This window comes from Coffea eugenioides, chromosome 4, assembly GCF_003713205.1.
Source record: "Coffea eugenioides isolate CCC68of chromosome 4, Ceug_1.0, whole genome shotgun sequence".
In the NCBI taxonomy this organism is placed as follows: Eukaryota; Viridiplantae; Streptophyta; class Magnoliopsida; order Gentianales; family Rubiaceae; genus Coffea; species Coffea eugenioides.
The window spans coordinates 8,730,060-8,871,565 of NC_040038.1; the positions used below are offsets into that span (position 1 = coordinate 8,730,060).

The window sequence follows — 141,506 nt, forward strand, 5'->3', positions numbered from 1 at the left end:
ATCCTTATTAAAGATTCCTACCCGACATACATACCTAGCTTCCTCGAGTCCCATGATAATGATTCGTACACTTATCACATGCCCGGTTCATAACTTATGCTCAAACGAGCACTTAGACATATTCATGAAATTAGGACCACACCACCACTTGGCCCAGTCTCACTCCACGCAGAGACCACGCGAAGTGGCTCTGATACCACCTGTGACAGCCCCACTTTCCCCTAAGGCGAACCAAAGGGGTTAGCGGACTGCCTGCCCAGCTCTCGCCAGGACTACGGTACAGTTTACGTCGATCTATAACGTTCCGGAACATCCCATTGCACGTAAACAAGTCAAAAGAGTCAAAATAAAAAAATGAAAAAATTTGCCGAAGATGAATAGTGCAGGCCACGTCAGAATCCGGCCGGAATCTGGCCGGATTTCCGGCCGGATTCTCGGCCGGATACTAGGCCGAGAGCAATCCAAAATGTTCTCCAAAACCCTCCGCAATCCGGCCGGCAATCCGGCCAGTTTCTGGCCGGATTCCTGGCCGGATTCAGTCCAGTGACTTTTCGTTCAAAATTTTCCTTTTGCCGTTTGAAATCCAAATCGATTCAAAGTTCAGCCAAACATCAACCAAGCATATATACATTGAAATCCAACATTCCAAGCCAAATCGGCATACCAAAATATCCAACTAATCCATACATGTACAATAACCAATTACAAACCAAACATTGGAGGAAACAAAACACTTAGGGTTTCACCCTCAAGGAGCTATTCAAAATACATGTACATGAGCTCAACTTGTCATTCAACTATTACAATCTTTTCCAAAAGTGTTCATTTTCCTGTAAGGAAAACAAATGGAACGGTGTGAGCTAAAGCTCAGTGAGCAACTATCACAATAGCAGTTAAGATCACATAAGCATAACCATTCAAGTCAAGTATACAATTTCGAAGTAAAGCAATTCAGTGAAAGGATACGGTCGGCTCTCAAGAGCCCATTTCCACGCTTACATTCTTGATCCACACTCATTGACCCTCCGTCAATGTTAAAAGTACCAAACCGTAGACCTCACTTCACTTCCATTCCTTCCACCCAACATACCCCAACCGGGCCCGCACTCCATTCAGTCATTTTGGTAATACTCGAGTTTACCGGAACCAAGGGTCTCATTACCACAAGGTTCCCCAGTACAGTCCCCGTGGCATGATAATTTTCACGACCAAGCCCTCGCCGGCTCGATCCAATTAACTACCATACGGGGTTGAGCTCATAAATGCAGTAAAGCCATTGGATACTCGTCCAACGACACCAAATCAGTTTCCATGAATGGAATGCAGTATCTCATATATCCAGTGCAGTCTTTCAGTAAAACAATTAATAGTCATGAATAAAATCACAAGGGGTGAGGGCGATCAAGTACACCCTCACCTCAATCATTCCCAATAACCAAGTAAGCCTTCAAGGCATCAAATACACATAGCACAAAGCCACATTATAACAAGTAGGTGAGTAGTATACTCACCAAGCAAGTAAGTGGTATTTCATGTACCACGATCACCAAGCCGTCGAGCACTACCTTCAAGCCCTAGAACATGGAACACATACAATGAGACTCGAGAACGAGTCACCAAACAATGCTAAACACAACCCCAATAGGGTTTCACATGCATAAGTAGGCATGATAGCAAACCAGAAATTAAGATATGGCCTTAACTTAAGCCTCGATAGAAAAACCGTGTTTGATCTTATAATACGGTAATGGCGTCAAATTCCCTACGGTTATCGGTTGGGGGTGTAAGACCCACCATTTCGAAGCTATGAAACAGGGCTACAACAATGTAGAAGGGCACTCAATCCAGTTCCTAGCTTAACTAGGTCAAAATTGCAAAATACTAAACCAGAAATACCAAAACAGGTTTGCAAATCACCAAAAACTGTAATCAGTATATCTCAGTCTATACAAATCCAATTGCCGAAATTCCAAAGACATAAGTTAGCTAAGACATTCAGCTACATTTCATCAGAAGACACCAACTCCAAAATCCCAACCAATTCCAGTCAAAATGGCCAATTACTATCGCAGTTTTCGCATTCTGTCCACAGCAGAACAGCTACAGTAATTTCGTCATAACTCATTCTACATTAACCCAAATGCCCTGAAATTTTACAGGCACCTCAAACACATCAATACCTACAACTTTCATGTTTTGAGCAAAGTCTAATTCGGCCTTTAACCCTATGATCAAAAACCGGACAGAATTGGGGAATTAAGAACCCTAACTTTTCAATTTCACACCAAATCCCAAATTGATTGCATTGAACCACATTTCACATCCACTAGAGCCATTATAGTCCATTGCCAAGCATCACAAACAACCACACCATCATAATCCAATTAAACCAGAAAAATCATCATAAAATGGAAAACTTCACCAAATCAATTCCAACCAAGATAAAAACCAGAAATTTCAGCACTCTTATCACTAGTAAGCACAACATAAGCATCATTAGGTGTAGTAGGGTGTTTCAAGCTTCACTTACCAAGAAACAAGAGAGAGGAGGATGTTGAACACCTTAATCCTTCAAACAAAGTTCACCAACACACTTACTAACACAAGGAGCAAAGTTTTTATGGAGTAGAACTAACTTAAGCACTTGATTTGGTGGATTTGGACTTGTTAGAAGCTTGAATGTTGAAGAGTTTTGTCTTCCTTGGAGCTTGAGAGGGCCGGCTATGGTGGAGAGAAAATGAGGGAATTTTAGTGAATTTTTGAAGATATTTACTAGTTGGGTCAAAAGTCAAAAATTTGTCAAAAGGTGAATAGTGTTTCTTAAGTCATAACCAATGAGAAAGTGACATGTGGCATCTCATTAAATGCCTTCCTATCTTTCTTTTCTCTCTCACATCAATCACTCAACACCCGATAAATTTTCCACAGTATCCGAAACTTAACCGTATTGGCCGAATTTTCCCGAACTTTTCGCACTAGTGGGTCCCACGTCCAATATCTAGTCTTAATTTTCTAAAAACTCTCCAATACTAGAAAAATCATCTAAAAAACTATAACTGCTCATGAAATCCACCAAGAAAATATTCCTAGGCCAGAAAATGCAGAAAACATGAAATTTAAGGGGGGAAAAACCCTAGGAAAATATTAGGGCAAAACGGGTTCTCACACTCTCTCCCCCTTAAAAGAATTTCGTCCCCGAAATTCCTTATCATTGACTACTCCGGGATTAAATTGAGCAGTATACTGATCTGTACCCCTTCACTGGCCAGGTTCATTAAATTCTTACCTTCCACGTCCTCTGATGAGTCAACATCTAAGGAGTACACCCGAGAAGACACGTTCGATCCATCCTTGTCCCCCTTCGACTGGTCAGGGTGGGTCGTGGTTGGTGGCAGAGTCCCTTGCCTCTCGCGCAGGCGAGCTGGACAGTTAGCAATTTGATGTTCGGCATTCCCACAGAGCAAGCATTTTCCTCCTTTCCTCCAGCAATTGTCCTCCGAGTGGTTTAATTTTCCGCAATACCCGCAGGGTCCGCGTGCTGCAGAAGCTGAGCCTCCTCTTGACGGCCTCTCTGGTGACATTTCCGGCATCCTCACTCCTCCCGTTCCCCGCCCAAATTTGGGAGGGATACTTTCATCCTCCAGTCCCGAATTGTTTCCAGGAAATCCTCTCTTTTTCGCCTGAAAGTTTTTCACCTGGAGCCTAGCATTCTCTACCCGTTGTGCCTTTTCCACTGCTTCACTGAAGGCGTTAATTTGGGCTGCCGCGAGGTCCTTCTGGATTTCTACGTTCAGGCCCTGGACAAATCGCCGTATTCTTCGTTGCTCGGTCAAGATCAACTCAGGCGCAAACTTGGATAAACGGGTAAATTGACTCTCATATTCCGCCACAGTTTGAGCCCATTGGCGGAGCCTAATGAACTCGTCCTCCTTCCTCTCCTGGACTAGAGGAGGGAAAAATTTTGCATTAAATTCTCGGATGAAGTTCACCCAAGTCCTCGGCGTCTGCTCCCGTTCCCATTTCTGCCTGATGACGTTCCACCAGGAACGGGCAGCCCCTTCAAGTTGAAACACGGCAAAAGTGACCTGCCGTTCGTCCGGGTAGTGTAGGGCCGCGAATATATCAACCATTTTCTCCAGCCATTTCTCAGCCACATCAGGGTCGGGTCCCCCAATAAACTTTGGAGGGGAAAACTTTTGAAAACGTTCTAGAGCTCTATCTTCGCTCTCAATATGATGGCCAGGGTTTCCGGGGTTTCCAGGGTTAGGGTTTGGGTTTTGGCCCTGTTGTTGCATTACTTGTGCGAGTAGGTTTGTCATTTGCTGCATAGCGGCAGCTATTTGAGCATTGGGGTCTATTTGGGGTTCAGGATCAGGTCCAGTCGAGGTTTCCCCCGTACCCCTAACCGGTGTAGGTTGTCTAGTTCTGCGTCCACGGCCTCGACCACTCCGAGTGCCTTCCATCAATCTAAGTCAATCTAAGTCACCAAATAGATATACTGTTAAAGGGCACCTAACCCTCCTTTCCGTAGCACCAGACAGGAACAAGGAAACAAGAATAAGTAACTCAAACAATTACCGCGAAGAGCATTTAAACATATACCACGTATACATAGATCACATAACCAAGTTAAGCAATCATACGGAACAGTCAGTCAAGTACATATGAAGTCATTGCATGAAACAATAGGGTCTTCCAAAAGTACTATAGACACCTAGGTCACAAGTACAAAAGGACTCACGAAACGCTTTTCCCCTTCTAGGGTTTCGTCCAAATATTGATATCTTAATCAAGGTCGATCACGCTTAACCACCCGAACAAACCACACGAAGTTCCATAGAATCGCCTTTCTAGTTCACCTAATCCTTTCTAACCTAGGCCTTCATATCTTTCGTATCCGGGCGCGAGAATCTCGTCTAAGATAATTCACATCTCGAGCCGGCCGGTCCCAAGAGTAAACCATCCTTATTAAAGATTCCTACCCGACATACATACCTAGCTTCCTCGAGTCCCATGATAATGATTCGTACACTTATCACATACCCGGTTCATAACTTATGCTCAAACGAGCACTTAGACATATTCATGAAATTAGGACCACAACACCACTTGGCCCAGTCTCACTCCGCGCAGAGACCACGCGAAGTGGCTCTGATACCACCTGTGACAGCCCCACCTTCCCCTAAGGCGAACCAAAGGGGTTAGCGGACTGCCTGCCCAGCTCTCGCCAGGACTACGGTACAGTTTACGTCGATCTATAACGTTCCGGAACATCCCATTGCACGTAAACAAGTCAAAAGAGTCAAAATAAAAAAAAAATGAAAAAATTTGCCGAAGATGAATAGTGCAGGCCACGTCAGAATCCGGCCGGAATCTGGCCGGATTTCCGGCCGGATTCTCGGCCGGATACTAGGCCGAGAGCAATCCAAAATGTTCTCCAAAACCCTCCGCAATCCGGCCGGCAATCCGGCCAGTTTCTGGCCGGATTCCTGGCCGGATTCAGTCCAGTGACTTTTCGTTCAAAATTTTCCTTTTGCCGTTTGAAATCCAAATCGATTCAAAGTTCAGCCAAACATCAACCAAGCATATATACATTGAAATCCAACATTCCAAGCCAAATCGGCATACCAAAATATTCAACTAATCCATACATGTACAATAACCAATTACAAACCAAACATTGGAGGAAACAAAACACTTAGGGTTTCACCCTCAAGGAGCTATTCAAAATACATGTACATGAGCTCAACTTGTCATTCAACTATTACAATCTTTTCCAAAAGTGTTCATTTTCCTGTAAGGAAAACAAATGGAACGGTGTGAGCTAAAGCTCAGTGAGCAACTATCACAATAGCAGTTAAGATCACATAAGCATAACCATTCAAGTCAAGTATACAATTTCGAAGTAAAGCAATTCAGTGAAAGGATACGGTCGGCTCTCAAGAGCCCATTTCCACGCTTGCATTCTTGATCCACACTCATTGACCCTCCGTCAATGTTAAAAGTACCAAACCGTAGACCTCACTTCACTTCTATTCCTTCCACCCAACATACCCCAACCGGGCCCGCACTCCATTCAGTCATTTTGGTAATACTCGAGTTTACCGGAACCAAGGGTCTCATTACCACAAGGTTCCCCAGTACAGTCCCCGTGGCATGATAATTTTCACGACCAAGCCCTCGCCGGCTCGATCCAATTAACTACCATACGGGGTTGAGCTCATAAATGCAGTAAAGCCATTGGATACTCGTCTAACGACACCAAATCAGTTTCCATGAATGGAATGCAGTATCTCATATATCCAGTGCAGTCTTTCAGTAAAACAATTAATAGTCATGAATAAAATCACAAGGGGTGAGGGCGATCAAGTACACCCTCACCTCAATCATTCCCAATAACCAAGTAAGCCTTCAAGGCATCAAATACACATAGCACAAAGCCACATTATAACAAGTAGGTGAGTAGTATACTCACCAAGCAAGTAAGTGGTATTTCATGTACCACGATCACCAAGCCGTCGAGCACTACCTTCAAGCCCTAGAACATGGAACACATACAATGAGACTCGAGAACGAGTCACCAAACAATGCTAAACACAACCCCAATAGGGTTTCACATGCATAAGTAGGCATGATAGCAAACCAGAAATTAAGATATGGCCTTAACTTAAGCCTCGATAGAAAAACCGTGTTTGATCTTATAATGCGGTAATGGCGTCAAATTCCCTACGGTTATCGGTTGGGGTTGTAAGACCCACCATTTCGAAGCTATGAAACAGGGCTACAACAATGTAGAAGGGCACTCAATCCAGTTCCTAGCTTAACTAGGTCAAAATTGCAAAATACTAAACCAGAAATACCAAAACAGGTTTGCAAATCACCAAAAACTGTAATCAGTATATCTCAGTCTATACAAATCCAATTGCCGAAATTCCAAAGACATAAGTTAGCTAAGACATTCAGCTACATTTCATCAGAAGACACCAACTCCAAAATCCCAACCAATTCCAGTCAAAATGGCCAATTACTATCGCAGTTTTCGCATTCTGTCCACAGCAGAACAGCTACAGTAATTTCGTCATAACTCATTCTACATTAACCCAAATGCCCTGAAATGTTACAGGCACCTCAAACACATCAATACCTACAACTTTCATGTTTTGAGCAAAGTCTAATTCGGCCTCTAACCCTATGATCAAAAACCGGACAGAATTGGGGAATTAAGAACCCTAACTTTTCAATTTCACACCAAATCCCAAATTGATTGCATTGAACCACATTTCACATCCACTAGAGCCATTATAGTCCATTGCCAAGCATCACAAACAACCACACCATCATAATCCAATTAAACCAGAAAAATCATCATAAAATGGAAAACTTCACCAAATCAATTCCAACCAAGATAAAAACCAGAAATTTCAGCACTCTTATCACTAGTAAGCACAACATAAGCATCATTAGGTGTAGTAGGGTGTTTCAAGCTTCACTTACCAAGAAACAAGAGAGAGGAGGATGTTGAACACCTTAATCCTTCAAACAAAGTTCACCAACACACTTACTATCACAAGGAGCAAAGTTTTTATGGAGTAGAACTAACTTAAGCACTTGATTTGGTGGATTTGGACTTGTTAGAAGCTTGAATGTTGAAGAGTTTTGTCTTCCTTGGAGCTTGAGAGGGCCGGCTATGGTGGAGAGAAAATGAGGGAATTTTAGTGAATTTTTGAAGATATTTACTAGTTGGGTCAAAAGTCAAAAATTTGTCAAAAGGTGAATAGTGTTTCTTAAGTCATAACCAATGAGAAAGTGACATGTGGCATCTCATTAAATGCCTTCCTATCTTTCTTTTCTCTCTCACATCAATCACTCAACACCCGATAAATTTTCCACAGTATCCGAAACTTAACCGTATTGGCCGAATTTTCCCGAACTTTTCGCACTAGTGGGTCCCACGTCCAATATCTAGTCTTAATTTTCTAAAAACTCTCCAATACTAGAAAAATCATCTAAAAAACTATAACTGCTCATGAAATCCACCAAGAAAATATTCCTAGGCCAGAAAATGCAGAAAACATGAAATTTAAGGGGGGGAAAAACCCTAGGAAAATATTAGGGCAAAACGGGTTCTCACACAATCCGTCTGTGGCACCTTGTGGGCCCGGGTTTGTGAAGCTCTTTGGAGTCTCCCACGTGTGGAGCAATTTTCCTCAACAGGTCCTCCTTTTTAGTATATTTCAGTTCAACTTCCCTGTAGATAGGTCCAAATACCAAATATAAGTATATATTAACAATTTAAACAATATTTGGCAAGGACAAAGGGGGAAATTAACAATAAAATTACTAACAATTAACACCCTATCAATCTATTAGTGTGAAATGTATCTTGTATTTGTTGTTTAGAATTGCATAAAATATTAATTTATACCATTTAAGTTTGATTGGCCTTGATTTAGCTATTATTTGATCAAACTCAAACTCCAGTTCCTACAAACTAATATTATATGGAATTCAAATTCAAGCTCAAGTTTTAAGAGTTTGACGAGTTTGAGTTCAAGTATTTTAGTCGAAACCGATATTGAGTGGTGTACTATTCAAGTTCGACTTAGCTAGTTTTCACCCAGGTTAAATCTGAATCCTCCACTGTCCAACTTAATATCCTTGTTAAATCCATCAAAATGATAGGACTTTATATTTAAGAAACTTTTTGCACAATAGATTTGAGTAAAGAATGATCTACACTATCAATCGTGCTCTTATGCAGATTTTTATTTTAACTTCAGGCCCGTTAGAAATGAAAAAAATGTAGCCAAAAATTATAATGCCATGACTATTATATCATAGCTAGTTCTGGTTTTGCTTCATCCGTCAACTTTCGCGTCCAGGGCCTCCAGGCCATGCATTGACATACTTGCCATCAGACCATCGTCGAATCGTCTAAGCTCTGTCTTTTACAATTCAAACTCGTATGCCTTGCGCTAGATATATAACACAAAGGATCTCGAAACAGCTAATCAGATTTAGGATATGATGTTTAGTCTGGACTCTGGAGTAAGTTTCAGCTTTTAGCAACAAAAGATCATAAAACCTTATCACAAATTCACCTTCATACAGCCGTGATTCCTGACTATTGTACCCATAAGAGAGAAGCAATTAAATTTTTGACACGTCCTCATTACCCTACTCATTGCAAAAATCTATAAATGCCTGCCATGCAAAGATTGACTACACTAAAAATGAAGACAACAAGCTTTATATTCATCTCTTGCCTTCTTTTCACACTGTCAGAGAACTTTTTGCCAGGCACAGCACAACCTACTATTCCTATTGGGAAAGGGGTACCAGTATAGGTATAAAATATCAGAGTTAGCCCAGGATAAATTTCTCTTTCCCCAAGTACCAGTCAAAATAGGAATAAACCAAATCACCAAATAATAATACCAGCAGTGATAATAAAATGCAAGGAAAAATAAAAGGTACAGGACACCAAGGTTTTTACGTGGAAAACCCAAATTGGGAAAAATCACGGGACCTAGTCCAGTCAAAAAATCTCCACTATCACAATAATGGGAATACACAGGTCTACCCGAAATATTCGGATGACAATAATATCACCAATACCAACCAAGCCAATCTGCTACAAAATCACCCCCCAAAAACTACAACTGTCAAAGAAGTGGATTTGAAAAGGTGTTACCAAACGAAGAGAAAATCTGAAATCTGAAATCTGAACCGATAGATGAGTAGAGCTTGTCGAGAGGATCACGTGTATAAAGTTTCGTCCCAATCGGGTTTTGAATCGCCCTTCAATCAAGACCTTGAAATCTCTCTCTCTAGCCTTTCTCTCTCTTCGTCTCACTCAAAAAGAATGCCGGCTGGCTCTTTTTCTTTTTTGTCGCACAAGCACTGAAAAAAAACATTACCTCTTGCGGCTGCCGTTTTTTTCTTTTTAAGCTTGAGAAACCCTCAAGCTTTGTACATGTGGGTTGGCCCACAAATGGGCTGGCCCACCCAACAGTTCCTGATCCGGTTCTTGACACAGCTGGTCAGCCCCTCCACCGGGGGTGCCAACTACTATATCTTGCCGGCTGAGCACGGCAACGGGGATGGTCTAACACTAGCAAGTGACAAAAATGGCAGCTGCTCATATGAGATTGTGGAGTCACTGAACGAGGGTGCTAATTGCCTCCATTTAACATTCTCACCAGTTGATAATGATACCACAATCCGAGCTAATACTAATCATAACATCAGATTCATCAATTTCTCGTCTCCTAAAATTTGTCCTCAATCCAATGTCTAGACAATGAATCGCGGTCTCCACTTTTGTTACTGTTGGACCCTGGACGTGACACGTTACCAAACTGGTTCGAAATTTAGAAATATGAAGATGCGTATCAAATCGAAGATTGTCCCAGTGCCCCCTGTCAACCCTGCAGAGTTTTGTGTGGAATCTATATGTACAATAGGAGGAGACGTTTGGCAATAAATCAACCACCATTCAAGATTGTCTTCAGGAAGTCCAAATGATTAGAGTCTTGTGTTTTTAACTTGTCACAAGCATTTTAATTACAGTCATGTCCGACCGAATAATGTAGTATGTATAAAGTTCGTTAGTAGTGGTCCGACTCTCCGTCTTTATATATATATATATATATCTATTAAAAACCTTACTACCCTCCCCACACTCTTATCATCCAGTACTGTTAGACACAGGATTTGAACTCTGAATTTGACAGCGAAAAAAACTCTCCAAACCACTGATGATTTGATTATAAAGTCTTAGTGTTGTCCAATTATTGAATTTATTCATCGTACTTTATTAACAATAGAACAATGAACTTTAGATGAAGTAACTCAGTAATCAACTTATTTTTGGTAAGTTGGTCACTAAGAAATGATTTAAAATCTCTTTTAGATTGTAGATCGGGTGTTTGAATCTCCACACTTGTACTAAAAAATCCAGAGAAAGTGTAGTAGTGCATCTTTCTAATTTAGATGGGTCTTTCACTTCTAACTCCTCATATAGCCTAGTTGGACTTCCCCCTCTTTAAAATAGGATAAATAGATTATAGATGTTGCCGCTCGATAAAAAACGAAAAAAATGGGGGAACTCATTAAGTCATATTCAACTCAATTATGAAAGGCTAATTGAATTAAACCTTGTTCAGATTATTTTCAAAAGAATAACTAACTAAATTGTGATTTGCGAAATATTCTCAAGGTTTCTGAGATATCAACCAAACTTTGGATTTGGAAATTGGCTAGTTCTTTTGTGATCCCGAAGCGATCATTATATAGTTTCTGCATGGGATTGACTGAAATTGGAACTTGATCAATAACTGGTAGGAAGCTACTGATCATCTGAAAATTCTCAAGCTAACGTTGTAAAAGATTTCAACGTTTTTGGGGTGTACAGCATAAAGCCTATGATAAATGGCAGCATCTAACAAATTAAAATCCTACCAAGAGTGTACATGTACCAAGAGGAACATAACTAGATGGGGCCGGTCTAATTCATCTTAATGTTTCCAATAGGAGTTCAGCATGATGGATAAGAACTAATTAGCAGAAACTGATTGCTGCATAATGGTTAACAAATCTGAATGTTGTGATTTGATCAGTTCTACTTTTAGCTTTTATTTATCTTTTCATGCATTCCCGTCAACTTTGACATGACCTTATTAGGCTGCAGGAAAATCCAGTAGTTGGCTCGTATCGGATAGCTCTAACATTTGACATCATTGCTCAAAATCTTTAATTCATTTAGGCCTCTTGGCAGAAGCTATATATTGAATAACAATTAAATACAGAAAACGAGATCAAATGATAGTTCTGGTTTTCTTGTTTCACGTGACCAATTACATTCCAAGTCACCATGGATGAGAGGGGGAAGTCCAGCCAGCTAGAATAATGTCCTATTTTAAAGAGGGGGAAGTCCAGCTACATTAAAATAGGACATTATTTTGGAATTTGAAATACATATGTATCGAATTTGCATATGTATCGTGCCATGGTGACTTCCCCCTCTTTGAAATAGGACATTCCAAGCCTTTTGGCAGAGTAAGTTTCTATATTATTATTGAGTAAATTTTATAGACACTGATAATGTATACATTATCACGGTTAGATGCACGATACATATGCAAATGTTTGGATTTCAAATTCAAATTCGAATTATGTGTCATGCATCAAATGATGAAAGTGTATATATACACAGTAATGTATAGAAAATTAATCCATTATTATTTAGCAGTTTTTGTTGGTCAAGTATCTAGCTATTGTTTATCATTTTTTTGGTCAAATTAAGTTTCTCTTCTATTATTTCTTTCTTTTGTTAGACAAGTAAGTTTGTGTATCATAGTTTATTAGTATTTTTTGTTGGTCAAGTAAATTTCTATATTATTATTTAACTGTATTTTTTTTTGTCTTGTTTAGTTTTTGGTAGATTGAATATTGTATTAGATAATTTCTCATAGTTGAATATTGTATAGGGTAATTTATCCTATGTTGTTTTTCTTTTTTTTTTTTGATCAAGTCATATAATCTATAAGTAGAGTGTCTTGTTATCACAATCAATGGAGAAAGATGAAAAGTTGATAGTTTTATTCTTTTAATTTTAAGGGCTTGTTTGGTGACGTATTCCATCAATGGAATTTTTCTTGTAGCCCATAAATCGGTGTCCCTCCTCTCGAACTCGAACTCAGCATAAGACTCTTCTACCACGTCAATGAAAATCAACTAATAATGTATATATAGCTTAAAACAATGACAAATTCAGGCATGCTCCAAATATCTTGCACTCTTTTCATTCTCTCAGCAAATTCCTCATTCTATAAAGTACAAGATCCTACTTAAATTTTGGTAATAGTCCTTAATCAATGGATTTTGTTAAATTAGTTTGCTCAAACTTATTCTGTAGGTGCTCTGACTTTTAATCATGTTAAACGCCACATTTTAATGGATAAGAATTAATCGAAGTAAATTGAACATTTATATCCATATTACAATATTTTTTTATTTTTCTTATAATTAGAGATGCATTGAAAAGTAAAAAGTTTACAGAGTAGTAGTTATCATGATACATGAAGAAAAGTGTTTAGATTGGGGAAAAGTTATGGAGAAAAGTGTTTTAAGTTGGAGAAAACTTCCGGTATCTATTACTGATTCCAGCAGTCTGCTTATATACAGGTACAAGAATTGTAACAAAATGGGAAGATACAATCATTCTTAAAATCATGTAATGGAAAGCTAAAACTACTCCTACAATTAAGTCGTGACAAAAACATATATGATAACAATATATACAGCTGTATGATTGAATATCTCAACAATACAGTCATCCTAGGGTTACTCATCTTCCGCAAGAAAGGAAGTCCATAGGGGAAACTGGGATCATAAGATATATGTCAGTAACGTGGCTTAATCTATTACTTTAATCCGTGGCCGTGGTACCTGTGTTGCTTCTGTTAAATTCAAAGATTTAATACCATACGCTATGCAATGCAAAGCCTAACAAATCTATCTACCTAGGGTATGAACTGGACTAACCTTGAATAATTTTTCCACAAATTTATCACTTTTTAGTCTTAGCCAGCCACTATTGATGACCTGAAGTACCTAGATCAAACTTGTAAGTTGCAAGGCAGATATTCTACCATGTATCATGTGCTCTGATGCCCTCATCCTCAGATAATCCCTCCCCCTGCCAACTCTATTAATACCATTCCTTTGGCAAACAAAATCTTCACTGCTTTAGTCGATCATCCTATCATCAAGAAATTAAGTTTAGAGGAGACAATGACGACCCCAATTTTGATTAATCTCCTGATTTCTTCCTTTCTTTTGGCTTTCTCAGTTAACTTTCCACTAAGCACAGCTCAAAAATTTCCTGCTCCAGTTCTTGACACTGCTGGACAGCAGCTTCGTAGTGGTGTCAACTACTATATCTTGCCAGCAAAGGGCGGCAACGGTGGGGGAGTAACATTTGCAACCGGCGTAGATAGCCGCTGCCCATATGAAGTTGCGCAAGCATCTGACATGGGTAATAATGGAATCCCAGTAATGTTCGCACCATTTGATGGTGATTCCATAATCCGAGTTGATACTGATTCAAACATCAGGTTCATCGATTTCAGGCCTCCGGTAACTTGTCCTGAATCCCATGTATGGACCCTTAATAGCAATAGAACATTTATTCAAACTGGTGGAGTTGAAGGGAAGACGGGACCTCAGACCATAAACAACTGGTTCAAAATTCAGACTTATGAAGATGCATACCAGCTGAAATACTGTCCTGGTACTGAAGTGTGTGGCAATCCCTGTGGAATTCTGCTTCTTTGTGAAAATATTGGCATCCTCGTGGACAATGGAAAGAGGGCTTTGGCACTAAATCAACCAGCGCCATTCAAGGTTGTGTTTACCAGGGCCTAGAGATTTTATACATCTTTAGACATTCCTCCAAGTCAACCTTGAATTAAATAAATTACTGTGACTGTTAATTCATGTACACTTTATACTATTGTTGAAATAAGTGAATACTACCATCTCCATACTATTGAGATCTCTCTTTATACTTCCTCTTAGTTTCTGATTTATTTGCTCATATGGCGGTGGAGCCATGCTGCTAGTCATGTTTCGTGGTTTTACAAATTACAAGCTGTTTCTCTTTTCAACTGAAAATGATTGAGTACATCATTTAGATTTCTTTGAGTTCTTATGCTTCCTAACAAACCTAATAATACTGAAACAAAAAAAGAAAAGAAAAAGGAACTATCTTAAGAAAAATTGTACAGCATATGATTTGTCGGTCACCAACCGAATCAAATACACGGATGTAATGGAAAACTGCTGAATTTTGTCACAATCACGATGAAGAAGACATTAGCATACAATTTGCAGCTTTATGTAGTAAATAAAATTATTTAATAATTGAAGGATGAACCTTTGAAAAAAGGTATAGGACCTCTGAGCGCAATTAACCTTCAGCTGTTTGATTGCTTTCTGAAGCATTACCTGAATATAAGGAGGTATAACTCTATTAGAACAAACAGAAATTAGAAAAGCTTACGTTAGCTATCCAGATTAAGAAAGAAGAATTGGGTGGAGCTTCATTTAGTTACTATTGTGCTGCAGTAATTTTTATGAACTTTACATAAAATTGAAATCGAGTTTTATCACATTCCAAGTCATTCTCTGAATATGTTGGGAAAACTCATCATTGCACTAATCTGGATACGTGTAAATACGTTTAAACATTTTACTTCTGGCTTTATCTTTTTTTCTTTCACCTTAATTTCCTCATTCTTATTTCTTTAGGGCTTGAACCAAATCAGTGACAAAAAGTAAAATATTTAGGCTCCTGCAGTATATTCTCTGGATTCTTGATATCCAATATTTTCCGCTCACAAATTCCAGACTGGTAACCGGTTAGTGCAATGGGAAAGATATAAGAACAGTACATGATAAATTTTTCTCTTTTTCCCGTAGTCAACAAATAAATGCAGAATTTTGCGTGGTCAAGCGACCAGGGCCTGCACATTCACCACCCTTGCAACTTCAAAAGCTTATTAAGTCTTGTGAAAAAGTCCAAGGTAGAACAGATTCTAGGCTTATTATTCAAAGTCTTGACTATTCATAGAGACCTTTGAGCTGAAGCTATTTACTTATCCAGTACGGGAAGGAAAATTCAACCAGAATAAGATGATATATCTGATTTTGCTTCTTTGGCAATTCATCGATTGTGGTCCAAGTTTTCATGTTTGAAGGCATTTGTCAACCTGAGCCTAATTAATTAGAATCCAGAAACCTACCATAGTTGCAAATTTTGCAACTCACAGAAGTGATATTTCACACCTTGATTTCTACTTCATAATCAGGGCCTAATATTAAAGTAAGCCCCCTTGAGAAAATCAATTATCAAATCATTAAGGGTAAAAAACAAAAAAGCCTTTGTGGTAAATCTAATATATAGAAAAGCTCCGTGATTTCAAAACGTATAAAACGACACCTCATGTTTTGAACTAAATTGTAAAGGTGACGGAATCCATTAAAATTAACGGAAATGACTTATTGAAATCTAAAAACAAATTTTTTATACCTAAATTTTAACAAATATACATGTTTTACCTCTTATCCCTCAATTTTCTCTCTTTAGAGAATGAAACAAATGATTTTGTTGAGCTGCCTTTTACTTAGTTATAGCAGGGTATTTTTGTTATTTCATCCGTTCCCATTAATTTTAATAGATTCCGTCATCTTCAAAATCCAGTGCTGGATGTTAGGGAGAAACACCTGGATGGAGAAACACCTCGGAGAGCTCATCAATGAGCCCAATATGTAAGTACGAAATCCAACTCTGACCCAAAATCTTAAACTATTAGGTTTCGGATCCTTATTTACATATTAACCGCACTTTTTCTGTCTCTCAAACTAATGTAGGACATAATCCTTTACTCATGAACCTAACAAATTTCCCTCTTCATGAATAGCTCTTCACATTAAACCCAAGTTTACAATCTTTTCTCCGAACTCACTTTAATACTCAACACAAACTCACCTTAATACCTAAAGTCACCTCTTCTCCCAATCATGAACCCACTCTTTTTCAACATCTAAACTAGATTCTGAGCCCCTACCAATCCTTGGCTCCTTGGTCTGACACCAACCAAAACTCTTGCCAAACTCATGGTGCACCAGGTCCAACATCAACCAAACTCTTTGACACATCGATCCACCATTAAAAAGAGAATTTTTACCGACCCAACTCTGAGAAGAATCCACTTGCTTATGAGTAGTCCAGTTTCATAACCAGAAGTTCTGATACCACTTGTTAGAAAGAAACATCTCGAGAGAGCCCATCAAAGAGTCCAATATGTAAATCAGAAATCCAATTTTAACCCAAAAGTTTAAACTGTTAGATCTCAAACCCTTACTTACATATTAACCACTCTTTCTTAACTAATGTGGAACATAATTTTTTACTTATGAACCTAACATTGGGCATTGATGGAAATGTCGTCCAAGTTGGTGTCGATTACTATATAGTGCCACCTGATGGCAGCATACAGGTGGTGGTGGGCTAGGACTACAAAGCAGAGGAAATCTCACCTGCCCACCTGATGTTATCCAGGTACTGAACCAGACATCCAATGGTATTCCACTTACATTCTCCCAGTGAACCCTAACGATCATATTGTTCCTTTAGGAACTGATCTAAACATTGAATTCTTTGGCTCAACAGTCTCTGTTTTATCGACTATGTTGAGACTTGAGTACAATGATGATGTTCCAAATCAATTTTTTGTGACGACCGGTGGAGTTAAAGGAAATCCTGGACGTGAAACACTAAGCAATTGGTTTGGAATTCAAAGATATGAAGATGCCTACATCTTTTATTTTTGTCCTGCTGTCTGTAATTACTGCAGACCAGTTTGTGGGAATATTGGTGTTATTCTTGACAATGGCAGAAGACTTTTGGGCCTCAGTAATCAACCACTGAAGGTTACTTTCAAGAAAGCATAAAAAAGTGTTATACTTGAAAAAAAGGGTAAATAAGGGAACTTACTGTGCTGTTCTACGTACTGTTGTATTAATTGCACTGAATAAAGAACCTCTTATTTTCCTTTTCTTCACTATATATCGAAAGAAGAAAATAAAAATCATATTAGAGGAAATGGATAGCAACATCCACTATAGTGACTAAAACAATGCTTTCTAAAATAAATTTCTGCAGTTTCGTATGTATATCACTTGATAGTACCATGGCAACATCTCCAACCCTCTGCCTCCTCCGTGTTAGTCTTTCATTACCATCAGCAAATGCAAAGGTTTCTGGCTTACATTAATTCATGCCTATTTGTTTCCTTTCCGTCTAAAAACAACTTAAGAACTAAGCGAGCATAATAATCATGTCACGTTCAAGTTAGACACAATTAACCAATCGTTTTTTTTTTTTTTTGGGTAACGAAGTCTTACGGTTGTGAAAACTTCAATCCCTTCTTGAAGAAAATATTGACCAGCTCCGATGTCCATAATTCACGGATTCAATACTGGATGAGTGCAACATATTTCTACTTTGTGGTACCTCACTCTCTAGGCAGTTCTGGGTCTTTTTCTTTAATTTAACCCTGGTTATGAAACTCTTGAAAATTAATGCTAACTGCTTTGCAGAAAATTTATCCAGCAGGAAAAGGAAATTGAACCATAAAACACAATGACAATTGACAACAAAATGAGTTTACCAAAAGAAACTACATATGCTCAGTACGGAAAGGAAAGTTAACTCGGATCACAGGTTTTCTACTCTTACCGCCATGGAACATGGCATCGTAGTCTGAGCTTTTCTGTGACAGTGAAGAAGACACGGCATAAAAGGAGAATTGTGGTCGAAATTTTAATTGTTGTATTCTTATCTAACATTATTGTTTCTGTTGAAATATCAAGACCGATGGCTTAATTTGAAGTCCCCCAAAAAAATTTTTTTTTTTTGTTGGCAGAAAATACTACATAGTAGTAGATGTGTAACCTCTGAAAGTTGCAACACTAGTGGACTCAGGTTTACAGATGCCTTCAAACCAGAAAGCTTGGACTACGATGTCATGTTCCTAACAATACAAAAACTGATATCCAAGTTTAATTTTCCTTTCCATAACGCGCAGCAATTGTAGTTTCCTCTGGTAAACTCATTCAGTTGTCAATTTTCGTTGTCTTAATTTAGGCGAATTTCATTTTCATGCTGGATAACTTTTCTGCTAAGAAGTTAGCACTTATAAATTCAAGGGAAAGACGCAGAATAGCGTACGTAAAGATTGATGCACTACAAAATGGATAGGTAGCAATCGTATTCAGTATTTTAATCCGTCAAATATGGACATCCAAGAAAATCAATAGTATCTTCAAAAAAATTGAAGATTTCAACGCCTAATTGGAAAAAAAAAAGAAAAAAAAAAGAAAAAGAGTGTCTTGAAGGATTGAAGATTTCACTAACGCCTAATTGAAGATTTCACCAAAAAAAGGACTAGTAAATTGCTACTGACTAAAACATGAGCATTGCTCACTAGTACATCCAGGGATTTTCTTGTATTGTACCTGGTTTCCAAGTTTCATGGCGATTAATCATGGCAGCCCACATTCTTATGCTAATTCTTGTACTTAAAGGCTCGACAAGTTAATTGAACTTTTAATATATATATAGTTTTCAAGTTTTTATATTTATTATTGTGAAATGTAATTTTTATTTGGTGAATTCGATTATATTTGAATATGCTTGATTAAACTCAATTATATTTGAATAGATTTAATTAAGTTTGATTAGACTCAATTAGGCTTAATTAAACTCGAATTCGAGTAAGGTAAACTAAAGTTGAACTTGACTTCTAAAAGTTCAAACAACTCGAGTTCAAATTCAAATTCAATTATTTTATCTTACTATTCGAGCTTAACTCAATTTAAATGCACCCCTAGTCATGCTACAAAGTGGTTCAAACCACACTTGTGCACTTCAATTTGTGAAGGTGATGATTGACTGCCAATGGCATCGCAATCGATCACATTCTCACCTAAGAACCCTCTGTTCATAAAGTTATTCGAAAATCCAGTTACGTCAACATCAAATTCACTAGTGAAAAAAAATTTACGAATCATCAGGTTTGTGGGATTCGTAGACAAAATTTTGTGGAATATTGGTGGATTTTGAAGCAAATTCCGGGACACAGACCAAAACTGAGCAATTGCCAATTGGTTCAAAATTGAGAGATATGAAAAGTCCTACTTTCTTTTTCTATTCACGCATTCATTTTGTCCTTTTGCTGAATGCAACTGTGTCACCACAATTAACATCGGTAACAACGGTGGTTACAAAGGAAGCAGGCTCTTGGGGGCAGAGTGATCAGCCTCTTAAGGTTAGATTCAAGAAAGCATATATCTTATTTTTGATAGATTATTGTCATGTATTGAATGAAGTAAAATAATATCCACGGAAAAGAAGGGATTTTTAATTATTTGTGTTATGAAATGAAAGAAAGAAGTTATTCTGTTGCTTAAATGACTACAAGGGAAAAAGGAAAAAGAAAAGCCATTGCATTTTCATAATTCTGGTTTGAAGTTTTTTCCTAGCAAAGATTTGCACGAATTTTTGTAGTCTGATGACGGCAATTTACCCTTCCTTTTTTTCTTTTTTTTTTTGGTATGAAAGAGATAACCAATTAAAGATACAAATTCTTGGGAGATAAAATCCTCTACAATCTAGATCCATAAGATAGGAAAGTTCTACGGGTTTACAAGTCAAAACACAAAGTTTTCAACAGTTTCAACTATCTTTTTAGCCAAAAAACCCGTACACTGGTTCGTTTCTCTGAAAATATGCTTAATAGTAATTGAGTGGAAGGTCTCCATGATGATCCTTTAATCACAGACAATTGACGCAAAAAGATGCATTAGATCATTTTTACTATTAACTAAATCCACTATAATTTTTGCATCCATTTCAACTTGTAGATTTGTGATATTAAGATCATTTGCTAAATTATGACCATCTCTCAGTGCCCAAAACTCAGCTATGATGTTGGAGGCTCTGCCAACATTCCTGTAGAACTCTCCAACCCATTCTCCGTCATGGTTGCGAATGATGCCATCAGCCCCTGCTGGAACCGGATTACCAATGAAAGATCCACATGTATTTAGTTTGAAAATTCTTGGAGGGGGAGGAATCCATCCCACCAAATTTTGCTCTTTAACTTTAATTCCATCAGTTCTAGGTCCCAAGTGAAGGAATTTGACTGCACTAGCAATTGCTTTCGAGATTGGGTGGTTATTATAGTAGTGGTCATCAAACAAACTCTTATTTCTATGGTTCCAAAGCGTCCAACAGGAAAGGCAACTAAAGTATCCCAAAGAATTCTAAATAAGGGAGAGATGCCACTCAAATGTGCTCTTTTCAGCCAAGAGCATACACTCTCTATGGACTTTGGATGGAAAGAGTTTGGCAAATTTAGCCCTTGTTAAAAACTTTTTGATTGAGAGCACCCCCACAAAATGTGCAAGGTATTCTCCAATTCATGGTTACAAAAATGGCAGCCTTCCTTCTCGACAATTTTTCTCTTAAAAAGGTTAGTTTTTGTGAGAATTTTATCCTGACAGGCAACCCACAAGAAATATTGCACTCGACTGTTTGCTAACACTTTTTCAAACCCATGAAATATCTTCCTTAGTCACATCTTTGTACTTTCAATCCCCAGTAGATGAACATTATATTTCAAAGAGAACTGACCCTTAGTGTTAGCTTTCCAAATGATGGAGTCTTGAACATCTGACATCTAACTTCTGGTAATGGCTTTAATGGTATTGGTGATATAATCAGAAAGTTCAAAAGAAATACAATCAAATTTTCATCGACCTCTATCTCCAAAGATAGAGGAAATAGTGAGGGAATCCTCCTTTAAATTGACGAGAACCAGAAACTAAACTCCTTAGAGGCCCCAAAGAAGTCCAATCTTCCAGCCAAATCCTAGCATGTTTTCCATTATTGATGGCCCATCCCACTCCTTAATTATAAAGGTCTACTCCAATTATAAGACTCTTCTGGTTCATAGATCCTTTGATATGGTTAAGGATCGCTCTTTTGTTATGTCTGGTGGTTAAGGAATCCACATACTTATGATTCAGAATTTTAACCCAAGGTTTTTCTTTCTCTTGCATTGTTCTTCAGCACAACCCAACCATTGCTATTGCATTCACATCAACAGTCTTCCTAATGCCAAGCCCACCAAGGGTTTTGGGAGTTGTAACGGTCTCCCAATTTACCAAATAGACCTTGGAGCATATATATCATAAGAGGAAGGGTCTCTCAAACAGATTGATTAGATACGGTTGGACTTGGAGCGCTGTTGAAAGTTTCAAAGCAGGACTAGCAACAGTAGATGCCGGTGTAGGGGGGGCAACGGATAGAAATTGTGTAAATGGAGAGTCCGCGCAACACCACCAATCAGAGGGGGGAGATGCGGACGATCCAATAGCAAGTCATTTTGAGGATCTAAGACGCCAAATGATCCGAGCTACGTTCATCTCAGGCGATCGTTCAAACAAGTTCTTGTTATATATATATATATATATATATTTTTTTTTTTTTTTTTGTGTTCGGAGGGATATCCTGAAATCACCAGACTAATTACTCCGAAGTGATAGAGCTCACCTCAAAGATGCCCAACAACAATACCAACAACAATATCAAGAATATGTGTTGACATCACTCATTTATGATGTAGGCCCTCCCTTTTCTCTACAGCAAAACATGTACAGACATTTAATTTGTGCTAAATTCTTCATTTTTTTCAAATATGTATTAAAGCATACCATTAAGCGTCAGAAACAAACTAAAATTAAGCTGCATCCTTAATTTTAGGAATTTTCATGTTTGTGGGTCCTCATGTTTACGGCAGGTGGACTCATCAAGAAAATTGACCTATCCTGACCTCATTTTCAAACTGCAGCCAAAAACGAATTGAACAAAGGAAAATAAAAATAAAAAAAATAGAGAAAAATCTACAGAAAAAGCCGTTTGTTAGTTTCGTAACCTTGTAGCAACTGTTTGGATCGTAAATTATTTCACTTTATAGAGCCGTAAACTATTTCACCTTATGACAATCCAAACACACTAATGTTGAGTGAAATATTGCTCTGCTGTTCGAAAGTCCAAAGATTGATTTCTCCTTCTATCAACATTTCGAGACAAGATAGCAATTTCTCATAGAGACGTGTCTGTATCAAAAAATTTTTCTTTTTTGTTGAGGGAAAAAAAAAAGCCAGGTCCTTGCGTTTGAAGAACAAGTAATATCGCTATTATCTGCTTGTTTTTGCTGTAAAATTCACAAAGCCAAACAATAATCTCGACCTATACATATTGAAGTAGAGGCAAACCAAATCTCACACCGTTGACTGAATCAATACAGAATTACAAACTAATGCAAGTGCTCCTCATCTTCATGAGACCATATGCTAAGCACAACTATATATTGTCCTACCCACACTTTGCTAAACCTAAAAGGGCATTGCGTTGGACATGAAAATTGTTTTTTCGTGAACACGTTTTCTAATCATCTTTTTACTTCATATACATCAAACTACTATAATATATTCTTCTACAAAAACTTCTAAAAATAACAATCCAAACGACTTAAATCTCACACCGTTGACTGAATGAGCGGAGAATTACAAACTAATGCAAGACTCTTCTCATCTTCACGAGACCATACGCTAAGCACAACTGTATATTGCTCTACCCGAACTTTGCTAAACCTAAAAGGGCATTGAGCTGGACATGAAAATTGTTTTTTCGTGAAAATATTTTCTAATCATCTTTTTACCTCATATACATCAAACTACTATAATATATTCTTCTACAAAAACTTCTAAAAATAACAATCCAAACGACTTAAATCTCACACTGTTGACTGAATGAGCGGAGAATTACAAACTAATGCAAGACTCTTCTCATCTTCACGAGACCATACGCTAAGCACAACTGTATATTGCTCTACCCGAACTTTGCTAAACCTAAAAGGGCATTGAGCTGGACATGGAAATTGCCTTGCGGAGATTCTTCAAGGCTTTTTCATAGCGTACAAATCCCATAAACCAGAACTCGAAATTGTCGTCGGTAACTATTTCTATGTACTTCTTTGCCGGCTTCTCAACGTTCGCACTTTCATTGGCCTTTTTGACCTTTCTCACGGGGATTGAAACCTGTAAAGGCAAGCATATCAGTAATTAATGAAGAGTTGTTGACATTGAGGGTTTCACGACTCAACTGAAGAAATTAACCGCGGCGTGAAGGGACTAAATAGAAACTTTGACATCAATTTAAGTACTGATGAAAAAGGTAATTTTCCCCACTTTTCACTTTCTAGAATCACTACACCATTTTATCAGGTCCAAGCTATATATATATCATTCCAAAGTTAAAATTCAACAATCCAAGTGGTTGTCACCTGTTCTTTAGGGTCTAGCCAACGCCCTATATATACATACATTGTCGGCTTTCAAGTTCAAGCAGAAATTTCAGGCTCGGAAGAAATTGCCAAGGAAAAAGAGCGACAACTGACAAGAAAGAAATGAATAAAAAATCGGAGAGACAGAGACTTCTCTCTCTCTCTCTCTCCTTTTCTGGGTTTTTGGTAATATGAGACTATTCTCTTTATTCTTCTTCAAAATGGTGCACTTTAAAGCTTTTAACTTTTAACCATCGATTTAAAAGCAAAATGAGAAGTTGGCAGTTGAAGTTCATCCAATAGTAGAAGGGCACTTTATGAGATTAGGTATGAATTATATACAACTACTCATCTCTCAATTATACGTGTTTGAATTACATATTATTTTCATCTTATTTATAAACACTGACTTACTTACTTGTATCAACAACATATTTTTCAATTATTTTTTTATTTCACCTACGTCGTGAAAAAAAAGGGATTTCCGGCATGCTAGTTATCTGTATAATTAGCAGAAATGAATTGCAATAATCTCCTTTTTCTTCCTTAGGAAAATCAACCCATATTTTTTTAAAGAAAAACTTAATACTCCAATATAAAAACATCCATCAGTTTACGATAAATTATGTAATTCTTCTTCTTCCTTTTTTTTTGAGAGTTAGCTGATCGCGAGAGAGAGAGAGAGAGAGGTGGTGTGGTAGTTTATTTTCATAACTGTGGTACAACAATCTATTTGTTTAGACGTAGTATAATTAATAATTACCTTGTATGGTGTTCTAACAACACCTCCGGGAGAGGCCGATAAGGTAACTGGTCTTTCACTGCAGAAAGCAACCTTTTCGGTGGAAATAAAGAGGATTCCAGCAATTGGACCAGCGGTTGTTGACAAATAGCATTGCGAAGCTTTTAGCAGCTGCTCCCCATCACTTACACTAAATATTTGCCTGAATATATTCTCTCGCCCCCCTTTTCGAATTATTTTCGCCCCCAAACTCAACTTCCCCTTCACTGTTTCAGAAAATTTAGGCCCCAATTTCACTGCAAATTCACAATAACAACCAAATTTATTGCTTAGAAGACGCGTTCGAAATTTTTCAAGAACTAAATATTCCCCCTGCAACGAACAGAGAGCAACTGCACAACGAAAATTCTCAATCACATACTAGGACAAAAACATTAACAATGATAGCGTACCATGCTCACGAATTCTGTAAACATAACTGTTGGCCTTCCTCTCTAATTTTTTCTTCTTCTTTTGAACCACCACCTTGGAATCGTCTCCCTTGTCTTCTGCAGTTAAAATTCAAACAAATCAATGACCAAAATCTTTCCAAAAAGGCAGAAATTAAATCTCCTGAAATTCATGAAACTTACCGGTTTTGAAGATCGGGGAAAGAGGATCAGCTGAGGAGGAGGGACTCTGGCATGAGGTAGCAGGTTCAGAAAATGAAGTGGGCCTCTCACTTTCAGGAGTTGCAGTTCCATAAGAACCCATCTGAAAGAAATAATCTTGATGATGATCAAATTCTTGATGATGATCGTTCTTCATATTGATTTTTAGCACCTCAACGCGGAATGAATTAATCAGAGTACTAAGTATATTTCCACTGCTTGGACTTGGGAGGAATACGGAGACTATAATAATGACTCTGTCCCGGTGAAAATTAGCTGTAGTTTGTTTCGTTATACTTCTTCTAGTATCATATGTAAGTAGGAGGAAGAAGGGAGGGAAGGGGGTAGGAAATATCCTTTGTAGTATTATAATGGCGGGTCGGTCATTGGCTGGCAAAGACTGTGGTGAGCTGGTCATGTTTGGATTACATTTTTCTTTATTTTTTTTAGAAAAATTAGAAAAATTATTATAACGATTTAATATATATAAATTAATTTGTTAGGATGTGATTCGGCCGTATCTCACTTAAATTTGCATTAAATTATTGATTTATCTAGCGCGCGTGCTTGTAAGGCACTAGTTAAAATATATTTCAAGTATTATATTATTAAAAGTATAAACTTAATTAAGGAAAATAATAAATACAAGAGGGAACAGGTAAAATTAAATATAAAAAGTATATAAATATAAGAGAAGATAATAATTGTTAATATGTGTATATATATGATAAATTAAGTGAAAGTTAGGTCTGTAACGAGTGTCTAAGAGCATCCGTTAAAAAAATTCTTAAATTATTGTGCAACATACCAAATTAGTTATTTTATGGTTGCTCTTCTTTTTATTTTATTGATTATTCACTTTTTGCTTTTCTCCTTGTGAAGTCATAGAAAAGAATTTACTAGATTTTTTTTTTCGAAACGACAACTATTAGACAACCTATCTATCCTAAACTAGAGGGGAAGGAGAGCCTAAAGAGATTTTATGTTACGGGTTAGTAGTTACACAGACCTTACTAAATCAATGGAGTGATTTGACACAATTCTTGGACTTTTTTTGCTGACCTACCGCGCAAGCAGGGTTTAGCTCAGTGGTGGAGTATTTTTCCTAGAGAAGAATTTACTAGATGATGGTGTATTTTTCCTTTTTGTACTAGTTACCCCGAGGGAGGGAGGGAGGGAGGGAAGACCGGACCTCACGGCTCACAGTGGCATATGCTTTCTTGTTCTTTTGTCTTTCCTTTTTGTCCTTTTATATTGACTATCATGTATAATGCACGATTGTTGAGTTTAGTATTAAAAAAACAATTATTTGCTTTCATTTTATATTCTAATTTTATCTTGCATGTACTCTATGGTTTTTGTATCCATTAAATAATGAATTGAAAATGTTGCCGTTTAGAATAAACACAAAAAAACAAAAAAAAAGCATTGGATCTATTCACAATTGACCAAAAAGCATAGAATCATGGAGTAAGAATGGCTACTACCCTAATTTCACCAAAGCATCATGGAGTGCGTGAATTTAGTTTTACATATCATTAGGAAGAAAAAATATTGCAGAGTAGATTAGATCAGACCATAGTGGCCGCCGGCTTTGAAATTTTTAGAAGAGTTGACGGAGACTTGGACTTTTGATGCACATTTCATCGTCATAGAGGTAGTTATTATTATAACGTCTCTTCGGGGGAGACATCTGATAGATGTAGTTATGACTCTATGTATATTCTACATGATACTGGTAACATATTTATAGGAGCATAAAAAGTAAAAAAATAATAATAATTAGAAAAATGACGAGATTAATCGTAGTTTTACTACTATTACTTGTGCAATAACAGTGGAAAATGGGGCCTAAATGACTGTGACCTATACGATCTTGGACTTGGGATGGGACCGACGGTAGTCAGGTCAACCTTTTTTTTTTTTGTAATTTTATTTGTTTTCACAAGATATATATTTATTTTTTAAGAGTCTAATTCATTTTGAACATAAAGTAAATGTGGAATAAATTTTTGTGACTTTCCGTATATGTATTAGTTACTGTTAAAATAAATGTATTTAAGAGTGAATTACTAGGGTATAGTATTATTTGAAATATTATTTGGAATAATTACTGTAACATTTTCTGTGATGCGATATATGTGAAATAAAAAGGTAATTGTGAATATAAAAGGTGAACTGAAAAATGTGTTTATAATGCAAGCGAAATATTATTTGAAATAATTTCACTGTCCAAACAAACCTAGTACTAATTCAAAACTTACCATTTTTTTTTTTTGAGATAATCATGGCTTTGTAGAGAATGAGCATCCCTACCTCAAAATCACGGCGCTTCTTTTGGTATAAACTCATATAATTTTGATATACTCGTGAATTTTATTTGTACTAGACTTTAACGAGATACATATACAATCTTAAAGGAGCTACAAGAATCAATCAAACAAAACCGGACAAAACCCAACTCTTTTCTACCCTTTTTCTTTTCCCTCCTTTCGAAAGATCAGAGGCAGTCAGCTGGATTTCAGCACTGCAGGCTATCTTGGACTGCTTAATATAACAATTGTTGAAGGCCTGTGACTATATTTGATCTTCGTTTCTTCGTTTTCTTTCATTCGTGATCATCTCATCTGTCGCTTTTTTCCTCGGAAGTTACCAGGTGGTGGTTGAGAAAGAATTTGCAATTAGTATTCTCAATTCATCCATGTCTAGTGTGGAATACTATAATATCAGTAAAAAAAAAAACCAATAATAATAATATCAGTAAAAAATATATATATATAAAAAAGGGCCGCCTTCTTCTGCATTAGAATTTTCTGGGCATCGTCTTCTTGTTTTTTCCATCGTCTTCTGGGCATCGTCTTCTTGTACCTGCTGCACAATGTCACCCATCCGGCTGACCGGTCGGCATGACCCACAGAAAATTGACTGGACTGAAGCGTGCGCTGATAAGATAACCTCCAGGACATGAAGATCCACTGACCATTGATTGACCTTGTCATTACCGAGTCAGCTGCCCTGTTTTTGGCCAAATTTGTCTTCTACAAATTTTTTAACAACTTTAGTTACGGTAACTTCAAAAAATTCCTCAAAATTTTTAAATTATACATTTTAAAATACTCAAAAATTTACACACTTCAAAAAATTTTTCTACAACTTCTATAATAAGCTACAGTAAAATTTTAGATAAATATCCAAAAAACTCATTTGTCAAACGAGACCTTTGTTTGCTTAACATTTAGTATGTAATTAAGGTTTTGTTTCTTGCATTAGTTATCTTGACTTTTGAGCATGAAGTAGAAGTAGAAGTAGAAAACAAACCCGAAAGATGAAGATTTGTTAGTCCATCTGTCATTTTATTTGTACAAGCATAAGCCCATCAAGAAAATAGATACGGTTTTTTTTTTACTTCCACGATATTATTATTTTCGATCTTAATTTGTTTTCGATTCCAATATTGGAATTCTAAGTCAGATTTAGGATTCTACGAACACCGAATCCATTTTGACTTGTTTATTACTCGAGTTAAATTCAAAATTATATGCAGCCAAAGCTTAGACATCTTTTCTGAGTTAACCCAAATCTGAGTTCAAGTGTTACAAGTGTTATAGAGTTTTTTTTTTAAAAAAAATTTTCTTGGTTAAAGTAATTGGTCATTGTAGTCTACTAGTTCAAATTAATCATGAAATCCGACAAACACCAAAGTTGTCTTCATTATTTTAACAAGAAATTTGTTGATAAACTTCATTGACCGCCTCCAAAATTTCAAAGGGCTTCTTGATACGTCTTCTGAATCAAAGTGCGAGTAACACGAGGTGCACAAAAATACAAACCCTAACACATTTTTTTGTCCTGATTTTGTTTAAACAAACATTTGATGATGACCAGTTTATACCACGACAAAACCAATTGAATGGTTTTTGAAGATTTTCAAGTAGCTGTACTTTTTTGAAGTTTCCAAAACCGGCAGGCTCTATATAGTGTACTAGTAAACAACAGTGCGTCAAATTAGCTATAGCAAGTACCAATATTGAATATTGACTAAGGCTGGTGGCCACTCCGGGTTACCCAAGACTTTTTTAGGCCCTCTCCCTCCCCATAGTGTAAGAAGCTATCGTATTAATAAAAAAAAAAAAAAAAACCAACCAATATCGACTGGTTTGAATAAAACTGCACATTTGTTGAATCAAAGAAAAGTAGAAAACAACAAACATGCATTTGATTGTGATTCTTGGTAGTATATGTTTTGAAATTAGCATTATTACATATATAGAATCATCGTAAATGAGTGGTATTTGAGACTTTTCCAAGTGGCTCGAAGTCAGAAACATAAAAGCTAGAAACTTGGGATACGGAGCTGGACGGTTGTCAGTAATAATCGTTCGAAATAATATAATATTTTTTGAATAAAATGTAATTCTACATGAACTATTTATAAACTTAACAACGAAAACACAATTATTATATATGAGACTCATATGAGTAGTAATAGAATATCACACATCTGTTATAAAAATATATAAAAAGTTTACATAGAATTACAAAACGTTCGAAAAATATTACACTGTTTAGGGGACGATTAATCTGACAGTCAGTACCTGCCCCACGTCTGGAAACATGTGCAATTATTCGACTTCTAATGACTCCAAGCCTTAGCTTCAAAGGGTCCAACTGAGTCCAGCGATACACCATTGAGGGCCATCGTCCAATTGGGCTAAAAATTTGAAAGCTTGGGCTAATGGCTTTAGAGCTGTTCACGCGCTGGTTTATATATGATCCAAACACTTTCAATGCCACGTGAATTGCTGTTGTGTTCTCAATGAGTGGCCCAACAATTTTGCAACAAAAGAGCAACGCCAATCTCTCGCTATGTTTCCAAATCCTAATTTAATTAGTAAGAACATTAATACTTCCTCCGTCCCACTTTGATAGTCCTCTCTATTCCTTTTTCATCTGTCCCAAATTATAGTTCACTTTCCAATTGAAGAATGTAGTTGTATTTTAATTTTTCTAAAATATCCTTATTCAATGTGAGTAGTTATTACTATAAACCTACCCCATTTAATGAAATTTGATTCTTTTTTTACCATCAATTCAAGTTCCCATAAAGTTGTACCACATTTAATTTGAGGGTATTTTAGAAAAATAGCAATCTAAATTTACTTTTCCAACAAAATTAACTATTTTTTCTTAAACTGTGTGAAAAAAGAAACATGACTATCAAAGTGGGACGGAGGGAGTATTTTTTTATAATAAAAAATTTTGAATGGATTCGATTCTGATTATAATTATGAGTCAGAATATGTTTTTGAGACAATACGTCACTTACACAGTCCTTACAAATCGGTCATCAATGCAATTCCTACATTAGCAACGAGATTCGAACACCTCCCATTAGAAATCTAGAAATATGCACAAAAACACAGAAACATTGCAATAGACTGTTTGGCAACAAAAAGAAGCAAAGGTTAACATTCTGATTCTAGCCGGTAGGGATATTAGGAATATTAACCACACTCAAACTCACTCCATTCCACTTTCTCCTTGTAAATTTTGGAAGTTTCCCATGATTTTCACAGTGAGGTTGTTTCTTAATAACATTGGAACACAATGTAGAAACATTACACGGACATGTGCAGTTGTGCGTACCTATTAGATGCTTCACATCTGCAAATTTTTTGCAAGAACTTCCAACTCGTAGGCAGACCTTAATAATATTAGAAGCACAATTGAGTCTTTGACATCAGGTGATCCAGTTCATGATGAGCCATGTCTGTTTGTCTCATTTCAATCTGTCAAAAACATGCTTGGACTCAATAACCTTGTCTGGATTGCGAGTTTTCACACAAATTCTCTCGACTCAATTTTCAGTAACCCTTTTATCTCACATACACCATCACATTGTTACGGTGTATTACTCAATACAAAACTCCAAGAACTTGCTATTCAAAGAAGCTCTTAATTTGGAATTTATTGAATCTGTCGTACGTTTTCCCATACTTAATTCTTTCAAATCGGTATGAGTCATGAAACTTGACGCGGCTCGTACAACAATGCAGATAACAAGCACAGAGACAAAAGTGTTGCTGTAGCTCGTCCCAGCAGAATTAAATGGTAGCATACGAAAGGCCAGATTTCAGTTACATAATTATTGGACCTAGGAATTGATAGTAGTATAACATTAATGGAAATTTTGGAAAAGTCACTGAGAAAACAGTAACGTTTGAATTAATTGATAGTAGCAACATTAATTGAATCTTCAATTAATCAGTAGGATGCTGAAAAACCAATCAGGAAAGACGAGAAAAAAAAGAAGCACAGAGTCGCAAATCATTGGCGGATAACAAGTGAAGCGCATAATGACAACGCTCCCTTATCATACGTGTTTCTTTTCTTTGGTTGGAATTCAAAACCAAGGATAAAATTGTAGTTGCTTTCAAAGGAGTTGTGTACTAAATTAGAACATAGACTTTCACATTCTTATGGATCATTCTAACTACCCCATATTTATGGCTTAGAAACCCATTAACGACAATATTTTTGTCACTATAGATTATCGCCAATATGTGGGACAGATCTTGATTAAGGGCAACTGAGTTGAGACAGTTCATATGCGAGGATCCCTTGAATCATTAAATAAATTCGTCTGGTGCTTAGATTGTGGATCTATCATCTCCTAGAGAAAGCAGCAAATAGAGACTCTTAACTTATGGAGTAGACTTTGAACTCAAGAGTAAAAGAATGAGGCCACAAAGCATTATTGCCACTCTAGAACTTAACATGGGGTCCCTTCATAGCCAGAACATGAAGAAAAATGTGTACTGCTACTTCAATTCCTAATAAGAATCTCATTAGGCCTCTAGGTCTTATATCTAATTTTAACCCAAAAGACATCAGGACCCCCCCCCCCCAACCCACCCACCCAAAAAAAACAAAAAAAAAAGAACCCAACTATTTAAAGTCTCCAAAAGATTAGTACAACTAGTTAAAACTGAAGGTTTTACTCGCCCTATCTTAAACTCTTAGTTTAGACTGAATAAATGGTACATATTGAAGATGGTTCCCTATGTATAACTTTGTTTTCACTAACGTTTTATATTAAAACAAAGGATTAATCTTTCCTACATTGATATTGTATACACCGTCAGCATTGGATGAATGACAATTATGCAACATTTGAATTTGAAGTGTATACATCGTCAGCACTGGATGAATGATAATTATGCAATATTTGAATTTGAAATCTAACTTTCACACATATGTCATAAATCTAATGGTGATAATGTATATACTGTCAGTGTATATAAGATTTACTCTAAAACAAATATCCAAATGTACCACATCCAAGAAAAGTCCCATCAGCTCAAACCAAATGCCAAGTTGCTTCAATGACTTGCAAGTCTTTTGGCATGCATGTGCAAGTGGCTATCAGCCTATCACAAATCAAATCTCCCACCCCACATTCTTGACGTGAACATTTGACACACTCGACTTATTCTAGCAATCTTTGACACTTTCAACCTTTTAAATTCTTACCATATCCGATACAAGTTTTACTAGTATTGTAGTAGTACTTCAGTTTTATGATAAAGAGAACTTCATCACTCTCATCCTCAGATTCAAGAAAGAGAGGAGTAGAGAATGGAGATGAATGGAAGGGAAAAGAATGCAGAGAATGGAATTGAATCAGAAGAACAAATGAGTTTGGAGACGAGTAATATCAAGAAAGAAAAGAATGATCAAGGAGCAGAAGAAATGTCGGTAGAGAAGATATTTGAGAACAAAGAAGTGCCCTCATGGAAAAAGCAGCTGACGGTGAGAGCATTTGTGGTGAGTTTTTTCATGTCAGTGATGTTCTGCTTCATAGTCATGAAGCTCAATCTCACCACAGGTATCATACCATCCCTCAACGTCTCAGCTGGACTTCTGGGCTTCTTCTTTATCAAGACTTGGACAACATTACTTGAAAAATCTGGATTACTGAAGCAGCCCTTCACCCGTCAAGAAAACACTGTCATTCAAACTTGTGTTGTTGCTGCCTCTGGCATAGCATTTAGCGGTACGTTTCTCCATCCTCCCACTGAAGTTGTACTACAAGTTTATACGGTTAGTGTGTTGGAAATTCTTCCGCCTTCCTTCACATTATCAAAAAGATTTTAATCTGTACTGGAGCATTTCTTCTGCAAATTTTCTGCTAATTTCTTTCGACTTTGAAATCATCCGTTTTTTTTTTTTTTTACCCCTTCTTGTGGCCATAAGTGTTAGCGAATTATTAGCAGGATCTTCTGCTGTGATAAAGAGTATTTATTATACACTTCCACGCAATTGCATGATCATCAACATGTTTAACGGTTGAGCCTGTCTTGCTATTAGACATAAGATCCAAATCCTCGTAATGATATTATCTGATTTCGTGCGTCAGAAATAATAAAAGAATAGCACAAAGTCTCTTTCGGAACTCTGTTTCTTGGATTTTTATGTTAATAATGCTGTCATGTAGTCATTAGTCTCATGTGCTGGTGGGTATCTCCGTTAATAATGCTCTATTATATCGTACGTAAAAGAATGTTAAAAGCAGGACGCACTTCTCTGAGAAAAAGTAAAGGAGTTAAGCACTTGAGCATAAATACTCTGGTTATATTAACAAAGTTGGTATTTTAACATATTTTTTTTTGGCTTATCGGGTAATTTTTCTATGTTTTTTCATGTCTGTATTTATCTATTCTTTCATATTTGTGTATGGCTGATGATGTGTAGTTTCTGTCATTAGTATAAATTTTAATGAAATTATAATATTTTTATCAAAATCAGGGGGCTTTCACTCAATTTTTGAAAAACTATAGGATAACTTATACAAAGTTTAAAATTTGCGTAATTGTCCCCACACTTGCCCCCCTTAATTTTTAAAATATTCTATCTAGTTCCACAATTACCCCACGAAACTATTAAATTTTTTTACAGTTATCCTCTCATGGAATCTTGAAGCAAAACATAGCACTCTTGGTATTTCCTTTCGAATAAACCCTGTTTACTTAATATTGAGATCCACTTAGATGTATAACATATGAATTACAAGCAAACTATATATTCATTTGATAGTTTGACTAAATATACATTAATTGTCTATTATATATACATATATATATATATATATCTAAATATACATCTTATAGTTTTATGGATACTATTAACCATTCTATAATTTTATACTATTAAATGACTTGATAACTACTGCAGATAATAAATCACAACCGATACACAATTTTATTTTTTGCAATATTGAATAAATTGTTTCATTCCTATTAAATTAATAAGAAATATTTAGTTGCACTAAAAATTCACAAACTACACATCGTAAATTTAGCATAAAATTATTTCACCGACTGGACAAAAGTCTTGGCTCCACTATTTAGAACAGTGGTAGCTTACAGATCAAAATTCCTATTGTGTAAATCAAAGTTAACAAAAGCTTTTTCTGCTAGTGAAATAAGAAGAGAGATGTTGATGTACTAAATCAGTTGTTTCTCTTAGATAATCAAGTGTCGAATTTCATGACTCTTCAAGCACGAAGAGTTTCTTTAGGCATTCTTTTTGCACACCATTGCCTGCGATAGGCCTAGCGAGGAACACATTATAAGCTACAAAAAGAAGGGGGGGGGGGGGGGAATCATAGCAGAAAATTGACGTATTTTGATAAAAACAGTTACACTTTTTTTTTTCCCAAAATTAAATTCAGGCCATAGACATCATCAAATTATTTATTGGGACTTTGGCCTGAAAAATTTTATCATTCGGGATGATTATGCGCAGGAGGTTTTGGCAGTTACCTGTTTGCCATGAGCGAACGTGTAATTAAGCAGTCAGAAGAAGGCAAAGCTGGATTCCAATACAAAAACCCAACATTGGGATGGATGATTGGGTTTCTTTTTGTAGTTAGCTTCCTTGGCCTCTTCTCAGTGGTGCCTTTACGCAAGGTATGGCTTTGTATGAATTCCAGCTGCGACTCTAAATCGGTTAAAGTAGCAAGGACAGATGTAGAATATTTCTCCTGGCTAGCTGATTCATCTCCTTTCCTCCATCCACATATTTAGGAGGAGGAAGATAAGAAGACTTATGACTTTAAACCACATAACATTTAAATCATGCCCTGATCAATGGTGATTGCAACCACAATTAGCTGAGAGATAGATGTTAGTTTATGCCAGATCACCAAGGAAGCAAACAGGATCCTTTACTCATTTCAAAAAGCCCCATCCACTAAATTAAGAAGTGTGAAATATAACTCATTATTAACTATATATCCTCAGAAACATGTAGTCCCAAATCTTGAATTACCTGTTTGTCTGCAGATCATGATTATAGACTTCAAATTGACATATCCAAGTGGTACCGCCACAGCACATCTTATTAACAGCTTCCACACTCCTGAAGGGGCCAAGCTGGCTAAGTAAGATGCTACCTAGAATCCTAGATTGATCTTCTAATCAAATCATAATGGAAGAAATACCTCTCAACAACTTCTCTCAAACTTTGCTTGATCTTACAGGAAACAAGTAAGAGAACTGGGCAAGTTCTTCTCCTTCAGCTTCTTGTGGGGTTTCTTCCAGTGGTTCTTTACTGCTGGTGATGACTGTGGATTTGCAAGCTTCCCAACATTTGGTTTAAAAGCATATAACTACAAGTAAACGCATGATCCTCTTTCTCATATAACCCAAACCACAGATTCTCTATTGCTAGTCAGCAAAGTAAAATACAGAAAATGACCAGGATGCGGCCATGAGGGGGTTTTTGTTGGGCCGGGTTTTTTTTTTGGGGGGGGGGGGGGGGACGACAAGAAACAATAAAAGCCATTCATCATTAGCTCAAGTGGTAATTTTGCATTTCCAGGTTTTACTTCGACTTTTCTGCAACCTATGTTGGCGTGGGAATGATTTGCCCTCACATCATAAACGTATCTGTGCTGGTTGGAGGAATTCTCTCTTGGGGTCTAATGTGGCCTCTGATAGAAACGAGGGAGGGGGATTGGTACCCAGCAGGCCTAAGCCACAACAATCTTCAGGGACTCCAAGGTTACAAGGTGCTCTGCTGGAATTATGTGTTACATTACGTGTTATTCAGTTGTCTCTCTTCTTCACTGATATTTGAGTTATCCTATAGGTGTTTATCGGCATTGCTATGATACTTGGTGATGGCCTCTACAACTTTTTCAAGGTGCTCAGCCGAACTGTAGCCGGTTTAGTTACCAAATTTCACGACCGAAGTGCTAGCATGCATATCCCAACTGTTGACAGTCCATCTCCTACCAACAAACCTCTTTCTTTTGACGACCAGCGCCGCACTCGACTCTTTCTGAAGGATCAAATACCAACCTGGTTTGCTTGTGGAGGTTACATTGCCATTGCTGTCATCTCAACTCTAACACTTCCTCACATCTTCCACCAGTTAAAATGGTACCACATCATACTTATCTACACCTTTGCACCAGTGCTTGCATTCTGCAATGCATTTGGTTGTGGGCTCACCGACTGGTCACTTGCATCAACGTACGGAAAGCTAGCCATCTTCACCATTGGAGCTTGGGCCGGTACTTCACATGGTGGAGTTTTAGCTGGTTTGGCAGCATGTGGAGTCATGATGAACATTGTTTCCACAGCTTCTGACCTAATGCAGGATTTTAAGACCGGATATTTGACCTTGGCTTCACCACGTTCCATGTTTGTGAGCCAAGTGATTGGCACTGCAATGGGATGTGTGGTAGCGCCTTGTGTCTTCTGGATCTTTTACAAGGCTTTTCCGGATCTTGGTGTGACCGGAACCACGTATCCGGCCCCCTTTGCCACTGTCTACTATAACATGGCTAAACTCGGAGTTGAAGGCTTTTCAGCCCTGCCAAAAAATTGCCTCAAACTGTGTTATGCATTCTTTTGTGCATCAATTCTCATCAACATGATTAGGGATGCTGTGGGAAAGAAACGTGGAAGGTATATTCCACTTCCAATGGCGATGGCAATTCCATTTTACTTGGGTTCATATTTTGCCATTGACATGTGTGTTGGGAGCCTAATTCTCTACATCTGGCAAAGGATAAACAGGGCCAAGGCTGATGCTTTTGCACCGGCTGTGGCTTCAGGCTTGATTTGTGGAGACGGCATATGGACTCTGCCTAATTCTATATTAGCTCTGGCTGGGGTGAAACCTCCTATCTGCATGAAGTTCCTGTCCAAGGGCACAAACAGTAGGGTAGATAAGTTTTTGGCTCCTAAGCCTTAATCTGAAATGCACTTTAAGGACTGCAAATGCCAGTTGAATTAAGTAAAGGTCTATGTACATTCTTCCCATCTTTCCCTTCTTTCTCTTTGTTTTTTTTTTTTCATTTTTTCCTCTTCGTTTCCGTGGTTATAGCAAGACGATGTAATAAAGCAGTATTTAATGGGAATATCAGAGATGAGATGTTTCCCTTTTTGTGAACCTTTCTGCATATATTCTTTCGTGCACACTGTTCCCTGAATTGAGATGAGAACTTGCGGGTCGAGCAGAGATGAGAAACAGATCAACTCAACAAAAGTTGGGTTAAATAAAAGTGCCGATCTAGCATCTTTCTTTTAATAGGAGTCGCAAGAATTTCCTCGCAGTATCATTTCAAGTATCCAAATTGAACTACTACTCAAGTATACAACCAATAGCTTTTGAAGTTTCTATGAACTGTCCTACATGGCAAATAAAAAGGGGAAGGAGTCACAAATTCTGCGCCAACCTCCCATCATTTTTCTCAATTCTGCATTACATTCCTTACAATGAAAGAAAAAGAATTGACATCAAGCATTACCAATTAATCCATCACCAAGAGAAGTAAGCAATCTCATTTCTTGGACATTCAACTGGGGGAATTCACAGATCGACTTATATCCGAGTAGAAATTTGTTTTGACAACTACTGCGGCTGTCATCACATCACTGTTGTTAAGTAGTCCAGTCTTCATCACTTGAAATCATATCCTAAAAACAGTTTGTTACACATTGAGTTAGCATGAGTTGTAAATGATAAACAGATTGCAGCTAATTTATGTTATAGATTCCAAATCCCTTTATCTGCAAATTTTTACTAGTGCAACAGTTGTTTAACTAAAACGAACAATTTGACCAACTTGTGAACTATCATCAACATTACGCAACTCAGATTATGCAGTTAAACTGCATCAACATATCTCACCTGCGATGTGCTAGTGAACTCCTCAATATCATCATCTTCAACCTACAAAGTGCAAAAACAAAACTGATGGTTGTCAAAGACAAAATGTCATGGCTTGTACAACAATTTTATATGTAAAAACACTTAGGTCATGTAAAAACATCAAAAGTAGATGTACTCCACTCATCATAGAAGCAGATGATACCCAAGGAGAGGGAATTTTGATGCATAACATACATATCATACAATATCATACAGGTTTTACAACCCCACTAAGTTATACATATCATATAACTTGTATGGGTTTAAAATTCAGTGTCACCCTAAAGATGAATACACATCTGGCAAGGTCGTTTGACACAACTGGAGAGAGAAATTCAACCTCACGACACTACGGCAACAAACATTTTTTCAAAAACACCAAGGTTCTCCACTTCAAATGAATTTCTTCCATAAGTTCATCTTAGTCGTCAGGCTAACATCTATCTGGTTCAGTCTTCACAACATCTGGTGATAGTCATTACAAATTAGTGCTATAGGTTATAGCAGAAATGAACTTGCAGTCTATAATTACATGTACAGCATTGTTTATTTCAACTTAAAGGATGTAGACCATGAAAACATGTCTATGTATTGTATGTCAAGAACCACAATAGAAAATTACTGAAAGAGTAAACACTTCCCAGTCTTTCAACTTCTTAGTATGTACCCATATTAGAGAAAACCACAAGGTAACATCCTTCTACAATATCTACCAAATAAGCAGATTAGAATATACAGATTACGAATTTATGGTCATATCACTTAAAACAGTTAACACAAATTACACATAGATTCGGTTTATATCTCTGACGTAAAAAGCTGAAAGGAACAGGCAATGAGGCAAACCTGAACCTTCATTTTTTTCTTCCTTGCTGAACTTTCTGTTCCTACATTAAGGCAGAGGGAAACGAAAATGCAAATGAGCTCAGTTAAGAAAAAGTTTTCAATCGTCTTCAACAACATTGTTTAATTGACCACGAAGCATAACTAGAAAGTTTTAAAATGAACGGACATCAATCTGGATGATCCATCTTGCAACATAACATGGAAAATTACATATGAGGTCCATTAACCAGATAAAGAAACCATATAACTGGCTGCCTGTAACAATGTGATGCAAAAATACAGATCATCAAGCATTAAGAAAGAGGGTTACATCCTATAATATTCCTCACCCTCGTCCTCTTCTCCACTCCGCCCTCTCTTTCTCCTCATCAAAACTTGTGCACCATTTGAGTCATTAATCAAGAGTTCTAAGTAACACATGTATTTTTAATAATTAAAATGATTTATCGCCGTACAAAGATTTTGAGAAGTGCACTTTATCTAATCAAGTTTAGAAATCCTATCCATAGACTATAGTAACCTATTGAATTTTGACTGCATACAAGTCTAAAGAAAAATGAATAGCTCTGTAAATCAGTAGTAAATAAAAACTTAACTATCAATATAATGTAAAATTCAGGAATTTTGAAAGACCGATGCTACAAAAGGTCATGTTAAGAGCAAACAGATCATTAATTCAACAGGATACCAAACTAAATATGTTGGTTATGCAATGGTATCTACAACACTTTAAGCCACTAATGACATGATACGAATAAGCTATTACTGGGCATTTAGGACAGCATAAAACACCACAGTAATTAACCTTGAGATTCTGTAAGTATATTGCAACACATTAAGAAACCTGGAGAACATTAAGAGCAAGTTGATGCTCAATATATGACTCAAAATGTTTGACTGGAGTGGAAGTGCTTAACTAACCATCTTTTCTTTTGCCTACTGGTTTCCCCTTTTTCGAGGGCCTGGAAATCTGCAACACAACCATTGCTACGTTATAACAATTCAAATTTAAAACTGGTTACGATCAAAACAGCAATAACAGGTATTTTGATGCCAAGAAGATAATTAAGAAACTTTCTGAAATTCTCTTAAAAAAAAAGATAGAAAGAGATCTCACCTTGACATTATCTATCTTCTCATTCGCATCTGTATGCACAACCTGTAGAAGAGAAAACGTCATTTTCATAACTAAGCTTGCTCTAAAGCATGAAAAACATACAGTTTGCTGAATACAAAGAATATAATTTAAGTCAAGTTAGGGAAAAGCACCACAATAGCCCTTTCCTATTTTATTAAGAGAATAATATCACACACTACAAATTCTGTCAAGTGAACTTTGATATCCTTATAAGGTCTCCCATGTGATATCTTCTTAGATTTCCCAAACTAGCTGATCATTCACACAGTTTCATGGGGAAGTATAAGATACTGAAAAACTACAAAGTTAAATATAAGGGAAACTTTTGTAGGCAACAACTCAACCGAACTCATTCTTTAACTCTTACTTTCTAGTGTTAGCTATTCAGGATATCAGGGAAGATGCTCACCATTCAACACAAAGTGGACACTATGGTTTGTACCTCCATAAGTATTCATCAACAATATTAATCATTCCACTGTTCCTAATCAGTGGCCATGATGGGTTCATCTTCATAAACCCCTATAAAGAATTAACTTGTCCTATAGTCCTTATTACTGCAGGTTATATGCATGCCGTAAAAATTCATTGAAACCTAAAAACTAATAGTTTGGACAGGTACTTTCAGAGATCCAATTACATTACGAAGTGGCAGAATAAACAAAACCAAGTAAAATCAAATAGGAAGTAGTTGTCTAAGGAAGTAGCTGTCTAAAAAAAATTTAGGAAGTTATTTCCTAAAGCAAATTACTTTTCTTCTAACTGTTCTGATGCTGAAAATGCAAGAGGCAAACCTTCGCTTTTTTAGATACAAAGAAACAGGACTCAACAAGTAGGTGACGTATTATAGAAACCCAAAGAGAACATCATGATGTCCAAATTCAGAACAAACAGAAAAAGTTCTACCAAGGATGACAACATTGATTAAAATAAAAGTGGTTTCCAGCTACTAAAAAAAATGTCCCTTTAAGCAGCTTAGATTTGTAAAACTGTACCAATTATTGGTATGAGAGAAGCTACAGCACAAGAAAATTATTTAGGCATTCCACAGAAAGCCTTTTCCACAGCATGTATGCCTTGATAAGTAGAAGTGTACTCATCAATCATGTGGTCTATCAATAATTCCCATGATACAAACCTGGAATATCAACAAAACTTGAACACCATACCTTTTCCCCTGCTTTCTTGAATAAGGATGATATGGTCTTTTGAACCAGAGAACCCTGATTACTATGAGCAAGCTCTTTAGTTTTTGAAGCTGATTTTGCACTTTGTTTTCTTTTCTTTGGGACTGGAGCGTCTGTTTCAGCATCTTCCTTATCAAGGTCAAGTACCACATGGCAAGACTTTCCAGTCTGTTTACATTCTTAAGGAAGTAAGCAGATTGCAGGTGAAAAGACAGCTCATGCGATGAAAACAAACAACATAAAAAGCTTAATGTACTTATAAATAGAGGAATGTCATCAAAGTAACAAGAACTAACAAGGTCAATGAATTTAGAAGGATATCTTTAGCAACGTTGTCCCCATCTCCTTCTGAGCTTTCTAGCCCGTTATTAACAAAATCATCTCCTGAGGTCTCCCCCAAACCATCAGCAATGTCATCTCCAGAAGAAGACTCAGCAAACCTAGACAGTGTTTTGTTAGCAGCCAATAAAGTAGCTAACCATCCATTATTGAGCAATTAAACCTGAAGAATCCAACAAAAGCTCATATTGGAACATAGCAGACCAAAGTAGAAAAGAGACAGTGCCTGTCAGTTCAACAATACGGAATAAATTTTAATCATTTGGAGAAATGTTAAAATAAAAGAATTGAGTCCATGTATTTCTTGTCATTTTAATTTTGTCATCCATCTGCCAGTAATATTACTAGTTGGGGAATTAAACATCACTAGTACAATCAATATTTCTTTGTCTTTTGGTATTTGTTAATATGACGTCACAAGTTCCTCCCTTAATAGGTTCAAGACATACACTTGACAGTGAAATCTAGAAGATTATTCTGATACACAAGAGTCAAATCTAAGTGGGGAACTTTCATAAATAACAGTATCCACAAAACAGCAATAGGGACAGCCATACATCAATCAAAATGCCAAAATTGAGAACATATTACTGAAATTAAAGCTTCATGCACCTGTAAGGAAAATATGGGGAAAACGGCCAAAATACTAAAATAATTAGTCAAACGCTCTCACCTATATTTAGGAATAAGTGCCTTTATGTCACTCATTAAGAGTTAACAAACAAACATCATTTTGCATGTTTATACTGTGTAATAACAAAAGATTAAGACTATACATCTCATTGGTGACTCTATTTCTTTTCAAGACACCTAGTTTTAAAAATTTTCAACATGCTATAGTCTGTCTACAGTATCCAGGCAATTTCATTTGACAAATTAATAGTTCAACATTAATGTACTTGTTTCTTGTTTTGCAGACAAGACACAAAATACTTTTTAAAGCAGCATGTTGACACGTTTAAGTTAGAAAGCAAAAGCATTGAAATGTACTTGAATGTCTTTCCCGCTGTCCTAGCTGACTTCCGAGATGGAGTGAGTTCAAGAACTTCTTTTGGTTTATTTTGACTGTCAGAGGAATCTGTCCTAGCTGACTTCCGAGATGGAGTGAGTTCAAGAACTTCTTTAGGTTTATGTTGACTGTCAGAGGAATCTTCTTCCAGCTCAAATTTAGGAGATGGCTGCTCAACAACTTTCTTAGCTGTTTTAATGCTATCTCGCTTGCTATCACTTGGCCCACCTGCACCACCTTTAAAATCATAGTTTTGCACCTGTTCCTGGGAGCAAGAAAACATATGGGATATCCTTTAATGTTATCTACAAATAATCGAAAGATATCACAAATTCTAGCATACTCATCAAACCATCCTTACAAAGTTAGCAGATAAAAGCACAGCAAGTCAAAAAGCTTTACAGTGGACTAACCACATCCATCTCCTTTGGAAATTCTAGACGTACTTCTTCAGGATTTTCATCCTTTTTCCCAATCCACCAAGCATCAGAGAACACAATCTGGAAAAGCAAGAAATATGCAATCTCAAATTTAAGACAAAACCTCACAATATTGTGGGCAATTTCTAGGTATTTATTGAAAACTCAGTTCACCCAGAGCACAAGAGAAGCAATATTAGAAAGGGATAATGACAAGACCAAATATGTTAAATTTGGCAACATTTATATTCTGTATCAGAACTAGAACAGTCAGACAAGAAAAAAATTGTCAATCTGATAAAAAAATCAGAAAAAGTAAATACAGTAATGTCTTCACATAATAAATTTCATTATCTACAACTTCTTTTAGAGTATTTCCTTGACAGCTAATGGTTGGCCTAGCTTCCATGATTATGGCACACAAAAGATCCCACATTATAAATAAAAGGATCCATCTCTTAAAAGGATAGTGGAAAAAACCCCTTAAATGATGTGAGAATCAGCAACCAAAGGAGAGGTTGAAGGTCCAATTGTTAATCACATTTCACTGATTTAGTCAGCATAATTTACCATATCACTATCAAAAATGAGTTGAACTGATTCACAATAAAATATCAGTGTTCTTGAGACATTTAACCATCTTTATTCTAATGTAAATACATATGCATGTGGAGTTAATGGTTTCCACCACATGGTAAACCCAGTGGAAGAATTGAATCATCAGAGAAGAAAGTCTGTGTCTCACAGTAGCTTAAAGGACAATGATGGTTGAGAACCAAAACTTAGGGCAATTCAAGATATCTTCCTTTCTGAATCAGGTAAAACAAATTTCTGGATAAGAGGAATCGAGCATCTTAGGTGTCAAAAATCACTCAACAAAAGAAAAAAACACTGACCATGTTATCAAAGTAGTCTTCACATGTCACATTCTTTCCAGTTTTCGAGAATTGAAGAGTCAGGTACCTGTTCTTTGGATACACAATTGTACCAAATAACTTCATTTGACCCTACACATCATAAAAATACCACCGTAATTTCAAATTCATTTCCAATGGTGGAAACAAAGGGAAACCGAAAAACAATTCCAATTCAAAGGGAATCTATGATCAAGAAGTTGTTTGCACCTCACTTTCCTATTACTCTCTTCTACTATCCGAGAAAATTAACAAATAAATGTATGACTATACTCCAGAACAATTAACAACTGATTTTGTAAAACTAGTTAACAACCATTTTCCTATTTATGCTTTTTTCCGGGTTCTCCCCTACTAGTAATACATTTTGCCTCGTTTATGTAATTAGAGCTTAAATATCATAATTGTGCAGAAAAAGAACTAACTTCTACAAATCTGTCTTCAAGACCTTATATAACCAAACTCTGTGCATAAATACGTACATGTCCTAATTTTGACCATACATCCTATTTGATCATTTATCTATCAATCTCTTGATTCATACTCAAACAACTAAAATTGGAAATCACCAGCTAATCCGTGATGATTGTACATTTTCTACATGGTTTCCATTTCCACACGAACCTGGGGAAAATCGAGGTAAAGAACAGGATTCTTAGTGCCGAGGTCTTTGAGTTCCCCAACCTTTCCACCAGAAACTGGACCTAAAAGCCCAGGAAATGAGAATAAATAACGATTCTTGCCACTCCGCTGCGATTTCCTCATGATATCTTTGCCATGGTGCTTGACCACAGTCGCCGAAGGGTTCAGAGCGTTGGAGCCACTCGCCGTCGCCTGCGTTTCGGAAAGTATATTATTTTTAAACGCCAATTTCTTCAGTCTCTTCCTTTCTTCCGCCTCCGCATTCTCTTCCTTCTCCTTCTTCGCTCCTCCTCCGCCTCGAACCATTTCGTCCAATTTCCTTCTACTGCGTGAGTGTGTGTTTTCAGATTAATAAATAATTAGAGATTCCAGAAAGGCGGGAAGACTGCTCCATGTACAGCTGCGGGGGGTTTATATATCACTGTCGCACGAGTCGATTGCAATTTACATCTCAAGGCTATCAAGTATTCGATATTGCAAATAGGCCCTTTAATTAACCGCTAATTACTAATGCTACGACTGAAGTGGATAAAGAATGGAATAAAGTAATTATTTATCTTTAATTAATCCAAAAAGCGAAAAGAGCAACGGTTGAGTGCCGAATGTATCAATGCAAAAAGAAAAACCCAAAAAATGCCAATAACCCTTCTCTCCTTTTTCTCTCCCAACAAAACAAATCCATCCTCGAAAATGGCTTCACCGATCCACAAATTCCTGTGATGAAAACTCTAATCTCTCTCACACAGTCACACACTAAACAACAGTAGATATCCGCATGGCAACTCTTCATCTCCCAACTCCGTCCAACTGCTGCTGTGCGTACTTAAAAACGCTAGATAATAACCACAATGACATCAGGAAGAAGTTGAAATTTTGCGGTCATTTTGATGTAAAATGGGTGAATTATTCGTCTATTTTTGGTTTGAGAGCTAGGATTTTGAATCATAATAGAGGATTGGTGATTTTGAGTATTTACCGTCGTCGGTGTTGGAGATTTTACGCCAATGCTGACCTCCGGGTTGTTGTGGAGAGTGGTAGCAGCAGTAGAAATAATATCAATGTTGTTCATTCTCAGTCTCCCATCGTTCCCTCTGCTGAAATACCGATCACTTGTTACCAGGTCTTTTTCAACTTTTTTCTACTCTCTGATTTTCTTATTTTCATGCTGCATGAATGTGTGATTTTTTCCCTTCATATGTAGGCTGGCAGTGTTTTGTTTAATTATCAATGTAAATTTTTGGAAATGAAAATAAAAAAAAGTGGTGGATTTTAATTGTTTATGTTCTTATTTACTGTTATTATTATTATTACTGTAAGAAAGTGAAGATACGGGAGCACTCTGGCTAGTAATTTTTGCGTCAACAACTATTTTGATGATTTGTTTTCCGGTATTTGTTGGTTAAAATGAAGAGTAATTGGGTGAAAACGTAAGGAATACATATAGCTTGATGGTTCCGGGAGATGGTTAGGTAGAGTTAGTCCTAATAGGTTAAACTTGGAAATGTATATTGGGGTGCTATTTGAATGGTTAAATTTTGGAGGAGAAATTGAAAAATGAAGTTCAAATAGAAGAGATATAGTAGAATTGGATAAGCCAATGTAGTGATTTATCTGAAAACTACAGTTTTACTTGATTATAGGTGTTTCAAAATGCTATTTTTCCCGTATTTCATAATTTAAACTATAGCGCCAATTTGCTGAAATGATTGAGCACCAATTTACTGTCTAAATTAGAGGCATTTTGATATACTCATTTTACTTTATAAAAACTGCAGATTCTTGGTGTTTCTGATCAAGCAGAGAAAGATGAAATTGTTAAGTCTGCAATGCATCTGAGGAATGCACAGATTGAAGAAGGTTATACTGCAGATGTTGTTGTTAGTCGTCAGGTAGGGTCTGCTATCTCTGGTTAGTATTTGTTCTGTGTTACTACAAGTCATTACCAGTTTCTGTTTTCTAAATGGCAAGTTGTATGAGGTACTCCTTTTTCTTTTTTACTTTCCTATTAACTTAGAGAGAAAACATAGAAGATAAGGGTTTCTCTTTTTCCTTTCCTTAAAGATAGTAAACATGCTTTTGGAAAAAAGTTTTTCTTAATGGAGCTTCTATCATTTGATATGGTCATTCAATGTGCGTAGCTTTCCACTGGTGATATGATTTTTTTCATTTTCTGTTATTTTTTTCCTTAAAGCTTTTGCACTTGGGATCTGATTCCTAAGAATACGTCATTAGATATTTGTCTTACTTCATTTCCATGTTAATTTTTTATGCCATCATGTCACAGAATCTTTTGATGGATGTGAGGGATAAGCTTCTTTTTGAACCAGAATATGCTGGAAATACAAAGGAAAAGGTCGCACCTAAATCTTCTCTACGAATTCCATGGTCTTGGGTGCCTGCTTCTCTTTGCCTTCTTCAGGAGGTATTGTGATTGTGCAGGCATATTTTACTTAACTTTCTCAAACTGCATGCAGCAAAGGTTCATACCTGAGCGTAATTTTATTCTCTTGGATAATAAATTGCATTCTTTGGCTCCATTTTTTCAGTTCTTCATATGTTATGGTACATAATTCATTTTGTGAGCAATGACTGAATGCCAATTTTCGGCAATATTCTACTGTTAAGGTACTGAGTTGGGATTTCCTTTTTCTCCCCTGGAATACTGATTTTCTCAGTCTATTTGATCTAGGCTGGAGAGGATAAGATTGTTCTTGATATTGGACGGAGAGCCTTACAGCACGGAGATGCTAAGTCTTACATTCATGATGTTCTTTTGTCCATGGCACTAGCAGAGGTAAGAGAATGAACAGGTCAGACCTGTGTGCTGCTTTTTAAATTGGCAGTTTTGTTATGCATCCTTTTCTTAATATAGGTGCTTTCTTGAAGTGTTCGATTGCAAAAGCTTGTTTTGAGAAGAACAAGATTTCACAAGGGTTTGAAGCTCTTGCCCGTGCTCAGTGTCTTCTTAGGAGTAAAAGTTCACTTGGGAAGATGACACTTTTGTCTGAGGTAACATCTCATAGTTTCTGCTCTATATCTGCGACAAAACACACTAATCAAAATTAATGATTCGGAGAGGATTTAATCATTTTTGTGAAATTTATTTTAGATTGAAGAATCTCTGGAAGAGCTTGCACCAGCTTGCACACTGGAGTTACTAGGCATGCCTCACACACCTGAAAATGCTGAACGGAGGTCAGGAGCCATTTCAGCTTTACGTGAACTGCTTAGGCAGGGCCTTGATGTACAAAGTTCTAGCCAGGTACAAGACTGGCCAATTTTCTTGAATCAAGCGCTCCGTAAGCTCATGGCTACAGAGATTGTGGAACTTCTTCCCTGGGAAGATCTTGCTCTTACACGAAAAAATAAGAAATCTCTAGAGTCACAAAGTCAAAGAGTTGTAATTGATTTTAATTGTTTCTACGTGATTTTGATAGCTCACATTGCCCTTGGATTTTCAAGCAAGCAGAAAGATTTGGTAAGTTGTTTCTCTTTACTTGAAATAAAATGTCTCTTGCAACATTCCCAGGGAACTACCTACTAGTTTGTACAATTATCTACTACGGCGATTAGTAACAATTTTTCTATTGGACACATAACTCTATTGGTGTTTATGTTCAGTACATGCTATTATGTGTTGACAGAGACTTGACAGCTTAGCATATTTATTTTTTTTGTGGTTTATTTTTCCTTTTAGATTCACAAAGCGAAAACAATATGTGAATGTTTGATATCGTCAGAAGGGACTGATTTGAAATTTGAGGAAGCATTCTGCTTGTTTCTTCTTGATCAGGTATATTTTATCTTTACCCTTTCTTCGTGGTACTTAATAGTCATACTAATACTGAGCCAAGGTTTGAGTCCCATTATGCAGGGTGATGAGGTAACTGCTGCTGAAAAGCTTTGGCAGCTTGAGCTGAACTCAAGTCCTGCTGCACGGAAGTTACTTTCAGATAAAGAAGCCAAAGATGTTTCAAATTCAAGGAAATCACTGGTATCGTTCTCTGGCTATCATGTGATGTATAAAAACTACTACTTATGAAGTGCATTATTGTTTGTGATTCTATTCCCCGCGGGGGGGGTCATTTTTGTGCTTGTTTTATTGTTGCAGTTTAGAACTACTTATGAGAGCAATATCACATTGGAAACTTAATTATCATATGCAAAAAAACTGCTATTGCCAATATATGGCATTTGTATCTTTTGGATAAACTCTTGTGTTAAATGTAGTTATATAGAATTCCAGTTGTTCTATTTGCAGTGTCACTAGTTGTCTTCTAAGCTCACCTCTGCCTCTCTTCTTTCCTCTCTCTTTATGAATGTCTATATGTATCTATCCCTTACCACATTTTCTTCTAAATTGCCAGGAGACATGGCTGAAGGATTCTGTACTTCAGGTCTTCCCAGATACTCAGGAAACTCCACCATCTTTTGTAAGTCTCTTGGTGATAACATATGATGCTAGTTGTATATCTAGGGCCAGGATGTGATGTTCTTTGTACAGGTTATTTTCTTTGCAGGAGAAAAGCAAACTTCTGGGAATAGGCAACCTAAGAGATCTCTTCATACAACATCAAATATGAGCCACCAATCACTTACATCTCCGCTTGTGTTGGATCGAAAAGCTTTTGAAGACAGCATTCCATCTAAAGACGCTTCACGACATGTAGGACCAGCAGTAAAGCAGTTAACCCCAGCCAATCTGCAAGGTCCACTGACAGAAAACAAGGCCAATAGTGGTGCCAATGTTGACGTACCTATTCAATTAAAAAGAAATTTGGGTTCTCACCAAAATAAAGCCTGGGACATTTGGTCAGACCCATATACTGTTGTTAGGAAGTTGATGTACATTACATCTTTGGGCTGCATTATTTATGCTTCCTTCAGGCTGATGAACATGCACTTCTACAAGATGGGAAACAGTTCTAGGTGGAGATTGAAAAGACCAACTACATCAAGCTCCATTTCCTGGTCTAAAGATTTTTCTCTAGATGAAAATGAGAGTAGGAATGCCAAGAAACTTAAGAAGTTCCTTTCAATGCTTAAAATTCAGATGAGACCCCAGCCAGAAGTTGGAAGTTTGCAGAAATCTTGTCTTGCTGCTAGTTTGTCATCCTCTGGTGTTGGAGTGCTCAGGCAGCCAATGCCTGTGGAAGAAGCTGAGACTCTAGTTAGGAAATGGCAAGATATCAAAGCTGAAGCGCTAGGACCTAACCATCATGTACAGAGACTCTTTGATATCCTTGATGAGTCAATGCTTGGTCAGGTGAGCTCTATATGCCTATTTTGGCATCATTTGTTTTAGCAGAAATCCTTGATGGTCTCCTTGTTAGATTGCATGAGCAAATACGCTATTCTATCAATGTTTTAAGTGCTTGTTACTATTAGCATCATTATAATTATGATAATGTGAGGTAGTTGATAATATGACCCTTTCTTTGAACTAATATTGGTTCTATGATTTATTATCTATGGGCTGGAGACTGAAAATACTTAACTGGCAAGGCAGATGATCGTCCTGACAGTAAAGAGATTACTACTGTTGAGCAACATTAGTATTGGACAGGACACACCGGAGCTCGAAATTTGAGATTGAACTTCTCTAATTCTAACTCTCTGGAATTTGATGACAAGATCGTTCTATCAACACCACAGGCTAACATCTCAAACATGAGCTATTGGACAAATTATTCTAGTCTAATTAAAAGTCAGGAGCTTGAGTTTAGAGTTTGGCCTTTTTGTGTTTGCTGTTAATCGGTGTTTATTCAAAATATGAAACAGTGGCAAGCTTTGGCTGATGCTGCGAAAGCCAAGTCATGTTTCTGGAAGTTCGTTTTGCTGCAATTGTCAGTTCTGAAGGCAGATATTTTAACGGATGAGACTGGTAATGAAATGGCAGAGATAGAAGCAATCTTAGAGGAAGCTGCTGAACTTGTAGATGATTCTCAGCCTAAGAATCCGAATTATTACAGGTACTTGGAAATTAAGCTGTCAATCACTTGGGTATGGCAAGTGGACTTTTGTATTTTGATTAGATATCAGGATGCAAATTCTGCATGTTCTTCTTTTCTACTTGCTTTGTTTGGAAGGTAGTTGGGAAGTTAACGGCCTTAAGGTGATCAGTAATGTTTAAGACCTGTGTTCTTGAGACACACACACACACACACACACACGGAGCATAAACACATGGAGATAGGCAGGTGCATCTATTATTCACCTAAAATTTCGTTCAAGCTCTAGGAATGCAGTATTATAATTTTCCATGCTGCTTTTTACTGTTGTTTGTGCACTGGGTTCCAAGACAAAAGGTTATTTTAAATGTCTTTTTTTGAATCAAATTGTGAGATTGAATAAGTATGAACTGCGTTAATGATGCTTTAATTTAGGTAAACTGTAAGCAGGACTGAAGGGTTTATGTTGTCCTGCTCTTCTATATCTCAATGTTACACCTGATCTTTTTCCTTAAAGTTTAGCATCTAAAAGCATGATGTAGTTAATAAAATAGAAACAAAAGAAGAGTGCCAGAAAGGAGTAAAGTGGAAACCAAGCTATTACATCTTTAAGAGTTGCATCAGTTTAAATTTCATGAGTAATTTTGAAGTGTTTCTTTTTGTCTACCACCATCTATTTTTCCTCGTGTTACCATGAACACCATATAACTGTATCTTTATATACGTATATATATATATTTTTTTTGTATTCAGTGGTCTGTCATAGTTCTTAAAGATTCCTCTTGTTGCAGCACTTATAAAATACGTTATTACCTGAAGAGGCAATATGATGGTTCTTGGAGGTTCTGTGAAGGCGATATTCAAGCTCCATTATGATATTAGCTTTTCAAGGAAACGAAAGAATGTTATTTATGATTTATTTTCCCTTGTAAATGGTAGTGATATTTTGAAGTAAAGTTGCATCTCGGATGGAGGATTTTACCCTACTTCCTTGCTCTAGGAGATGATTGTTGAACAGAACTGCTCAGAGCTTTCCATTTGTTGTCTCTGAAGCTCGTCCAATGATAGGAGTGGCTAACATGTTATTTGAGAGGTTATAATCGAGAGAAAGGAATTGATTTCTGGTTATTTAAATGATTAATTGGAAAAGTATTCACTATTCTTCGTTCACTTGTTGATATTCGATGGATCCCCACCCTGACATTCCTGACTTTTTGATTCTGTTGTTTAACTTTTTCCTATTGAGAATCCAAGCCCCATAGTAGGATCATGGGGAAATGAAAGGATTTTAGATGGGATTGAAAGATGGATGAATCAAATTATTAGATATTCGAATTGTGTTCGATTTGGTAGTAACTCATTCGATTGAGTTTGGTTTACCAAATAATCAAATCAAGGCTGAACAGCATTTTATGTTTAATAACTTTTAAATTTAATAAAGAAAAATTTCATTCAAATTCAGTTCAATAAATAAATAAATTAAATTTAAACAAAAATTAAACTCGTTAACATAATTAAACAAATTTGAACGGTAAGTATTCGATCGATTTGATTAGATTCATTTACGTCTTCATTTTTAGACTTAAATTTTAGAGTCAAATTAACGATCTCATTGACAACAACTAGCAATTATATCAAACAGTTAGAAGCTAGTTACAACGGCGGAATCTTTCCTACTTTCATAAAAGCCCTTTGTCCTCTTTGGACTGGATTCCAATTTCAGTTGATCCTTTTTACTTTTTCGAAAGCAAAAAATGCAACATAAAATCCAATTCCCACTTGATCCAAACCTCATTTTTGGGCTGCCTGTATCCAGCCCGTCAAACTTCCTAGTCAAATGTACAAGTTCCCTTCCACAACGTACAACCCTGTAATGCATTTGTCTTTTACTAAGATTTAGCTCAAACTCGAATGTCAGCAGAAGAGCAGTAGCAGAAAAGACTGAGAAGAAAACATAGTTATTAAACCCGGCCCGGCCCGGCGGTTCGACCGGTTAACCCGGCGAACCGGGCACTAAACCGGGCCGGTTCTTCAATTGGATCGTTTCTACATATGAACCGTTGACTTTTCAACTAACCAGCGGTTCAACCGGATTAAACCGAAAAACCGGCCGGTTTTGTGGGCAGACCGAGTTTGAGGAAAAAATGTTTGTCCAAGCCTTTACTTGGATTCGAACTTCAGACCTTCGGTATTGTTTGTGCGTAGCTCACCACCAGGGCACTTTGTCACTTGTTCATTAATGGTCATTCTTATGCTATATGAATGTTTTGTTAATTTCATCTTTATTTTTTTAAACTCTCCAAAACAAATGTATTTGGAATCTTTTAATAAAACTTATGACCCTTATATTCTATAAATTATAAAATAGATTTCAAAAATAACATATTACATAATTTATTTTAAAGACAAATATTGTTTTTTAAATATTTTTTGGCATTTAAAATTTGTAAATAACCTAGATGATTACAATAAACATTTACACTTGAAGTTTGGTGGATTACTAATTAAATTTATGTTTTGCTGATTCTTATATGAATTAAATATTCTATAGCAAATTAAATTAAATGAATATTTGTTATGACATTATTTATTACAATTTATCTCATATATCCTATATCAAAATTTATAAAATATAATATTTAAATATATGTAGTGACCCACTGGTTCAACCACTCACCCACCGGTTAAACCAGTGACCCGTTGACCCACCTCCTTCGCCGGTCTCCTCTCCGGACCGAGTTTAATAACTATGCTGAGAACAGTAGCAGTAGGGGTTTACAGTTCACTTACTCACAAACAAAACAAAAAAGGCAAACAACCATGGAATAAAACTGCCCTCCAAATCATCCAAATTTACCAAAAAAGCCACTCCCCTCTCTACTTCCAGCTCACTTAAAACCCCACAGCAGACAGCACTGACTGAATTGAATTATCCATCAGATCAAATTTTCAGAATTTTTTTTTCTAAAAAAAGGATGGTGGCGACGACGGTGAAAATGGAGAAAGCGTCAGATCTGATATCGAAGCTGCAAGCATTATTATCAATGAAGGCTTGGAAGCTGAAGACGAAGCAGCAGGAGCTGTTAATTAGGGTTTCGATCTTATTGTTGGTGTATGTATTGGCGTTTATTACCCGACTTTTCAGCGTCCTGAGATATGAGTCGATGATCCACGAGTTTGATCCGTATTTCAACTACAGAACGACGCTGTATTTGACTCAGAATGGGTTTTACGAGTTCTGGAACTGGTTTGACTCGGAGAGTTGGTATCCGCTCGGTAGGATCATCGGTGGGACCCTCTATCCTGGTCTCATGGTCACTGCTGCCGTTATCTATTGGACCCTCAGATTCCTCAGGTTTTTTACATTTCTTCTCTTTTACTTTTGTTTGATTTTTTTTTCTTTTGTGTAGTCTGTACTAGTAGTGAATTGTTGGAATTAAGTTTAAATTGTGTGGAAATTTTGTTATTGTGATAGTTGTAGATGATTGGAGTTAAAATGCTTGGGTTTCTTGGTTGAAAGATGGTAAATTTGTGCGTTTTCCAAGTTAAATTTGAGTGTTTTAGTAAATTCGGGTGATGAAAAAAAGACGAATCTTGTTTAGGGTGATTTTGGATGTTAGTTACTAGTAATTTTATTGTCTACACTTATGTTTGATTAAAATTGTGAAAGTATTCCTAGGTAAATTAGGTTGTAGTTGGAGGAGATGGTGAACGGAAATGAATTAGACTTTTAGCTGTATGCAGTTCGTCTGCATCTCCAGAAGACATGAACGTGGAAATTATCAATACTCTGAATTCCATTTAGGGCTGTTCTTTTACTAAACAGAGTGTGATTCCTCAGGTTCTGGGCTTTTTTGGTGGTTTCTGATGTCCAACTTTTGTTCTTTGAACTCCAAAAACAGCATAAAGTGTGTGAGAAAGTAAACTGTTTGGAAGTCTCATTGTCTTAAGAAAGCATGTACTATGGAGTATGAAATAGTTCTTCAACAATCTTCAAACAATAGGCCAGCAAGCTTTTCTGCATGTTCTTGATTCTATTGTATTATGTAGTTAAGGATGTCTGCAATCACATGTCAGGTTTGCTGTGCACATTCGTGAGGTCTGTGTGCTCACTGCACCATTCTTTGCCTCTAATACTACTTTGGTCGCCTACTTCTTTGGGAAGGAGTTGTGGGATTCTGGTGCTGGGCTGGTAGCGGCAGCATTAATTGCTATTTGCCCTGGTTACATTTCAAGGTCGGTTGCAGGATCATATGATAATGAGGGGGTTGCTATCTTCGCTTTGTTGCTTACATTCTATCTCTTTGTTAAGGCGGTGAAGACGGGGTTGCTTGCTTGGGCACTGGCCTCAGCTTTTGGCTACTTCTATATGGTTTCAGCATGGGGTGGTTATGTGTTCATAATTAACTTGATTCCACTCTATGTACTCGTTCTCTTGGTCACGGGGAGATATTCAATGAGATTGTATGTGGCTTATAATTGCATGTATATACTAGGAATGTTGCTTGCAATGCAGATTCGTTTTGTGGGTTTTCAACATGTGCAGTCAGGAGAACATATGGCTGCAATGGGAGTGTTTTTCTTAATGCAGGTAGATATGGAGATTCTTTCTTCTTTGGTTATGTAAAGGAGTCATGATTTGGCTAATATTATGCAAAACAAGAGTAAGAGCAGGAAAATGTAAAGTAGAACCTGATCAACTTTTGCTGGTTACTGACCACCTTAATTTAGTATTGTGATCATAAAGCTACATTTACATTTTCATGGTTCAGTCAGGGAAGTAAATAATTAGCAGCAATAAGTAGATGGCTTCTTCAATATCCATAACTTGTTTGTATGATATTGTAGCCAACTGTCTCATAAAACACACTTCTTTGGTTCTGTTATCCCCTCCCAAACCACCAAAAGAAGACCAGTTCCAAAATGTTATGTGTAAATTTTAGCTGGATGATAGCCAATGTGATGCTTCTCTCTGATAAGAAATTAGATGTGGGAATTTATTGCATTTTTTGGACCCAAACTTCATTTCTTTTGCTTTCATATTTTTTTCGTACCTTTGCACCATTGATAACTGTATGGTATCAAACAAAGTTATGTAAATTCAGACATTTGGGTAAACATGAAAGGGATAAAACATGCATATTTCCGTTCAGATTTGGTTTTTAAATGTTATTTTTCACTGTCTAGTTTCATTATTATAGTTATAGTTGCAAACCATGGAAAACCTGGCTAAGTTCAACTCTTCGATGCAGGTGTTTTACTTCTTGGATTGGGTTAAGCACCAGCTAAATGATCCAAAATTATTCCATGCTTTCTTGAGGATCACCGTTTCCTCTGCTGTAGGTTTGGGTGCTATTGCTTTAGGACTTGGAACTGCATCTGGCTATATCTCCCCTTGGACGGGTCGATTTTACTCCTTATTGGATCCAACATATGCAAAGGATCATATTCCCATTATTGCATCTGTATCTGAGCATCAGCCAACAGCATGGTCATCTTTTATGTTTGATTTCCACATACTTCTCATCCTTTTCCCGGCAGGCCTATACTTCTGCTTTAAACGGCTTTCAGATGCCACCATTTTCATAGTGATGTATGGTCTCACAAGTATGTATTTTGCTGGAGTCATGGTACGTTTGATTCTTGTCGCTACACCAGCAGTGTGCCTTATCAGTGCTATTGCAGTCTCTGCCACCATAAAGAATTTAACTCAGCTGGTCAGGGAAAAACCCAAGACCACTCATAGTGGTTCTGCCAAAGGAACGACTGGCACAAAAACTTCGTCGAAGGTGAGACTCTTGTTCCTATGTTGTTTGGATATGGTGGATAACTTTATTTGACAGCAAAGGAAAAGGATTATAATTGATGGAGCTTTGAAGTTCTCCATTTGAATTTTCTAATTCGAACTTCTAGGATATCTCCTTTTATAGATTTATATGTTTCAGTAGCATTGACAAAAGTGGGTACAATTTTGCAGAGAGCATCTGGAAATAATGAGTAACATAAGCAAAATGTCTTCATTAATTTATTATTGTTTTCTACTTTTTCTTTTCTAAGAGCTGCTTTTCTCAATTTTGTTGATTTCGGTTTTTGGCACCTCAAGGGAGTATATTCATCTGCCATCATTTTAGGCTTCTTGCTTTGGTTAGTTTTCTGGAGCATTAATATGGTGAAGTTTTAGGTGTATTGGTACATGAATTCCTTCCTTTTAACTAGTTGCATTATACCAAAGACAATCTCATGACGTGTGAAATTTTTGGCTGCTTCTATATGGTTAAATGCCAAGTTATGTGGATAGATGGCATGCTATTGAAACATTAAGGTGGTATCAGTACATTTAGTTTTCTTTTTAGTCTTTGAATTTGATTTTATCTTCTGCTTTTGTGAAGATCTACAGAATATCTTCCTTTTTTGCTAGTATTATTCTCATGGCTTTCATGAAAGCAGGGATCATTTGATCAATCTCTTCCTTTCCAAAAAAATGGTGCTATTGCGTTGCTGCTTGGTGTATTTTACTTGTTGAGCAGATATGCTATCCATTGTACTTGGGTTACATCAGAGGCATATTCCTCGCCCTCGATTGTCTTGGCTGCAAGGGGAGCCCATGGAAACAGAATCATTTTTGATGATTACCGGGAGGCATACTTCTGGCTGCGTCAGAACACCCCTCCAGATGCTAAGGTGATGTCCTGGTGGGATTATGGCTATCAGATCACTGCCATGGGAAACAGGACCGTGATTGTAGACAATAACACCTGGAATAATACACATATCGCAACTGTGGGGCGTGCAATGTCATCTTATGAGGATGAAGCGTATGAAATAATGCAATCACTGGATGTGGATTATGTATTAGTTGTATTTGGAGGTGTGACCGGGTACTCTTCTGATGATATTAACAAGTAAGGATAAGTTCTATTCACTGTTGTTTGCAATTAGGTGAAAGACACACACACACACACACACGCTCTCTCTCTCTTTCTCTCTCCCACTTTTTTTCAGTAATCCCGTTTCCAACATCTTGTGAAAGATTGCTTTCCCCCACTTAGGCTTTTTGCCAACATCTTGTGCTGTATCAGTGTCAAATGAACAAAGTATTCAGGTTTCCTCCTTGGTTTTTTCTTGCTTGATTTTTAAGTGAATGGTAGGGATAAAAGCTGTTATTTGGTTACTTCAGTATAATCGGATACATGTATTCTGGCACCAAAGGGAAAATCTGTTAACAGCTAAGTTGTTAGGATGTAGAATCTCTCAACTATTGTAATTGTTGGCTAAATGCTTGGGGTCATTACATAGTAAGGTTGTATTGTATACAAATTGATTATCTACTTCTCTTGTCCTGATCATTCCACCTCCTTGTCTAAAAGAAGGAAAAGATAATGATCTGTAGCAGTTTTATTCTATTTATACCTATTTAGTGGTACCGTATGTATCTTTATTGGTAGGATTCTGTCAAAAAATCTTGCATGTTGCTTATCAAGAACTAGACTTGGGTATTCATCAATCAAAGAGAAAAAAGAGAAAAGAAATCAGCACCTTGACTGTCATGGCCAACGTTTTAACTGATATGTTCTCTGTGTTTAATGGATATTGTCTTTTGTATTTTAACTGATATAATTCTCATTTGTCCTCTACCCCCTATAATTCCATTATTAATTGAAATAAATGGTGTTATTTCAGATTTTTATGGATGGTGAGAATTGGAGGAGGAGTATTTCCTGTAATCAAGGAGCCAGATTACCTTGTTAATGGAGAATATCGTGTTGATAAGGGAGCTGCTCCAAAGATGTTGAACTGTCTTATGTAAGTTGTTTGATTTTTCTGCTTTGCATGTGCAAATATGGACTTTACAGCGTCTTTTATTTTTGTTTGTGACATTTACTTGTCTTATATGCTTCAATCAGTAGAAAATTTACTTGAGAAAGAATTTAATACATGGAGTTTTTCTAGATAAGTGATTATAAATTTTGGAGAGTAAGTTGAATTGAAACCAAAAATTGGATATTCACTTTGTTTTTTGATATATGAAATCATTTTGGCTGCAACTTCTTATACCCCAAAAAAAAATCTTATACTAATTTTGTGGATGGACAAAGTATTTGCTTACAACTAAGATATTACTGTGGAGTGGGTATAAGAATCTCTTTTCTATAACACTATGATTGGAGGAGCAAAGTAGATGTTAATGCCTCTCTCTCTCATTTGCTGTTAATGGTTGTTTATTGGGCCATCAGGTACAAACTGTCATATTATCGCTTTGGTGAGCTGACAACTGAATTTGGCAAACCACCTGGGTAAGTCAGTTTTTTCTTTGGTGTGCCATATTGTTGTTGGAAGGTCTTGCCCCCAACCAAAGTGCTTCGATTGGCATCTGAAATAATTTTATGCTGATTTCTGTCCTCGAGGAGCTGCTAATTTATTGCATTGCCCTTTTTTTTTTTGTGCAGATATGATAGAGCAAGGGGGGTTGAAATCGGAAACAAAGACGTAAAGCTTGAATACTTGGAGGAGGCATTTACAACATCTAACTGGATTGTTAGAATTTACAAAGTCAAGCCGCCCAATAATAGGTGGTAGAAAACATATTGGTTGCTGCTCATCCAGCCAAAGGGCGATTTACAGCCCCCTCTTTCCGCGGGACAAAAAGATATTCGATCAGTGTTGAGTCAACAGAAGGCGTTAGATGGAACTAAATAGCACAATACTAATTTATACTTGCTTTTTGTAACATTCGGAGCTGCATTTTTCTGGGATCCTCCTCATTTTGCAGAATCTAGTAGGACAACACTTCATTTAATGTAGTCAATCCTAATAGTCTGCTTCCGAAGTTCTCAAATTCTTTGCTACGAAGTGCTTTGTCTCTAGCCGCTTCTTTGAAGTTTTGAAGAGTCACAAATTTAAGGTTTTTCGCGATGCACTTTGACTGATATTTTGCGAATTCTAATCAGCTGAGACTGCCTTCGTACCTTGTATTAAGCGTTAAAGCGGTGGTTTTTTGATAATGCACTTACTGACATTAGCAGAGGCCGTTTTCCCATCTTCTATGAAGCTTTAAAGCGGGTGTTTTGTCCGAGAGTCCCCGACGCGGGTTGAGATAATGCAAGCCTTTATCTCTATTCCGGATGCTGGTTAATAATGCATGACAAGTAGCATGATGGTTTGCTAACAACCCACTAATGCATTTTGCCATTTTCTTTCCCTTTGTTAGTGGTTCACTAGAGGACTCGTTGGAAAAAGATATAAAAGAGGCTGGCTCTAAACCTAAGATATCCTGCGATCATTATTTTGAGAAGGAAACGAGAGAATCATTGCATTAAACAACATTCATATCATACCTATACGCAAGCATCAAATGGAAGCCGCTACTATCTACGGTCTAAATGCAGGTTTTGTCCATAAATTGACACATACAACGTAAAAGTACCCAAAAAAAAATTCAAAAAGGTGATGTACAAAAATTCCAACATGTCCATTTGGAAGAGAGAACAATAAGGCATCAGATTTCCTCATTATTACAATATGCAATCATACACTAAGTTGCATCTATGACTAATCCCTTGTATAACAAAGTCCATCCATTTTCAACTCGGTACATGCAGCACCCTGATGATGCTCCTGCCAAAGGAAGCCATGAAATAAAAGTCTATAAGCAAAAGGTCATAATTAATATAGTCATGACAAGACCATGTTGCAGAAGAATCAGCTTGTAATGTGACCAAAACAACCAATGCAACACGCAAGTTCGAAATCCAAAATGGATTCATGTAAAAGAGCTTGAAGAAGTCTTAAACCATGACTTCTCAATGAGTGACGGTCATTGTGTTGCAATAGTTAATCGATAAAACTTCATAGACTATATCTTTTTTCTTTTTCCCCTTTTTGTTTTGCATAGAATAAAATACTTCAGCGAGATCTGCGATAACAAGATTTTTTCCATAAACTACAGAAACAACTTATTTTTATCAACCAGCCAAGAACATTGAGGTCACCAAATCTTAGTCCCTCCAGGCCCCTCCACTACCATAAACCAAATACAACACCTAACAAAAATCATTTTCGACCTGAAATTACCCAATAAAACGCAAAAGCTGGGATAATGTATGCCAAGTACAGATAACTCCAACTTATCATACAATTAGTTTACAATAGTAAATTCTATCATCTAGCACTGGAAGTGAACACTCATGTCCAATATGGGCACCTCAGCAACAATTAATGCTTGCAAAACAATAACAAGGAGACAACCTAGAATGCAGCATCCATTAGTTCTCACCACTAGATGCACTGAAACTAAGAAAAGCATGCACCAGAAAGGCACAAGTAATCACCAAACTGATAATTGGTTTAGAAAGCTAATATAAAAGACACATTCTAATACTTGACTTAAATGTAAAGGGCATGCAAAGAATGAAAACATGATGACAAGAATTAGATCACCTTATTACCATGGGAACTGTATCAATGGTCTAACATAAATGCATAACCACAAGAAGTAGTGTACATTGGTAAGCCCCATATAGATACTTAGCATTTATGAAATGCATAGTCAAATAAACCTAGGAAAACAACAACATTCTTTTCATCAGGTAACTTCTTGGAATCATCAGGACATTAATCTTGGAGCAAGAAATTTAAACCACAAATTAGCTTTTATATCATCCTTCAAATTTGTAGAAGACATGCTCCAAGAACTAAAGAAAACAAGGAGAGCCAAAAGAAAAAGCATATATGGATGTATTGTCACTAGTAAATCATTCCAACACAGACACACCAACATTCCATATACCTGCACAATAATCGTGTACCCACACATATTTAACATTTCCAGCTGAAAATGTTAGTCACTGTGTACATGGTATGAAAGCAACATAATATTCCTACTTTAAACTTCATAAGCGCATCTCTACGCACCTAAAACAAAACATGCATCAAAAGAACCAATAACGGGTGTTTTTCTGTTAAGTTCAAAGAATTAAATGACAACTGAGACCTAGAAAAGCCAGAAGTTTATGAAGTAAATATACATCTGTTCTCTTTAAAGTAAGATTCCGTAATACTTTACGAGAAATCAGATAATTTATAGTTAACATGATGGATAATTAGAGAAATTGAAATGGCTCTGTAAATAATATTTTGAAACACCAAACCTTTACAGGCTAAGAATCCCCGAGAACTTCAATCTCAATGAAAATTGTGCTAAAAGAGAATCCTGAGAACCTAAAATGCTTGCCCATAGATTCTTTATCAAAAGAACACATATTAAAGAACTATGGCTAGTAGACAGATTATGGTTATGCGGCCTTCCAAATGCAATTACAAAAGGTATGGCTTAAGCTTATGTGAATAGAATCGAAGTGACTTCGACTGGCATCATTCACCACAAAATAATACAAAAAGAAAAAAGAAAAAAGCTTGGACACGCTCCTCATATGTACCAGAAGAATAAGCATGTGTTTATAATTCTGAGATGTTTTCATAAGAATGAATTGCATTTGACTTCAACCTTAGACCTGGAATTAGCACGAATACAACCATTAGAAAGTAGTAGAGACAGATTTGTGGAACACTCTGTGAAACCAGCAAAAGAAATAATCCAGGACTGTAGCTGCAGCAGACAATACATTCAACTAGAACACATTTAAGATCAGAAAGTACACTTGAACCATAAATGTCAATTTTTTAAACAAGCATCCATGTATCATACTATCTTTGTCTGCTGACATCAAGAATAATAACCTAAATCCTGTATAGTAATACCCTTTCAAAAGACAACTCGAGACCTGAAAAATATCAAGTGCTGGTTCTTCATACTATAATTCAAGCACAGAATGTACTCAAATATTAACAAACAAGAATACAAAATTACAAGAAATTATGTAAAAAGACAATCACCAAAACATAAAGAGCTCAAAAAGTACAGCACCCACATACTTCAATCAAGATCCTCCATTCTAGCTTGTCCTCCAGAATCCGTATTTGACCCTCCACTATTGTTATTGTTCTGACGAGAACCATTATTTCCTCCATCACTATTTGCAGCTCCTCCACTTCCGCTGGTCTCTGCAGGGGATCCAAACCCTCTGAACAGCCATGGCAATGATATCCTAAACCTCCTCTCTACCGTCCTCGGTGTCTGTGGAGTTTCCTGGTTCACTGCACCACCACTTAAACCACCAGACCCTGTACCTAAATTATCATCAGTACGAATATTAATACCAAAACTTCTAACATTGCTAGTACTATTATTTCCACCTTGCTGCCCATTTCTTCGGCTTTCATAATCAGGGTCATCTGTAGGCAACTCATACCGACAAACCGGGCAAGAGTTATGCAACTCCAACCACGGTAATATACAATCCGAATGGTATATATGCTTACAAGGCATCTGCTTTGCCTCCTCATCAAGCAAAAAGCTGTCCTTACAAACTGCACATTGTGAAGAATCCGATGCCAACAACTCCTCTGTCATTTTTACGGTAGGCAATCCTTCCACAGCAGACTTGGACGCAGGCGGGGTCCCATATCTATTCGGATCATTCTCCGCTAATTGTTGAATCAACTGCTCCAGACCCGGTCCAACAAAATAATCCCCAAAATTCCCGGGAAGTCCTCCGCCGCCGCCGAAGCCAATCCCGACACCACCTCCAGGGTTGTCAAACACAACCTGGATATTCGCCCCGCCAGCGCGGAGATTATTGAGATAATTGTTGAGAAAGGCGAAAGGATTAAACTCATTTGGAGATTGGGCAGGGTGGCCCGCGGCCCCGCCGAAGAGGGCGGATAGGTCAATCTCTCCACCACCGCCGGAAGAGCTGGAGAAAATAACCGGAAACCCACCTCCGCCCCCACCTCCACCACCGCCGCCTCCGAAGATAGGAGGGAAAAATAGGTCAGGACCGACGGCGGGAGGCGATGGTGGCTCGTCGGCGGATTCGGATTCTTCTAGAAATCCGCCATGACAATTAGGGCAAACTAGTTCCGAGGTCGGAGAAGGTGAAGGAGAGATAGTTACCGTCCGTTGGCATTGATAGCAGAAGTAATTTTGCGGTGCCGTGCCGCCACCGGCTCCTCCGCGGTCACCGCCTCCAAATATTCCCGCCGACGACATTTTCTTTTCCGAGGAAAGAAAAAGAGTGAGAGAGATTCTGTGTCAAAGAAAAAAAAATTTATTTTCAGTATTCGAGTGCTATTTACCACTTTAGTCTATTTATATATATTTGTAGAAAAAGTTGGGAGAAAAATAAAGGAAAACAGAAATATCTAATAATTTAAGGATTTATTACTGGAGTTGAAAAAAAATAATTTAAGGATTTATTTGAAAGGACGTACAGTCGGGGGGAAAGGATTGGTTGAGTGCTGAAGTGATGTCCTTTAGGTGCTATAATTGGTGAATGGGTATATTCCATACCGACCCTCTTTTGCCATCTTTTATTTATGCACCTACTTTCTTTAGATTGAGACAATTGAAACAAATTTTTTTTTTCTCTTTCAATTTTCTTTTCCTAGATTTCAAATTATGAGGAGGTTTTTTTGTAAGACATTCTACTTAAAAAGGAATTCAAGCAAATACCTTCTTGGCTACACATTTGAGGTACAAAACTCAATGATTGACATTCATTTTCATCTGCGTTTGAAGAGGACAATTCTGTTTTGCGTGTAATTATACTACTAAAATTATTGTTTAGTCGAGATTTGTCTCAAATTACGTGAAACTTGAAAGGAACTTCTATGTTATTTATGATTCATTCATCAAGTGAAATGTTTGGAAAATCGTTCAAAACATTCCTCACATTTTGCAAAATAATTTTTTTCATCTCTCATTTTTAAAAGTGTATTTTTACGTCTCTTACAAATTCACATTGGTCAAATTTGGTTCCTACCTAGGTTTCCGACTAATTTTTTATCGGAATCCACCATGTGCCTTATACGTGATAATTTTTCAAGGGCAAAATTGTCAAATTAAAATTTACATAACCCGATTCATAGTCCCTCGCATTTCACAAATGAATTTTTTCATCCTTTACATTTCACAAAATGAATTTTTTTGTCCCTCACATTTCGTCCTTCGCATTTCAAAAAATGAATTTTTTCATCCCTCACATTTTACAAAATAATTTTTTCATCCCTTATCGATCATATGTATGAATAATTTTTTTTTAAATTTATGTATATATCTATTTAATTTCACATGAACTGTACGTTCGCCTAAACGTACAGTTCATGTGAAATTAAATAGATATATACAGGGATTTTAAAAAATTTATTAGTTTTTCACTCATGTTCATTTCCTTTTACTGGAAAATTGAAAACAAAGAAGACAATAAACAAAGGAAAAGTATGACAAAAAAATAAGTAATTGACACTTTCAAATTTTAAAACAATTACAAGGCAAGAAATTCAATAGTTGGTCTTAAAGGTGGCGAGTAGAAATTTCAAATTTAAATTGCAATTTATTAACATGACTATAGATTTTGAGTTAGAACTGATTAATTAGATAGTTTTTTTACATAACTCAATAAATAAATTATTACCAAAAGAAAAAATGGCACAAATATTGAATAGATTCACATGGTGAAATCAAATAAATATATATGGATTTAAAACAAAATTGTTAGATTTAAACTCATGTACATATCTATTGAATATTATGTGTACAACTACAATTAGTCTGTTTAGGTGAAATCAAATAAATATATATATGGATTTCTTTAAAAAAAATTTATTCGTACACATGGTCAATAAGGGATGAAAAAATCCATTTTGTGAAATATAAGAGACGGAAAAATTCATTTTGTGAAATGTAAGGGACTATAGATCAGATTATGTAAAATTTGATTTGATAATTTTGCTCCTAAAAAATGATCACATGCAAGGCACGTGATAAATTCCGGCAAAAAATTAGTCGGTAATCTAGGTAGAGACCAAATTTGACCAATGTAAATTTGTAAGGGACGTAAAATTACACTTTTAAAAGTAAGGGACGAAAAAAGTTATTTTACAATATGTGAGAGATGTTTTGAACGATTTTCCTGAAAAGATAATATGGACCATAATTTGCAGTTGACTTAGTGTCCTAGGTTAATTAAACCAACCTTTATTTTTAGCCGAAAAGAAAATAAAAGGGGAGAATATTTTTTCGATTTTAGGAATTGTCTTTGAAATGTTTAGATGCACAAAAAGTTGTGTCTCTCAAATCCAGCACCATGATGCAGGAGGTCCCTAATTATGGGGAGCTAAATGGAATGTACTATAAGGTTTAGATGAGACGTGTGTATCACATTAGGAATTTTACGGTGCTTGTAAGTTGTGCCTACCCAAAAAGCCCTTCACAAAAATTGTTCACACTTTCGAGTTAGACTTAGAATAGCCTCATTTGTACCTTTCAAAAATAGTCTCATTTGTGTTGCTTTTACATGGAAATTTGAAATTTAGAATTGTAAACAAATCGCAATAGGAGTAGTTCTTTGACACCTTTTAACTCTCTCCTGAAGTCTTAATGAAACGACTTGGTTAATATTCCGGTAGAGTCGGTTGTATCTCCAAAAATTCGTTATTCAAATTGCTGGATGTTTTGTTTTGCATTTATATACAACCGTTTGAGTTAATTTTTTTTTTAAAAAACTGTTGATCAGGTAAATAGCAGTGGCAATCTACGATTGTACGTACGCAAAACAAGAGGGCTGGTTTTTGTTTTTCCATGTAGAACAGAACTAGAGCAAACGGGTGAGAAGAAGAGATTATCCAGTAGAAACCTCCATCATATCATCTTTTTAGCCGGGATACAGCCATCAGGATTTTCCCAATATACACTGTTGAAATATATCATATCATCAGGCATCAACAATCTATCTATGTTACTTGGACTCGGCTGCCAAGTACTCCCACCGACATGGCAATTCTAATGCAAAATAGAGATTCAGACACGGCTACAGCGCGATCAAGTGAAGAGTCCGAATGACAGACATGGTCAACAATATCCATGTGAAAAACGGTCGGACCACGATCACAACCGCGACTTTGAACCATGATGGATCTTCACATCACCTAGGTTAAAGTCAGGTTGTCAAATGTCAATAATTATCAGAGGCCAAATGCAGACCCAGTCTTAAAGACTAAAGACCACCACACAAAACTCTTTCTAAGACCCAAGTGACTCGGCGTCCCAACTCGGTAAGCTCACCGGCATGACCCAAGCACCACCGCCAAAGTGAAACAAACTGTAAAGGGACCAAAGTTCCAGCAGCCTTTCAAGACAAAATAACAGTTATTAGTTGATTGACTACTTTGAAGAAAAAGCTTCATCCTGTGAATTGCATGATCAGTTCATCACCTGTTCATTGAGGTGGCTGCGCAAGGTAACAAGTCAACCTTGATTGGGTTACAAAAAATTGAAAAGTTGTCACAGGCAAAATTTTTCTCGACTTGCTGCTTCTTCAAACTTCTCAATTCTAATGGCAATAATTCAAAGAAGAAAACCTTTTCAGTCCTTTGATCCCTCCATCTCACTCAGTTCATTCCCCGTCAACTAACCCATGTTTATTTGCAATAACCACGTGAGCTGTGTCTCCCCTCCTATTCTTGCAGTTCAAATGAAGGTTGTCATACTACTAGCGTCGTGCACTGCCAATTTGCCAGTAATTATCTGCTGGTAGATAATTTTAACAAGGGAGCTTAGTTTGCCATCAAAGACCATCTCAGCTAATAATGAGAGCCAATGCCAGTGAAATTTATCTCCAGCTACACATCCTAGAAACATGTGTGTTGATGAATATAAACGATTTTCTGTCCCCAAGTGTGAGATTTTGTTTTCCCAAAATTGCTGATGTATGTTCTTTTTTGTCCTGTAAATTTAATCGACCTAAAAAGTTCCAAGTGCCGAAGAAAAGGAAAAGCTTTAAGCTAGGATCAGCAGGACATACCGTGACAAGTAACACCAGCATTATAGCTCTAAAAACATCGAAGTCTTGACCAAGACTTGATCAGGCAAAAAACGGACTTCAATCACCAACATTGTCCGACAAGGAAAGTTGTGCCTTCTGACATCGCTCTGAATTCAGAGAAAATTTTAGCAGAAAAGAAAAATGAAGCTTGGATCACCCTCCAAAAAGAAACCCTTTATCTCCACGTTCAAGTGAAGATTTGAGCAGATATACAAACTTGGTTAGCCAAGATAGATCAGATCCCGATAGTCATCAATATTTCCTAGTGCACAGATAAAACTAATCAGCCATCACCAAGAAATTTCTTCTGCATTATTATACATGATATTTTTCAGGAACTTACAAAACCAACTCTAAAACTGATATTGTACAAAAGATCCATGATTGTTGGAAGGGCTTGATAGAAAATTTTCTTGTATAAATACTCAACTATTTACTTAGTTTAACCGATACCTACAAACTGGACAAGTGTTGTGAGATGCCAACCAAGGCAATATGCAATCAGAATGGTACATGTGCTTACAAGGCATTTGCGTTACTACTTGATTCACCTCAAAGTTGTCTATACAAACCGCGCATTGAGAGCGACACTCCCAGCCCAACAACATTTCTTCAGTTATCTTCTTTGTATCCAGTGACACCGTTCTATCCTCGTCCTCCACTTCCATCACGCTAATTGCAGGCATACGAGTGGCCTGGATGAGCGGCTCCGGCATCGCAGGGAAAAAATAATCCCAGCTGTTCATGGATTGCACCTGCGGCGGCGGCGGCGGTGGTGGGAGAGGATATGATAGGTGGATTCCCCTAGTGGTGGCGGAGCTCGGGTTGATGGTAGACAGAAGGGGTGGCGGTGGCGGGTTTGAGAAATATTGATCTCCCTCAGCAAGAAGAGGGTCGGAGAAATCAATTTCGAGACCGGATATCATAGCGACGGTGGTGCGATTGTACACGGGTGGTTCCGGCGCAGGAGGTGGCGGTGGGAGGCGGTGGGAAATATGGTGAGCTGCTGATTGTGGTGGTCGAGGTAGTGGTGGCGGCGGCGGCGGGGGTGGAGGAGGAGGAGGAGGAAGTCGATGTACTCTCCTGTCGGAGATAATAGGCGGCAACGGCGGTGGCGGTGGGGTTGGGAAATTGTGAGCTCTGTCTGGCGAAAGAGGCTCGGAAAAATCAATTTCGAGGCCAGAGATTATAGAGACGGTGGACCGATTTGACAGTGACCGCGGCGGAAGCGGAGGCGGAGGCGGAGGAGGAGGGAGAAGGTCGGTGAAACTGAAACTGCGGTCAGTGCTGGTGGCGAAGAATGGCGGCGGCGGGGGAGGTAGAGGGCATGAGAGCTCTGACTCCGCGTCGGAGTCGGATTCAAAGCCGGCGGTGTGGAAGGGAGGGAAGAAGGGATGAAAATAGCTGGTGGACCTGAGAGGTAATGGAGGTGGAGGAGGAATACTTCCCAATTCTTCCAGAACCCCGCCGTTGCAATTAGGACAGATTAGTTGATTAGTAGCGATGATTTTCACCGTCCGGTCGCAGTTGTAGCAGTGATAGTAACTCTGCCTAGGAGCGGTGGAACTGGTGGCGCCACCACCTTCTCCTCTTCCAAGTAGACCACTGCCGCGATCAGATTCCCCGACGGATGCCATTCTTCTGGGACTTCCATGTAAAACAGTCGAGATAATACCACTACATGCTAATCTGAGTCGTTTTAAGTTAGAGGGAAACAATCTCATCTCATTGACTTCTTAGCTCTGAAGTCTTCCTTTTAGTTTACCTTTCTTGTTTGATTAATTTGGCTTTTTCTAGTCCTCGTGTAAAGTCTCAATCAAACTAGTGTTACTCTTATCGATGATCAATATCATAATATATATGCGATTTTTCTAACATAAAAAAAAATTCATCTAATCGTTCATATATATATATATATATATATATACTAATAATTATTATCTTTCATTACTTGTATATAATTTTTTATTTAATTTTATCTATCATTTCTTATATTTATTTATTTTTTTAATTAATCTTATATTTTTAAAAATATAACACCTAAAATATGTGTCGTTAGATAGACCTATATACATATATATATATATATATATGTAACATTTTATTTATTTTTTTTCCAGTGAATGGTTTTTTTTTTTCGTTTAACAAATGGTTGATGTTGGCACAAAAAAGTCATGTACAGCAACAATGTTAATACGTGTATCTTTCTTAACCAAAAACTCAGTAACAGAAATTGCAAATAATTAATATGTTAGCGACTTCCCCCTGTTCTCACAACTCGACAATAAGTAGCAGTAATACATGTAGTAGCAATACATGTATACAGACAAAGAGCTGTCTTGACCGCGCGGACTTTCAAACTAGAGGTGTGTTCAAGTCAAGTTATGTTTGAATAGTATTGTATTTGTGCTTGAACCCGGTCATTAACGGTGCTATTTGAGTTAGAGCTCGAACTTAATCGAGTAAAGAATCTTAAATTCAAACTCGACTTGAGCAAGTAGTATATGAGCTTGAGAATTCTTGTAAACTAACTCGAGATCGATCTCAATTTTTTAGTGGTAAACTTCACAACTTCTATATTTATAAGTGTGATTTCACATATATATTGTTTTTAATTAAACAGACCTAATTACTTGAATAAGCTTGTCGAACACTCGAATCTACCTCTCCAAAATTTCTGCTCAACTCAAATTTGCAAATGAGTTGTTCAAATTCGATTCGAGTTTTAACCGAACTTGAATCTAGCCTTTGACCGCAAGCAGTTTAAATCTCTAATAGTCGTATTCCTCACAAAAGGGAGATTTCCAAATCTACCATAGAAAAGAAACAAACTTCAAACCCGACTAAAACTTTAAGAAGGCAACAAAACTTCTTCACAATGCAATCACTTTACTAACTTAATCTAATAACTTTAAGAAATAAATTATACAACAAGCTTGGTTTTAAAAAGAAAAATATTCTAACAGTTGAGAATTCAGTCTTTTGGATGTCGTTCCATGTCAGAGAAGGTGGACGCACGACAATTTTTCTCATTGGCATTTTGTTTTTTTTCAGGGGAAAGTGGACAAATGAATAGGCTAGATCTACGCGCAACCAACTCAAACGAAAAGGCACTACCTTTAAACTTTGAAGGTGAAGTTTGTCACTCACCACTACCCTTTGCCCTTTATCCTGAAAAGGTTTGTCATGCTCTGATTAATTTGTGCTAGAAAAATGAATAGACTCACCACTACATAACAGGTCGATCCTCTTGCATTGTTAAGAAGACTCTAGTGACTTGTCTGTGAATGATCACTACTAATTGCACCATGAAACATAGGTTGACTGAAGGAATATACTCAAGTACAGAATTTATAGGTGACCAATAGGACTGCAAATGAACCGAACTGAGTCGAGCTCGAGCTGGCTCTCGAGTCAAAATCGAGCTCGAACTCGAGCTCAAGATATTAAACTCACCGGCTCGCGAGTTCAAGTATATATATATATATTTTTTTTTAAGTATATATATATTTTTTATTTTTTTTATTTTAAGTATATATTTTTTATTTTAATAGTAAAATTACATATATATCATTAATATTTTATTATTTATTAAGAAAAAAATATTATTTTATTTATTTTTTTAAAAAAATAATTATTTTTTATTTTTTTCGAGCTCGAGCTCGAGGTTTAAATTGTCGGTTCGTCGAGCTCGAGCTCGAGTTCGAGTTCACTGAAATTAAGTCAAGGCTCGATTCGATTAGGTCAAAACTCGACTCGACTCGACTCGTTTGCAGCCCTAGTGTTATTTTGAATGAAAGAATCCTACTGTAATTAAAGAACTGAATTACAATAATATTTCCATATGCCCAGAGATAGCTTCTCCAATGGCCCTCTTGTGATTGATTTATAGGTCTTCATTTCCCTCTGCTTCATCCTTACCTGGAAAGAAAATGCATCATTTCGCATTGGAGTCAACTTTGCAGTAGGTGGAAGTACAGCACTAGATAACAGTTTTTTCTATGGAGGAAACATTTCTGTACCATCTACGAACACATATTCCTCTTAGCCATCAGCACAAATGGTTCAAGAAACATCTCAAGTCAGTTTTGAATGATCAATTACAACGGGAAAAATGGCTAAGAAGAGCTCTTTTCATGATGGGGGAAATAGGTGGGGATGACTTCAATATGCATTCTCCCAGGGCAAATCCATAAAGGAGAAGAGGATTTGTGTGCCATATGTTGTTGAAGCCACATCTATTGCTACAAGTAATTCAATTTGGGGCCAGGCTTATAATACTTCCAGGAAACATTCCCACTGGATGTTTGCTTAAATTTCTGACATCATTTCCGAGTGTTGATCCCAAAGTTTATGATGATAAGGGCTGTTTAAAAGACTTAAACAAGTTTGTTATGTTCTACAACAATTATCTTCCAAAAAACTCTAGCATCCCTAAGACTAGAATTCCCAGGAGTTGTCATTGGCTATTATGACCCCTATAAATCCTTCCAATGTATCCTCCATAATATACTGGTTCTCTTGGTTTTAATCAAACATTTGTGGTCTAAGGCAAGCTTTAATCATTGCTCAAAGCATGTTGTAGAAGAGGAGGGAAGTATAATAACAGTGACAACATGATCTGTGCATCACATGGAGTAAAAGCTTGCCTTAGACGACAAAGCATTATTCATTGGAATGGAGTGCATCTAACACGAGGCATACTGATATATTTCTGACCAATTGCTCAGAGAAGTTTTGTCAAGTATTATTGAGTCTGTTGTAGATTCTGATGATGATGAATTAAGTCTGGTTTGGGCCGGAAGTTTTATAGCATAGCATTGGAAATTTTAGAAGCAGATGAGATGAGACTAATTTGCGTAGTTTTAAGTAAGAAGAAAAGAAGCTTTATTGACTTCTTAGCTCTGAAGGCTTTCCTGTTAGGCTTTTACAGACTAAAACAAAACAAAAAACAGATACGGTCTGTTTTGGTAAATACGTCATATAGCTAGTAGTAATATTTTGTCCTACCAGTTTAAGTTTATCGGAAAAATGTAGTTTTGGTTCCATATTTGTCCTGTGTGTCAAATTGGTCCCAAATATTTTCATTATAACAAATCTAGTCCCTTAAATTTTTTTATTTTAGGAGATTTAGGAGAACTAATGGAAAATCACCATAACTAACTATCAACATCAAATTGGTGCCAGTCAAAAATTCTAAATTTGTATTTTTAGTCCCTAATGTTCCTAGTTTCAATCATTATGCTCCCTTAGGTTTTAAGTAGTTACAACTAGGGCTTTTAAAATGAAATGATATGTGAATTGAATGAAATATACGACAAATATATGTTTTAAATTTTTATTAAATTTCATTAAAACACTTTATATTGACATAACATGATCATAACCTAAATAGCATATCTTTGTTAAATAAATTTTAATTCGATGACAATACATCAATAATAAATAAAATTTAAAGTAGTGGCATAAACAGAGAATTCTAGTTTCATAATCTAAGTATACAGTTGCTACTACACAAATTGTTGCATCTTATGCATGTGGGCTTCGAATTGTTGTAGTTAGCCACTGTACTTATAAAAACTAGTGAAGGTAAGTATCAATGTAAAGTGATTTTAGGAATTCTTGAAAAAACTTTCTTTTATTTTTTGTTGTCTTTCCTACTAATTAAAATTCGATGTTCCAATACTATAGTTTTAAAGCATTTATTTTAATAGTTATGTACCTTGATAATTATTTAATTGCTCATATAATGTATACAAAATGCCAACTTTATTTCAAACTCAATTAATAACCTATTAAAATGATTTTGTGGATTTATTTTCTTTTGTATCAAAATCAACAATAACTCAAAAAGAAATGGTCTAAAACCACTACCGACCTATTGTAGTTTCAATACTTTAAAAATTCACAAACTTTAAAAAATTATGCGACACTTTCTTCTCATCTTAGGAAGAATCTATATCTCCAATAAAGCACCATCAAAAGTAGCTTATCATAGTAAAAAAAATTTGTTGTAGTTGGTTACCGAACAAAAAATATAGATTTTTCAAGAATTTGATAACTAAGCCTTAAAAATTTGATAAATTGTTTTACAATCATTTGGAAAAGTATATATGAGGGCATTGTAGGATATTCATATAATTTTTTGACCAAATCAAATGTTATTTTAAGGTTTGGTTACTAAAAGTGTCAAATCAGAGAATGTAGGTGTAATTTTTGAAATCTCAAGAGGGTTTAATAAAATTATCAAAAACCTCCGGGAGGTTTTCGAAATTGTCCCTAATTTTAGAACAAAAAAACATGTATTATTTTGACAATCAGATACTTTGCTGGAAATTTGTAACAAACGAATAGACATTATTATTATTCACCAGTTAACACATCAATTGTTACTTTATCAATACCAAAATTTATCTCCACAAGGTCACCAATTGCAGACAGTCCCTAAATCAGGCTCTTTCAACTTTTGTTCTAACAGGACCTTGTCAAGTCAAGTATTACTATGTCTTGCATGGTTAAGAGGCTCTAGTTAATTTATGTATGTTTACTTGCACAAGGAGATGAATGTTAAACATGTGTTGGTCTGCCATTGTTTTGTTTATTCAGTTCCTCATGTACAGGTGAAGTCAAGATCAGAAAGGCAGTAGTTGTAGTTTTTCACATTGTCTTTAGATCACCTTTGAAGCCAACCATGGACGCTGTCGATCATGGAGTTACTAAATTACACAAGTATTGTGTTCTTGCTTGCTTTAAGGCTTGTATTTGCCCACCGAATAGCTACTCTTTTGTGCATCTTCATTTGATTCTTGCACGACTAACCATAGCAGTGACATGAAAGGAAAAAATTCCAATGTATATTAGATGAGAAGAGATAAAAGTAACAAAAAACGTATACTATTAATACTACATTTATTTTTTTCTTTTTTTGGTTAAAGGTATTATAAAAGAGGCAACTTGCTTTTTAAAAAAAAAAAATTTCTAGAAGGAGAATGATAGAATTTAAGTGGTGAAAAGGGACAGGGAATTAAAATCCAAAACCTCTAATTTCTGATGTCGCAACTTTAGTTTTTAGAGTAAGGCTTCCTTAACTAAAAGAAGTAATTTACTTGACAGCTCTTACTACAAAAACTAAACTTTTGTGGAAGGAAAATCTTAACGTTTCTCTTATAACTATACATAAATATAGAAATCTTAGTTCTAGTTCCCCTTCTCACCCTCTGTTTCTTAAATCCAACTCCTTCATTCGTAAAATGTTTTAAAAAAAAAATATCGTAATTCATAAGACAACAGTTCTAGATTGAAAAACGGACTCTACACTGCATTGGCAAGTACGTACTCCCAAAGCATTCAGTGGCTGGCAATTCTACTTCAACTTGTACTCGAAAATAAGGTAGCACGTGATGAATTCCTCAATAGGTTTGGGCCGTATGGCAAGTAAGTAGTACTCCCAAAGCAACCAGTGGCTGGCAATCCTACTCCAACTTGTACTCGAAAATAAGCTAGTAGCGGAACTTTTACTTCCAATTACATGCACCAATATGTAAATATATATGTGATGATGATGATGAATCAGTAAGTACATAAAATTTTTACACAGAAACGTTGCATTCAACCATGATCTCCTCGGTTAATTTTTCATTTCTCATAGTGTTTTCCTTCTTATGTACCGTTTCTTCTGCCAAAGAAAACACAAGTCCCTTTAAAATCATCTACCAGTTTGGTGATTCATTAGCAGATACAGGCAACCGCATTCGCCAGAGTGGTGTAACTTCAGTTTTCAACGTTTCCAGCTTGCCTTATGGTATGACATACTTCCACAAGCCCACAGGAAGATTTTCTAACGGCCTTCTTGTGATTGATTATTTTGCCAAAGCGCTTCATCTCCCACTGCTTCATCCTTACCTGGAAACGAATGCTTCATTTATTAGTGGAGTCAACTTTGCCGTAGGTGGAAGTACAGCACTAGATAATAGTTTTTTCTACGAAAGAAACATTTCTGTGCCATCCACAAACGTCCCTCTTAGCCAACAGCTGAAATGGTTCAAGAAACATCTCAAGTTAGTGTCAGACAACCGATCACAATGCGAAGAAAGGCTAAAAAGAGCTCTTTTCATGATGGGGGAAATAGGTGGGAATGATTTCAGTACAGCTTTCTCCCAAGGCAAGTCCATAAAGGAGAGCAGGACTTATGTGCCATATGTAGTTGACGCCATATATATTGCCATAAGAGAAGTAATTCAATTTGGGGCCAGGATTATAATAGTTCCAGGAATCATTCCCATGGGATGTTTGCCTAGTTTTCTGACATCATTTCCAAGTGCTGATCCTAAAGCTTATGATGATAAGGGCTGTTTAAAGAAACTCAACAAGTTTGTTTTGTTCTACAACAACTATCTTCAAAAAAATCTAGCAGCCCTGAGACTAGAATTTCCAGGAGTTGTCATTCGTTATTACGACTACTATAATGCCTTCCAGTATATCCTCCATAATGCTGGTTCTCTTGGTTTTGATCAAAGATCATTGCTGAAAGCATGTTGTGGAAAAGGAGGCAAGTACAACTACAGCAACGACATGATTTGTGCATCAAATGGCGTAAAAGCTTGCCTTCAGCCGGAAAGATTTGTTCATTGGGATGGAGTGCATCTAACACAAGAGGCGTACCGATATATTTCGGACCATCTGATCAGAGATATTTTGTCTAATATGTAAAGTTGAATGTGTGTTAACAAAATTTTCATGCTGATTGATGATGATTTAAACCTGTTTTGGGTTGGAAGTTGAAATCAACTGACGATATAATTTTATACATCATGAAATAATCAGAAGATATACAGACGATATATGTAATCTTAATAGTAATTTGCCTTTAGAAACAAGTAATCTCAGTTCCATGAATTAGTTGTACCAAGAAATCAGTCGGGATCCTCTATGCCACTATTCAGTGTCAAATTCAGTGTCAATCCCACTTATCACGTGATGGTAGAAAAAATTTAAATAAACATCACATGACAAATTAAATAAATAGAATACTTGACATAAATATAGAAGTGTCACTAAATTATCACGAAAAAATTGACACGAGAAATTGACACTAAGGATTCCATGTGCCAAGAAACAGTCATGTAGGAATGCAGGGCTGGTGTAGCTCAGTAGCTGCATGCGTCAATGGCGGCCTATTAAGTTGACCTTCCTAAACTTGCCTACTAATAAATCGCTGGATTTAAATGGATATCCAATAAATTTTAAATGGATTTAAGTGGCCGATTCAATTAAACTTATTTAATTATTGGATTTAAGTGAGTTGACTTGTATTACTCATTCATACCAACTTTTAAACTCAACTTGTAGTCGGTGTTAAATAGTTAAACTTGAATTTTTTTTTTAATACAAGTCTAATAACTAGTATTTTTCAAAGTTTACCTGACATATTTTCTGCGGTGTTTCTTCTTTTTTTTTTTTTGTTATCTTTTTTCCACCTGCTCCGGGAAATTCAAGTAAACTCTTCAATTTCAGTGGGTGTGCTAATTGATGTTTTGTGTTAATAGCTACAATATTTTCAACTCTTGTAATATGACGTTATTTCAAATTTATCATGATCACTATTTTGTGTCATGCATGTACAATATTCATTGGTTATTATATTTTATTTGGGTAGAAAAAAATTTATTTATTAGCTTGATATGTCTTTAATTTTTATCACAATAAAATTTTAGTTATTTTTTACTATTAAACAATGTCCATATAGAAAAAAAAATGGGTAATTAGATATACCTATGTCTGTTTAAAACTTTACTCATTTATGATCCGTCCGTTTTAACTTTTTTATTAAATAGGTTAATTTAAGCCAGCCTTGGGGACCCTGACTATAGATCGGAAAAAACCTTGGTGCGTTGTTACGTAGACAAAGCTGGCCCAAATTTGATGGTGAAAATCTTCCCTCTTTCTTTCTTTTTCTAGTGGTTTTCCTACGCTACTTCAACACTAATCTATTTAAGAAGGACCCAAATGAGTCAGAGAGAATTGAGTAGAATTGAACCACCATCAAGAATCTGTACATCTGTGAATTATCACAGAGGGATTACTCCCTCCATTCAACATCCTGAATTTTGCAAATGCTAGACTATTTGCAATACCACACTATTGTTTACAAAAGAGAAGGACCACATTCGAAACAGAGCTCTCAGTGTTTACCACTATTTTCTGTCGATAAAACCAAGATAAAGCAGAGAGAAACAAACAGGAGAGCCTAGGAATGATAAGGCTGCGCGTAAAGTTCCTTTCTCTAGTTTACAACTTTACATGAACATGAACTTCCCCTTGTTTCATTTCGTGAACAAACAGGAGAGTGTTTGTTGAATTTCCATTCTGTTTTCAAAGAGCACTTTCTCGAAAAACAAAATATGACAATAACAATAATAGTAATAATAATCACCCAAAAAAAAAAAAACTGTTCTACATTAATTTTGGGCATTAATCGTTCAGCTACGATGATGCAACGGAGAACGACAAACGGGGCAAGTAGTATGCGATTGCAGCCAAGGCAATAGGCAATCCGAATGGAATACATGATTACAAGGCATCTTCTTCACCACCTCGTTCACCTCAAAACTGTTCAAACAAACCGCGCATGGCGAACAACTATACGAAGCCATAAGCCCTTCCGTCATCCTTACACTCGGCAGCTCGTCCTCGTCCTCCACAATAGACACACCGGAGTAGGTGTAGACGTCACTGTTTCTACTTCTGGAACTAGCCTCAAGGGTCAGAAGAAAGGGCGGCGGCGGCGGCGGCGGTAGTAGATGGCCGGGGATATCATTATCACTGTCCGAGTCAGACGTGCGCATGAAGAAATCATCAGGATAAATAATAGGATTGATTAATGGCGATGAAGGGGGGGTTCCAAATTCTTCTTGTACAACTGCAACAACTCCGCCGCAATTCGGGCAATTCATGAGTTCTTCGGAGGTGGCTACTCTTGTCACGGTGCACCCGCATCTCTGGCTCCGTGCAGCAGCTGCTGCACCAAGATTAGACATCCCACTATTGCGGGATGCCATTTTTTTCGTTTTCCCACTAGCTAGTATAATTTAGTATCGTAGTAGTACCAGTATTCAAGTGTTTTGATATTTATAGTATGCAGTGGGAGAGAATCTTTTGAACTTGTTTGACAGACTTAACTGCTAAGTTTTTTTTCTTTTTATCCTTATCAAAGATCTAACAATCAGTGGATTTTGCGTTTGCCTCTTTTTGAGGTGCACTTTTTTTACGATTAAGAATTGGTGGTACGATGCTAGTGACTCAGTGCATTCTGATCTCAAAAGTGTTTGATGTAGCTACGAGGAACACTACTATTACTTCACTTTTTGCGCTGTCACGGCGTGTGATCTGATAATGATGCCTGAAAACTAAACTATTATCGGTTTTTAAAGCTCTTTTTCATCCAAGTGCCATATCTTGAACTATCAAGACGGCTGTTCCTTGAATTATTTTAGGATGCATTGGACAAATTATATTTATGGGCGCAATTTAATACTTAATTAGAGTCAATTTAACAAGTGCTCAATGAGCACTCATTAAGATATACGTCAGCTATTAGATTTGTTTTTAAAAAGTAAGATTAATTATGGAAAGTCTATTTTTGGAAAGGTAAAATTAATTAGGAAAAGTGTGTAAATGCAAAAAAAAAAAGGTAGTTATTATTAGTGTGTGTATATACATAATAATTGAGTGAAATTTTTAGATGTGTTAATGAGTGCCTATTGGGCACCTGATAGAAAAATCCTAATACTTGATACCATTATTCCACAATGAAAATTTTACCCTTCACTAATCAAAGACATTTTTCATCATTGAAAACGGTAAACACAACATTTCGAAAGAAAATTGCTTTTGACATTAAAATAGCAGCTGTGGCAATGATACACTGGCGGGACCGAAGCTACAGAGCTGGTGAATATTTCAACCACTGACGAGTAAATACCAGCATCGATTTGATTCACAAATTAGATAATTTGTCCATCTGGACTTTTCTTGATTTATTATCAAATAGACGTGCCATCCTGGTGACTAAGCTGGGGGCGGGGGAGCAGGGGCACCCACGGAGTTAATAAAAATTTGTTATATAATTTTATTTTAGTTAAATTTTAGCAAATAATCAAATACTAAAATATCAACATACCATCAAATTATTATTTATTATAATTTCACAATTGAAACTCATAAAAACAATCAAACAAAAGTTATTTGAATACAATCCAACATGATGAAATAAATACAATTAAAGTAGTCAAGTTTTCACTTTTGGCACAAATATAAATCACTAATTCATTATTGTGCTTGTGTTTTTTTTTTGAGAAAAAAGTGTTATTGTATTAAGTGTAATTAGGAATTTAGTATAAATGTATTAGTAAATTTAGTATAACTAATTAATAATTTCTATTAGTAGACACATAATTATTAGTGTAATTGATAATATTAATTATATTACATATACTAATATACATTATATAATACATATAACTAATAATATCATTATCATAAGTTTGTAACTAATTAAATTAAATATTATGTAGATAAATATATACATATATATATTTTTTTAGCGGCTGGCTGGGCGGGGGAGTAAAATATAATTATAATAATTATATTTATGCAAAGTAAAATTACAACAATAGAACTGTCCATAGGACCGGTCTGAGCTAAGTTTGGACCACCTTGTCCTTGCAAACAAGGGCTTGGACTTCTTTGAAAATGGGTTGTATTTTATTTTATTTTTATTATTTAACTCCTTGGGTTTTCTAGTTTTTGAGGGCAATAAACCTCTAGACTGTTATTTAGGAATCTGGTACACCAAATTCCAGTTCAGGATTCAGGGGTTACAACTTACATTCTTGTTCTCTCCTATTAAAATACACTTTCAACTGGATACAATATGGAACTGGCCAGCAGAAGTCAAATTGTGATCTGTAACATACAACTTTCTATTCTGCTCCAAAACGACAGTAAGACGACGTTGGTACTGGTTGCTAAGGTCTAACATGGCTAGTATTTCTCCAGAAGGACTTATCTTCACAGCCAGGGGTTGAGTGTTAAGGGTCATTCTTTGGCACGTTAACCGGAATCCAAAAGTTTCCCTTCCTCATTTCTCTTGATCTTGATTGGATACCCCGGCAATGTTAGGAGAATTTCAGTCGTGCCAGCCCTTATTCCTTTCAGCCAACGCCTTTTAATTCTGATTGCAGTACTGAACTCCGAGATCAGGAGGAATGTGGCATCAAAATCGGTCGCCACTCCCACAGGCCCTGTGAGGAGGGTTACTTTTTTGGTTATTTGATCGTATTGAAATACCCTTCCTGTTGAGTCTCAGGTTTAAACTGAGTCCCTGAATGAAATCCTGGCTAGTGCGGACACAATTCGTTTGTATTTTTTTTTTTTTCAAAAAAATCATGGTCTTGTGAAGACTAGAAAACTAAATCACCTTCTTTCCTTCTTTTTGCTTTTTTGATGAACAAAAAATTCAACTTTTGATGTCGTGTAATATTCAATAAAAACCATGAACATATATATTTCTGTTTGAATGATTCATAACATCTTGCAATCGAAAGTTAAATATTACCTGCTTTTGGCAACCAAAAGGGAAAAAAAAAAAAAGTACTAAACAAATAAAACTTGCCTGTTTGGTGAAGTATAGGCAAAATTTTGGAAGGAATTAGTAAGCCTTGTGTACTTGACAATTCGGCAAGTCAAAAGTTAGAGATCCTGTGGAATTAGCAGGTAACTGGAGTTGTGTAAACCCCGTAAGAGTAATGTTCTGTTTAGAAGGTGATATAATAGAGGCATCGGTGGAAAATACCAAAGAAGAAAAAGAGGAGAATAGTAGGAAGATAAATAACAAGGCCATGGTATCTAATATTAGTGCCAATGGTTTGTAGTTCAATTTGGGTGAGCCAAGGCAACATGTATAAGATGTACATGTAGCAGAAGAGTCAAGGGTGAGCAAGCTCATTAAATATTAAATTATTAGACAACCACAACTAGGCTGACTTTGATCATTTACGTCTAATTCCAAATTGTGCATGCAATTTGCCTATATACATACATAGTGGAGCTATTAAGGCTCATGCCACATCCCTACCCAACCAGCCTCCGAGTCGAGTTGAATTCAGGTAATACCATATTCGAATGTGAACTCGAACTCAAACTCGAAATGTATGAATGCTACTTGAATTCAATTAGATAAAGTTCGAAAATAATGCTAAGTGTTATCGAAATCAAAAACTCGATTCGAACTTGAACACGAAACTCAAACAATGCTAAGTCTATATTACTCATTTTGTATGTATGTGTGTCTAATATATAGATTATCATATTTAATATTTATTTTATAATTATTTAATGCAATGCTTGATAGAGTTTATCGGAACTCTCAGGTACCTGATCCTTAAGTTCGAAATCGATTTGATAATACTTTCGAGTAGTTCGAATTCGAACTTGAGGTCAATCAAAATGAGCTCAAATCGATTCATTGTCAGAGTAGTTTGTGAGTTCGAGTCAGCTATTTAGTTCAGCATCAACCCTAGGCCTCCCATGTCACAATTAATTCTGGCAGCGCCGGTTTTGGGATCAAACTGACCGACTCTCGGAGTAGCTTCTATTTCAGCTAGAGTACTGTCATGAATCAGAAGAAGAGGGTGTCGGAGTCATAACGGATGCGTTTTGATCATTGTAATAGTTAAATCAATGTAAGAAGCCACGTGTACGTTTGAGATTGGTCTTTAAATACACTTGTCAATTAGGAGGGAAGGATAGGGAAGTTGTAACCGCATTTGTATCTTTCTTCCTGATCTTCAATAACAAGTTCCCCTCTCTTTTCCTGATCTCTCTCTCTTTCTCCCTATTGTCCTTCTTGTTCATCTTCACAATTCTTTCCCTTTCTTCTACTAACAAAATACAGATAATTCATTTCTGCATCTTGCTTAGCTAATAGATTTTGTTCGTGACAAGTACGTAATGGGTTTAAACCCTGACTAAATAGTTTATAGCCCTTTGGGGGCAGCATCTGTGGGTACATCAATGGTGGCCTTGCTTAAACCCACTCACTTCTTGATTGGAGTGGACCTGATGCACTTGGGTCTATATGCGGTTGTTTAGGGAAAAAATTATAAACAAAAAAACAAAAAAATCGTCTGTAAAATACAAATTTGTAGAATATATTTTACTGCTTAATTAAACCAATGATCCTAGGGTATACATATGAACGTTTTGACTTTGTTTTCATTATCAGAATTCCCTTTATTTCTTCTTTACTTAGGTGCATTTTATAAAATTAAAATCTAAAATCTGAAATTTGAAATCTGAATCCATTAAGTTATTGAATTGTTAAATATTAAATCAAATACATTTGATTGTATATCACATTTAATGATAAAGTGAATAGCTTATTACTTATTTTTGGGAGCAAGTTTTGTCTAGAAAATTCAGTGCCATTTAATTAATTATATGTTTAATTTTTGGTTATCAAACACGTATGAATATATTAATATTTGAATCTATTAAGTTTAAGTGCTAAATTGGGTTAGAAAACAGGACATTTAAACTGCTTTGTTGATTTACTAGTTTGTGTACTCTAAAGATAAGCTACTGGAACGAGGACATAACAATGTATAACAACGTACATACAGCTTAGAATGATACTACACGAAATGATGACTTGAAACATTACTTGCTTTCCTAGTACTTTTGCTAATTAGCACTTAACTTAGAATTAAATGCTTGGAATAACTGTCTCATGTTCTTGTTAGTGTTCCCTACATGCTCTGTAATCTTGTGGACAATGTTACAGACAGCAAATCTCAACTTAATCTGTAGCATCTTAGCTTGATGTCGGGCTCCAAGTTGGTGGGATCACGACGGCTGATGGTCCCAATGCTTGCCATCATGCGTATGCTCATTCTGACTTTCTCCATCTCTCTGTTGAAATTGACTTGTAAATCTGCTAAGTTTCCAGGGCAGACCATATTTACATTTAACATGGGCATCAACAGATCTTGTTGCCATTTCAGATTAATCTCCTTGGCAAATATTCATTCTGTGGTTCGGCAATTCCAATACTTCCCAACATGATTTGGACCGCAAAAGTGTCTAAAATGAAGAGGGGATTCACTTGTTTTAGGAGGTTTTTGATTGTTCAGATGGCCAGGAACGTAATAATTAGAGAACAATGGAACAAATGTTGATAAATAATAATCCTAGTTACTACTGAAGAGAAAGGATGGACTGTTGCTAGATTTTCCCCCATTCTACGGTTGTCTGGACTCAGCTGTACGACATTTGAATCATCTCAGCATTGCATTCAGAAGTTTGATTGAATTCAAGTGGATACGGAACAAAGATATTTTATGGAACGTGTGGTTAATGTCAAGTCTCCCAATTATAAATTCCTTGCGTGCTTTGTGCTTCATACATCTACATACATCCATCATCACTGATGGACTAAGCGAAAAAATTCCTGCAGAAACATGCTACCAACCATGTCCTCATCAACAAATTTCTCGTTTCTCGTAGCTTTATCCCTGTTTTGTATGGCTTTTGCTGCCGAAGAAACTGCATGTCGCTTTGATTACATTTACCAGTTTGGTGATTCACTTGCAGATACAGGTAACCGGATTCGTCAGGTTCGTGCAACTTCTGTTTTCAACATTTCCAGTTTGCCTTATGGTATGACATACTTCCATAAGCCCACAGGTCGATTCTCCAATGGCCTTCTTGTGATTGATTTCATTGCGAAAGCGCTTCATCTCCCACTGCTCCATCCATACCTGGAAACAAATGCTTCATTTAGTCATGGAGTCAACTTTGCAGTAGGTGGAAGCACAGCTCTTGTTAATTCTTTTTTTGCTAAAAGAAATATTTCTGTACCCTCAACAAACATTCCCCTTAGCCAGCAGGTGAAATGGTTCAAGAAACATCTTAGTTCAGTGTCAAATAGTCGATCTCAAATCAAGAAAAGGTTAAAAAGAGCTCTGATCATGATGGGAGAGATAGGTGGGAATGATTTCAACTGTATTTTCTCTCAAGACAAGTCCCTAAAGGAGAGCAGGGTGTATGTGCCACCTGTTGTTAAAGCCATATGCAATGCTGTAAGAGAAGTTATTCAATTTGGGGCTGTTCATGTAGTAGTTCCAGGAAACTTCCCAGCTGGATGCTTGCCTAAAGCTCTGGCTTCATTTTCTAGTGCTGACCCTAAAGCTTATGATGATTATGGTTGTTTGACAGAATCCAACAAGTTTGCTTTGCTCTTTAACAGATATCTTCAGAAAGCTCTAGCATCCCTAAGACTTGAATTTCCAAATGCTGATATCCGTTATTTTGACTACTACAAGGCCTTTGAATATGTTCTTCAAAATGCTAGGTATCTTGGTTTTGACCAAAGATCACTGCTCAAAGCATGTTGTGGAACTGGCGAGAAGTATAACTTCAATAGTACAAAGGTTTGTGGGTCACCAGGAGTAAAAGCTTGCCATAACCCAGAAAAGTTTATAAATTGGGATGGAGTGCATCTAACACAAGCAACATACCATTATATTTCTGAACATCTTATTAGAGATGTCTTGTCTGAAATGAAGTGTCTGCCGTAACTGTTCATGAGAATTACAATTAAAGCTTTGATCTTAATTTGAATCTGTGGTTCTGCTTGCATGTTGAGCTCATTGGGTGGACAGAAGGAGAATATATGTATTCTTGTACTAGTAAGAAGACAAGGTTTTCTATCAGCTAGGATTCGTAATGCATGTGAAATAACATTCTTGTTATTGTTTGTTATCAGCAATAAAGAATATGTAGGCCATATATGATTCTTTGCCCACATAATGACGAATTCAGGAGCTAAAGACTTGCTTTTTTCATAATTGTGCTAATCCAAGATACAAATACTAACTTTCTAAGAACCAATATAATCCTTGATTACCACAACGAAAATATTGGCAGAAAGACCCTGAAAATAAACCACAAATCCTAGATTGGAACATCTGCAATAGTTTTTTCTTCTCTTTTTCTTTTTAACCCTCTGTAATCACATCCTCATGTTATGGTAGATAACACAATAAAACAGTATTGAAAAATGACTAACATCCAATAAATTTGGCAGAAAGGGAATCCTACAATGAACACAAACAAGAGAAGAGAGAATAGAACATAAGAGAAACTATACAGAAAGGAGAGTCCAATTCTCTAGCTAATCACTGGTCCTAAGCCGCAAGGGCCTTAGAATCCTCATTAAATTATTAGCTTTAGATCCTACAAGATTCACATATTTATGGTTTCTCCCTAAAAGGTTTGTTGTATCGCATTGCTTTGACTATAGTTATACGCTGCAGCAGCAGCAAAATTCTCCAACAGTGAAGAAAAGTATCCTTTTAAGAAAGACTCACCAAGGTACTTCATGATTCAGCTCTCTAACAACCAAATAAAGTTGACCCATGCTTCCATAAACCACAGGAGAAGTGCAAATGCCAAAAGAATAGAAGGTAAACCTCAGATTCTTTGGAAAAGCATTTGCCATGGCCCATGGAAAACCAACTGGAGTATAAAGGAGCATCTGAGAATTCTATAATTCTATGACACCAAAGTGAGCCATAGGAAAAAAAAAAAAAAACCAGCCATATATCTTAAGTTCTCAAAAGCACCACGTACTGGCACTTTACCATTTTTACTCAAAGTCCATCTGGTCTCATTTATCCTGTGACTATGGCAAAAAATTAGCAGTTGGAGCAATATCAAGAAGCAATTCTTAGGTAATGACCTAGCTGCAACAGATGGCTAAAAGCCAACTGCCCTTCAAAATGATGGAGAAACTCAGGAGTTGTATTCCTCACACAGGGTTTGTTTGATATCTGAAGCTCTTGCACCCAATTGACACAACTTGTAATCAAATTTAGAAGTAGAGTTGAAGTACTAGACCCAAATACCTAAATATTGCTACTTATTGAAAGGCAGAATTTTCATGCATGACAATAACCCAAGAGACTATGCTGGACAACAACAACTCTTCAAGACTACACCAGATGATGCCTAATGGTGACCCAACAGTTCCTCAAGTTTCCACAAACCATTATAGAATGTCAAATTTAGCACCTGGCATGGCATACTTATTAATCACTACTTTCCATATGGATTTCCAGGAGCTCAAGGCAGCGAGTCATCTCCATTCAATTCCAATCAACTCATACTTTCTAGTGACATGGATGCACCATAGTTGATACTTATTCCTCCACCCCACTTACAAACATGTAGATGGTGTACTTTTCCTTTCTCCTGAATTACCAACCTTGACTGTTACTTGCAAACATAGCGGAACTACATTTGGCTTTTCAAAATTGCAATACTCTTAAACCTCCTAAAGAACAAAGTGCAATGCAACACACATGCATTAGCCAGTGAGCCATGATATCAGTTGTTAAAATTTGTATCTGTGTGTGTGTGTGTCTGTTTGTGTGGGAGAGAGAAAGAGACCTGGGAAAAAAGGCTATTGCTGCCACTTATCCTTCGATATGGTAATACCATATAGAAAGTGTCCTAATAAACCTCTGATCCCTTAATTCTTCAAATAGATGAAGAGTAGAACTTTCATTCTGATGCTGATGATGGACAGAAATCTCATTCTGCTGCTATATGTTCTTTTCTCCCAATTTCTTCTCATATTGATACCCTATGACTTTTAGTTACTGACTCATTTCTGTCTAGTTCAATCCAACTGGACCCAGGCATTTTCTTCACATCCTGATTTTCCATTACTTCTCTCAATATTCCAACACTGTCCCAGTTATTTGAACTGGCAAATGTATTAGATAACAGTACATAAGCTGAAGGATCAGTTTTATCAAGATGCAATGCATGTTCTGCTGCACGTTTTGCAGTTTCATTATCCCCATGAAGCCGACAAGCACCAAGCAATGTTTGCCAAATCAGCAGACTTGGTTTGAACGGCATGCCATGGATCAACTCTTCAGCTTCTTTAATACACCCTGATCGGCCAAGAAGGCTTACCATACAGGCATAGTGATCTTCTCCAGGGTCAATACCATACTGAGAGCTCATTGAAGAGAAATAACTCCATCCCTCGTTAACAAATCCTCCTTGGCTACATGCATAAAGTGCACATATAAAAGTAATGCAGTTAGGCTCCACTCTTTTCAGCCTCATCTCATCAAAAATTTCAAGAGCTTCTTTAGCACAGCCATTCTGTGCAAACCCCATAACCATAGTTGTCCATGAGACAACTGACCATTCATCCATTGATCGGAAAACCTTAAGTGCACTACTCATGCATCCACATTTTGCATACATATCAAGTAAAGCATTTTCTACACATACATCCACGTCATGCCCAAGTTTAATCCTCAGGCCATGAATTTTTTCACCCTCCTCCAAAGACGTTAAATTGGCGCACACATTGAATGCTGTTGCAAGAGTAAACTTATTTGGCTTGACACCCTTCCTCCTCATTTCTCCGATAACCTTAAGTGCCACATTAGGCTCCCCACAGTTTAAACAACCTATAGCCATCTGAGTCCAAGAGGACACATCAAGTAAAGGAATCTCCTCAAATGCTTTAAAGCCCTCAACCAATTTCCGATTTTTTAGGTACATATCAACCAAGGCATTCCCAACACACATCTCACTTCCATGACCAGACTTCACAAGCTTCCCATGTACTTGAACTCCCATTTCAAAATCCAAAAGATCAGCCAACCCTGTTAGTACACTGGCAAAGGTAAATCCATCCGGAACTATGCCTTCTGAAATCATTCTAACCCAAAAGCCCGGAATTTCCCTGCAAGAAAGCTGCAAGTAACCACCTATTATAGTATTCCAACTGACAATGTCCCTATGATGACTCTCCTCAAACACCTCGAAAGCTTCACTCAATCTGCAATGCCTCATCAATGCCACCAAAAAAGCATTCAGTAAGTGAACATTAGACTCGAATCCAAGCCTGATTATCAAACCATAAACTTGATAAACATGTACTACACCCAGAAAATCCGCAGCACTGCAGGCATGGAGAGCACTGACCAAGGTAAACTCATTCGCCCTCATTCCACTCGCACCCATTTGCTTAAACAGAGAAAAAGACTCCGCAGACAAACCCTTTTGCTCAAAGCCTGCAATGAGGGCTGTCCAAGAAACCACATTCTTCTGGGGCATTTCATCAAACAGTTGAAGAGCATCACAAGTTTCACCACATTTTGCATACGCATTGATCAGATGGTTGCCCAGAAAGAGCCATGAGGAACCACAAATATCCCCTTTGAAGATTTTTGCATGGATTGCCTTTGCATTTCTCAAATTTGAGGCATCAATGCACTTTCGTAGCATGGAAACGTAGGCATCCTCATCATCCTTGCTGCCAACTGGGCCATTTATGGTAATTGAGCAGTATCCATGGTTTGAAGACAATATTTTTGATCTGATAATAGCTATGGAGCTAAGTTCCAGAAGTCTAGTTGACTGGAGCGAACGTAGAAAATTATGCATGTTAATTTTCCTTGAAATATTTTCCCTTCAAAAAACATGTACAACTTTCTGTGCTAAGTGTACAACTCGTCCTGCTTAGGCTCCAAAATTGTTGTCATTCTAATTAACATTTTTCTTAACCTCAAGCTTGTGAAGTTAAGCGAACTTAAGTTTGTATAACTTAGGTAGAGAGATATTGAATAATGCAATACTAGGCAAAAGTATCTTATTAATATGTGAATTCCACTAAGAAATATAATCCTAATTGTTTCAAAATCTTTTAATGAATTGGCAAATAGATAATTTTCAATTTAATTAGTCATGAGAGGTGGCCTGAAAAATGTTCATGCACCATGTCTTTCAACAAAATTTAGTTTGAAGTACAAAGGATATGCAACATAATTCATTGCAAAAGGAGAATCATAAAACTTGAGTAGCTTTTTGGTGCAAGTTTTGGAAGTATTACCTGCTCATTAATTCATCCTTCACACTCTGGACAAAACAAGAATTCAGACTAAGGTTCTTTGTACATGATTGCAATTGAATTTGGCACTTTCTAATGCTTGAATAAATTTAGGGCAAATTAAACTTTACCTCCCTGTAGTTCAGTATTTTTCTACATAACTCCTCTTATTGTTTCAAAAGCTATACATAATCCCCTCATTGTTTGGATTAAAGTGCTAAAGTGACGGAAATGGTCATTTGTAACGGAATTTTTGAAAATACCGAAATTACTCTTATAAATATATAACAAACTAATCCTGCGTGGTTTTATGTTTTATCATATAATTTCCTTATCATTTAATGCTTTACCATATATCCTTCTTGTGATTTTCAAAATATACACATAACCCCGCTTGATTAATAAATAATTTTCAACTTTATATAAGGGTATTTTTAACATTTTAGGTGACTGCGTTACGAATGATCATTTCGGTCATTTTAACACTTTAACCCAAACTACAAGGGGATTATGTATAGCTTTTGAAACTATAGGGGAGTTATGTTAAAAAAATACTAAATCACAGTTGGGGTAAAGTATAATTTGCCCCATAAATTTATATCCCCGACTGCAGAGACAAAAGATAGATTTTAAACTCTAAAGACTCCACTCCACAGGGCCAAATCAATACGGCAAATAAAACTTAAGCTCCTTGCACAAACAGATATAAACAAGTTCAAAAAGTTTTAGGAGTTGTTCAGCTCAGCATGCTAAAGCCAATGAAGCTAACAAATAACAAAGTGAAGTGGATATAGTATAGAGGTCCTTTCTCCTCCCAGAATCACATGCATGCAATGCAAGAATTGTTCAGAACGAACCCATCTGCCAACACCTCAACCATACTACTAGTTCTACAACTTGATGGCAAGAAGGATGAGAAGGGGACTTGTCTATCCTACACAGGACAAAGAAGAACCAGGCTCATTGTGTATGGAACAACCATTGGAAACTCTCTGGAGTTTGGTCCCAAATCAGAAATGGCGCAGAGCTTTTTCATCTTCCTGGTAGCAAAGTCATATGAATAGAAATGACTTGACACACTTAAGAACAAGATCCCATCTTTGAAAGCAAAAACTTTTATCCAGCAAAAGGTGTCACGAGTTGCCAGTTTCTCAGCTATCTGGTAAAGGAACTGAGAGTTCTCTTCTTCCAACTTATCCAGAGAAACTGAGCATGTCAGATTCCACTGAGATGTAAAGAAATCCTCAAGTGCCCATAACTGAAGTCCGTATTCAGACAACAACACACACTGCAGCTTTCCTTTCGATTCCCCAATACATATCTCAGGAATGCTACGGAATTCTGTGATGGGAAGAGGTACGTTAAGCAACCAAGATAGCTCAGTTTCAGGGTTGAACATGAGGATTTTATCGCCATCCATAAGCCAATACAACGAACCATCTGCAAAGATGCCGTTCTTTTTGAACAATTTCTGATTGCAGTGACACATCTCCCTTGATTGCCTCCACTTTCCAGTTTCTGATGAATATATTTGGAATGCAAACTTAGATTGTTCATCTTCTGATTCAGTTTCAGAGACAGTAACAATTTTGAAATTTGGTGAAGCGTCATCTTTATGTAACTTGAAAGGATCAAAAACCAAGGCTGCACTTGCACTCGTGGAATAATGAACCGAATTGACACTCATCCACTGCTTGTTTAATGGATTGCAAACATAAATTAGCGGTGGGTAACGAGGGTAGCTACTCCGACAGCATAACAATCCATTGCATGAAGCCAGAATTCCAACCTCCTCAGGGAGGAAGTTAAGGACAGTGCTGTGAACTTGAGTTTTCCTGGTTTCAAGAGGAATGTAGCTGATATTGCTAATGTCCTCATCACACCACTGGAACCTTGCCTGAAAGAAAAAACCTGACACTGCTTCTGTCTTCTTTAATTGAAGGCATATGAAAGAGCGGTCCAAGGTAAGATTGTGCCACTCCTTAGCAACACACTTCAGCATATGCACATCCTTAGTTGATAATTTGGATAGTACTTGCATTAGGATATCATCATTCATGCACCTAAGCTCCATCATATCCTGCTATCATGAATGAATCAATTAAATTAGCTAAACGATCACAGAATCCATTGGAAGAGTATGTACAAGGTTTCAGTAACACACTTTGAAAAACTTTTTAGTGCCTGATAGTACACTTTCATTATAAAAGATGTTGGCAAGACAAAACACTATGTACTCCTGAAATTTTGAAACAAAACTTTTGTCTCCAGGTGGGTAGACATATTCTCAGAAACACAAACAAGTTACTAGGCTGTAGATTATCTAACTTATAATCCCACTTCTTCGTAGTCAGATATATGTAGAACCATATAGCTGGAACATCTAATAAGACTGAAATTAGAGTAGGCAAGTCCCACAAACCTTCTGTCTATTAACAAACATGAATGGCCAAGTATATCTCAGTTCAGACCGTGTAAATTTATGCATTTTGTAAGAAATTGATAACAAACAAGTGCATATCAAAGGAGGTATTATTGGGCAATACCTTCCAGTTGAAGTATACACGTTACAATAGCTATTAAATTTTACCCGTTTTTAGCACAAATATATGTCCTTGTGCACGTGTCTGTACAAACCATGCTATAATTAGCACCTGAAAGAAAACTAGTTCAGATGGATTAATCAAAGATCATTTAACCAGGTGATTTTAACATCCAAATCCATGGTATCTTGTTTTGGTCCTATTGATTAATCAATAAGAATGGTACAAGAGAATCGCAACTCTGAAAGTTTTTGTCTGCCTTTACTAGATGACTTCCATTATCAGGATGTGAACTATACATGGAAACTATCATCTGCATTTTCAAAAATGATATGCAAAATCCTCATCCCTCCAGTCCGTACATTGCTCTGGTTCCTTCTCTTTTTTCCATCTTTTAGATCCTTTTCATAATTATAACCTCATGTTTTTTTCTCTTCTATTACATTTGCTCCATTCATCATCCACAATTTTTTTGCTAAGGCTTTCATCTTCTACCTGAGTAACAGCTACGTCATATAACATAAAATGCAAGAATGGAAAATTCAAGAAAACAGGCCAGCCCACAAAAAGAATCATCAAAATTTCATGACTACATGGTGATGATACTCAAAAATGATAAAGTACAGCCTCTCCACCTCCTCGCCCCCAAACCCCCCAGGGGCGGGGGGCAAAAAAAAAATCTGCAAACCGACTTGAAATGAAATGGAAAAAGAAAGGGTAGAGGAACTTTCAGAAGAACATGAAAAAACCATTCCATCTTCACAAAGAGAAAGAGATGTAGCAGGTACAAAATCAAAGCAGAAAAGCATCTTCACCCCATCTATCAACCAAAAAAATAAAAACAAACCAAAGCAAAAAAAAAAAAAAGTGGGAGTTAAACGTGTTAAAACAGGGGATGGAAGCTCAGAATTTTTACCTTCAAACTTGGTCTAGTTCATGGGCTCTGAAGTTTCGTGGAGGCTGATGACTAATACTAACTTTCTTCTTTAGACTGAAGAAGGGATTTCAGTTCCTCCCATCTCAGACTGCGTCACATTTTAGCAAGATGAATCAACTTTAATCTTTGTGAGAAAACTGAAAATGTAAACTAGCCAAAAACTCAAAAACCAGCTGCTTTTTGCCAGGACAGGACACCTACACACACACTCGTCCAGGAAGAAGACAAAAAGAGCGTAACCAGTGGCACAGTCACTACTTGGCTCTGTACGTACTGGGTAGCAGACTAGTAGGTGGCATTTGTTCTGATTTAAGGTAAGGTCCCATGAAATTTCTGCTTTAAGAGTTTCTGAAATGTTTTAGTTTTTGAGGAGTGCCTTAAAACTGTAATGGTTCTTAAATCTTCACTAATTCATGGTCAGGCTATTTACAAACATTTACAAGACAATGGATAGTTGTGCTGAATTAGAAAGTCGAATATTAGCTCATAGTTAGTGAAATTTTTTTTCATTCATAAAATGGAATTTAATTTTTTTTTGTTTTTATTGAAAAAATGGGATTCGGGTTTTAATTCAAAAAACATATAGTGTTGTGTAATCTGAAATTTCTCGCGTTGAAAGATGGTGTTTTTGTATCATTTTAATCGAATAGTGTTAGTTAATTAAATTGGAATTTATCTTTCTAAGTGACACTTGTGCGGAAATATTTGAAATGAGCTGCATGAATAAAGAAGTTGTGCTTTTAATGGCTTTTCGTAGTTGGAGAGTCACAACATTTATGAGATTTTGCACTTAACTTATGTTCTTGTCTCATCACTCATTTGGCTTTTAATTTGGGGATTGATTTGTTGAAAGTTGATAGAATTTATCAAGTAAAATTAGGGGCAAAAAAAAAAAAAAATGGTTATGGCCATCCACCTAGTCTTTATATTTTGACTACGGGACAAGGATTAACTTGGCAGACACTTCAGAATTCAGTGACAACTAGTCCTAATGCATTATTTTGTCTTTTTAATAAACAAAAATTAGGAAACTCATAAACTTCATTTCCATCCAGAAGGACCATAGAAAGAAAGTTTTGTGAGAGATGATAGGGAAATTAGACAAGAAAAATTCATCAGAATAAGGCAAATGATGATATAAACACCCGTGAGAAATAAGTAATTGGTCCCAAAGATCTGTCTCAAGTGGTGCCAAATTGAAGGAGAGCCCTGCTGTCTTCTTGCTTTGAGTTATTTAATTCATCTACAATGTTATGCCACTTCTTTCTTTCTTTAATCGTCTTTGATCCTTGCACAGTTTCTTCCATGAAAAATCGCAGACTATTTTCAGTGTTGGGTAATTCTCTAACAAATTCACTACTTCCACAGTCATGCAAGTTTCATACCATATAAGTATGATTTTAAATCTAAGAGTATGAACATTTGATTCTTCAAATAATTACTCATTCGAGACAAAGTATACAAATACTTCACCTGCCCATGTGAAGTTGGAAACCCCAAAGGTACACCTACCTGGTGAAAGTTAATGCAAGAATACAACAAATGACGTTCTATTGACAACATTGGGGCATTGAATAATTGAATTTTGTGCTATACTCCCTCACTCGATTCCAAATTCCAGCAGTTAAACGTGCTATGACTACAGACCATTTTGTTTGACTGAAGGTGGCCAAGATAATCTCCTGCGGCTAATTCCATCAACTTGATCATTCTCCCCCACTTCACTGTTTTCATCATCATCTTCCTGTCGATCAACCTCTGACTTTGCCGGACTTCTGGAAGCTAAGTCCTCAAGTCTTGATTCAGTTCTCCAGGGAGGAGTTACACAATCAGAATCTCCCGGTATCCTTTGCGATGAATCTGCATTTGGTGCCATAGCGGAGGAAGAAGAATGGCCCACTCTCAACTTCTGAAGTGTGGCAAATGAGTCTCTCATTGCTGACATCGCTTCAAAGAATCGTGTGCATGAAGCTAAAGCAACAGGGATTGGACGAAGCATCTCCTGCATTGAACCAACTAAGCTATTGGTTGCATTCCAGGTAGTTCAAACAGTTAAACATGAAGAACATCACTATGGTCGGGTAAGAGATACTTATGACCAAGGTTATGCTCTTCTCCCATACTCAAGGCCATTATTTAATCTAACGTTTGCAAGGCTAAGAGTGTATTGCATCTCAAGTTCGTAGCAGCAAACGCTTACATGGATCTCACTTATTTAATGAAAATCTTAAAGAGTTTACTACGCAAAATAAAAACATAATTTTGCTCCTGTAGTCAAAGATTATACAATACCTTAATTTTTATCTGAAAGACAAAAAGTATAGAAAATTTGGAAGTAACATGGCATGTTCAAGAGGTTATATGTTCAACAGTAAACAAGTATACGGCATAAAATGCTGAGTTCATTCCAGGTTGGGACCCAAATGAAAATATTATCTCTACAATAGAATTACCCCCCAAACCGATGGTGGTTCTTTGAAGTTCTGTGTCCACTGAAAATCTGCAATGGATGCTGTCAAGGCGCCATAGTCACTTGCAGCCTTCATTAAGAGTTCTGAAAATTGTTTCTGTCAAAGGTAGCACAGAAGGAAAAACAATTATCTGACTGTTTAAGCAATTTTGTGGTAAGAAAACAATAGCAGGTTAAGTATCCGTCACTTCTGTAAACCAAGATCACTGTTATGCACAGCAAAGTGTGTCAAATTCATTGTATATTTACTGGGTGCTTGAGATTTTACAAGGAAACAAATTTCTTGAACATAGATAAGGAATTTCGTGATCTACTTTAACAAACAAACCTGATATTCAGCCTCAACTGGGATGCAATCTAATGAATATGGCTGCTGAAGACGAGCTATTATGCGATCCTGCAAGGAAATTAGATAGAGATGAAAGATTAATGAATAATATTTTTTGACTTGTCCTGAATAACACAAGGAAAGAACTGTATAGACTGCGGTTACAACTGTGCCCATGAGAACTGCTTCCACAGGACAGTTCAGAAATTTATTTCTTAACACAAGGTGAACTGTCACGCATTTCAAAGCAGGAGACATTCCAATTGAGTAGCAACGGTGTCCATCAGGGAGTTTGACAAATTACAGCTCCCATAACAATGAGTTACTGTAATAATGGGTGGTGAATTTTGGCATGGGTATATCTATGTGCAATTCAAAACCAACAAAAACGACCTCATGTTGATATCATAGCGCATGATAAAAATCTTTAAAAACTTCAGTTGCTCTCAGTCAGGTATAGAGATGAGTGACAAAACAAATAGATCTGAAGCCATTACCTTATTTTGGATGACATCTTTCAATATGGCAGTTATCCTTGACAAAGTCTCAATCTTCTTTTCCATTTCACTCACATGGGTGAGATGAGCAACATTTTTGTCCTCCTAGTGCAATCATGGAGATGAATCAGTCTCACACAAAAGTGGCATCACTAGTGAACTAATACAATCAGACAACACATAATTCCGCTGCAATATCTTCAATTTCTAGTTTCTCGATCCTTGGTCACTGGGGAACTAACAATTTTCAAACAATAAACTAGATAACCACTACATGCCCTTTTGATCCTTTAGCATCAGACTGAAAAAGGAAGGAAACCTATCTTCATATGGGTATTTCAGACACACAAAGTTCATAATTTGATGAGCCTCGGTGATTCATGTCGTCCTCTATCTTACTAGGACAGAATGAATAGCCGACCCAAGTAGTAGAAACTGCTGCTCCCAAATAACCAATATGAATTTGGTAAACTACAGAGCTTATGGCAGTCCATGAAGTAACAAATGAAGCATGGTACTCCTAAATCCAAGTTCATCCATGTGCGCTAACAAAGAAAGTGACCGACTCGAAAATCAGAGCAAAAAATGAGATGCAGATGTACTTAGTGAAATACACAAGCAACCACTTAGTAGTTACAAGTGAGGAGCAAAAAATGAAGACTTTTACCTTCCGACCTTGAAGTTCCACCTGCAAATCTGCGATTTTTCTTTGCACAGCAGTCAGCTCTCTTAAAACCTTTACCAAATCATCACCTTTTTCGCTTGTGGATAGGGTCTGGATCTCTTCCTATGCAAGCCAAAATAAACTGAATCAGCACAAAAACTACAATTAAACAAACAGAAAAAGCCCTGAATGTTATGTACCCAATTTTTGTACATTACACCGATAGAGCACCTAATCTTTAAGCATCGAAAATAACATATGACAGCAAATGAAGTGAAGGCACAGCTTGATATGTTCTGTACTGCTGGAAATTTTGATATTGGCTGAATAAGCGCATAAAATGGTCCAACAATTCGGCGAAAGAATTTTAACTTCTGTCTAAATTCGTATTTTAAACGGTCTAACAATTCAGGGAAATTTTGCAATTGGCTGATGAATCCTGACTATAATTAAAATCCCACCAAGCATATACAAAGTTTTAGAAAGATTAAGGTCGAAATTTGCAACCAAAGATCTCAACAGAAAAGGTTTTTTTTTTTCCTTTTTTGTTAAAGAAAATACTAACTGGATAGATAAGAGTGTGAGTGGGGTACCTGAGAAGGAGGAGGGGCGACAGAGAAGCCGAGATCGGCGGCAATGGAGAGGGCATCTGACATCCCTCCTATGCGCCTCAGAGGTTTTCTGCCCACCCATGATGTATCATTTCCCATCACTGACATTGCTCTATATCTCAAGAGTAGCACTGATAAATAGACTCGAAGATGAACTCTCAATAACTTTTTTAACCAAATGAATTGAGGGAGGCTCTGGGTTTGGTGAAGAAAGCAGTGAGAAAGAGGTTAAGTGCCGGCAAGGAGGTTGCAAAAGGACGGACGGAGTGAAGCCGTCGTGGTGGTGGTGGCAGTGGTGGTTGGTTTGCAAAAGGGATTTTATACTAACCAATTTCAAATCTGCAGGCCAACGAATTTTGGACGTTGTCTATTATCTCTCTTCTCCTTTTCTCAACATTTGTACAACATCATTCATGTGTGGGCTGATTTTCATATAATTGTATCTGATAATTTCATTCACCTCCCTTAAGGTTGAGAAAGTTACACATAACTCCTTGTGATTGCTGTTTCTATAACAAATACAAAATAATAGTTGATACAAAATAATGAAATTAGTGAATAACATGATTTTCTCTATTTTGAAATATTTTATTGTAACAATGTATATAAAAAACTTTTACTGTAAATGAGGTAATTTTTTGTGTTTTTGGTGTTTTTTGAGTTTATTTTTTATTTTTTTGTGTTTGTGAAGTTATTTTTTTGTGTTTTTGAGGTTGCTTTTTTTGTGTTTTTGATATTTTTTAAATTATTTTTATTTGTGTATTATTGTAGCACTGTATATGAAAAACTTATTTTTCAAAAAAACAAATTATCCGAATGGTCATTAAACTTTTGCAATCGTCAAGTTTTGGTCACTGAACTATTAAAAATTTGATTTTGACCATTGAAATGTCTAAAATGAAGACTAGTCGTTAAGTATGTCAAATCTGATTGCCTCGTGCGATTTCCAAGACAAAAGAAAGGGGCAATTTCGGATGTTTGACATGTATCTTCTTCTTCTTCTTATTCTATAAACCAAAAGAAGAAGTAACCATGAAACCACAAAATATATTGCTACTGCAACGAGAGACAAGGAAATGGAAGAAGTCCAATTTGGGTTAGAGGAAGGAGGAGCAAGCTGCCGCCGTCCACAGCCTCCATCCTCCAATCCATTCATCCGTCGGGTACCCCTATGTCGATGGTTTCAACTAGTCCTCTTTCTCTTAAAGACAGAATCAGCCAAGCAACAGTCACAAAAGCAGTAAAAGCTCTTATAAAATGGAGAAAACTCCACTCCAGAACAACCCATCATAAACTAGCTGCAGGAGAAGAAGAAAAGTAAGAATTTCTCGAAGATGAAGATGATAATGAAGAAGAAGATTTCATTTAGCTCCTCTTGACTCTCAAGAAAATGCCACCAAAAGATTCGTCCAAAATACCCCACAAAATTTCACACATAAACTCGCTTCACTCTCTGGCTGACGATAACCTTAGTCTTTGTCTGATTATAGACGACTGGCCCATCAAATCCCCATATAAAATTACTGTAGAATTCGGTCAAAAGGAGGTGAAGTCCAAGGATATTCCCATTGATATGGTTGTCAAGCTATCCAAGTTGAAATCAAATTGCAAGACTCTGGAGGGAAGGCCAAAGCTGTATCAATCATACAACATGTTTATTTGCAGATAAAAAGGGTTCTTTCGTTGCTTCCAGGTGTTTTAGGGAAGCATTTTTATAAGAAGAAGAGGAAAATTCTGGTGCCATTGGATTTGAGGAGCAGGGATAATTGGAAAGAGCAAATTAAAAGGGCAGTAAATTCGGCACTTAGATTTGGCATACTTAACGATTAAATCTAACGGAATGGTCTCGAGTTTTAACTTTAGACATTTCAGTGTCCAAAACCAAACTTTTAATAGTTTAATGACAAAAACTCGACGATTGCAAAAGTTTAGTGGCAGTCCAGATAATTTGCTCTTTAAAAAAAAAAAAAAAACCAATTCTCAACTTTCAGGGCTTTGCCACTGTACAGGAAGTTTCAGTTTTATTTAAGAAAAAAATAGAAGGTACTCATCTGTAAAATGCCCCAAACTAGGCCTAAACTTGAAATCTTGAAAAACCAAGGTACTACCAGTAATTTGCTCGTGATCGATAAGCCATCAATTTCTCTCTCCATGTACGAGTTCGTAAATTTCAGTCCTGCTCTGAAGTTAACTTGTATTTAAAAAATGGCGTCAAGAGGGTTACTTTCAAGGGCGAGCAGAATCAAATCGAAGCTTCAATCGGCGCTGGAAGCAACCGTCGTTGAGGTGGAAGACGTTTCATACCAGCACGCCGGCCACGCAGCCGTCAAAGACAGCGGCGCAAGCGAGACCCATTTCAATGTCAAAATCGTTTCTAGCAAATTTGACGGCCAGAACCTAGTCAAACGACACCGTATGGTCTATGATCTCTTATCCGACGAGCTTCAGTCTGGTTTGCATGCTCTCTCTATCAAGGCAAATACTCCCAGAGAAGCTGGTCTGAGCAATTGATCATTCAGCAGCTTCTGAATAAAGGTGAGATTTATTCTTCCTTTTTCTTTGTTCTCCTTATACGAATAAAGAATCCCAGAGCAGAGCTCTTGCTGATTCTGTTGTTTTTTTTGTAAAATTTCGGCGTTTTATTTTATTTTTCTCTCTGCATTTTGGATAAAGTTTGGATTTTTTTTTTTAGGGGTTAGTGTTTTGTTTTTCGGTTTAGAGAAAGCTCAGTATAGAGCTTGGTGATTTTAATTTTTTCCCTACTATTTTCATCTCTTTTATTGTTTTCTGTATATTTTAGATGAAGTTTGGATCTGTTCAACATATTTTTGTGGGTTCTTTTCCCCCTCTCTGAAAGTTTTCTTATTTGGTCCTGAATTTACATCTTTGTGTAGCAATTGAGTATCATTTTCCTTCTTTCACCTTGTTTTTGTGAACTCTTAGGAGTTAAGCTGAAAGATGTTCTACATTCAGAGGATTTAATTGATTGGGTAAACAACTTAAAGCAACAGTACCAGAGTCTTTTTTCCAACTAAGGGAAGATTCGATTTTGATTTGGCTATTGGATGATTTAGTGGATAATGCAAAAGGTTCTTAAGTCAAACTTAAGAAAAGGTGACAAAAATTGCTGCCTAATTGTCAAATTTTCAACACATGAATTAGAAGTGTACTCAGAGCCTCTATTTGATGGTGCTCCACTGATTGAGGGGCACAAAAAACTGGCAGGATAATGTAGCTTTTTGCTAGCATTTTGGAAGGATGCATCATATTTTGGTCATCAAAGACTAGACTGAACAAAGCGAAGTCTTGTTTCTTATAGGTGATTTATAGGGTGTTAAATCAGTTTTTGTTGGTTGATTTGCATTCTTGCTTAAACTTTAGCTTGTCATTCCTAGTGATGCCTTCTCTATTCTGATTCTTCTACATCTTCCTATTCTTCTTATATTGCATTTAAAAGTTTCCTGTATTGTTGCAGGAAGTATCAGTACTGGGGATTGTATGCAATGCGGTTGGATTTAGAACTAACGGCAGCTACCACCTTTTCTGTTTGAACGTTGAGAACTTGGTTTAATTCCTTATATTCAGTTTTATTGAATATTCCCTCCCTGTAGTCCTCCTCCTCTTCCCAAGTGCATCAATTTCCACGATGAACTGGACAGAAGAATTACACAAACTCAACATAGTGTTCTACAGGCTTAAACTGAATTTGTGATTAACTTTGAAAATTTGGCAGACAGAAACTTTTCTTCATGTGATAATTGATCAGCATATTTTGGTGCCAGATGATGGATATACCCTGTTGGCTCGCTTAGTTCTTTCCTTCCATTTTTTCTATTTGGCATACCACAAATTATAACTGAACTAGAATAGAGATTTTTTGTCAGGGAAAGTATATGTAACCGAGTGAGCCTAAAGGTCTTGTTTATGCTATATCCATAGCTGTTTTACACGGTTGTGCTTGCTAACGAGGGAATTTTACTAATTGGTTTTAAGCAATAGCTGGAAGAGTAGATGCTTTTCAGCATTGAACCTGGGGATATTTTCTACCATCAGTTCGATCCGTTGATTTGTAACAATCTGGGAAGGAAGGCTGCTTCCATGTGACAAAGCTATTTGGTTCAGTATCTTTCTGAGTGCCAGATCTCAGACCAAGTTCGAGTACAAATAACAACAGCAGATGTTAAAGATAAGCTCAGGCAGTGAGGCTCGTCCAGGAACTTCATCCGATGCTTCGGAACATAATTGAAGTTAATTTTTGTTAAAGAAGAAAAAGAAAAAGAAAATCTGACGAGTCAAAAGTTTTTTGACGTGGATTAGCTCGATCTTAAGTGTGAGCCTTGCTTCATGTCATTTAGGTTTAGTATTTAATTAACTAGATGATTAAGGTAAGATGATGACTCCATCTGCCAAGATAAATGCCCTTTTTTGTTTTGTTCATGCGAGTTCTTCTAGCAACAAATCCTCAATAGTTTAAGAACTACACATCACATCTTAATAACTATATATATTTTGTTTTTCAAGAGTCTGCTCCACCAGATTAATTCCCTTTTGGAGGATACTGAACTTCAGCTTTCTCCACCAGCACTAATCTTGATCGAATTTTAGCCAACTCCAAAAAGTTAAAACCACTGATCAGAAGCATTAAGGGAATACTACAACTACAGAGCATTAGGCCATTACTACAACTACTGAGCTGCAACTACAAACTCAAATACTAAAGAGCATTAGGCCATTAGTTAAATCACTTTCAAGAACATTTTTTCTGAACTCGTCACCATAACGGGGGAAAAGGAGATACATAGGCAACTTCGAGTATTTAATGTTTAGAGAGGGAAAATGTAAAACCCCAAAAAAAGAGAAAAAGAAAAAAAAAAAAAGAAGAAAAGAGGGAGAGGGAGAAGAACTAAAAGTCCATTTGGCCGTTGGCAGGGTAACCGACTTTCAAGGAGTATTATAACTGTTTTCTCCTTTGAATATGTTGAGCCGCCCAACATACTCGGTTCCCTTCAAGGGCCATCAAAGGTAACGCGCAATTTCACACACTTTTTTATGAGAAAGAAACTCAGAAGACAGACTGAGAGAGAAATCCTCCTCTCTCTCTCTCTCTCTCTCCCCCTTCTGAGCAGTAGCCTTTTTCTTTTCTTCTATTTTTGGTTTTATTTCTGGTAGTGATAATTCACCAAAAAAAGAAAAATAAAGAACCAGCAGCAATAGATATGAATGAGAAGGCTGGAGTTTCGAAAGAACTCAATGCTAAACATGCCAAGGTGACACCCTTTCCGTTTTGGTTCATTTTCTATGTCATTTTATCTGCATTGATCAAGCTGAGACCTCTTTGCACGTGGGTTTAATCTTTTTCTTTTCTTGATTTTGGATGTAATATTGTGGCCAAGGAGAACTAAAACAGATGGTAAACGAGTATATTTCCTACTAAGAAGGATTCACAAAAAGTTAGCTATAATAATAGCTTGCTGCTTTTCCAAAGGTTGATCGCCTCTGTGTTCTCACCATTTCTTTTTTTAACAGATATTTTCTAATTGGTAAAATGGTGAGGACAGAGGTTTTGTCAACTTAAAAAAGTGGCCAGCTGCTACTTATGCAACTTTTTATCCACTGTTGAAGAAATGATTTTCAGGAAGTTATATTTATTGATGCATGAATTCAATGTTTGCAGATATTGGAGGGCCTCCTAAAGCTGCCAGAGAATCGGGAGTGCGCAGATTGTCGGAGCAAGTATGGATTCAGGAACTAATGTTAGATGCGTTGCATGATATATACTTGCTGTGTACTATATTCATAAGTCTAAGAAGCAATTAATGCATATTTTTTGTTGTTGTACGTATCATTTACCTTCTTGAAGCAATGTTTAACAGTTTTTTGTGCTTGTGGATTCTGTGTTCTTAGTTTAGTTTAAGCTGTGCTGTCTTAACTATGTCTCATGTAGATTGAGTCCACAAAGTTCTTAGTGAAGCGATTTGTGTGGTTGCAGGGCACCACGATGGGCAAGCGTCAACCTCGGGATATTCATATGTATGCAATGTTCAGGAATTCATCGGAGTCTTGGAGTACATATATCAAAGGTTACATTTTTGTTATTTGTATATTCAATTTACAATGCATGAAGTAAGAGTCACTTTAGAAGGTTCATGCACTGTCAATTTGTGAGATTCATGCAACAGCTCAAGACATTAGTAAAACTCAGAAACTTGTAGTCATTCGTCTGTTTGTCTAGTCAGCAGAACATGAAGTTGTAGTAAAACTCACCTGTGTTGCTTTATGGTGTGCATCATCCTTTGTGATATCCATCTTTGTGCTAACTATCTCCTCAGTCCTATCTTTGTTCCCTTACTAAGTGTGTTTTGTTTTACAATATAGGTGAGGTCTACAACTTTAGATACGTGGCTACCCGAGCAGGTTGCATTTATGCAATGTATGTCTCTCCATCTTTTACAAATCATTTTGCAAGTTTTGGCACTCTTTCTTCATGTCTTTCCATAAGTTGATAACAGCAGCTTTTATCAATTTGTGTTATTTAAAGCTGTGTAATCTGTTTTGTTCTTAGTGCTTCACATCTTATATGCATTAAAGCATCTAAAAGAACTTTTGATTGATTGCAGATTTCTGTTTGAGCTAGATATTTTTGATCCATTATCAAATAATAAATTTTCCATATATTAGCGTATGTTTACAAAGATTTCTGGTGAAATTTTGGGGCCTCAATCCTGTCTGTTCAAGTGCGCATTGGATTGTAAGTCTAGAAGCAAGGAAAGAAGAAACAGCCCTTTTTTTCACTGTTAGCTCAAATAGAGGACTGGCACCATGGACTTGGCTATTCATCTTCTCCATGCCTTCTAACCGTCTCCATGAAAAGGAGTGGAACTGGTGTCAATAATTCGATTTTGTCATTTTTCACAAGTATATGCTGTTGTGATTTTGATGTTTCCATGGATAAATTGCAGTTTCTTTGAAGTTGTAATTGCTTTATAGGCTTACTAATTGCTCTATAATCATGACTTTCTGTCTAGCTATGGGCAACCAAAAAGCTAACAGTTATTGGGAGGCAGAGTTGCCACTTAACGTTGATAGAAGCAATATGGAAAAGTTTATCCGTGCCAAGTAACTTCTCTTCTGAACCTCTTCTGCGGTTTTAGAAACAAACTTGCTCTTCTTTTTTTGGCCCCCAATCTCCATGCTGTTTGCAGCTAATCCACTGTAGTATTTAGATATCAAGAAAAAAAGTGGAGTTCGCCGAAAGCAACTCAACCAATTCATGCAGTAGGTGAAAAGAGCTCGATCACGGATAAATCCGCGGCGGGCACTAGAAATGGCATTCCAAGGAAAGCTAGAAAATATTCGCTGGAGGAAGAAATGTTCAGCAAGCATATGTCACAAATTGGTCTTGCTGCAAGACCTCGTACGGTAATACCAAGTTTTTTAATTTGTATCCCACATGGAATTTCTTCAACTTTTAGAGTAATTTATGTTGGCCAAAAATGTATAATCCACACAAACCACACCATAAATGAGTTTTCAACTCGGGGTGGAGTTTGCACCCACTAAAGCATCAATTGGCTTTCACTGCTCGCTTCAGGCTATGGGGAAAAAGCATTGAACAGAAACAAGACAAGAACAATGGAACAGGGCTACATCATGTAAGAAACTTGTGCTGCTAGGACCAGAAAATTGAGGATTTAATGGGCAACTAGAACTAGAAAGAAGTCATAGCTACTTAAGGGATCGAGACAGGTGCAGATTAGCCACAGGATGACCGTAAGCAAAAGCTAAAAAGCAGGGGTTGTGAGTTGAATTGGCTAAAAAGATGAAAACCAATTGATTAATGGAAATGGTACTCCGTAAACACTTAAGAGTTTAAAAGCAGCAACAGGAAGCAACTTGAACTTGATTATAGCATTTTAATAAAGCCTAATAATTCTAGAACTTTTTTTTTTTTTTTTATAAATATATTGGCTGTCATTACTACTACCATCAGCCATTAGTGCTGCTAACTGAGAATAATTCAATTGTTAAGGCGCTGTATATCAAATTACATTCAGTAGGTTTCCATATAATGCAGATTGCTTAATTTAGATTCCAATTCTGTTAATCTGATTAGTTTTTTGTTTTTTTCCTGCTTCTTAGTTTCAATTTTCATGTAATCTATTTGGAGGTTTTGACGTCAGAATCTCATACATTGTTTATTTACGAACAGGGTTCTTTGGACATTACAGAACTCATGGTTTCACCCACCACAGACGGGCTTGTTAATGAAAACACTGCTTCTGTAAATAATGTTGGTACTGAACAAGATCTCTTTGGTTTGCTCTATGTCTCAGATGTGAAACAGAATCGCACACTTGTGCCTCCCTCTCGCTGGGCTACTTTTGAGTGTAAGATCAGCATCTCTGTTCACATAATTCTCAATTTGAGCGAGATTTCCGTTCATTTGCAGTATTATTCAGTTACATCAGGCCATGTTTTTTTACAATTTTGTAGCGGGGAGGTTTTAAACAGCAGCATATATTGGGATTAAATTGCAAATTACGTATTATATTGATGGCTGTCGCTCTATGATCCTTTGACCTGATTAGTCAGCAGACAACTGTTATCCTTCCAAACGTCACCTTTAAAGCTCCATGTAGAGTTTAGAAGTTTGATGTTATTCTTCCACTGCCTTTGAATTCTGAATTAAGCCCCTATTGCAGGAGCCAATTGCTGCGGTAGAGAAGAAGCAATAGGTTCAAGTGAACTACTTATTGATTGGGGTGGACTTTGTTGCTATGAAACAGACATGGGAAGAGTGACCTCATCAAGGTGGTGTGTCCATTTGACATGATTATTGTGGCCTTTGTTGTGAGGTTACAGAAGAACACCATTATGACACCGCAGAGTTGACATTTTTGTTTTTGCCTATCATGTTTTATAGGCAAAAAAAAAAAAAACTTAACCTAGTTGTTTCTATTAGGATCTATGTGCATATATTTTTTTCCCTTTTGTTTAAGCTCCCTAATATGTTTTACTCCAGTTTTGTAATCCGCATTATCAAAAAAGAATCAAGAATGTTGTTTCATGCTGTAGGAGAAGCAATGCAACAAGTTTGGCGGCACAATTTGCTGTTGATCTGTTGGTTGGAATACATACTGAGAATCCCATGGTAAATATTAAAAAACGAAAAGCGGACAAGCAATCAAAGAAAAAGTACTCTGCCTCCATTTTACTATGCCACCGTTGACAAATAGGAGATGAAAGGAGAAAAATAAAAGAGGAATGGAGAAACAGTCAAAGCAGAAAGTTAAATAGAGGAGGGACCATAAACTGGCATGCATGTGTGTTGAAACTCAATTGAGTAGTCATGATGAACTAATGGAAGTCTCATCCCAGGACGATGGCTTATGGTTAATTTATATCAGGCGAAATTATTCAGGTCCCTCAAAAACATGAATGGAAAAGTAATAACATTTACAAAAACAAGCCAAATATATCTGTTCAGAATCTAGTTGTTTGTTTCTGTTTACCGCCTGCATCTTAGTTATCACATATGATATCTTCCTTCCATAGAGTAGATGAACTTTTGAGAAACTGAGAATAATAGTGCCCCATATCAAAGAAAAACATTATTCTTGATTTCTTTTGATGCCTCAGAAACTATCCTTTCCTAGTTTCTGACTTCCTAATGGCTAATAGTAATAATCTTTCAGACATAAATCAACTGTTTCTTCAGACCTCGTTAACTCTTTCATTTTCTGAAACATTCTATGCATGGTTTTGCTGCCATTAGTATCTTTGATCTGGAACTACATTTACAGCAATTAGCAATATGTCTGGTGATAGATGACGATCAATCAGTTCTATCATCCAATTTATTTTAGCTTTTTCCTCTATTTGATCGCACAGGTATCGAGTTACACACTGGGTTTCCTCCTCCACTTCTTGCTAATGAGATCCTCATCCTGTTAGCTTGCCATCATATATCTAGAGTCAATAATTTTGCGCTTGAAACTTACATAAACATGTTTGGATAGGGTATTATTTAAAATATTATTTGGAATAATTACTGTAGCACTTTTTGTGATGTGATGTTTGTGAGATAAAAAGGTGGTTGGGAATATAAAAGGGTAGGTTGAAAAATGTGTTTATAATGTAAGCGAAATATTATTTGAGATAATAGTAGTGCTATCCAAACACTCGGATACTTTCCTATATCTCAGTTTCATTTGGATGGCTTAGTCTCCTATTTTTCTTCATGCTGCATGGGAAATGTTGCTTTGATTGTTCGTCTCCTTCTACGGGTTTCTCCTATGATTTGGTTGTTTTTTCCGCTGATCGGTGTGAACAAATAGAAAAAGCATCCCTCCTGTGTAAAATAGCACTTGGATCCTCGGTTACAAGTTCCTGTGCCAATCTAATGCCACCTATAGTATTGTGCCAAGTGTCCTGTAATTATTTGTACTTTTTTTTAATAATTCAAATGATTTGTTTAACAAAATTTTTCTCTACCTTTACAACTTTGAACCAAAATTAACCAACCGGTCTAATTTCACTTGGGTTCCTTTTGTACGGCAACCACTGGGGAAAAAGAAAAAGATAACCCTGCCGCACCGTTCTTGGGCATCCGGCGGTTTTTCGTTTCACATTTTTTTGTTTTTGGAGCAAAAGGTTGGGGGCAGATTTTGAATACCAATAATGTCATCTTGGTCTCTGCAACTATACTTGCAGAAAGTTTGGTCTGAATTGTGGCAGCGTTCCTTTTCCCTACATCCCCGAGTTAAACTGCATCCCGATCTTCAGATCCTCTGCACTTCCCGGCATTCAGATATCCGTGGAGGCCGACCAGATGAGGACCAAGAATCTGAGCCTCCCAAGAATCTGAGCACTTCCAGGCAATTTTTCTCTTTTTGATTTTGTTCAAAGCAATCAACGATGAAAAGGTTTGGACTTTGGAGGCAACCGTGCGGCAGGGTTATCTTTTTCTTTTTCCCCGGTGGTTGCCGTACAAAAGGAACCCAAGTGAAATTAGACCGATTGGTTAATTTTGGTTCAAAGTTGTAGAGGTAGAGAAAAATTTTGTTAAACCAAATCAATTTGAATTATTAAAAAATAAAGTACAAATAATAACAGGACACTTGGCGCAATACTATAGGTGGCATTAGATTGGCACAGGAAACTTGTAACCGAGGATCCCAAGTGGTAAAATAGACGCGGTAACGCATATTCTACTCTAGTATAGTGCAGAGAAATTATCATGAACATGTTTGATTGTAGCCTCACCAGTCACCTCCATTTCCTGGTAATTTAGACTTCATTACATGTAAATTCAAAGATCCTGATTTGTTTTCCAAACTGTTAGATTAATAACCAAATGTGTCTCTATCAGAATTGATACTCTAAAGATCACAAGTATTTAATTATGCTGTTGCAGCAGCAGGTCGATAACTCAATTCAGCACTTAAATTTCATGAATTAAGATTTTAACATATTCAGGCCGTTTGATAACCAAAAATTAAACATCTGAATTAATTAAGTGGCACTGAATTTTCTAGGCAAAACTTGTTCCCAAAATTAAGTGATAAGCTATTCGCTTATCATTGAATGTGATATGCACTCAAATGTATTAGATTTAATACTTAATAATTCAATAATTTAATGGATTCAAACTTTAGATTTCAATTTTCAGACTTTAGTTTTATCAAACGCACCGTTAACGTCATTGGTTTGTCTTCACCACTTGCTTTACGATCACGATGAACTTGTACTAGAAGTTAGGACACATACAACTTGAACGTTGTTAAATCCGTCAAATTCTTATCTTTTACAACTTTTTGAGTCTTCGAAAAGACTTTGGATTAACTATTGGAGGTCTTTTTTAAATACTTCTTCCTGACTTCATAGTCAATCCAACAAGATATGGTCCATATTTAAGAGGAAAAAAATCTTAATTTTTTAAAGAAAAATCTAATTTCATAATACTAAAAGCAGAGTGGGAGAGATGGGGGTTGCTGAGAAATTACTGCTAGTGCATTAGAGTGATTATCGAAAGTTTGAGAGGGAAAAAAAAAAAAGGCCCGAGCGACAGCGCGCCTTTTAGTTTCTGTTTCTACTGCTTTAAGTCTGAAGTAAATTTTTATTTTTTCTGTATTCCTCCAATGTTTGAGAAGGGGGCAGATAGGGAGGAAAAAGGTAAAGAGAAAAGGGAAAAGATGATTGAAGTTGACAGAAGACGCAAAGTTCGTTAGAGACAACCAAGTCATTAATATCGATATGATGCAAGATAGATTTTAGCTTTTTGACAAAAAAAAAAAAAAAAGATAGATTTTAGCTGAGTTGAATTGGTCCATTTCACACTCCTTTTTCTTTTCCCTAGCTAGACCGGAAGCTGCAATTTTGACAAGTGAAAAGGATTAATTCTTGCTTCCTTGTTTGGACTTTTGAGGGATGCTCCACAGTTTCTGTCCTCTCTCTTTTTTTTCTTTTAACAAAAAATTGGACTTTTATTGATGTAGATTTGTAAGCTTACACAAAGCAGCAAGAAGATACAGGTATATATACAATTCCATAAACATACTAAATCTATACACAAGACAGTTTCTATTTTACTTACAGACGAGTTGAGTTGAAATAAGTTTTGATCTAATTGAATTAAACTCGACTTCAGCATACTAGATTCGAACACGATCAAGTTCCTGATGTAAAACTCAAACAAGAGTTCAGGGCTAATCAAGTTCAAATACGAAAGATAATTATATATAAATTTAAACAATAAGCTAGATAAATATATATATATATATATATATCATTAGGCCTGACAAGTGACAAGCCATCCAATCAAAGCATCTTCGCTTGACTCACATCAAGTTCAATCATATCAAGTTCAAGTCGATTGTTTGCGTGCTAACTTGACTCATTTGCATCTCTAACCTTTAGTACGATGTGCGGACATGGATGTGTGATTAGTAATAGCATACAAGCTGAGGAATTCAAACCCCCCCCCCCTCCCCTGGCCCCCCAAAAAAAAAAAAAATTCCTCTATCCCTGTGATCATACAATTCTAGTGAAATCTCAATTAATGTTGTAGGATAATTGAACCTCGATGATAGTTTTACTCTTCTATGTGAAAAGCAGAATTTGAGAGTCCATCCTGTTTCACTACCCAAGCAAAATGAAATTCCCCGTACGTCTTGGTATCTTAGCTCAAGCATACGAAATTCATATACCACTCTTTTGTCATACCATGCATGAAGTTGGCTGGGCTTAATCAGTTTGATGCAACTATTCTGCATCTGTTATATTAATCCAATCTTATAACCCCAAAAACAAGCTTATTAGAAAGTTTCTCTGTCTGAATCAATGCACAACCTGGTACACCTTCCTTGAGTAATTAAGCAATAAAATAGATGCTTATAAAATAGAGAATCATTAGTGGATGACTGACTTAGCATATATTAGGATACTTTCATACACATAATTTTCAAGACTCCCAAGGCCCAACCAATCTTTGTCATTGACTCAATTTTTAATATGATTATATATGCCTATAGGCAAACTTTTCCCAGTGCATGGGCCACACAAGATGTTGAATGTGTAAATCACTTGCAAAAAGACATGGTCAATACTTACTACTTATCTAGAAGCTGCATTGTTTAAATTTAAACCAATTTCTTTATCAGTGGGTGTTTATTGAATTGAACCAAACCAGAGAGCTTTACCAAACAAAAAAGGAATTGGGAGCAAGAGTTATGTATGTTGGTTGAAGAGTCTCAGACAATTTAGTTGAAGGATTGCTCCTGATGTCCTGGGCGTCAGTGAAGGTTGCGTTGCCATGTGCTTGAGGATCCAAATAATTGGGGTGGTTTAGTAGTTTGAAAGATGAATACAAAACTATCTCATTTAGCTTAATAAATAAAAGATGAAAAGAAAACTATCTTAGTACATCCACTAGTGTAGAATAACATGCTATCTTTCTCTCTTGCTTCATTTGCCTTCAAGAAAAGGGCAAATTGTTGAAACTCCTAAAAAGACACTACTCATTTTCAAATCTTGTTTTTGAATGCATCGATCGATACATGAAATTTCTATCCCTGAGACAGGAGACAATGGAATTCGCCATAGAACGAATTTATTCAATTTTCCAAATGTTTCAAGTAATTCTTCATAGTTCATAACTGGCTAAAAGTTAGGAGGAGGAAAGGGAGCATTTAAAGAACAAAAGACAAGGATTTGAGGGGAGAAACAAGAAACTGCATGTTTAATGTAGATGCAAATGGAGCTTGAAAAGGGGGCATGAATCGCTATATTATAACAGCACTTTATGCAGCAAAAATATGTATGATATGCTGTACCTTTCTAGTGGCCAAGTGTACTTGATGGGGTTTTCAATCTTTATGAACGTTAAAGCTAATTTGATGCGATAGGTGCAATAAAATAGTTTGATTCTTGGCGTCATCGATCATGTTCAACCTCCTAAATGTTATTGCCAAGTTTACAAAGAATAAACTAAAATAATTGCCCTTTGGTGGGAAGTTTCCTTGTTATTTGGGGCCCCTTACAAGATTAAATTCTTGTTTATTTGTATTGCTATCCTTACTTGCGTCAACCACATGCCGTGTTCCCTAAAGACAATTAAATTATTAGGAATCAGTCTCTCAAGTAACACACTGAAACATCCACGGATGTGAAAATGTACATGAAACATATTTGATTGCAAACACTGATTTACACCTTATTTACACGCACACTGATTTGATTGCATTGTCAACGCATTTTTTAATTACCTTTTTATCTCACATATATCATATCAAAAAGTGATAAAGTAATTTTTTTTTCCAAAAAAATTATCCCGAATAATCTCCTGTCCAACCACTAATCTCATTTGCAAAAGTTGCTATGAGCTATAGAAGGAAATGATCACTGAATTTAACTCTACCAAGACTCGTTGGCTCTGGTAATCTTGAAGTTTCTTTGCAAATTAAAGGGATCATGGTTAGGATCACATTCTAGAACCTGGCATTCATTTTCACTAATTAAGCTATTCAAAGATGAGGGATCCCAATAATCGAATGAACACGATGTTTAATTCTTTGAAAGCACTAAAATGGGGTTAAATAGATTTGTTTTTGTGATGGAAAATAATCCAACAAGCAGAAGTAAGCTTTTCAAATGTCAAGTTTAGAGTCTTGTTTTGGAGTATAAAGTACCATAAGAAGCTTAGTTATATCAAGGGAAAAAATAAATTAGAAAGGATGTCTTTTTTTTTTCATCTTAGTCAGCATTACTAATAATTCCATTGTAGTTTCTATAATGTCCAGGAGCTATAGAACAAGTAATCAAATCTTAGTTCAAAACTTTCGAATTAAATTCGGTGCTATATTTATTGTCAGTTAGCCAGGAAACATATATAAGAGAAGAGAATGCATTGAACGTAGGAAAAGATAACGAAATTGTAATCCTCACGAGTCAAAATACGGAAACCATATGACTTCAAGGTCCGAGGACAATGTCCACACTAGAAATTAAACTGAACTTTCCGCTGCCATATTCTTCAGAAACCAATCAGACAAAAGCTGGATCTATCAGAGATTACGTACATATAAAATTCTTGTTTTAAATTCTATTGTGTATATCGAAGTTGAACATTCCATGAGAAAATGTTATTTACTTGGAGTTAACAATAATGTTTTAGCCATGGAGCGTCGTAGTAGATGAACTTTTTGTCAAATTCTTTTGATTTTTTTAAAGGTAGAAGCGTCATCTAATGCATGAGGGAAGGCTCAAATCTTTATGTATGCCGTGTGTGTAAATTTATTCATTTATTTATTTATTTTCTTATTTATATTTGTAATCCCTTTCAAAGATTTAATTTACAACTTTGTCTCCTCCATAAATTGATGCATCTAGTTTCATGCATTCAAATATAGGCACGTAGTAAAGGGACTAAATCCCACCTGTCCATCCTAATAATTGTACCAGCATCATACTAACATTGAATTGTTTCATCATAATTTCTGATCACTTAATGCTAGTCAACTGCTAAATCTAAGCTAAGCCCTCCACTTCGATTCTATAGCTAAGCTGGAGGAAGTGTCAAGAAAATGAGTTGTTGAAACCTTAGCTTGGCATCCAAGTGTGTCCCCCAGCCATAGATTGCATGGCTGCGTTGCAAATGGAATTCAATGCTTTGTTATCTTCTAAGCAAAGCAATACATATTGAGCATGCTGCTATCATGTCTCCAAAGTCGGTAGCTTTGACGCAGTCCAAGCCCTTTCATGATGGAACCCTTTTGTTTTCTGTGAGTTTTCCTTGCCATTTCAACATTGACTCTTCCTTAATGTTGAGCATGGACATTAGACAGTGATAGGCAGCGCCGTGAACTAGTGAAGTGGAGCCCTCCACCACCACCCACAACCACCATTTTCTTGTTTTCTGCAACCTACAATTGTATATATACTATATAGTATAGTGGAGGGAGCTTTATAGTTACTAGCTATCATGAAATGGAACTATTGCCTGCCCGCCCCCTATCTAGTTGTGTTACTGTTACGTGACATTGTATTGTCTCTATGTATAGGAGATTTCAGGTTCACCCTTTTATAGCCCCACGTCAAAGGAATAATTCATGGATATCCTAAACACTAGAAACTTTCCTAGTTGGTACTTCGTTTTACTGTTTGAGAATGATTAAGTGCATGGAATTTTGTTGCTTTACTCCTTCAAAATTGTCCATTTAAAACAGTGATAATTCTAGACTATGAATGCTTATTTGAACTCCAAAAAAAAAAAGAAAAAGAAGTAGAGATATCAATAACAGCAGATTCGTTAATGACAACGTTACTTACTGATCATTTCGTTTGCAACATTATGCTGAATCTTTTATCACAATATTGTATTGCATCCTATTTTTCGAGTGAATTCAAAGACATGATAGGCTTGGAGCCTTGTTAGGTCCAAATAGATTGAATTCAAGATGTGTTTGGCAAGTTTTGAAATGTTTACATGACATTAACGCCTAGCAAATTTTCGTGTCCCACTAGGTTTTCTTTTGAATAGAATAAGTTGATCACCCCATTTTTTCCAAGGGACTAGCTACATAAAAGATTAGAAGGATAAGAGACCTGCAGAATTGGTTGCTTTGTGGTCCAAATTGGTTTTATTCAAGCAAAACTCCAAGTATTTGTTAAATATCAACTTAGTCTCTGCCAGAAAGCCACTTGAAGGTTGACATTTATGTATGATCTCGATCGCAACTAACATCAATTTTCTTTACAAAACAATACGAATGACTGATTCTGCAGACCCCCGAAATCTTGGCCTGCGGATAAAGTGTAAAATCCATAAACTGTAGCAGCGGCCAAATGACGCTGCCTCAGTCAATTTAGGCAATTGATTAGATGAAAAGTGGAATGGATGCTTCCAACATCGTGTGGTGTGGGAGCCAAACAAATCCTATTTGCTAAGTTGTCACAATTTTGGGAGTTGTCATCATCCATTAAAGTGCATGCACCAAAAGATTAGGCCTTTAAGGAAAAGTTGCACAATGACTACAGCTACGATACTGCCCTTTTAGCTAACTTCACCTTATCAGAAAGCCTGCATTAAAACCATCATGTCCATCTCTAACACTTGTATAATTGCGCTATGGGAAATAAAATATAGCTCATCCCTTGATATGTTTTTTTGTTTAATGAAATTTCCCCTCAGCAGACAGAGTTTCATTTGCAATTGTAGAACTTAAAAAGAAAAATAAAATCTATGGGTTCATTATTAGTTTGATGAAGAAAGAAATTGAAGAGGGATTTACTCTTTAATACATATCTTTGTCAATCTATTTCTTTCTATATTCCCCTTATATTTCTTTTGTTGGCAATGCAAGAGCCAACATCATGAATTTTTTGGAAATCATTGTCCTCGTATAATTCGAAATTTATTGTACTCAAATCTTTTGGATAAACTAGGTAATACAAGGGAAGGAAGTGTAAGTGAGAGGTATCGGGTTCAGAACCTCCCACTTACACTAACAAAAAAAAAAATCTTTTGGACTAGAATATTCTATTATCTATTACCTTTATTAGAAAATTATTTTTTAGTCAATAAACAAAATGGTGTTTTGGGAATATCTTTTGGTGTTCATGCATCTCGTCAAGAAAAGTGTTAGATGTTTCCATGTAAGTTTAATTAATTCCTCGACCATAAGTGTCTTTTCTTGGGGGGAAAAACCAACAAATTGTAATGAGGTGAATATGCATGTCTATTTGTGTATCAAAATCCAACTGCAACCCATAATTCAGAAGACCATTAGGATAGCATCTCAACATATTTTAGAGGGGACATTCATGTAATATAGGTTTTCTTCTTTAGCTTTTATTTGGAACAAATAATGGCAGATGCTTGTGATAAGACTTAAAGGAAGTGGTTCACATGAGGCTCATCAGGCTCCATCACACACGTTACTGTTCCCTAATCCTAGACAAGTTAAAGAACCGACCCCTTTTCTACACTGACCTCAATCTTGATGTTGGCCTTTCGATATAGACGTAGCAGATATTCCAAACCAATTGTGAAATTAAAATGAGGAAGAGCGTTTTCATGCTAAAATTAATATGGCCAAATTGGGTACACTAGTAATCACTTTCTCCTTTTCCTTTATTAATTGGTGCAAAAAAAATTCAAAGTTTTTCTGTACATTAGCTTTCATTTTTTTCCTTGGGAGAAATTATTCCTTCAGTTTAAGTTTAAGTTTTTTTTTTTTATTCTTTGTCGTTTTAAACTATTAGAGGGAGAACCCTACAACGGAATAATCCATATGCAAGAAAAAAAAAATTTTGTTGATAAAGAAACCATATATGAACTTTGTTCAACTAAGGTTGTTTACATATTCATTGAAAGCAAACTATCCTACAACAGTCTAACCCTACTTTGTTCTAGAAATATGAAATCTGTGGTAAATTATTTCCTAAAAACTAAATATAGCAAATTTAACCTCATTCTGACCTAGCTAGTAGCTTGGAAGTGATCAATTGGAACTATTTGTGAAGAACTCCACAATGATCAATATTGATTTGGAACATCTTTATCTTTTTCTACGATACTTCAAATGCATTTCTCCCTCTCTTTCCTTTTGTCCCTTTTCCGCGTCCTGTTTATCTTTTATTTATTTATTTATTTTTTGGTGGGCTCGAGAGAGGACAGCAGAAAATAACAATAGAAAAGAAATTAAAGTATTCAAAAGTGGAGCTTATGAAAGGGAATCCTGGCAAAATGGTCGTAACAATAATATTTGTCAACATGCAGTTTTCTCAACCTCCAATGACCTTTAAAAGTGAAAGCAGCAAGTTATAATTAATAGTGTATATCCCTTATTAAATTCCAATTTTCAATTTGTGTTTGAACAGGTGGTTGAATGGAAGTCTGTATGAAGCTACCTACAGATTGCAGTGTAGAATTATGTTATCTTGTGAATTGCTTGGTAAAGATGTGGGGACTTTGCAGGCAAGATGGATAGCTTTAGCAGTTGCTGCTAGTCTTTCTCAATCATTGTGTCTGATTTTTTCGTTCGACAATTCGAAGCAAATATCTCCTTTTACATCATTATATGCATGAAACTGAATTAGAACAAAAGAAATTGAAAAAACAAAAAAAAAATGGTTATATATATATGTCATTGATTCCCAAGACATAACATGTAACAATTGCATCAAATCCAACAGTACGCAACTTTGCCATATATACATGAGTCGTTAAAAAGTTATCACAAGTCAAAAGAGACCTTAGTTTAGTTATTAAGATTGAGATTTTAAAAATTAGAACTTTTAGATTTAATTCTGCTCATCTTCCCTCCCCCGCGCTTATTAAATCTCACTCCTTCCTCGTTAAAAACAGAAAAAAAAAAAAGATTCCCACGACTTACAAGTCAATACTCCAATAATTCAATGGTCACTTGCGGATTTCTTTCAGGTAGCTATCAGTTCCAGCGCACAATGGATTCTTGCAAGATGAAAGATATATACATTGACTGACTTTGTAAAATTACGCTTCCATTAGCTCAGCGGATGATGAAGTCAATTACGAAGATTCTGACCAATTCAATATTCATATTTCTGTGCTTAATGGACTGTTAAATTAAAGATCAGAGTAGCCAACTTGGTAGGGAAAAGACTAAACTAATACAGTAGTTTATTTAGACTTATACTTCCACTTAATTTGCATATTTTCAAGAGAACATGTTCATTTAGTATTTATTTACTGAACTAATTAATATCAACTCTTGCAAGAAATTGTAAAGGCATATATCAAGTTACAGTGGTAATCCGCATTGCTATGGATAACTGAAAACCAACATTCATTCAACATAAAAACATGTCTGCCTATCATTTCACTAATTAATCTGTTCTACTTTCACAACCATGTGGATTTTAACCTAATTACTCTATATGCATGATTATACACACACACACACACATCTGCAGAAAATCTTTAGTATTTCTTGAGTATACTGAGTAATACTTAAGTACCAATACAATGTTTAGTCAAAAGAATAATTAGCTTCTGATTAATATCACATATTTGACTGTACATAATTGGTATGTACATGCCACTTGATTGATATACCTGATCTCTTTGCCATACATGCATGCATGCATGTACATTGGTTTGGGGTTGAATTAAAAATCCAAAAAGCAGAATGTGAGACATGGTTGAATGGAGGGTCCAGATTTGAGTAAAGATGGAATTGTGGAATTATTGCTGAGGACATTTAATAGTGTTCTGTGCCTGTACATATATAAAAGGCATCATTTGGTTGGTGTTTCTTGAAATGAAAACCTTTACTTTGGTGGCCTTTAATTGAGGGTCTACAGCAACAAAATTGAGCTCTTCTTTGTTTGGTGCTCTCTCAAATCTCTCTACTCCCATTTCTTTTGTGGCTAGGCTGTAAAGATTCAGCATCCAACACCAAAACTTCCCCACAATGGACCTCCTCCTTTCCACTTTCTCCTATTCTTGGACATTGAAGGAAACACAACCCTGGCCGTAAATTGCACATCTTTTTCCTGGTTTCCCAGATTAGTTTCGTCCCATTGTTTTGGTTAATTCTCATGGCATCCCTCTTAATAGAAAGCCTATCCCACAACAAAACCAGTTTCAAAGTTGCAGTAAGAGCCATAGAACTTCTCCTTCTCTCGGCCGGATTAGTCTCAACTTTCCTCATGTTCAAGGGGGCTGTTTCTCCATATTCTTATGATTTTATGCTGTCAAGTTTGAGGAAACCATATTCCTACTTCAGGAGCTGGTTGTCCTCTACTTTTTATATCTACATCATGATGCATCTCATTGTCATCCTCATAGCAGTTTCCTCCCATTTCTACCATCCAAAAATGGACAGCAACGGTGACATTGAAGATGGTGGTGATGGTGAGGATTACGATATACATGGTGCTTTCTCGCCTTCTTTGTCACCACCACCAGCTCCTCCTCCAACGCAGATTAACAATCAAAAGCACAGCCAAGAGACAAAACCAAAGGATATACATGTGGTAGCAGCGGCTGCCGCAGCAGCAGGTGGAGGAAATTCCAAGACTACAAAAGTTCCCGTGGAGAATCAACAAGACATTCAAGACAACGTTGATGCATCTCTTCTGAATCTTTTTTCTGATTTTTCAAGTTTGACGGCGGCCAAAGGGATTGAAAAGGCTCCAACAACAAAAGCCAAATCTGCAACAGCTAGCTTAAACATTCATCAGAAAGATGGTACTAGAGACAAAAATGGTGTTGAGAAAGAAGATGATGAATCTTTCGAGGCAATTTTTTCTAAATTGACAGAAGCCAAGGAGATTAAAAAGTCACATTCAGTTGACTCTTCACCACCACTCATTACAACCCAAAAGACTGCAATAACAAGTACAACAAAGACTGGACAGCAAACAATAAAGTGGTTGCAAAATCAGTTTGAACAGACACAAGAACAGCTCGAAAGTGAAGACTTCGATGTGGAGGGGGAGGATGATACAATGGAGGCAACATGGAGAGCCATCAAGGAAGGAGGAACGAAGGCACAAAAGAAGCAACTCAACAAGAGCGAGACCTGGCCACAACCTCAAACAGTGGTTGCAGCACAAGAAAACTGCAATATTGATTTAGAGGAGGACATGGCAATATCAGCTGCTGCATGGAAAGACCTGAGGAAGTCCATGACCTTCAACGACACTGTTTCCATAAGATTTAGAGGAGGTTTAATTAGAAAGGACCCTTCAGTGAATCTCGAAGAATTCAATGAAAGAGTTGAGGACTTCATCAACAAGTTCAACAATGAAATGAGGCTACAAAGGCAGGAGTCTGAACAGCGTTATCTAGATATGATTAGTCGCGGGTTCTAAGTTTTGCTCGTTGACTTTTCTTGTATAGTAGTTTTAGATAGAACCCTGATACCTATCACCGGTGTTTCATCACCACTCTCAACATCCGGTGATATGTATCAATAATTTGCCTTATTGATGTCCGCAGTTGTTTTAACCTGCCTACATTTTTGAGGTGAAATAGTTTGCTCCTTGGTTCTATGTTTGTATAATACTATGCTTTTGTTGTGTAAATTTCAACAAGCAAGTTCTTCCAATGTTGAAATCTTTCTTCTGTGTACTTCAAGATGCCATGGATATTTTATGTTACATGGAAGTTGGAACTTCTTCGGTTCTTCCAACTCATGGCACAGTAGCTTATTTGGACTAATAGCACCGTGGCCATATTCAATTTCCTAGGAATTTGTACGGAAACGAGGCATCAGTCGTACTGACAAAACTATGCTATTTTGTTTTCATTTTAGTTTTGGATAAAGGTACATATTATTTTACTTCTGTAAAAAGTTTAGAGTGAGATTGGCTAACCCCAAGAAGGATTCTTTTGTTTTTCATTACTAAGGGAGGGTTGTGGATAGCTAAAAGCGAATAGTGGGATTTAAAGCAGTAAGAGCAAAGCCTAAAACAAAAGATTCATGACAATTATTGATTTTGGTCAGGCGCTTAAAATTGCTTTAGCACAAATTTGTGAGATTATGGCTTGCAGTTAGATTATAGCCAGATTAGATTAATACAGCTATATTCATAGACCTAATGTAGTATAAATTCTGCCCTTGGGATTTCTTTGATCACAGTTAGCTCCAAATGGTTTGTGAAACTAAACATGCCACCCCCGAGAGTTGTGTGTGATCACACATACTTCTTTCAACATCTCTTTCTGGTATGGAATTTGACAATCTCTAGGTCTCTACATTGATGTTTTTAAATGTTTTAGCTTATCCAATGCTTGTAAAGAAATTCTTGATTTGATGGCTTTGGCTTCTATGTCAATAGGCCGGGTTTTAATTCAGACTCGACTTGAATCCACTTAATATTTTGGAGCACGAATATAGTTATAATTTTCGTTTTATCCAACCCGACTCGAATCCGTTTATGTTAATCTAAAAATGGGCCGAATATGAAATATTGAGTTCTTACTTGGGCTCGACTTGGACCCGTTTGAATAAGTAATTATTTTGATAACGTATTTGAGTATTTAATATTTGTTTGGATCTTTTAGAAATTGTAATTTGTAGGCATTAGAATAATTATCTAAAGTCATTTGTGATTTTTAATTAAAATTTAGTATATACTTATAGAATACAAATTGAAAGTTTACAGAACTTGAAGGGGCACAGATTGAGGATTTGAGACTTGAGGGGCACTGAGGAATTAAATTAAGTTCAAGGGCATCTTTTTTGTTTTCCCCCAATTTCGGTTGCTTTGTTTGACAACTGCAAGTAACTGAACTCAGTCACTCAACACTCGAATCTTCTCCTTCCTCTCTCAGGACAATGGCGTCGGCGTCGGCGTCGGCGGCTGTGACCTTGACGGCGAGAGGCAAAGCTATTAACGGAGCAGACGACAACGAGAGGCTGAATAAAGATGAGAAGAAGCAGGACAACATGAATCAGAAAGAGAACGTGAAGAAGAAGAAAGAGGCGTTAGGATGGATGGAATGGTTGAGAGGATGGTTGTATATAGTCTACGAGATGCTGTTCCAGAGGATTATGGCCAGTCACTTAGCTAATCCGATGCCTCTTGCTCCAATTAACGATCTCACCTTCATCGTCACTGGCTCCACCAGCGGCATTGGTCGTGAAATCGCGCGCCAATTGGCCGAAGCCGGCGGTCATGTAGTAATGGCCGTCAGAAATACAAACGCTGCTCATGACCTAATTCGCAAATGGCAAGAGGATTGGACCGGCCGCGGCCTACCGTTGAATATTGAGGTGGCAAATATTCCGTTCTTCAGTTGATATTAGGTTTTGATTTTTGAAACATTTGTTATTTCTACTATTATTATTGTTATGTGGGTGAAAGGTGATGGAGCTGGATCTTCTGTCGTTGGAATCTGTAGTAAGATTTGCGGAAGCATATAATGCACGATTGGGGCCTTTACACGCGCTAATCAATAATGCTGGCATATTTTCCATTGGAGGTTAGTATCAAAAGGTTCCGCTTTGTATTTTTGAGATTTCAATAGGTAGAGAAATGTGTGTAGGAATGTTATTTTGGCATGTATAATTTGGTTAATTTGAATTTTATTGGACTTGTGTCTTGATACATGGAGCAGTCTTCTTTGTCTGCATTATTATCTGGATTGCAAAATTTGTCATTTGCTTCTGTAAAGTGATTAAATAGTTTCACTTTTGGGGATTTCTGAGTGACGTTAACTGAATGCAAAATGCATAGAGGAGCCTCAATTGATTAGTCAGTAATAGGTGTTGGTGGAGGGGTTGAACTCATGTTTTCAGTGTATAGAATTTGCTGCTGATTTCCCTTATATATGGAGTAAACAAATATTTTATGCCTAGTCTCAATATTTCTTACTTTTGAGTATGTCCTTGGCTCAAATATCCATTGCTAGTGGTGGTGTTAGCCAAAAGTGTCTAGTCAGCTTTCACGGATAAAAGCAGCCATGCTAAGGATATCCATGTCCAGTGATCATTTAACTGGCTAGCCTACCATTGAGGAAGCATCTTGTTTCAATAGCAGAAGCATGTCTTTCTATCAAACTGGATTTTGCTTTCATAATTATTGCTTATGAATCCATGAACCTGTACAGATTGGTTTACCTTATGTGAATCTAATTAATTGAACGTGATAAAAGATGTTGTGTAAATACAAAATAATGTCAAGGAGGTATTTCAATTTGTTGTACTTATCTCTGTTGATGAGTTGCACTCCATAGACAAAGTTGTTAGTTTTGCTAAGTGATGTTCTGTCTTTTTCTCCCAAACTTTTGAGTATCCTTTCTTCTCATCATTTTGGCCATATAGGAAGTTATGTACTCTTGTTATGCTTTCCTTTTATTAAACTTGAAAAAGCACTTTGATTTCTCTCCAAATATTTTGTATTTGAAATTTTCTTGGGGATTGTCACTTCCATATGCTTTAAAATCTGAAAAGCTTCTCTATGTTAGCTTCAAGGATTGTGTCAATGTTAGTTGAGTTGATCAAGTCTGTTTTAAGTTCATCAAATTGAGTCAATTAAAACTAAGTTGATCAACTCAGAGACGATTTGTGTAGTTGGATATACATCTTTTCGGATGATAATTTTCCAAAGTTATCATAATCTGTATTCTCAATTCTTTTTTACGAATTAGTTTGCCTAGTGCAAAGTTGTTTACTTTTCAGTAAAGCTTTTTCACAGAAAGAATATAACTCATGCACTTCTGATGAATCTGATGATGCCTTGTTTTTTCCTTGTGAGTATCAGAGCCACAGAAATTTTCAAAAGATGGGTATGAGCAGCACATGCAAGTGAATCACCTAGCTCCTGCATTATTGTCTATCTCGCTTTTGCCATCCCTACTTAGAGGCTCTTCAAGCCGAATTGTCAATGTGAATTCTGTTGTAAGTTCATGGTCCTAATTTTTATCTCTGTATACATCTTAGATGTGCTTTCTAAAATCTTAGTATTTTGCCAATCTAAATCTCTCCACATATCTTAAGGATCCAGGGAACGGGAAAGAAGCAGTCTATATTCATATGTTTAGTTATATTAGTTTCTCACTGTGTGTACATTATAGATGATCTGGTGGTAATGAGATTGCCATCTAATGTGATCTTATTATTATGTCAAAGAGATTATTGATTAATCACAAAAAAGTTAAGCATGATAGTTGTATGCTTTATTTTACTCTTAACAATATCTCCAAGAAACTGAAGATTTATGCAGATTGTTCCCATATATTTTAGCACTTGTTATTTACTCTTGTTTGATCCCCTTCTAATGTAGGAACAATTTCCCCTGTTTTGTCTCCGTTTTGTTTTGTAGATGCATTATGTCGGATTTGTTGATACCAAGGATATGAATGTTACATCTGGAAAAACGAAGTACACAAGTTTAGTTGGATATTGTGGCAGCAAATTGGCAGAGGTGATTTCATTGTCTTACTTCTGTTTAGGATTTTTGGTGGATTGACATTCTACATGTATTTGGTTTTTCCTTAGGTTATATTAATTCATTGGCCAAAAATCATGCTTTGGCCTCTTGCTTTTCTATCAGGCTTTTCAAATTTCTAATTAACTTTGGGACACAAACTTCAGGTGATGTTCAGTAGTGTGCTACATAAGCGGCTGCCTGCTGAAGCTGGGATAAGCGTAATATGTGTATCACCTGGAATAGTTCAAACCAATGTGGTAAATATTCTAACCTTTTTGCTCTTAGTCCTTTGCGTGTGAAGAGAATTTTGATATACATAACATAAACTGAAGTGATATTGCTTTAATTTCACTCTGATTTACTCTTCAGACCTATGAAATCTACCTCAGAGTCCCCTAAGCACTGTAAATTTAAATGTTTAGTTCTTGTAAATAACAACTAGAAAAATGTTCGCTTGTTCATTTTCCAAGCTTGGGGTTTATAAGTAAAGCATCTTGGGTTCAGGCTCGATATTACCTGTCTAAACATTAAATGTAAACTTAAAGCAGAGGCCAGGAGCATTATTAGTTGTCATACTGTTAAGTACATTATAGCAACTTGCACAAACCATTAGGAGCTAAAAAGTCATTAGGTTGAAGAATATTGATAACTAGAGAGTATGAGGAGAGTTTTTCTAGGGTAGATTATCACAAATGTTGCTTCTTCCACATTATTATGTTGCTTAAAGCACTTGGTAAAGTGATGCTTCTTGTAACTTTTATTTGCTAGTTTGACAAGAATGTTGAAGAATTCATTTCAACTTGAAAGAATGTACTCTACCTTCTTCCCTCCTTAACCATTGACCAAAATTTTTGGCCTTTGAAAGAAAGATGACACTTCAAGCTGCCTCTCTTTCTTCATTGTTTGATTTTTTTTTTTCAGTTTTATTGAAAAAGTAGCATTTATGTGAGTTTGACAAGAACATGAATAAGCTCATGGTAACATGTGACTTGTGATGGCATTAGATTTTTTATGAAGTACCATTCTATTGTTTTCATTGGGACAATAGTGCTTTTGTCATTTTTGTGATACACTTCTGCTTGGAACCTTTGAGGCTTATTCTGTGCATTCTTGGAAATCTTGATTAGTTTTGCTAATTTCCTATTCTGTTGTTTGTTGCTTACTTTCTGTGTTGTTGCAATGGTTTTCTTTTATTGGTATAAACTTGAAGTTTTTAATGCTTGCACTGTTAAATTCATCATAGTACAGATTAGAAGCACTAAAAGTTTTTTAGCTTCCGTGTTCATATGCACTTAGTTTTGCTATAGCATGTGCTGCTTTTGTAATACGTGCTTCAGCTCTGGGGAACCTTTGCTGTTTGATGACTTGTGATCCATGCAATATCCCTAAGTCAAAAGTTTAGCATGTTGATCATGAAACTTTCATTTGAGATGGTTTTAAATGATTAGAACATATGGTTTGATATGTAGCAATGGGATAGTGTAAAGCAATTGAGGATGTCAAAGAGACAAACTACTGATATACTTGCATTAGAAAGTAGAAATTCTATAAATTAAGCTTGATATTATAGAAGAGACAGAAGATATTCAGAACCTTAGATGAGTAGTTTAGTCTTTGCAAAGGATTACGAGAGATTATGGTTTGGTTTGTTTGTGAGGAGATTATGATGGAAACTCGAGAAATTGCGGGATTAATCTATGTAATTTTGGAGTGAGAGAGAGAATGGGCTTAGGCAAGGTGATGTTACAGATATTGCAAATCTCTTAATACATCTTCCCCTTTCTGAACGGGCTTCTCTGTCTAGGGTCTAGACTAGCTTAAAAGCACAGATGGATAAAAATATTACTTTTATCAAATGATATTGATTATTAAGTTTGCTTTGTGCAAGCAAATTTTCATAGCAGGGATAAGGGCTGTTTTTGGTAGCTTCTGTAAAGTGTAATTTCTAGATTTTACAGAACCTGATTGAGAAAAGCCTTTATGCTGGTTTGACTTAAATTTAACTTTTTACTTTTGGCATTTGAAATAATTGAACATGAGCTGCCAAGTGAAGATTAAAGAAATGTCTGGTGTCGAAATGCTCCAAAATAAAGCACCAAACAACCAAGATCATGTTGTTCTGTATTCAAGTTGTCTATATTCTATGAGAAAGGTAAAATGTTAAGCCTGAGTCTTAAGGTATATCATGATCTTTGTTCCTTTGACTTAATTTCTCTGGCATTTTGAGGAATTAATTTTTAGTAATACAAAATATGGGAGATTGACATTCTTGTTTTGGGACTCCTTCAATGCAGGCCAGGGACCTCCCGAGGATTGTCCAGGCTGCTTATCGCCTGATTCCTTATTTTATATTCAGTGCTGAAGAAGGTTAGTTTACTTTCTGTTTCAATTAATTTGGATTAAAAAAATTATGAATAAGGAAAATGGAAATCTAAATTTGATTGGACTGATATCAATATTTGTTTCATTGTAGATCAAATGTGAATTTGTGAAAGTAGTTTTGTACCAGTATGGGGGTGTATAGTGTTAGAAAGAAACTAGATTAGGTGAGTGGTTTTGATGTTGTGGACTTCTAGTAATGAAGTGCTTGAGCAAGCGGCAGAAGAAACAATGGTCTTTGCAAAAATCTTATACAGAGCACTAGTAGTTTGGTTGGACTGGATGACTTTATTGAAGTCTGGAACATAATGGGAAAAGCCATTGGACTTGGAGTTGATAATTACTGGTACATGCTTATGCGGAAACACCTAATATTGTTTGCATCCCATTATACTTGTCATGGTTAATTGTATTTGTCCATCCCATATTATCAGTTACGATTTAGAATGTGAATAAATAGAAGGCATGAAAGTTAGGGTAGTAAAGCTGTTCATGCACTGAATCTATAGTTAGGAATATGTCTATTTGCATTATCTGGTTAAAAGAAGCAAATGGTTCAACTATATAATCAGTGTACTGGTGCAGTTTTCTGGACTTAACTTGTATACTTGATGTTATTCTTTTTATTGTTGTTTTATTGAATGTGATCAATATTCTGACTTTCAGTTTATGTATTCATGTATCTAATTTGGTTTTGACATTATATTTCTCTGCATCTGTTGCAGTTTCACCTTTTTATTTCATGCTACTGCAGGTTCTAGAAGTGCCCTGTTTGCAGCTACAGATCCCCAAGTTCCCGAGTACTGTGAGATGTTAAAAGCAGATGAGTGGCCAGTCTCTGCTTTTATTTCTCAAGATTGTCGTCCAACAAATCCTTCCGAAGAATCACATAATGTTGAAACTGCTTACAGAGTCTGGGAGAAGACATTGGAACTGATTGGCCTTCCATTGGATGCCATAGAGAGACTTCTAGAAGGGGAAGAAGTTGAATGCAGATACAGGGCTTCAAAGGATTAGGTTTTTCTTGCAATGGTCAATTTCATTTCAGGCTGGTCAAGTTGCAAGATTCCAGACTGCATTAGGATGTTTGGCATCTTCTGAACTGGTATTCCACTGTACTTGCTTTTCCACCTGACCTGTTACAGAATGAAATAAAAAATGATAACAGCAAATGGATGTCCATATGTTTCTGGATGTAGCTGTGTCATTAATGCCCTTAACCAGAATCTTAAAGCAGGTTAAGTAATAGACAGCAGTGAAGAACACGCAACACTAAAGTTATAATTAGGTCTGACCCAAGAAAGTTTTCGGTTTTGTTTTCAGATTGTTTACAGAATTGTACTTTATGCCTATTACTTGTATCTTGAGAAAACCTCAGTTTCCACTGCTAGATTGGAAATCATGTCATTGTTACTTTGCGGGTAAGTTATTCAGCAACATGGTTAGATGCAAAAAGGTAAATCACAGATCGTGGATCTTAATTGTTTCACTTTTTTTTTCCTGATCTAGAAATACTTGACTCATAGGGCGTAAGTGAACTTGGGATAGTATTTTGGAGAGTTGAGAAAGTTTACATGGTTGCTTCAGAAGGTTGAGGTAACATTGAGAGTAGTTACTCTAATCTTAGGCTGTTCTATTCTTTTATTGAGCAATGCTTATTGATTCAGAGAAAAAAGAAAATCAGTAAATAGTAGGAAAAATGAGGTCCAGGACTATGACTTGATCACAGCTTGACTTGAACTCTTGTTATCAACTCGTAAACAGCATTGAAATATTTTTTTGGCTTGTCTGCAGTGTAGACATTTTAAAGATTCTTGGAGGGTTAGGAAAAGAAGATTTTTTTGAGCTTTGTGCACTATCTTAGCTTGTGAGTGGGAGTCTAGGTTTTACTTCAGTTGAATTAGTTGATTAAATCTAAGTGACTTGGTTTTCGAAGACTATTTTTAAATGTTGAGAGACATGAAATGAAGGAGACTAACAGAAATGATGTTTAAGTATTTCCTGCTTTAATAGGACTAACTTGACAGGAAGAGAACTCCAACTAGGCTGTACTACTTGTAACTATGACTGACCTGGGTCAGTTTGAGCATACAAATGAAGAAAGAGCGATGTTATGTGGGGGCATTAAAACGCTTAGTACTCTAATAAGAATACCTATTTGATTTGCGAAGATACAGTTTAGTACTAATCTGAAAATTGCAAAGTTACACATGTATGAGCTCAAGATAACCTTCTCAAAGATTTTCTAGTACTTTTGTCAATAAGGTCTTGCTGGTGATGTCAATCCAGGGTGACTTGATTTCCATCGAGGTTGAAATTTGAGGAGTAAGAGCTTATTCCAGTATTTAAGTTTTCAAACTTGTAAATGCTTGTAGCAGTTTAACTATATACTCTTAGTAGTTGTCCCACATGTGGGTTGCTTGTCCTGCTCGATACAGATTATTGCACTGATGTCCTTTGCTTCCCAACCCAAAAAACAAAAGAAATACTTTCAAGTACTTTTGCACTAATTTAATGGCGGACAAAAAGAGAGAAGAAACTGAAATTTGTCCGTATATACATGTAGTCATTGGAGTGTATTTGTCAAGCAAAAGTTTTTGAAGGACAAACTTAAATTCGTTAACTTTGTGAGCTGAAGTGTATAATTTGTCATTATATCAGATTCCCCTGGCTTTAATTTTCTCTGGAATTCAAAATTCTTCGGTGGTATGTCAAGATGTGCAAGAAAAGTTGTCATTTAAAATCCTATTACATTATGTATTGATCCTAATCTGCAACGTATTTTCTTGAGGTCTTGACTCAGCAGGATGAAATGTTAAAGTTTCACCCTTACAACTCCTAATTCTTCAAGAATCTTGTAATTTTCATTTCGTAATAAAAGGATAAGACAAATTGCTAAATATAAGAACTCAAATTGCAGATGCTTTTTGATAAGCTGAAACCCAAAAAAAAAAAAATTACACCCGAGAAATTACAGTGGAAGCAATAATGTACCACAATCGAGTTAGATTCACCAGTGCTCAAGAGTACAGAAAGTCTCCCTGTTATGATAAAAGGAAGATAGATTAGGTTCACCCTCCAGTCCCATGTCTATCCAAAGAAAGAATGCAAATGGTGTGAATGTGGAGACCGAAACAGCCGCCATCATGCCCACATCCGCTCATAAGGCAAAAGCCTGGTCTCCGTTTCTTTAAGCTTAAAGACATGATTAATTCTTTGAGGGCATTTCAGCCGAGGACACTTGAATATGCCCACACCTTTGAGCCTAGGCATTGCTTCGTCTTCCAAGTGCCAGTCCATCAAACTATACAAGTTACGAAAACGTAGAAGCTCAAGCTCTGGAAACCCTTTAGCAGTGCAGCAGAATGAATGTCCATAGTAGGCTCCAATTAGCTCAAGGCTTTGTAGGTTCGGAAAAGTCTCCAACACAGGCATAGGATCTCGTCCAACATTTGAATGCTGTAGTGTTAAGATCATGATCGACCGCGGCAACTTCTCTAGTTGCCCCTGGTTTTGTATCGGTCCGCTTAACCACAATCTGATCAGATGCTGACAAGAAGAAAGAGGTTCTAGTGGAGGAAAAGCCCCTGAAACTGAGCATGTGAGGGTGAGAGTAGCCAGGCTCCTCAACTTCCCTATTGAATCCAAACTACCTTGACCATCAATATTTTGAACCACTAATTCTCGAAGATTGACCAAGTTGGTTGTCTCCAATTTTAGCCAATCCTGATACTTGACGTATTTAAGAGTCTCCAGATTTGTTAAGGAGCTAACATTCACTGGCCCCCGGCAAAGAGCAACCAAATGTCTAAGATTTGTCAATTCACTTATCTCAGGAGGAAATGCAAGGTCAGTCATAGTTGCACAAAGGGTTTCCAGGCTTTTTAATTTTCCCAGGGAGCTCGGGAGAGAACGAAAGTTGGTATCTACTATCCCTAAGAACTTCAGGTGAATCAAAGAGCCTATGTCATATGGTAGTTGCCCGACAGCAGTGGCAAAGTTAAAATGACAGTTTTCTAGATATAGGACATGAAGATTTGTGAAACTAACACACAGAGAGCGGAAGTGCTTCACTTTGGGTTCCTCACCGTCTGGATTGAAGATCACAAGTGACTGCATTTTCGAACTTGGACTGACAAGTGAGAAGTAATTTCTAATTTGTGTGTGGACAACTTGGCGCCGGCCTGAAGAATTAGTAGCAGAGTATTTGCGTGGGTCATAAATGTCAAAGAAGTTTACCTCAATTGCCTTTTGAACAGCAAGATCCCTAAGAAGATCATGAATCCTGCAATAGGCAATTCTATCCCACATTTTGTCCGCTATCTGAATCATGCTCCTGTTAACTAGCTCGTTCAAGTAATGGTCAGCCACTTCCTCCATTTTTGGTTCCCTTGGTGTTATGAATCCCTCTGCCATCCAAAGCCATTTAAGCTTTTCTACGTCAATCAAAGAATCTTCAAGAAAACTGCCCAAGTAGAGGAAACAGTGCTTCAATTGCCCCGATAAATCATCGTAGCTCAAAGAAAGCAGGTATGAGATTTCAAGGGAGTCATTCTTCAGATGTCGCCAAATATGTTCTTTCACCTCGTGCCACTCTTGCAGCCATTTCTTATGGCAAAGCAGCCCACCAAGTACTACTATTGCAAGCGGTAGACCACCACACTTGTGAACCATTTGCCTACCCAAATCCAGCATTCCTGCAGAGCACCAATTGTTGTAGCCGTCTCCATGAGATATCTTCTTACAAAAGAGGTCCCAACTTTCATCTGGTGTCAAGAACCGAAGCTCATGGACGAAACTCCTGTCATCTACTCTCGTTGCAACATCTCTCTTGCGCGTAGTGATGATGACTCTGCTGCCATTTTTATCATCAGGGAAAGCTCTTTTTAAGCTTTCCCAAGCTTCTTTGTGCCAAACATCATCTACCACCGCAAGGTATTTGTGGTCTTTTAAGATTTCACGGAGGTAGCGCTCCAAATCTTCCTCGTCCATCTGCTCTATCATCTTCAGTTCATCTCCGAAGCACCTCTTTCTGAACGACTTAATCAGAGTTCGAAGAAGATCCGAGGTGCTATACTCTTGAGAGACACAAACCCAAGCACGGTATGGAAAATTTTCCATGACCTTAGAAGAGTTGTAAAGCTCTCTAGCGACGGTTGTCTTGCCAAGGCCACCCATGCCATAAATAGAAATGACACTACGCCTGTGCTCCATTTTGAAAAGTTCAGCCAACAACGTCTGAGTGACATCTTCAAAGCCCACAAAGAGTCGATCTTGATCTACATAGGAAGTTGCTCTCCTTAGTGTTTTGATGATTGATCTACTGTTTGGACCACGGTTAGGCCCTTCACCTGCTGAATTACTAAGATTTCTGATGCCATATGTTTCACGCTTGCGAGAAATGTCGAGCACCCTTTGCTTGAGAGACTTAAGCTGTTGGCTGGTATTGTAGAGATTGGCCTCTCTGCTGCACAGGCAGGCATAAGTTTGCAGGCTGTTGAAGAATCCAGATTTTGGAGCTCCTACCTTCAAGTTGCAATCGTTTAAGATGGCCACTGCGTTATGAGCAATATCTGTGATTTCAGAAATCCACTGTTGCATCCTGTGATCATCACTCTGCTTTTCTTCAGCATCTTGGATGAAAGATTGCATATAGCCCAATTCATTTCTTAGCCACTCGACTCTCGTCCTCAAATTTTTTCGATCAACTATTTCTTGGGTAAGAAAGTCTCCAAGTTTCTTCACTGCAAAAGATACAATAGCATCAGTCATTGTTGCCAAAACTTTCTCCGTTATCTCGTTTGTCCGAGGTTCAAAACTGGGAAGAGAATATTATCACACTGAAGTTCTACCCTAGACTTGTATAGATAAAGAAATCAAGAATTTGCAGGTAAAGCCTAAGTTGTTTCTTCTGTCGCAGTCATTTCACCTTCAGTCCCTTTTTTTTTCATTCTGCTTTTGTTTTCTACTGTCATTTTCCTTTTGCAGTGGGAGAGCGGATCCTTCCCGCAACGGATCTTCTGTCCCACATCATATGCCACTCTCTGTCTTACTTTTTATTATATTGTTATTTCTCCTACATAAATATCATGTTTTAGTTCTTTTTTGTTTCCTTAAGATCCAATAACTATTAATTGAGTAAAAAATAAATACAGCAGCTTCAAAAAATAAATACAGCAGATTTTTTATGAATTTTTTGCTATATTTTTTAATTTTCTATTATATATTACTTTTTTGAAGCTGCTGTATTTATTTTTTACTCAATTAATAGTTATTGGATCTTAAAAAAACAAAAAAGAACTAAAACATGATATTTATGTAGGAGAAATAGCAATATAATAAAAAGTGAGATAGAGAGTGACACAGGGTGTAGGACAGAAGATCCGTTGCGGATCCCTCCTTCAAATTTCCCTATAACTTCCTAAACGCAAGGGTTGACTCTACTTTCCACCTTCAACTTTATTTGTATTTCTATTTGGGTCCCTAAATATCAAAATAGAGCACATTAGTGTCTGAAATATAAAATTTATCCCATTTAAGCAAAATCATTGACGGAAGTGGAACAAATCCTATAGTAAAGTAGGACAAATTTTTTACTTATCTTAAATGATAGATTTTATATTTTGGGGACTAAAGTAAAAAAGATTTTATGCTATAAGGATTGAAGTATAACATATTTTATATTTTAGAGACTTACTATTCGACTTTAAAATTTAGGAACTAAATTGAAAATTCAAGTATAATTGAAGGGTGCAAAAGTGGAACCAACCCTTTTATTACATTCCATCCATACTACTACTTCTACTTTCCATTAGCACGACCAAGTTGACTTTTTGACTACAGGCTATATTCTTCTTTGTGCTTTCCATTCTATCAACTCCCAGTCCAATGCTATTCTTCTTTCTCAAATTTTCAACTTCCACACTGTTTTATCTACTCATTTGCCACCTTCACGCGTAAACCAATTTTCCTTCCCTGGTTTTGGTTAATAATGTAGATACTGTTTTCTTGATGACCTTTCTAAATGAGTCCATTGTGGACACCACATGTTGCTTTTATCTCTTTCAATATGGAGCCATATCCTAATTCTCTGTAGGTAGGCCAGCCAGCATAGCTAGTCTGCACACACCAAAGTAGCTGATGCAGCTATTTTGGTTTAAAGGCTGAAATTATTGATACCTCAACAACTTCATCCTTCTTAAATTTCACTCTTCTCCTATTAAAGAAAAAAAAAGCTTAACGTCAAGCACTGAGATGCTCTGGTCTAACGTCAAATGCACGAAGCATGACAACAACTTCACGAAAATTCGACATGAATTTGTTTTTTTTTTTTTATTGAAATTCGAGTTTGCATAAATAATTAGGCACTTATAAAAAATAAAGTACTACGGGAAATAACTAAACAAATTGCAATGCAATCAGATAAGAACTTTAGTGACCAATGACTTGCAAAAAAAAAAAAAAGTGTATGCACCATTAGCCATAACTATTAGCAAAATTTCTAAATAACGCTGTCAACATTTAAGATTATGAAAAGATCATATTTCCAAAAACGATATAGTGAAAATTAAGATCAAAAGACGTATAAAGGGTTCATTTCTTGAGGTGATAGTTCTTAGCGCTGAGAAATCGAGAGTTCAGCCGAGTCTCTTGTATATAAAGTCTCTTGAGGTGATATAGTTCTTAAGGCGAACTGTTGCACCACTCAACTAGGAGCAGATTTCATGAAGTAGACCGCAATCGTGTACATTATTTGAAAATTGGCTTTCTTTTATTTTTTTTTTTTGGACCTATCTTGCCGAATGATCGTACATATATATATATATATATCGTATAGTACATATATATATATATATATATATACACTTCAATTATTAGTTAGTCAATTAAAACTATGTAAATCTGACAAAAATTTAGGAGCACATACATGCCAAGTCATTCATACCATACTTAGACGCGTCTTCAAGGTGGATAACTTATGAATCTACGGTCCATTAAATTTGGATGAGCAACATAAATATAATTATAAGCCAGTTGTGATGCATATATTTTATGATCCAATGTATTTTGATAAGCAAAAAAATGGAACATAATATTTTGCCAAAAAGAATTAAACATTTCTAGATAACAAAAAAAAAACTTTAATATTTCAGCTGGACTTAATTTGTTTGGTGATAAGGCTTGATTTCCTTAGTTGAACTGGCTTGTGTATAATTAACCTTGTTTGGATTGCTATTTTTTGTAAAAAAAAAAAATTACATTTTTCGTAAATACATTTTTAATCACTTTTTACCTCACATATATCAAATCACTACAGTATTTTTTTCTACAAAAATTTCTAAAAATAGCTATCCAAACGGAATATTGTCAGATGTTTTGTTGGCACTAACGATATATTGTTTTTGTTGGTGAAGCAGCCTAGACCGTGGACAGCATTGGATTCTTTCTTTCTTTCTTTTCCTCAGTGAAGGCAAGGCTTCCCTTGACACCAGCTGCTGAAATTGAAATTAATTTCAATAGAGATAACAGTAGCTTTCGGTAGTTGGGCTAAATATTCCATCTCAAACTGCATTCTCTAATGCACTTCCACTGATGTGCCCATATTTTTCACTAGAGCAATAGTTCCTGAAGATGGCAGAACAGATTAAAAGAATTCGTCAGTTACGTATGCCTTTACAACACCACTTTTATAATTATTATTATTTTAGAAAAATCATTCAAAACGTTCCTCATTTTTTATAAAATTACTTGTTTGTTCCTCACTAAATTACATTGATCATTTTTTATCCCTACCAAGGTTTCATCCCTCATTGATGATGTATATTTCAATACTATGTATTTATGTATTTGATTTCACATGAATAGTACGAATAACAAGTAATATATCTCCCGTGTGAATGGTACGAATAGCAAGTAATATATCTCTAATGTAAAAAGGAGCGTTTGAACCTAAGACATCTCACTTACAATCCCTTCTCCATAGCATCCAACCAACTTATTCAAGTGATATCAAATACATATATATTACATGCTATTTGTACTATTCGGGTAAAATCGAATAAACATATACACGGATTTTCATAAACAAGAAAAAACTATTGGTACATATGTCACAAAATGAATTTTTTTATCCCTTATTGATCATGTGTACGAACAATTTTTTTTAAACCCATGTATATATCTATTTGATTTCACCTGAACAGTACGAATATCATATAATATATCTCTTTGTGATTTTACCTATAACTACCATTAGCTTGTTTAGGCGAAATCAAGTAGATATATATTACATGCTATTTGTATTATTCATGTGAAATCAAATAGACATATATATGAATTTTCAAAAATTGTAAAAAACTATTCATACACATGATCAATGAGGGATGAAAATTTTTATTTTGTGAAATATAGGGGACAAAAAATTCATTTTGTGAAATGCGAAAAATGAAATTTTTTATTTTGCAAAATGTAAGGGATTGTAGATTAGATTATGTGAAATATAAATTGACAAGTTTACCCACAAAAAATGATCACATGCAAGGCATATGATAGATTCCGACCAAAAACTAATCGAAACCTAAATAGGGATCAAATTTGATCAATGTGAATTTGTAAGGGACCAACTCATCTAATGTACCTCGTCTATCTGAAATATTGGCATATACGTACTACTCGCCTTTGTCATTCATGTTTTGCAAATCATGATCATATCTAATTCTAAACCAATCAAACCTTCAAATTTTCTTATTGTCAATGCATTTCCACCACTTCAATTGGTTTTTGTTTTAATTGGCTAACTGAGCTATAACACAAAAATCCAAATATAGGGTTGTTGGATTCAGGGAAGAACCCGGTAGGAAGGCACAGGGCTAGCGGCCCACAAAATATTCAAGAACTTCTAGCTTTTAATGAAACTACAGCCCCTCCTCAAAAAAGACATGTTTATTTATACTTATAGCTGGTTATTTCATATATGTTTCTCCCTTTAATTTCTCATCATCCAAGTCTCTTATAACAAATAAAATTTAACTTCAAAATATCAACTAAGGAAGAACCATTTATAGGATACAAAGATAAAGAAAAGAAAATTCAACTACTGCTACGATTCTATTTATATTAGATTGACTTGAATTACAGAAAAGTAGAAACATTATGTAAAAGAAACAGCAAATAACTCCTATTAATCTTTTCAGGTGAAATCAAATAGACATATATATATATGAATTTTTAAAAACAAGAAAAAAACTTTTCGTACACATGCTATTTGTAGTGAAATCAAATAGACATATATATGGATTTTCAAAAATAAGAAAAAACTATTCGTACACATGATCAATGAGGGATGAAAATTTTTATTTTGTGAAATATGGTGGACCAAAAAAATTTTATTTTGTGAAATGAGAGAAATAAAAATTTTTTTTTACGAAATGTGAGAGACTATGGATTAGATTATGTGAAATATAATTTAACAATTTTATCCATAAAAAATGATCACATGCAAGGCACATGATGGATTCTGACCAAAAACTAATCAAAACTTAGATAGGGATCAAATTTGATCAATGTGAATTTATAAGAGATGTAAATTACGCTTTTAAAAGTGAGGGACAAAAAAGATTATTTTACAAAATATGAGGGATGTTTTGAATGATTTTTCCTTTCAACAACATCACCAAAGTTTCTTGGAAAGGTGTGTGTATCCTCTAACTAAACTATACAACCCCAATGTACCACCAGACTTTATGAGTTGTGAGATGTTTCTTGAAGGATTAATTAGGAATCAAATTAAGCACTGGCCTTCCATGTTTGTCAAGATGGGATAATTGCTTTGATTATTGCCCAAAAAAAAAGTATGAACAATGTTGTTCGGACAATATAGCAGCTCTTTTTTTTTTTTTTTAAATCAGCCCGGCAGCTACTAGAAATTTGTTAAGAAAAGCTGCAGGCTGTCAACCTTTTTTTTTTCAAAAAAACTTGCAGGCTGCCGGGCTTAGTCGTAGTAAGCCCGGCAGCCTGCAGCTTAATTTTTTTTTTTAAATTAAAAACTTATGCTACAGGGCTTCAAGCCCGGTAGCCTTTGTGGTTATTTTTTTTTAAGTTCAAACGTAAGAAAAAGGTCAAGATAAATTTGCTAAATCAATTATTTTTATTTTATGTTAAACCCTAAAAAAAGTTTTTAGATTAAAAAAAAATCTCATTCGATTTACAAGAAGATGCATTTCCCAAATCTTTGAAAAATAACCGTTGAAATTATTATGTATAAGATTTGGTTTTATATTTTTTATAAAATATATAGAAAATTGATATTTACCTAAATAAAATATACAAATAAATTATTATTTGGCAGTGGGTTGTTATAAGAATAAAGGTAAAGATAAATATAATAGTACTTAAAAGTACTTAACAATGTTTAGTCGGCAGACAGCCTGCAGCTTAACTTTTTTTTTTTAATAAAAAAACTTGCAGGCTACCGGGTAAGCCCAGCAGCTAGCTTAAATTTCTTTTTTTAATTAAAAACTTTTGATGGCCGTAGTTGGGGTTCGCCTGCACCATTAGCCCAAAATAGCTGTAAGGAATCTCAACGATTATTTTTCAAAGATTTGGGAAATGCATCTTCTTGTAAATTGAATGAGACTTTTTTTTTTAATCTAAAAACGTATTTTAGGGTTTAACATAAAATTAAAAAATTGATTTAGCAAATTTATCTTGACCTTTTTCTTACGTTTGAACTTTAAAAAAAAAAAAAATTTAACCACAAAGGCTACCGGGCTTCGAGCCCGGTAGCATAAGTTTTCAATTTAAAAAAAAAAAATTAAGCTGCAGTGTTACGGTTGACAGCCTGCAGCTTTTCTTAACAAATTTCCAGTAGCTACTGGGCAAGTCAGCCCGGCAGCCAAACCTTTAAGAAAAAAAAAAAAAAAGAGTCCTCTTGCCTACCGGGCTGACTCAGCCGGGTAGGCATAGTTTTATACTGCTATATTGTCATAACAATGTTGTTCTGGCTTTTTTTTTCGGCAATAATCAAAGCAATTAGCCGTCGAGATGATAGTAGAAAATCTTGAAGTTGAACCTACTACACTTGGACAAGATCATCAAGAGAGAGTCATAAGAATGCTGTACTCCCCATTCATCACTAGGGATTACAAAGTGATCCAAGTCGGTTTTGTTAATAGTAGGCTGATGGTATGTGGTTTGGGTATCGTAATTAGGGAATCTATTGGGGGAGGTAACATATATTGTATATGGTAGATTATTATCTAAGTTTGGTATATTATTATCCATCAGCCATTGCACCTTGACAAAGATGAGAATACGATTAAGAGGTAGATTGGAAGACAAATATGTCTTGCCTTGGCTGTGCAATGTAGCCGAAAAACTACAACATGGAGCTAACTTATTTTCGCATACATTGAGTAGGGATACAAATCTGTTGTATGGTGTGGAGACTTTAGAAAATGTTATTGAGCACATAGATGCTCACAAGATACTCGAGATTACCTTATAGGGATAGGAAGTTGGTGGAGATTCTTGATGGGGTGTCAAGTATTTCAGACCATCATTACACTAATTTTGTGCGGGTATTTGAGAGATTGCGTATTGTTATTGAGTTGATTAGAGAGGAGCAAAATTAGCATGTTTGGGAGGTTGTTTTGTTGGGCATGCAAGGGTATCCTGCTCCGAATGGCTTTGAGAAAGATACGCGGAACCTGTTTAGATTGGGTTGGTAGTGCAGAACCCATTTCAGTATTTCCTCACATACATTGACAAACCTATTGCGGCTTTGGAGCACTTATGTGTCCATATGTTATGATTTTAGGGGGTCAAGGGTTTTGCTTGGTGTAACAGTTCCAGCTGATTGCTTCCTTACCCTAGTGTGTTTAGGCTTTTAGTATCTGACCATTCAATAATCAATACAACTTGAAAATTATGAACAGTGTGATTGATATGAACAGTGTGCAATTGATATGAACAGTGTTAACGGGAAGGGACATGTGCAATTGATATGAACAGTGTTAACATTTTTCTTCTTTCTAACCTAGATAATGTGTTATTTGTACTGAGATAGATAACAACCCTTGATGTATTTTGAAAAAAAAAGAAAACCGTTTGGATTAGCTGTTTTTTGAGATGTTTTTGAAAAACTTTGCTGTAACAGAATTTTTAGAATATATTTTGGAATATTTTTAAAAAATATTTTGGGATATTTAAGAGTAGAAGAGTTTGTAAAATATATTTTGAGATATTTTTTAAAATTTTAAAAAATTTTAAACTAATTTTTAGATTTCCTTTTAGAGTACTTTTTAAAAATTTTTATTATATTTGAAAAACTAGTTTTTGAAAAACACCCCAAAAACAGGGGATCCAAACAGAGCGTCAGAAGGAAGCCTCCTAAAAAAAAATGAAGAAAGAGTGATGTTATGTGGGGTATTAAAACGCTTAGTACTCTAACAAGAATACCTATTTGATTTGCATGATCTCAAGATAATCTTCTCAAAAAATTTCTAGTACTTTTTTCAATAAGGTCTTGCCGGTGATGTCAATCCTGGGTGACTTGATTTCCATCGAGGTTGAAACTTGAGGAGTAAGAGCTTATTCCAGTATTTAAGTTTTCAAATTTGTAAATGCTTGTAGCAGTTCAACCATATAGTACTATTTAGTAGTTGTCCCACATGTGGGTTGCTTGTCCCGCTCGATACAGATTGTTGCACTGATGTCCTATCCTTCCCAACCCAAAAAACAAAAGAAATACTTCCAAGTACTTTTGCACTAATTTAATGGCGGACAAAAAAAAGAAAAGAAACTGAAATTTGTCCATATCTATATGTAGTCATTGGAGCGTATTTGTCAAGCAAAAGTTTTTTGAAGGACAAACATTAATTCGTTAACTTTGTGAGCTGAAGTGTATAATTTGTCATTATATCAGATTCCCCTGGCTTTAATTTTCTCAGGAATTCAAAATTCTTCGGTGGTATGTCAAGATCTGCAAGAAAAGTAGCCGTTTAAAATCCTATTACATTATGTATTGATCCTAATCTCCTACTTATTTTCTTGAGGTCTTGACTCAGCAGGATGAAATGTTAAAGTTTCACCCTTACAACTCCTAATTCTTCAAGAATCTTGTAATTTTCATTTCGTAATAAAAGGATAAGACAAATTGCTAAATATAAGAACTCAAATTGCAGATGCTTTTTGATAAGCTGAAACCCAAAAAAAAAAATTACACCCGAGAAATTACAGTGGAAGCAATAATGTACCACAATCAAATTAGATTCACCAGTGCTCAAGAGTACAGAAAGTCTCCCTGTTATGATAACAAGGAAGATGAATTTGGTTCACTCGCCAGTCCTATGTCTCTTCAAAAAGATAATGCTAATGGTGTGACCACGTGCGCTCATAAGGCAAAAGCCTCTTCTCCGTTTCTTTAAGCTTACGGACACGATTAATTCTTTCAGGGCATTTCAGCCCAGGACACTTGTATATGCCAACACCTTTGAGCATAGGCATTGCTCCTTCTTCCAAGTGCCATTCCAAACCATATAAGCTACGAAAACGTAGAAGCTCAAGCTCTGGAAACCCTTTAGCAGTGCAGCAAAATGAATGTCCAATATAGGCTGCAATTAGCTCAAGGCTTTGTAGGTTTGGAAAAGTCTCCAACACAGGCATAGGATCTTGTTCAAGAATTGAATGTTGT

General features: G+C 36.4%; 18 protein-coding genes and 1 long non-coding RNA gene across 23 annotated transcripts in view; 9 read left to right on the forward strand and 10 right to left on the reverse strand.

The window, feature by feature from the left end:
- Window positions 1-23,319: 23,319 nt before the first annotated feature.
- Window positions 23,320-25,716, reverse strand: LOC113768481 (GEM-like protein 7). 2 transcript variants are annotated; one of them, XM_027312862.1, is made up of 4 exons: window positions 25,356-25,716; window positions 25,176-25,268; window positions 24,745-25,019; window positions 23,320-23,736 (listed from the first exon to the last, which is right to left on the reverse strand). In XM_027312862.1, the coding sequence occupies exons 1-4, from the start codon at window positions 25,528-25,530 to the stop codon at window positions 23,548-23,550; spliced, it is 732 nt and encodes a 243-aa protein (XP_027168663.1). In that variant the 5' UTR covers window positions 25,531-25,716; the 3' UTR covers window positions 23,320-23,547. The 2 variants fall into 2 exon arrangements, with proteins under 2 accessions (XP_027168663.1, XP_027168662.1); XM_027312861.1 differs by having other exon boundaries at window positions 25,176-25,271.
- Window positions 25,717-32,927: 7,211 nt separating this feature from the next.
- Window positions 32,928-37,833, forward strand: LOC113768182 (probable metal-nicotianamine transporter YSL7). The gene is made up of 6 exons (XM_027312441.1): window positions 32,928-33,429; window positions 35,181-35,344; window positions 35,720-35,817; window positions 35,917-36,051; window positions 36,258-36,447; window positions 36,528-37,833. The coding sequence occupies exons 1-6, from the start codon at window positions 33,012-33,014 to the stop codon at window positions 37,638-37,640; spliced, it is 2,118 nt and encodes a 705-aa protein (XP_027168242.1). The 5' UTR covers window positions 32,928-33,011; the 3' UTR covers window positions 37,641-37,833.
- On the reverse strand, window positions 37,730-45,460 carry LOC113768183 (DNA-binding protein RHL1). 3 transcript variants are annotated; one of them, XM_027312443.1, is made up of 11 exons: window positions 45,077-45,460; window positions 44,435-44,545; window positions 43,533-43,619; window positions 43,101-43,384; window positions 42,093-42,211; window positions 41,754-41,941; window positions 40,564-40,605; window positions 40,368-40,416; window positions 39,453-39,487; window positions 38,580-38,621; window positions 37,730-38,365 (listed from the first exon to the last, which is right to left on the reverse strand). In XM_027312443.1, exons 1-11 carry the CDS (start codon window positions 45,398-45,400, stop codon window positions 38,330-38,332), a joined length of 1,317 nt encoding a protein of 438 aa, XP_027168244.1. In that variant the 5' UTR covers window positions 45,401-45,460; the 3' UTR covers window positions 37,730-38,329. The 3 variants fall into 3 exon arrangements, 2 of the variants coding, with proteins under 2 accessions (XP_027168244.1, XP_027168243.1); XM_027312442.1 differs by having other exon boundaries at window positions 39,447-39,487; XR_003468059.1 differs by lacking the exons at window positions 37,730-38,365; window positions 38,580-38,621 and having other exon boundaries at window positions 41,754-41,939; window positions 42,068-42,211.
- A 267-nt stretch (window positions 45,461-45,727) lies between these two features.
- On the forward strand, window positions 45,728-52,186 carry LOC113767308 (plastid division protein CDP1, chloroplastic). 2 transcript variants are annotated; one of them, XM_027311356.1, is made up of 12 exons: window positions 45,728-46,214; window positions 46,870-46,983; window positions 47,379-47,516; window positions 47,784-47,888; window positions 47,981-48,103; window positions 48,204-48,572; window positions 48,792-48,887; window positions 48,969-49,088; window positions 49,462-49,527; window positions 49,599-50,360; window positions 50,876-51,066; window positions 51,837-52,186. In XM_027311356.1, the coding sequence occupies exons 1-12, from the start codon at window positions 45,870-45,872 to the stop codon at window positions 51,919-51,921; spliced, it is 2,514 nt and encodes an 837-aa protein (XP_027167157.1). In that variant the 5' UTR covers window positions 45,728-45,869; the 3' UTR covers window positions 51,922-52,186. The 2 variants fall into 2 exon arrangements, with proteins under 2 accessions (XP_027167157.1, XP_027167158.1); XM_027311357.1 differs by lacking the exons at window positions 50,876-51,066; window positions 51,837-52,186 and adding an exon at window positions 50,577-50,848.
- A 1,712-nt stretch (window positions 52,187-53,898) lies between these two features.
- On the forward strand, window positions 53,899-59,927 carry LOC113767596 (dolichyl-diphosphooligosaccharide--protein glycosyltransferase subunit STT3B). The gene is made up of 7 exons (XM_027311745.1): window positions 53,899-54,400; window positions 55,123-55,636; window positions 56,298-56,834; window positions 57,493-57,947; window positions 58,726-58,848; window positions 59,280-59,339; window positions 59,493-59,927. Exons 1-7 carry the CDS (start codon window positions 54,021-54,023, stop codon window positions 59,620-59,622), a joined length of 2,199 nt encoding a protein of 732 aa, XP_027167546.1. The 5' UTR covers window positions 53,899-54,020; the 3' UTR covers window positions 59,623-59,927.
- A 423-nt stretch (window positions 59,928-60,350) lies between these two features.
- Window positions 60,351-64,221, reverse strand: LOC113767770 (E3 ubiquitin-protein ligase RING1-like). Its single transcript, XM_027311957.1, has 2 exons — window positions 62,977-64,221; window positions 60,351-60,660 (listed from the first exon to the last, which is right to left on the reverse strand). Exon 1 carries the CDS (start codon window positions 64,151-64,153, stop codon window positions 62,978-62,980), a length of 1,176 nt encoding a protein of 391 aa, XP_027167758.1. The 5' UTR covers window positions 64,154-64,221; the 3' UTR covers window positions 60,351-60,660; window position 62,977.
- Window positions 64,222-68,193: 3,972 nt separating this feature from the next.
- On the reverse strand, window positions 68,194-69,732 carry LOC113769506 (formin-like protein 3). The gene has a single exon (XM_027313967.1). It carries the CDS (start codon window positions 69,707-69,709, stop codon window positions 68,423-68,425), a length of 1,287 nt encoding a protein of 428 aa, XP_027169768.1. The 5' UTR covers window positions 69,710-69,732; the 3' UTR covers window positions 68,194-68,422.
- A 5,867-nt stretch (window positions 69,733-75,599) lies between these two features.
- LOC113768943 (acetylajmalan esterase-like) lies at window positions 75,600-76,746 on the forward strand. Its single transcript, XM_027313442.1, has one exon. It carries the CDS (start codon window positions 75,600-75,602, stop codon window positions 76,692-76,694), a length of 1,095 nt encoding a protein of 364 aa, XP_027169243.1. The 3' UTR covers window positions 76,695-76,746.
- Window positions 76,747-78,289: 1,543 nt separating this feature from the next.
- Window positions 78,290-79,044, reverse strand: LOC113769572 (RING finger protein 44-like). Its single transcript, XM_027314057.1, has one exon. It carries the CDS (start codon window positions 79,040-79,042, stop codon window positions 78,464-78,466), a length of 579 nt encoding a protein of 192 aa, XP_027169858.1. The 5' UTR covers window positions 79,043-79,044; the 3' UTR covers window positions 78,290-78,463.
- Window positions 79,045-84,416: 5,372 nt separating this feature from the next.
- LOC113767712 (acetylajmalan esterase-like) lies at window positions 84,417-85,832 on the forward strand. Its single transcript, XM_027311889.1, has one exon. It carries the CDS (start codon window positions 84,503-84,505, stop codon window positions 85,619-85,621), a length of 1,119 nt encoding a protein of 372 aa, XP_027167690.1. The 5' UTR covers window positions 84,417-84,502; the 3' UTR covers window positions 85,622-85,832.
- A 1,673-nt stretch (window positions 85,833-87,505) lies between these two features.
- LOC113769469 (pentatricopeptide repeat-containing protein At3g09040, mitochondrial-like) lies at window positions 87,506-89,390 on the reverse strand. The gene has a single exon (XM_027313919.1). The coding sequence runs from the start codon at window positions 89,358-89,360 to the stop codon at window positions 87,678-87,680; it is 1,683 nt and encodes a 560-aa protein (XP_027169720.1). The 5' UTR covers window positions 89,361-89,390; the 3' UTR covers window positions 87,506-87,677.
- Window positions 89,391-90,628: 1,238 nt separating this feature from the next.
- Window positions 90,629-93,680, reverse strand: LOC113768360 (putative F-box/kelch-repeat protein At1g20790). The gene is made up of 2 exons (XM_027312687.1): window positions 93,421-93,680; window positions 90,629-92,041 (listed from the first exon to the last, which is right to left on the reverse strand). Exon 2 carries the CDS (start codon window positions 92,036-92,038, stop codon window positions 90,896-90,898), a length of 1,143 nt encoding a protein of 380 aa, XP_027168488.1. The 5' UTR covers window positions 92,039-92,041; window positions 93,421-93,680; the 3' UTR covers window positions 90,629-90,895.
- Window positions 93,681-94,836: 1,156 nt separating this feature from the next.
- LOC113768202 (AUGMIN subunit 2) lies at window positions 94,837-98,357 on the reverse strand. Its single transcript, XM_027312467.1, has 6 exons — window positions 97,994-98,357; window positions 97,404-97,523; window positions 96,737-96,841; window positions 96,240-96,308; window positions 95,895-96,008; window positions 94,837-95,443 (listed from the first exon to the last, which is right to left on the reverse strand). Exons 1-6 carry the CDS (start codon window positions 98,117-98,119, stop codon window positions 95,081-95,083), a joined length of 897 nt encoding a protein of 298 aa, XP_027168268.1. The 5' UTR covers window positions 98,120-98,357; the 3' UTR covers window positions 94,837-95,080.
- A 1,723-nt stretch (window positions 98,358-100,080) lies between these two features.
- Window positions 100,081-101,792, forward strand: LOC113768269. The gene is made up of 2 exons (XR_003468066.1): window positions 100,081-100,546; window positions 101,487-101,792. It is a non-coding gene; the product is annotated as an uncharacterized LOC113768269 (long non-coding RNA).
- A 1,435-nt stretch (window positions 101,793-103,227) lies between these two features.
- LOC113768944 (probable ADP-ribosylation factor GTPase-activating protein AGD15) lies at window positions 103,228-118,015 on the forward strand. Its single transcript, XM_027313443.1, has 12 exons — window positions 103,228-103,278; window positions 103,686-103,744; window positions 104,001-104,091; window positions 104,387-104,441; window positions 105,037-105,127; window positions 105,235-105,430; window positions 106,221-106,459; window positions 106,798-106,866; window positions 107,087-107,162; window positions 108,725-108,888; window positions 117,392-117,537; window positions 117,954-118,015. The coding sequence occupies exons 1-12, from the start codon at window positions 103,228-103,230 to the stop codon at window positions 118,013-118,015; spliced, it is 1,299 nt and encodes a 432-aa protein (XP_027169244.1).
- Window positions 118,016-119,092: 1,077 nt separating this feature from the next.
- LOC113768945 lies at window positions 119,093-120,370 on the forward strand. The gene has a single exon (XM_027313445.1). The coding sequence runs from the start codon at window positions 119,093-119,095 to the stop codon at window positions 120,368-120,370; it is 1,278 nt and encodes a 425-aa protein (XP_027169246.1).
- Window positions 120,371-121,795: 1,425 nt separating this feature from the next.
- LOC113768395 (dehydrogenase/reductase SDR family member FEY-like) lies at window positions 121,796-128,280 on the forward strand. The gene is made up of 7 exons (XM_027312735.1): window positions 121,796-122,277; window positions 122,369-122,486; window positions 123,767-123,903; window positions 124,328-124,429; window positions 124,600-124,692; window positions 126,730-126,802; window positions 127,569-128,280. The coding sequence occupies exons 1-7, from the start codon at window positions 121,840-121,842 to the stop codon at window positions 127,829-127,831; spliced, it is 1,224 nt and encodes a 407-aa protein (XP_027168536.1). The 5' UTR covers window positions 121,796-121,839; the 3' UTR covers window positions 127,832-128,280.
- A 1,505-nt stretch (window positions 128,281-129,785) lies between these two features.
- Window positions 129,786-132,654, reverse strand: LOC113767322 (disease resistance protein RPP13-like). Its single transcript, XM_027311373.1, has one exon. It carries the CDS (start codon window positions 132,584-132,586, stop codon window positions 129,959-129,961), a length of 2,628 nt encoding a protein of 875 aa, XP_027167174.1. The 5' UTR covers window positions 132,587-132,654; the 3' UTR covers window positions 129,786-129,958.
- Window positions 132,655-141,026: 8,372 nt separating this feature from the next.
- Window positions 141,027-141,506, reverse strand: part of LOC113767321 (disease resistance protein RPP13-like) — a 2,884-nt gene continuing 2,404 nt past the window's right edge. The window contains exon 1 of the mRNA XM_027311372.1: window positions 141,027-141,506. This exon is cut by the window's right edge and continues 2,404 nt beyond it. Coding sequence (XP_027167173.1) covers window positions 141,185-141,506 — 322 coding nt within the window. The 3' untranslated portion in view covers window positions 141,027-141,184.

Coding starts and splice junctions, on each gene's coding strand:
- LOC113768395 (XM_027312735.1), top strand. CDS start 121,840: ATGGCGTCGGCGTCGGCGTCGGCGGCTGTGACCTTGACGGCGAGAGGC. Junction 123,904..124,327: donor TTGTCAATGTGAATTCTGTT/GTAAGTTCATGG, acceptor TTTGTTTTGTAG/ATGCATTATGTCGGATTTGT. Junction 126,803..127,568: donor TATATTCAGTGCTGAAGAAG/GTTAGTTTACTT, acceptor ATGCTACTGCAG/GTTCTAGAAGTGCCCTGTTT.
- LOC113768944 (XM_027313443.1), top strand. CDS start 103,228: ATGAATGAGAAGGCTGGAGTTTCGAAAGAACTCAATGCTAAACATGCC. Junction 103,279..103,685: donor TCAATGCTAAACATGCCAAG/GTGACACCCTTT, acceptor CAATGTTTGCAG/ATATTGGAGGGCCTCCTAAA. Junction 107,163..108,724: donor TACATACTGAGAATCCCATG/GTAAATATTAAA, acceptor CTATACTTGCAG/AAAGTTTGGTCTGAATTGTG.
- LOC113767596 (XM_027311745.1), top strand. CDS start 54,021: ATGGTGGCGACGACGGTGAAAATGGAGAAAGCGTCAGATCTGATATCG. Junction 54,401..55,122: donor TGGACCCTCAGATTCCTCAG/GTTTTTTACATT, acceptor ATCACATGTCAG/GTTTGCTGTGCACATTCGTG. Junction 57,948..58,725: donor TCTTCTGATGATATTAACAA/GTAAGGATAAGT, acceptor GTGTTATTTCAG/ATTTTTATGGATGGTGAGAA.
- LOC113767770 (XM_027311957.1), bottom strand. CDS start 64,153: ATGTCGTCGGCGGGAATATTTGGAGGCGGTGACCGCGGAGGAGCCGGT.
- LOC113768360 (XM_027312687.1), bottom strand. CDS start 92,038: ATGATGGAGCTTAGGTGCATGAATGATGATATCCTAATGCAAGTACTA.
- LOC113768182 (XM_027312441.1), top strand. CDS start 33,012: ATGGAGATGAATGGAAGGGAAAAGAATGCAGAGAATGGAATTGAATCA. Junction 33,430..35,180: donor CTCTGGCATAGCATTTAGCG/GTACGTTTCTCC, acceptor GATTATGCGCAG/GAGGTTTTGGCAGTTACCTG. Junction 36,052..36,257: donor TTAAAAGCATATAACTACAA/GTAAACGCATGA, acceptor TTGCATTTCCAG/GTTTTACTTCGACTTTTCTG.
- LOC113768481 (XM_027312861.1), bottom strand. CDS start 25,530: ATGAAGAACGATCATCATCAAGAATTTGATCATCATCAAGATTATTTC. Junction 25,020..25,175: donor TTACAGAATTCGTGAGCATG/GTACGCTATCAT, acceptor GTGAATTTGCAG/TGAAATTGGGGCCTAAATTT. Junction 23,737..24,744: donor TTGTTAGAACACCATACAAG/GTAATTATTAAT, acceptor TTGCCTTTACAG/GTTTCAATCCCCGTGAGAAA.
- LOC113768945 (XM_027313445.1), top strand. CDS start 119,093: ATGGCATCCCTCTTAATAGAAAGCCTATCCCACAACAAAACCAGTTTC.
- LOC113767308 (XM_027311356.1), top strand. CDS start 45,870: ATGGCAACTCTTCATCTCCCAACTCCGTCCAACTGCTGCTGTGCGTAC. Junction 46,215..46,869: donor TACCGATCACTTGTTACCAG/GTCTTTTTCAAC, acceptor TAAAAACTGCAG/ATTCTTGGTGTTTCTGATCA. Junction 48,104..48,203: donor AGATGACACTTTTGTCTGAG/GTAACATCTCAT, acceptor AATTTATTTTAG/ATTGAAGAATCTCTGGAAGA.
- LOC113767712 (XM_027311889.1), top strand. CDS start 84,503: ATGCTACCAACCATGTCCTCATCAACAAATTTCTCGTTTCTCGTAGCT.
- LOC113768202 (XM_027312467.1), bottom strand. CDS start 98,119: ATGTCAGTGATGGGAAATGATACATCATGGGTGGGCAGAAAACCTCTG. Junction 96,842..97,403: donor TGGAACTTCAAGGTCGGAAG/GTAAAAGTCTTC, acceptor TGATTGCACTAG/GAGGACAAAAATGTTGCTCA. Junction 96,009..96,239: donor CAGTTGAGGCTGAATATCAG/GTTTGTTTGTTA, acceptor TACCTTTGACAG/AAACAATTTTCAGAACTCTT.
- LOC113768183 (XM_027312442.1), bottom strand. CDS start 45,400: ATGGTTCGAGGCGGAGGAGGAGCGAAGAAGGAGAAGGAAGAGAATGCG. Junction 40,606..41,753: donor TCAAGAAAGCAGGGGAAAAG/GTATGGTGTTCA, acceptor TCTCTTCTACAG/GTTGTGCATACAGATGCGAA. Junction 39,488..40,367: donor AGTAGGCAAAAGAAAAGATG/GTTAGTTAAGCA, acceptor GCCTTAATGTAG/GAACAGAAAGTTCAGCAAGG.
- LOC113769572 (XM_027314057.1), bottom strand. CDS start 79,042: ATGGCATCCCGCAATAGTGGGATGTCTAATCTTGGTGCAGCAGCTGCT.
- LOC113767322 (XM_027311373.1), bottom strand. CDS start 132,586: ATGACTGATGCTATTGTATCTTTTGCAGTGAAGAAACTTGGAGACTTT.
- LOC113769506 (XM_027313967.1), bottom strand. CDS start 69,709: ATGAGATTGTTTCCCTCTAACTTAAAACGACTCAGATTAGCATGTAGT.
- LOC113768943 (XM_027313442.1), top strand. CDS start 75,600: ATGATCTCCTCGGTTAATTTTTCATTTCTCATAGTGTTTTCCTTCTTA.
- LOC113769469 (XM_027313919.1), bottom strand. CDS start 89,360: ATGCTACGAAAGTGCATTGATGCCTCAAATTTGAGAAATGCAAAGGCA.